At 39.2% G+C, this 140,771-nt stretch overlaps 1 long non-coding RNA gene across 1 annotated transcript; it reads right to left on the bottom strand.

Annotated features, from left to right (window-relative positions):
* Nucleotides 1–28,876: 28,876 nt before the first annotated feature.
* Nucleotides 28,877–88,690, bottom strand: LOC121520879. The gene is made up of 3 exons (XR_005992812.1): nucleotides 88,372–88,690; nucleotides 52,763–52,840; nucleotides 28,877–28,953 (listed from the first exon to the last, which is right to left on the bottom strand). It is a non-coding gene; the product is annotated as an uncharacterized LOC121520879 (long non-coding RNA).
* Between the last annotated feature and the right edge of the window lie 52,081 nt (nucleotides 88,691–140,771).

The following is a 140,771-nucleotide window of genomic DNA, read 5'->3' as shown; positions in this document are numbered from 1 at the left end:
GTGCGACTATATCCTTGGGGTCACAGAAAGTCCCTGAAGGAGCTTATTAGCTATAGTTTAGTCAGAATATGTTTGGCCCATGGTAAGAGTTTTTTAAGGACCACTAGCCCCAGTTTCCCCTCTTTTGGAAGGGTGTTTTTTTTAATTAGGCTACAGCTGGGTAATTAGCCCCCAGTGAAAAGCGAAGTCTCGTCCTTACTTCCCGTACTTTCTCCCAGTGATTTGAAGCATTTAGACACAGCCAAAGTAATTTCATCTGACTTCATTGCCTCCCCTCGCTCTAATACTGATTCAGCACTGCTGTGCTGTCTGCCCACACTCTTCACGTCGCTCGCGCGCACACACCCGCGCGCGCTCAGACGCGTTTCCCTGCATTAACTGTAAGCTAGTTATGCACTTAGTTGTGTCAATGAGTGTGAACTCATTCTGTAACGTGCAAGAACTGGTGTAGGTCTTTAAATGCATCCATTCACTGAGTACCATTCAAGTATTCATGACAGCTATTAACTTTTTAGAGTATGACTGAATTAAAAACAGGACAAACAATTCTAAATATTAATATCACAGCCGCCTACGGTTGAAAGATAAGATGAGTAAACAGCCTTTCCAAATCTCTGGCTTACACATTTTGGAGTTTTGCTGTTTCAGCATTTCAAATCATTAGCATAGTGTGAGCTAATGCTAAGGATGCTCAGCATGGGCGTAGCACAGGGGGGGAAAGGGTACTGATTACCGGGGCCCACAGTAGGGAGGGGCTCTTGAGAAGCCTGCCACGGAAAGTGTTTTTTTTTTTTTTTTTTTCTCAGTAACTAGAGTCATTGATGAATCAAAAGTGACCAAATGAGTCACTCAACATACTGAAATTTGTGTCAAATAGAGTAAAATACAATACTGGGGGCCCCTGCTCCCCCCCTAAAAAAGTCCAAATGGTGTAGTCCAGTGCTGCAAAATAGTGCAAGTAAATCTGAGTTAAATTGGGAATTTATGGCTAAAAAAATCATTAAAATAAACAGATATTTGTAAAAATGACACAATATTTGTTGCTTGGCTAGCCTTTTAAGGGGGGCCCAAAACCCCTTAGCTACGCTCATGATGCTCAGTATTAGCAGGCTGGGAAGAGTACAAGAATATTATACTAAAGAAAAAATACATTTAATTTGATTTAAATGATCTTTGAGCACAAGTACAGTGCTTAACAAATTTATTAGACCACCCTAACCCTAACCAAAGTAAGGTTTATGCCACAGCTGCCCTAAATTAACAGCATTGGTAATTACCAAAATCTTATTTTTTGGTTCTGCAATGGTTAATACACCAATATGTAGAAGCTCTTTAACCCAAATGATATTTCTAATGCTAAAATAGAATTATTATTGTATCCATGAATTTTCAAATTTACTGATTTACAAAAAAAACTGAAAAAATAGTAAAGCACATTAATATTTCTTGATTAATATGCCAAATTGTACTTACTTACTTGCATTCCTGAACAGAAAAATGAGTTTTAGTGGTTGAATGTTATGCTTGATTAATTTCTGACTTCTCAGAGAAGCCCAGTGAGCCGGCTCAAATTTGGGTGAATTCAGTTTGAAATTCCTCATTCCTGTTCAAAATGGTAAAACGTGGAGAGCTGACTGAAAATGAAAGAGTCCACATTAAAGCACTTCATGATGCTGGATGGTCTCTGAGACAAATATGACAGCTGGTCTAATACATTTGTTAAGCACTTTACATTTTTGGCCTTTAAATCTACTTAAATAAAGGTAAAGTGTAATTCATTTGATTTTTATTCACAGTGCTGAGAACTGAGTAGCACAGGCAGAGTTAAGGGTGGCATATAGGGCTTAAACCCTGTTTTCACAAGAGCCTTAAAGCAAGGGTGTCAAACTCAATCACAAAAGGGGCCAGACTCTGAATTTAGGTCTAGTCTGAGAGCCTTACAGGGTCAACATTTAACAATAAAGTGTCAACCTCATTTTCACCAGTAATAAATTATGGGGAAAAAAGTACTGGTGATGAATGATTTCTAGATTAAAATAAGTCAAATTATAAATTTGAAGGCTCAAAATCTCAAAATATAAGATAAAATTCAAAAACATGAGTTTAAAAGTTCAAAATATGAGTTTGAATTTTAACTCTTGGTACAAAAAAAAAAAACAAAATATGTAATTTAAAGTCAAAGGTATGGGTTAAAAAGTTTAAAATATGCGCTAAAATTTGAAATTGTGAATTGTGAGGCCCGATATAACAGTACCTCGCGCCAGATTTGGCCTCCTGCCTTACAGTGTTAAGGCCAGTCAAAATATGTTACTGCTAAGTGCTTTGATAGAAAAACACTAAAAGAAATAGATCATAATAAACAAACACCCCTGCTGATCAGAAATTGCCAATTAATTCTCTTGTATTTTCTCAAGTAGATCTTCTCATCTGTAGGGATGTCAAGGTTGATTGCATTAATCACAGTTAAGTAGAATCCACAATTGCCACAGTAATGTAAAAAAAAAGTCCCTCACTGCTCCTTTATGTCTCATTTCACTTAAAACACTCATACAGGCTCATTGGACAAGTCAAAAGTTATTTGCAAACTTTAGTCATCAAACATTTACCAGTTAAATGTCACCTATTTTCCTTTTAAATCCATGGCAGGTTCTTTTGTCCATGATTAAGTTCATGTTATAATCTTTGGCCTACCTATAAAAGCAGTTCTGTATCCATACAGGAAGTAGATTATTTTTAGTTGAAGACAGCAGAAATGTCCAAAACCATACAATGATAAATAGTGGCATTCTAAAGTGTAATGGAAAGGATGCAATTTATTGCAATTAAGCTCTGAGACTGATGATGGTTAAAAATTTTAATCATTTGAAAAGACCCAAAATAGAATCTTAAATATTATTTTGAAGAAATGAATAGTGCCAATTGTAAGCTTTTACACTAAATTTATACCCTACCAGTATTATGGAGGAAAAAAATCTATTTGGCAGAAGTGAAAGTTATTAATGTTCAACATGTTGTTTGTGGTTTTAGAATGATGAATGACGGTGCAAGCAATGATTAATAAAATAGATTTCATAAGGCTGGGTTAAATGTACTGTTGGGACTAAATGTTTGAAATATTGCACAAGGCACCACTGAGACATTAGGCCACACTCACTGACCAGAATCAAGGCCCACATCTGACTTTCCCAATTGGTCTCTGTCTATTAAGTTTTTGTGGGAGTGTTAGTACAGTAAGTTCCTTAAAACTCAACTTCCTGTTTTATGGCAAACAATGTGTTGCCATGACGACAAGGTTAGACACAGGGCTCTGAGCTTTACAAGGTAGAATGGTTAAGGTTTTAGAAGGTGCTTGCTCAATTTTCTGGGGGGGGGTATAGTGAGCCTTGTAAAAAATCGATAGTGATAGATGAGAAGCAGTAACTTCCTGTTGCCAATAGTTCATGCTGAGAGAAGTTATCTGAATTATTACATGTGGAGAAGTTATCATGCATGTAAAATATGAAGAAAATGGAAAAAAAGTGTGTCAGAGTCTGTTACCTGGCAGGTCACTAAAAAGATATTACTTGAACCCTTTGTCATGGTCACAATCTTTAGAGACATCAAAATCTTTGTCAAACATTTAAGCCTTCAGGTGTCTAGATTTGTAGTTGTTTAGACAAAACTCCTAGGATGAGTTGACTGAAACAGAAGCCTAAAAATAGGGAAGTAGCAGTAACTTCCTGTTTGCTGATGCTGAGTTGATTTTTAGAGTACAAGCATGAATGTGTTAAGGTTGGGGAAGTTGTGATGCCTGTAAAATATGAAGAAAACTGAACAATATACGTGAGTTACTGCGATTTCTGTTTTTTTGGCAGTTTGCCCAAAACTATCAAACTTTGACCTGACATGACTGCATCAGTCTTTTACAACATCAAAATATTTTAAAAACTTTTAATCCTCATGTAGTTTGCAACATTCTGACTAAATTTGGAGTTGATTGGCTGAAACTTTTAGGAGTTCACTGAAATAGAAGCCTAAATATAGCCTTATATTGAAATTCTATACAGAATTGCATACTTCTTGTATGTTTTACACCATGATGGAAGTAGCAGCAACTTCCTGTTGCTGTTGCCTGATGTTGAGTTAATTTTTAGTGTACTAGCATGAATGTGTTAAGGTTGGGGAAGTTGTCATGCCTATGTAATATTAAGAAAATTGAACAATATGTGTGAGTTACTACAATTTCTGTTTTTTGGCAGTTTGCCCAGTTTGACCCGCCACGACAGCGTCAGTCTTTTACAACATTAAAATATTTTTATAACTTTTAATCCTCAAGGTGTCTGCAACTTTCTGACTAAATCTGGAGTTGATCTGACAAAACCCATAAGAGGAGTTCATTTAAATAGAAGCCAGAAAATCCCCGTATTTTAAAATTTCTTATGTAGTGGTAGACTTCCTGTAGGTTTTACACAATGATGATAATAGACTTTTTCACTTGTCTTGTCATGATATATATGCCTACCAATTTTCATTCTTGTAGGCTAAACCCACTGAAGGGACTGATCTTAGGGGGTGCTTGGGGCCATGTTGCACCAAAATAGTATCACACACAATACCTACTTTTATCTATTTTGAGGAAATTTTCAGGCATGGTATATTGGAAAGTTGAACAGATATCTTACAGTTACGATGAAGGGATGAAAGAACCAGAACCCTTAATATTTTATTTGCAGGCTATAGGCACAATACAGGGTACAAGGTACTTCCACAGATGCAAATCATTTATATTATCTTTTAAAATGTTAAAAATCTGTTCAATAGTTAAAGTCTCATTAAAATTTATACTTCCCTGAGCAGGAAAGCAGTATAAATTACTGACAAAAGAGAGGACAAATCGAGTTTCAGTTTGACTTAAAAACTACTAAACCTGTCATGTTCCTGTGTTTTAGTTTATAGTCCCAGCTGGGGTCAGAAAGTCACACAGACAGGGGAGTCACGAGATCTCTGCAGGTCAGCAGGTACACGTTCCCCTTTGATCCTTTTCTTCAGTTGCCAAATAGTATTAATGTCGCTCGCTGGCCTCTGCTGACCTGCTCCTACATATATAACTCATGAAAACTTTCATAGCGGATTATTGCAGCTTAAATCACTATTGTCATTTTGTCCAATGAGGCGGTCTTGTGTGTGTGGCATTGAAGTCTTTTTAATACGTCAGCCTTCTGCGTGATGATTTGGTTGTTCTCAGTGTTTGCCTTTCATGTTTAATTTCAGCTGCGACGTCCCCGAGATAGACGGCCGTTGTGAGGCCCAGTCCACAACATTTAATTCCTTCATAAATCAAGCTTCTGTGCACCGCATGAATTATTGATTGAGTGAATTTAGAGGAAACAGCCTATTTTTATTTTCTCCTTGATGGACATGTTTTGCAGTGTGCTCTGCTCCTGGTGGCTGCAGCATTATGGAGTGTCTCATTTTTGGCACGCAAATGGGGATAAAATGACAGATACTTAACTGGGTAAAACAAGCGCACGCAGGCAGATAATCTCAATCCATTATTAAGCATGATATTTTAATTTTTAAAATTGTTTTCAGGCAAATTAATCAAGCCAATTGTGGAAGGAACATTCTCAAATAATGCTCTATCAACTATAAAATTAAGATGCCTAGTTAAATTGATCTAGTGGTTCTGTTATGAAATTTAAAGGAACCATTTCTCTGTAAGCCATGTTTTTTTAAAGTTTAGTATGGTTGTTCTGTATATAGGTCAGGCATATTGCACAAATGCAGCAAAATATTTCAGTCTGCACCCTGGCTTGAATCTCAAAGTGGAAATTCCCCTTCTCTGCCTTGTCCAGAGACCTTCCCAGAGTTTTGGCGTGGCATATTTACTCTGTACGCTTGTGTACCTTGATAAAACTGCAGATACACATGACCCCAGAGCACATCAAAGCGTGCTCTGTCCATCTGCTCCCGCTCTGGCCCCGAACAGCTTAAAACGAGGGAAGAGAGGGAAAAAGTCCACTCTGATATGCAGAAATGTTTATCCCTTGGTTATATTCATTCCAGTCCTCTGAGACATCATTAGCTTATCACATTTCTCCCTACATACATTTACATCTGGACACTGAAAGGCACTTCAAAGGTGCCAACAACATTAGTGCTTAAAAACCTCCCCACAAGTATTGGCAAGATCTTTGTAAGAAGTAGCTGCGGGATGCCACAGTAATACTGCAAATAGCTGAAGCCGTGATATAATCGGAGCTATTCCCTGGAGATTTCCAGTGGCTTAAAGAAAAATATGCTGATAATGTTTAGAGTGGGCGATCAATGCGTTCATTAATTTCTGAGGCGGTGTAATTATGTTTACCACCGCTGATTATCAATCTACATGCATCTACTGTCACAGCAGGGCTCCCAGAAGAGAAATGCACATTTGTGCAGAGGAGGAAACAAGTCAGCCGACAGCATACTGTAAATTCTACTCATGAAGAGAGCTGAGAGGAGGAGGGAGGCAGAGGATTGCACCATCTGAGCCCCGCTCATATTTTTGCTTTCATTTTTGGATCGTCTTTATTGAACTGTCTCTCTGGAAATGCATGATTGATAGGAAAATAGAAGGCACAATGCAAACAGCAGGCAGAGAAATACAGAGTAAATAATTTGTAAGATATGGCATTCTCTGAAAGACAAATGCAGCAATCTCATCAGAGTTAACACTAGAAAGACAATGGCAGTCATTTAGACTGGTTTCACATTTATATAACTTTGCTGAATTAAAAGTTTAAAGGCTGCTGGTCCCAGACTTTCCCTATAATTGTCTGTATTTAATCTAAGATGCTGTTTTAATTACAACAAATTATACACAAGGCAAATAAAATGTTATCACTTCTACCTGGAAGGTCCAAAGGCACTCATTTTAACTGCACAGATTTTGCTGCACTTAAATTGAAACTTTTTTTTGTTGCTGTTTTTTTTTTTTGTTTGTTTTTTTGTTTTTTTTTTTTAATGCAGAGGCAGCTGCATCTTGGTTGTGTGGCAGCACTCACGAAAGAGGTCTGGCTACAGACCACACATCTCTAACGACCACGGACCGTCCATTTGAGACACTGTATATCTCAGAAAGGAAGTGTTTTAAATTGCCAGTAGGGCACATTTCCAGTTTTAGATTTTTTTCTTGATTCCACCTTTTTTTACTAAAAAAAGTCTTGCAATTACATTTATGAAATAACAACATTGCAAACATTACAGACTAAGACACATTTCATAAATAAAATAGAAAAAGATCAGAGGTCTAATCTATGGATCCATTTGCGAAGTAGATACATGACCTGCAGCTCACTTTAGCTTAGTTAGCTTTAGCTAAAGCTAACATTGTTACACTAGCTATGTAATTAATGTTACTAGATAATCCAATGTAGCAAAGTTAGCTTAAGCTTTGGCAAATGTAGCTAAAACTAATATAGCTACATAGAAAACATACTTATGTATCTTACATAATTGCTTTGTGAGCTGAGCTAAAGCTACATTAGCTACATAGCTCCATTATATATGTATATATAGCTAAGTTAGATTTAGCAAAGTGAGCTTTAGAAAAATTATCTAAAGCAAACATAGTTACATAGATAAAGTACGTACGTAGTTATAGTGGCCTTTTTTGTGAGCCTAGCTTTGGCTACATTAGCTAAGGAGCTCCATTAGCTTTAGCAACGTGACTTTAAGCAAAATTAGCTTACAAAGCTATGCAGATAATGGAGCTAACAGAGCTGCATAAGCTATGCTGGCTGCATTAGAATGTTTCCATGGAGGACAGGCTTTGTCCTGTAAGCAGACTGTTTCCCCAGCTTAATGAAATGGAATCAGGTTTTACAGGTCAGGGTTTTAACCTTTGACTTCTGGTATGCTAACCATTATACCCTAACCCTAATTGGACGTTAAATCCGATTTTGGTTTGAATTAGAATATCACAAGGGGCCAAACTATGACATCACTTCTATCCATTTGTTTTGGAGAAACATGTCAGATTTTTTTTGTTTGTTTGTCTTGTTTTTTTTTTTCTTTTGGGGGGGGCTGTCATTAAAACATTTCATTGTGGTTTGTAGACCAAATTTACTTAATAATTCAGAAATTAAAGCTCAGTATTTTGATACATAGAAGTCCACATAAACATGCAAAGTTAACTTTGACAAAAAGATGAATAAAATAAATTAATTATAATTATAATAACAAAAATCATTAACAGTGATAACAGTGATGTAGTAAGTAGTTTTGTGGTGCTTTAGCTTAGCTTTTAAAATTTCCCTATGGTGAAGCTTTAATGTAGTAAAAAATAATTGTTATTGATCAACTTATTATATAATCATGAGGCAATGGCTCTGTGCAGTGAGGGTGAACATATTGGTAAAATATTGACGACAGTAGGTGGTAACACTACTGTGGTATTTATCAGAAATGTTACGCACAAACTCTCCAGTGATCAGGACAATTTCAACCCCAAAATACATTTTCTATAAACAGTTTGTTCATGATACTTGAATATACCCCTTAAAGGGGGACTAATATGTCATGTTTTATCATCAGATCAGATAAAACCAGTAGTTGTTTTATTGGTTATGGAGTGTTAGGTGAATTATCCATTACAAATACCAGTGTTTTTATTAGAAATAATTACGGTTGACTGTATGTGATGACAGTATTGAAAAATGACCATATTAGTTAAAATGTACATTTTTTCATCATTTAATGCATTTCTGTTTGTACTGGGTATCTATCATGAGAGGTAACATCTCTCTATATAAACTAGCAGTCTCAGTGACCTCTCACAGTCTCTGTTTAAGGTTTGAATTCTGGCTTTTCTGGAGTTTGAACACATTTACTCTCAATCTTCGTCCATGTGAATGTTAACAATCTGACCATAAAAATGTAAGAAAACTAATTACTATACTCTTCCATCTGAACCTTCCTATACAGCATGCAATGTTGTATTTGACATTTAAAACACAGGGTGTATTTATAAGGCAGAGAGTAGCTTTTATAAGATAAATTAAATGGTCTATCTGTTGGTCAAAAGGCCGTGGATGCTAAATCAGGGTCATTTCACGAGGAGCAGTGAAGGCAGCACGCTCTCCTGTGAGCCTGTGAATTATAGGGGAGGAGAAGTGAATGCAGCGTCCTGACTGAATGCTGCCCTGTGCTAATGCCAGCCTGTAAAAACACTGACTTGACAACAAGCAAGCCCCTGTAGTTCTGCTGAGGGAGGGACGGGGGAGAGAAGCAGAGTGAGAGGGGAACGTAGAAGGGGGGAAATGCAAAATAAAAAGAGGGGGGTGGGTTTAAAATCAGTAGAAAGCGGACAGGGAGAGAGGATTGTGGATTACTGCTGTTTTTGACATGAGGCTGTGGTGTCATCCTCGTCCTCCTCAGATGTAATGCCTCAGACAACTGCTTAGCAACGTGTAATTGTTGAGTAGGTGACAGCCATGTAGAGCTGACATGTGCTGCTCTCTGCTATGAAAAATAATATATGATGAAGGAGAAATCCAGACTGAGACTGTCTGCCTTTATACCTACAGTTTCACAGTCTTGTGTCCATATAAACGCAGTGCTATCTATCTATCTATCTATCTATCTATCTGAACTTGTCATGGATTCAAAAGTTAAACAAAGCAACAGTAAAACAGCAGATGTTCGACATGATAGCATGAGGTCGACTTGACCACTGAGCTGTCACTGAGATTTTTATTCTGAACTGAGACATTAAGGAGCAGTTGTAGACTTATTTTAACCCACTATGGCTGCAAGAAAATGTTGCAGTGGCTCAATCAAAGTGTGCTGAAAGGGATAATCAAGCATGCAATTAATGTACATCATGTAGTAAATCATGAGATTACATGCAATTCAAAACATTTGTGCACTGGTTGTGGACCTTGATTAATCATGATTAATGCAATCTTATCATCCTTTGATTATAATCAACTTTTTGCATTAAAAAAGTCCATAAACTCCAGTCATATTTTTAATGTTGATTGGCAGATAATAGCATGCTAATATACTAACATTAGACTTTCAAAAAGAAAATGCATTGCACAGATTTTAAACTGTATCACAAAGTTAAAAACATGCAAAGAAGAGAAGTTATCACATAACATTTTGGGTAGTTTAAGCTTTACCTAGATTTCATCACTAAATGGAGAGAACCCAGAGAAATCCCTCATTTACATTATTTGTGTTCACAAACAAAGAAAGAAGATTTCTCAAAGCCATGTTCCAAACATTACAGCTCAGTCTGGCATGTCTTACATGCCTCATAACACAAAGTGATCCAAAAATCAGAGACCTGGCCGTTCAATACTGTCCTGTTAGCATGCTGACGTTAGCAGCGCTGGGCCTCTGTGCAGCCTCACAGAGCTGCTCATATAGCCGTATGTATTTTTTGCAACATATGCTCTACGACTCGCCTATAATGGTAAGGCATTAGAGGAACAGCCTGGGTCTAGGTCAAGTGCTGTCAGTTACACTTTCAATCAACATCCATACTTGTACGGCAGTCAAGACATTTCCTCTGCTTCTTAATGCGACTTCTGAGTGTTTCTAGTGGAATGGATCTGAGCTCTGCGTTCTCGAAGGGGTTAATGGAGCTGAGAGAGAAGTGTTAGAACATCATAACAGATCTGGTTGTAGAAATGAAAGAAGAAATATCCTCCAGCTTATCATTTCACTTGGAAAAATGTAAAGGTTTATTCCTCCTGTGTGAGACTAGAAAGAAGCAGTTGTTTTTTCCATTGTGCTGTTTGATCTCAGAAAAGTGGGTTTAATTATCACTGATGCTTTACAGTTAAACATTTATCTGCATTCCTGGAAAGCTGATATTTTTCAGATAATTATGAGAGAAGATGTTAAAAAAGGAAACTCTTTAAAGGTTGTTTTCCAGCATTAAAGGCTGAAGTGTGTGCGTGTTTTCTTCCAACTGTACAAATCCCTTACTCGGTGAAAATGTGCAGCTACACAGACTTCCTTTATAATTTATATTCAATGTCGAGTAACTGCACAGCCAATGAAGGAGTGACACAGCACTGACTTGTTTAAAACAGCCAGCTGGTCAGGAGTAAAAGTAAAAGGGCCCGTGAGACGAGAACTTACAAGAGATCATCAGAGAAAGAACAGAAGAAGAGAAAAATAGACAGATGCCAGGAAGGAGCGGGTCTCGGGGTCACGCGAAAGATGGGCCTGATCCCACCTCCAATCCCTGCAGCTTTTCTTTTGTTTGAAGTCACATCTGGGCTAAATTTCCCCTTCTGACTCGAGTCGAGAGGAAGTCTTCTGGGTGGGTGGACGGGGGTCTCAGGGCCGCTCCTGCCTCCCAGGCTAAACTGTACAAATACTGAAAATCCATGAGTCACTAAAGACAGGGCTGAAGCAATGTTTAGCCAGAGCCTGATTCAGGAATTACCATGGTGGATCCATGTTGACTACTGGAATGACACAATGTCTTATCAGTATCAGGAGGACATACGATAAGGAGATAAGGCTAATCGAGTCAGTGTCTTCACGGGGACAATCCAAACATGAGGCCCAAACAGTTATCGCAACACTGACTCATTACTAACCCAAAGGTTATAAAATCCACCACACTGTCAGGAAGATAGGCCGTCTCCGACGGCTCATTATTCTGCTGATCAGCAAAAGATGTTTACATTTACCTCGGACAAAGTTCAGCGGTTCCCAACCTGGGGGTCAGAACCCCAACAAGGGGTCGCAAGAGGAATCTGAGGGGTCACAAGATGATTAAAGAGAAAGGAAATAAGAAAGAAAATCCAATTTTGCCGTTAAAAATTGCACTCTTTTTTTAGTCATCTCTGACCATTCAGTTTTTCCTCATTTATTCAGTCCTGGAAATAAATAATACATAAATACAAATAAAGAAAAGCCTGGAGAAAAGAGTTAGATAGGGTCAATGCAATTGACATGGTACAACTTCAGCCTGTTATAAACAAGCTATGGGTATCTGAAGTTGTGCATATTAAGATTATAGCTATGTTTGCTTTAGCTGCCCTTAAATGTTTTAGTTTTAAGTCTTTTATCATTTTCATTTAACTTGGTAAATTCAACTTTGAGAGCCCAGGGAGGTCTAATGATGGACGATTTTGCAATAACCACCCACTGTTCCCCGGTGTTCCTATCATGAAAAGTTTACATCAAATTCTGGTGCTAAGATCTACAAGCATTTATAAACAGCTTCAAGCATGATCATTTTGTAAATTTAACAAAACTTAACAAATCCGACTGCTTTAGTATGTGACAGTGGTGCAACCTCCTGGGTTTTCTATATAAATAAGCAAGCAAGAAGCACTGAAAAAGAATTATCTACCAAACCCAAATTTTATTTTTTGTGTGTTCTTTTTATCGCCTTTGTGATCTTTTTGACATTGTTTAAAAATTTAAGTTTGGAGTCTTGAACTACACCCAAAAATGTAAATTTATTAACCATCTCACTGTGTTGTCCCAGCACTCCTACTGTGTGTTTTGCTGATTTTATTTTAATTTTATTTATTTATTTATTTATTTATTCATTTATTTTTATTTTGAAGGAAAGTACATGGACACTGACTTATAAAGGTTCAAAGTAATCTTATTGTGATTAAGCCACTTATATATTATGGTCATATATATTGACAGTCTCAGTTGCCTCGTTTGGTGTCTTTGCTGAAGTGTATAGGACTGTATCATCAGCATAGAGCTGCAACTTTTAGGTAGATCATAAAAAAAAAAAAAAAAAAAAATCAGTTGGGCCTAATATTGAGCCTTGGGATATACCCATTTTATTCTGTTCTGGAGAAGACTTTTTTGAGTCAATCTATACTCACTGTATATAAGAATAATGGCACTATCATCCATGTTTACTGTAAGAATAACATCTAATTTTAGTGTTCATATGCAGAGTGGATAACATTTTGCACACTAGGGATACATTTTACATACAATAATGTCAAAGCTCCAGTGAGGAATTTTCAGTTAGTTATTTGGCGCCCTGTTGGCAAGGCTGTACATTGGATATATTTTGATGATTTTCCCTCATGCATATGCATGCATTTTTTTTTTTAAGAGAATTCTCACCCACCTTTCTTTTGATGATCAGGTAGATCATCAGTTGTAAACTTTGACTTACAACTACCCCTGCCAATAGATTCAGACGTTAGTGGTAACAGTACAAAATTAATCTTCAGTCTTGTCATTCATGGTCTGGTTTTTTTTAGTAGGCCATAAAGAGGCATCAGTGTTGATTTTAGTCTGTTTCATACTCAGAAGAAAATGTCTGAAAGAAGCTGTAAATAAAAAATCCTACTTTGTCATAGATACAGTTAGAAATGTGTGAATTAGGGCCAGAGCTTTCTATGGGAACAAAGAACCCTTTCCAAGGGTGATGCTAATGCTAACAAGCTGTAATGTTGAAGACTGAGTCACCATTATTGATTGTAAAAGGGTGATACATTAATAAACTTATTAGAATGCTGTCGGGTTGTTGTTCATTTATTCTTAATACTAGATGAAGATTTCACCTAAATGACCCGACATGTCATTCCCAGATATCTTCTGCTGCCTGCCTGAATCACATTGTAAGAGATCAAACCACATTGTTATCGATATTTTGAATCAAACTTAGCATCATATCAACAGACCTAACATTCATTCTTGCCATTCAATCTAACACTGTGGAACAGTTTAACAAAGTTAAAACTACATGTCATGAAGTGCTGACTTCAGACGAACGTGTCAGATTTTGGATCCCACGGTTAGACTGAGCTTATCCTCCTGCCAGCTGACCTGCACCCACAATGTTCTCCCACTCAGCTCTGTGCTTGGATTGGGTGAATATTAAACAAAAATAGAAACGTTTCGATTTCACAGTTTATTTGTAGAGCATAAGGCACACAGCAGCTTTTCAGTATTGGGGTTAATGGTCTGCTCTCCCTCTAAACACAGAGCTAAGGTGACATTTTGTGGGTATTCCTCCTGATACCGACTGTGTCCATATATTTTAGTTGCATTTGACCAAAAAACTATTTCTGGGTAGGTGCTTTGGATCAGTAACTAGAGCTGGTTGTCCCACAACTGTAAGGCAGCTGAGCATTTATTCTTTCCAAATACGACTTATTAAAAAACCTTCTAAAATGAAGAAATTAATTGGAAATTGTTAAACAACTTACATAGAAAATTATAATCTCATTTCTTAGATATAAGACTGTCACAGTATTACAAGGGTTAGGGATAGGGTTGGCAGATTAGGGTTAGGGTAGAAGAAAAAAATCATAAGAAATTACTTAGTAATTAATACCTTATTACCAGGTAAATGCTTACTTAATATTATCAAGTTATTAATTTATAAAATGCCTACTTATCACTGGGTAATTACCACCCCTTTCTTGAGAAATTGCTAGATAATACCACTCATTATTATAAGATTATTAGGTAATTAGAGCCTGCTAAAATAAAGTGCCAACCATTCTTTCTGTTCAGTCTTGTGCTGTACTACTGAGGAAGAGTAATACGGACAAACTCAAGATTTTAGCCCTGAATCATCACATCATCATTAACATGCAGGCTTTAGAGAGACATTACTGTAAACTGAGGCTATTCAGAAGAAAACCACACACTGACTGTATCTGGGAGATGACTCTGATCCAATCAGTGTTTGAGTTTGGTTTGTTGTGATTCACTAAACTCTAAAATTTCAACTTTTTGTCTTGAAAATTAACAGATGCTTTATATTTATTCATTTAGACTGGCCTTAATCTGTCTTTGTAAGAAAGGAAGCACCAAAAACAATAGTCTCCAGTTTTAAGACTTCAAACCCACAGTCTGATACACGGCTGAGTGAATCGCTGCGTCTTGAGCGAGCGCACGTCTGCGAGCAGGCAGCAGCTTGATTTGATCAGGCCCTCACAGCTGTGGACAGCTGTTTAAAGGCTCAGCCGCTGCTTGAATGACAATCTGTGTTTATCTTCGGCTTTCCCCTCCAACTAATTAACTAAGCCCTGAAACACCAAAACACCACGGTCCCCTGAACCCTTTCCTCTCTGACAGCTTCCCCCTGCAGCTGATTTATTATTGCATGATTTCAAATTGGTGCCGAGCGTCTCACAACAATTTACACTCACATGACCGGAGACACTTATTAATTACTCCGCTTTAATTAGAGATAATTACAATGCAGGGCGTATAATATAGTTTCATATAGATGGGTATAACTCTAAACCCTGCTTAGCTACTCAATGGTGAATAAAATTAACAGATAATTATTCTTACCAGTGCTGTTATTATCAGATATTTTTCATTTAGGGACATACAACACAGACGCACTCTAGGGAGAAGGTTGTGCATTTTTCCTTTTATACTTCTGCATCCTCACTTCCAGATGAAATACTTTGCCATTCTTTATTCCTCGTGGAAAGTTTTAATTGCCTGGGAAGCAAAGAGAAATTTCGTCTCGCAGCGTGGCCGAAAGCATACATCACAATGTGCGCCTGAAAGGCTTGTATTATCTGTTCCAGCCCTCCCCGTTGTTTCTCGGTGTGAAAAATCCCCTTGATGCATGAGGCAGGAATTTGGATAAATCCAGATTACATCAGAAGCCAGGTGAAACAGCTTACAAAACAGACAGCTAAAAATATAATTACACCGTCAGACACAGCTAAGCTACACTCTTTAATCCTTCGCCATACTGATGCCATTGCTTGTCTTTTCCTATCAAATGCTGTAATTTAATATTCTTTATCCACAGCTTTCATATACATTTCTCTCCTCTGGTGAATTCATCATCATCAAAATCTTTTTTGGTCTTATTTATTCTTGTAACAATCGCAGTATTAGGCTTGGCAACCTCTACTGTAACTTAATGCTTATGGTATTAGAGCCTGGCGTGTGTTCATTTGCTCTCATTCTGGATTATTGCTCAGGAGTTGAAATAAAACTCTTTACAAAAACATGCCCTGGAGACACGCAGATGCAGATGAGGCTGCAGGGTTTCTCTTTTTTTCTTCCTCCATCCCGCGTTGACAGCGTTAGTACTTTATCTTTAGTTTACAAGCTCCTCCAGCGCTGCTCACCATGTCGTGAAAATCATAAATGAGGTTTCGCTAAATAGCATTTTTGCCCCATATGGTTTCGCTGAGGCGGTAGCCCCCTTTAAAACAATCTGCGGTTCCATCTGGTCACTGTGGTTTTTTGCCCCTCGCCAGTTTGTCCCTCCCTGTGCTTTCACTTTACTGCCGCAGCACGCCGCCCCAGTTAGAGAACATCCTAAGGGTGTCTCTAGGTGCACGCCTACGCCCCGATTTGCTGCTCCTCTCTGCATACTTCTGGGACTGCTGTCGAAAAAGAGCAACCTGGTTCAGACTTTTCTGGTCCCATGGAGGGAGAAAACAAAGAAGCTCTGAGGAAGAGAGAGGGGATGAGTTTGGTGTGAGCTATAATGTAAGGCGCATCGATTCAGAGGGATCCGCTTTCATTGCTCATCCCTCACCGAGCGGCAGCTCGCTCTGCCTCCCTCGCTCAGGTGGCATGGGGCCCAACCCTGGTGCCTGCCACCCTGCCCAGATTAATTGAAGCATGCTGTTGTAAATGAATCACATATGGCTAATATCTCCACACTTTCCCCTCTTCAGCTCACGCTACCATCACCTATCCTCGTTTGCGTGCTATTTCTGGAGCACAACGCTTCACTCACGTCGCTCTTATTTCTACTTATTCGACACATAAAGGAAAAAGGAAACGTAAAGGTAGCCACGGTCAGGCGCTCATTGCTTTAAGTTCACTGTAAAATTCATGACTTTCCCTTTTGGTTTTCATTTGTCTCTTTCCACAGCCCAGTCTCTACTCTTAACTTGGCACGAAGCAGATTAATTGCGCTGTCGTACAAAAGGTAGGAATAAGCCAGCGCACCTGTCCCTGATGCCACCTAGCATTAAGATGAATGCATCATAGCTTTGCTCTTTATTAGTTATTTATAAGACCCACTGCCCAGAATAACAGCACTAAAAGAGGAGGGGGGAGAGTTAACAGTCGCCAGCAGCACTTTTGGCACCTACGTTTACAAGGAAGTCAAACGAAAGCGTGATAAATGTTGACCAAAGTGACACTAACAACACATCCTGCCAGACGGCGAGTTTGGAGGTTTTATGTTAACATCGTGCGTTTGTTATGCATGATGTTGCACAAGGAAGTGTGAGCGACACACAGGAGGACAATGTGTTTGTCTTAATGAAGGTTAGCCATGCATTTAGTAACAGATAAAAGAAAAATAAATAAATAAATCAAATAGCAAATAGCAAACTTTTTTCATTGCATATTGGTAATTCAGGAAGTAAAAGTATAGAAAATGTACCCCCCCCCAGGATGTTTTACCCTTGATATTATATTTATATTTATAATGATATTATAAATCAATTGTGGTCAGTATAACATTGGCATTTTTGACAAAAAAACAAATGTGTCTCCAGTGATTGTACACACCTGTGTCTGGAAGGTCCAGTCACTGGTATTCCTGGCTACCATTACACCATGAAGACTAAAGAACACTCTAAGAAACTCAGAGAAGAGGTTATTGAAAAGTTTAAGTCAGGGGATGGGTGCAGAAAAAAAATGCTAAGGCACTGAACATCTGAAGTTCAGTAAAAATCCATCATCAAAAACTGGAAGGAATATGACACATGTGTAAATCTGCCTGGATCAGGCCGTCCTCACAAACTAAGTGATCATACAGGAAGGAGATTAGTAAGAGATGCCACCAAGGCATCTATGAGTACCCTAAAGGAGTTACAAGCTTCAGCATTTGAGACAGGGGAGATTCTGCATACAACAAATGTAGCCCTGGTTCTTCACCTGTCACAGCTTTATGGACAGTGGCAAAGAGAAAGCTACTGTTAAAGAAATCTCAGATTAAATGTCAACTAGAGTTCACCTAAAGGCACGTGGGAGGCTGGTCAAGTAAAAGAAAGGTCTTTGGTCTGATGAGACCGAAATGTTGCTGTTTGACCGCTATGTTTAGCAGACACCAAACACTGCACATCAACACAAACACACCATCCCCACTGTGAAGCATGATGGTGGAAGCATCAGGCTGTGGGGATGCTTCTCAGCCCTAGAAGGCTTGTAAAGGCAGAGGGTAAAACAAATTAAGCAAAACAGCAGAATCCTGGAGGAGAATGTCATTAGGATCTGCAGCTTGGGAGTTTTTTTTCAGTAGGACAATGACCCGGAGCATTCAGCAAAAGCCACACAGAAATGGTTTAAAGCCAAGGTGAATGTTCTGGAGTGGCTGAGTCAAAGCCAAGACCCCAATCTATTAGACAGTTTGTGGCTGGACTTGAAAAGGGCTCACATCTAATCCCTGTGCAACCTGACAGAGCTTGAGCAGTTTTGCAAAGAAGAATGGAATAAAATGGCAGTTTCCAGATGTGCAAGCCTGATTGAGATCTATCCACACAGACTCAGTGCTGTGATTGCAGCCAAAGGTGCAATAAAGGTACTTCATACTAACTTGAAAGGTGAAAATTTATGCAGTCCCTTATTTTACTTTTTACACTTTTTTTCAATTGACATTAATTTGTAGAAATTTCTTTTCACTTTGGCATTTAAAAAGTTTTTCTTTTTTTTTTTTCTTGTCAAAAAAGCCAGATTGAATTGACCATGACTGATTTATACTTCCAATGTGGGAAGGGTGTTATAAATGAAGACACCTATTTGCCAGTATGATCAACATTATTCGTGTTGTCTCAAATTAATCACAGAAAAAGCAAAAAGCAATCATCAATAAAGTATTTCCGTCAAAATGTTTATTTACAATTAGCATGGTGGCACCGCCTATGTCTGGAAAAATGAAGTACAGCTTCATGTTCTAATGTTGCCCATATTTCATTTATATTTAGAATTTGCAGTGAGCCAATCAAAAATGGACTGTGGGATGCATTTGGCCCCCCAGGCCATAGTTTGGACATCCTTGATGTTTAATCTACACCTATTTCCCCAGTTCATCTGAGCAAATACCACCATGACATGCAAAAACTCCAATATTGATATCGAACCATTTCTGATGAATTTATCTCCAACAAAGACGCTGGTGACTTCAGGGGAATGTTAATCTATATTTTGGTCTCATTATGATAATAATCTTTCTTTGATTATCATCCCTTGTTTAGTTTGGTTCATTTGTTTTATTGTTGTATTTTGAATTGAGAGATCAAGCTTTGAACATGCTGCGCTTGTCAATGCCCCAAACCACTACTGACTTAATATAGCTTGGTTGAGTCATAATCATGTTGGATTTATATAAGTAGTCACTTTGTTTTCATTGAAAACATCTGGAAAAATAATTAGAATCAGACTATGTACACATACAAGGAAATCCCTTATTTTCATTGCTACCAATGAAATTACAGAGAAAAGAAAATATTAAAAATACCAATCTGCTCTGCTTTGTTGAGGGATCCATGATGTTTTATTTATGATATATTTAGTTTTGAATAGGAAAAACAAACCACTGTGTTAATGATTAGAATTCATACCATCCTCTTCTATAGACTCACTGAACTTATTCACCAATATCTTGTAAAGTTTTTTTTTTTTTCTAAAATTGTTCTGAAGAAATGTTCTAAGACAAACTTAGAAAAGATTTATGATGTGATCTCAAACTGCTGAATTATCTCACTCGTGTTCTTAAATTGATAAATACCATGTGCTCATAAGCTGGAAGCTTGTGCATGTTTTCCCTAATAAGCACATAGAAATGCCCCCTTTATGCCCATATAAAGGCATGAGACTGCAGGGCAGTGTGCCAACACAGAAGGCCCACAGGAGTGAGAGGAGGATAGCTCTGAAGTCAATGTAATGCTGCTTGAAATGAAACAGAAAAGGGATGATTTAATGTTATATTCAAAGCCAGATATTAAATCTACCCTACAAACACATCAATTAGATGATATCACTCATTCATAGCTCTGTCTTTAGACACAACATGCAGCGTGCTGTAATAAGAAAAAGATGCAAGAAGGTGGTAGCCATGTTTTTCAATAGAACAAGATAGATACAAAATTTATCATAAAAACTAACACTGATAAATAACAGCACATCATATATGTGAAGGTTTTAATGCTAAGCATTTAATAAGAGATCTCATAAATATTTTTATTTACAATTTCTACTTTGCAATTATAATCAAACAGTTCAGTTTTGTTAAATAGTTTCTCATATCTAAATCATGTATTTGTGCACATTATCTAATAATGTTATTGTCCTTCTTCTTAATCTAATCTATTTCAGTTCTGATAAATGGTAAATTAATTATTTATCCTATAATTTAACATGTGCAATAGTGCCCTTCAGCGTTCCTAGATTTTGATAAGAAAACAATGGTGAATGTTATTTGGCTGAAAATGCTTTTTCATGCTCCATAAATCATTTCATAATATTTGCAGGCATGTTAAAATTGTTTCTACAAGCTTTCTAATCTTTCCATGGACAATATACCGAGACGAATATGGTGAAAGAAGTATTGAGTAGTAGCATCCAGTGAGTAACATTTCCCTTTTGCCTCTGGGTGGGAAAGAGTGTGTGACACCACATTCAAAAGGTCTACTGTATAGGTGTCAGGGACAAAGGCCCTTATTCACAAAACATTCTTAGGGGGGGAAACTGTTCTTGAAAGCCAGTTATGCAGTTTCAAGAGGATTATTATACTCACCAAAGCTTTCTTTTCTGGGATAAGTTTATTGATAAAATCTAAGAACACTCCAGAGCACTCTGATGCACATTTAAATGCTGATATGATGGAACAGAATTTTTAATAGTGCACCTTTAGACAGTCAATAGGAATAGCACGATAACATTAAATACAAAATTATATTGTACTGAAGCTTTATCAGACTGGCACCTTTATATCAATAAGTAACGTACAAATACATGGATCTGTAACACTTTATTATAGTGGGTCCGAATTTCCTGATAGTTTTCCAGTAAGAAATGTAATTACCTGGTAATTACTCAAAAACAAGGTGGTTATAAAGTAATGAAGTAGCAATTTACCGAGTAATAACTCTGTATTTACCTGATAATAATGTATTAATGTTCAAGTAATAACATTATGGCAGTTCTCCAGCAGTTAGGTGATTTTTACTCTAACCCTCTTTATGAAACCCTTTTCCAAACTCTTTCCCTTATCATTTTGTTGTAATTCTCTGGTAATTAGGTGGTATGTTACTCTAACCCTACAACCTTAACTCTCACTCTTGCCCTTTTTAATTTGGTTGCAGTTCTGTGGTAATTAGTGGTATTTTTCTCTAACCTTTCAACCTTACCCCTGGCCCTAACTCTTAATGTGGTAACTTTGTGGCAGTTCTTTGGTAATTAGGTGGTATTTTCCCTAGTAATTTTCTATGCAAGTTGCTTGATAATTCCCAGGTAATTTCTTTATTTCAGCCCCCTAACTAAAAGTGAGTCATCTGAATATTTTGGGGGTTAGGGTAGAGTTAGGGGGTAAGGGTTAGGATCTCGGTGTTAGGTTTCGGGTTAGGGGTTAGGGGTTAGGATAAGGGTAAGGGGGTTAGGGCTATGGGGTTAGTGTAAGGTTTGGGGATTAGGGATAGGGGGTTAAGGTAAGGGTTAGGGGTTTAAAAGTTAGGGTCAGCGTTGGAGGGTTAGGGTAAAATACCACTTAATTACCAGAGAACTGCACAATATAACAAGGAATTACTTGATAATCAATACATTATTACTAGCCAAAAACGTCCTTGATATTACCATATTAACAAGTTATTACTTGTAAAATACAACTTAAAACAAGGTTATTACCACCTTATTATTGATAGACAACTAGAAAATTACCAATTATTACTACAAAACTGCTCTGTAGTCAGGGTCAACTACAATAAAGCGCTACCCACTGATTAAATATGGCCAACTTTTGTTTGAATCAAACAGTAGTTTATCTAAACTACAAAATGTAAATTCATAATAAAAGAACTTAGCATTTTGGTTAAATTAAGTGGTATTTAGTATTAACGTATTAAGTGGTGTTTAAATGATGTTGCATCATATTCATTTAGAAAACACTGTCAATGGTTTGTCATTGTCATTGTTTTATTATGATCTGATATACAGTATGCTCCTTCCTGAAAGTAGCATGATGTACAGTATTTCTGATGACAGCACTGACTGAACCAGTGAGAATAATCACATGTATCTTTTCATAGAGTATATTTATATCAAATATGGTGCCTCTAGGCATCATGTCCTTAAATCTGCCTGTTTGGGATTAAGTACAGCAGCACTACATTCACCTTTGAACTACTCTGGTTATTATAACTGCATTTAGTGTGGAAATGTTTAAACAATTTAATCTGGCATCTGTTCCAACATCTCTCTTATTTAAGGTCATCCTTCTCTCTTAATCTCTATGCATTATTATGAGTGCTGTGTGCACACGGCCCTGCAGTCTCATGCCCTTATATGGGCATTACAGGGTTTTTTTCTCTGCTAATAAGGAAAAATGTGCAGGAGCTTCCAGCTTACAAGCAAATTGGCTGTATTAACTAAAAACATCATGCATTTGAAAAGGTTACATTCTGGAAATTTCTTTGGAAAAACATTAAGAACAATCTTAAGAAGATATTGGTGCCTAAAACCTGGCGTTAGCTGCAAAAACTCCATCAAAAGCATGCTAGCTAGAAGAACATTTTCTGCCAGTTACTGTTAGAACTGTGTGACATACATTAGTTTTTTTTACAAGATATGACATGATTTTCCAACGGCTGTAACAGCCATTAAAGAAAGTGTGGATTATTTTGTATCACTTGTGGGACACTTTGCTCCTGTCAAATGAGATTTTGGAGCTCAATCACACAGGAGGCTTTTAAAGCAGGCCGGTCGTCCTATTCACCAAGAGTCTTAACAGAGCCACGGTGACTCCGTTGGTCTCACGTTATCATCAGATTGATCAGGGTGTATTCACTAACTTGGCAGAGCCCCTGATTGCTTGGTTACAAACTCAAGTGCTAGATGTATCATGTTTGATATGAATATAATGCGGTTTGCCCATGGGGACAATTCCATCTGTAAGACCTCCCCCTTTTTTTGTCTGAACCCTTTTGGATTGTCACTTTGCATTTTCTCTGAGAGGTAAAGCTTTTAAACAATCGCAATAATAGAAAGCATGCTTTGGTGGTGACACCACTATGATGAATATCAAAGCCATCTGGAAAATAAAAGTCCTGCCTTGTCTTTAAAAGCCCGTTTGGGCCTTTTAAACCCAGCTTCTTGAATTTCCACATTACATCCTGAGTTGAGGGGGCACGAGTGAATCAGCTCATGCAAATGTTCTATGCAATTGCACTTCAAACACAGCGAGGATGACAACTTTAAATTTAGCTGCAGCAACTAAACCCTTGTCTATCATTGTGGTTGTGTTCATCCCCTAACGCCCTCACATTTCCTGATCTGTCTGTAAAAACAGATGTTAACAACATGGCCCTTTATGAGGCTTACACTTGAATGCTTTGACCTGCTTTCTATTAAATTCAGCCCTGATGTATGTAATTCTTACATTCAATGCAGCGCTTGGGCTCTCAGCGTGCACTGCCCACATGCATTTGTCACGCCGAGCCACTTGTTCGACCCACTGTTGTGATTAATTGTGTGGTTCTGCACAGATTTACTGTGATAGTCCCCGCTGTCAAAGCATGAGTGTGCAGCCTGGCTCTACTACATCCAGGGTGCTCTGCAGTGATTGAACAAATATACGAGAGGCAGAGCATGCACATGCTGGAACGGCTGGGTTTGTAGGTGCTTATTCGGCACACTGAACCCTTTTGTTCTCCCTCCGACCTTCATCCAGACACTTTTATTTGACAACGAGGTGTGCCCCGCAACAGCCGATTGGAGCGGATGTTCCTATGCAGCCGCCAGGGGTGGTGATTATGACCGCCATAAAATGGCCTTGGCTCCATCTCTCTGGTGGATGATAGGGCAGGGCTAAATATCGAGTTTTTGAGATATAGTGATACATTTTTAAGCAAGGTAGAGGGCAAGACAGTGCTGTTAATATCAACGTTTTTTACATTAAAAGCCCCATTAGTAATATACTTTTTGATCACAAGAAAATCTGAATCTAATAATCTAAAATTGTTGTATAAATGCACAGATATCAATTATTTATTCTATTTGATTAAAAAACAGTTACAAAACCAGCCAAATTAAATAGTTTGATATCACAGTTCAATAGAAGTCCTTGGACACTCAATACTGGACAATTTATTGCCTTTATCAAAGATTAGAGGCTGCTTAAATTGCACAGATATGCAAGCAGCATTTTTCTCACTCCTCTCTGTTGACTTATTCAGATATTACCAATGTATTTGTGAAATTTAGACTCTTCTGGAAAAAAAAAAAAACATGGCAAAAGATCATCAGACTAATGGATTTTATTATTTTGAAACACATGACATTTAAGAGTATAGAAAATGTTTAAAACTGACAATTAAAGGATATATAGGAGCATCTCAAAAAATTAGAATATCATGAAAAAGTTCAATATTTTTTGTCACTCTTTCCTGAAAGTGAAACCTATATATTGTATAGACTTGTTACACATAGAGTGAAATATTTCAAGCTTTAATTTCTTGAAATGTTGATAACTATGGCTTACACATATGAAAACCCAAAATTCAGTGTCTCAAAAAATTAGAATATTACATAGGATCAATTAAAAAAAGGATGTTTTCAACAGAAATGTCAGGATTCTGAAAAGTATGTTGATTTCTATGACTTCAATACTCGGTTGAGCCTCCTTTTGCATGAATTACTGCACCAATGCGGTGTGGCATGGAGGCGATCAGCCTGTGGCACTGCTCAGGTGTAACGGAGGCCTAGGTTGTTTTGATAGCGGCCCTCAGGTCATCTGCATTGTTGGGTCTGGTGTCTCTCATCTTCCTCTTGACAATACCCCATTGATTCTCTATGGGGTTCAGGTCAGGTCAGTCTGCTGGCCAATCAAGAACCAGCTTTTGGTACCTTTGGCAGTGTGGGCAGGTGCCAAGTTCTGCCGCAAAATGAAATTTAGCATCTCCATAAAGCTTCTCAGCAGAAGGAAGCATGAAGGTCTCCAAAATTTCCTGGTAGATGGCTGCATTGACTGTGGACTTCAGAAAACATAGTGGACCAACACCAGCAGATGCCATGGCAGCCCAAATCATCACTGACTGTGAAAACGTCACACTGAACTTCAAGCAATGTGGATTCTGTGCCTCACCTCTCTTCTAGGTCCCAGAGTCTGGAGGACTTGAACCGAAAGTTCAAAGGATAGAGATATTCTGACGACCTCAATATACAAATCTTATTGCACATTTTACACAGTACGTAGATGTTTCAACATACACTATATTGCCAAAAGTATTCGCTCACCTGCCTTGACTCGCATATGAACTTAAGTGACATCCCATTCTTAATCTATAGGGTTTAATATGACGTCGGTCCACCCTTTGCAGCTATAACAGCTTCAACTTTTCTGGGACGGCTTTCCACAAGGTTTGGGAGTGTGTTTATGGGAATTTTTGACCATTCTTCCAAAGCGCAATTGTGATGTTGGACGAGAAGGCCTGGCTCTCAGTCTTCACTCTAATTCATTCCAAAGGTGTTCTATCGGGTTGAGGTCAGGACTCTGTGCAGGCCAGTCAAGTTCATCCACACCAAACTCTCTCATCCATGTCTTTATGGACCTTGTTTTGTGCAATGGTGCACAGTCATGTTGGAACAGGAAGGGGTCATCCCCAAACTGTTCCCACAAAGTTGGGAGCATGGAATTGTCCAAAATCTCTTGGTATGCTGAAGCATTCAGAGTTCCTTCCACTGGAAGTAAGGGGTCAAGCCCAACTCCTGGAAAAACAACCCCACACCATAATCCCCCCTCCATCAAACTTTACACTTGGCACAATGCAGTCAGACAAGTACTGTTCTCCTGGCAACCGCCAAACCCAGACTCGTCCATCAGATTGCCAGATGGAGAAGCGCGATTCATCACTCCAGAGAATGCGTCTCCACTGCTTTAGAGTCCTGTGGTGGCGTGCTTAACACCACTGCATCTGACACTTTGCATTGCACTTGATGATGTATGGCTTGGATGCAGCTGCTCGGCCATGGAAACCCATTCCATGAAGCTCTCTATGTACTGTTCTTGAGCTAATCTGAAGGCCACATGAAGTTTGAATGTCTGTAACGATTGACTCTGCAGAAAGTTGGCGACCTCTGCACACTATGTGCCTCAGCATCTGCTGATCCCGCTCCATCATTTTACGTGGCCTACCATTTCGTGGCTGAGTTGCTGTTGCTTCCAATTGCTTCCACTTTGTTATAATACCACTGACAGTTGACTGTGGAATATTTACCACCTGTTTATCACCTGTGGCCATGGAAGTGATTGGAACATCTAGTTTCAATTATTTGGATGGGTGAGTGAATACTTTTGGCAATATAGTGTACATATGCAATTAAGACAGTGCTATGTCACTTATGGTGCAAAAAAACATCACAAGTTTCTGAAATTTTTAATTCCATGGATCATTAAAATTGAGATGTTCCCATTTTTAAACACCTAGTATTGATTCTTTTATCTTTAATTTATAGTAAAAAGAATTTTACCAACCTTAAGAAATATGGAAATGTTGCCAGTGTTTTTGAGTGATGTCAATAGTATTCAGTCATTTGTCTTTTTCTATTATAACAATGAAAAACTGCCCAATATTTGTTGTCCAGGGCTTTTGTTGAGCTGGCATCAAACAGTTCCAATATTGTTTGATTGTTTATAGAATCATATCAAAGTTTGTAATTCTGGTACTTCGGCAACCATTTCTTAATTCTTCATAGAAAAATAATTATTGATATGTATACTGTCAGTCCCCATTCAGCAAAAAAACACCATGCATGATTTTTGGTGAGTATGTCCCAGCCCTAGAAAGGGCAGGAAAACAATAGCTTGGCACATGTGCAGGTTAAGAAGACCAAGGGAATGGCAAAAATCCCCCTTGTGTTATTTAAAACTGTAAAGAGCTAGCAGGTATTTCTCATGACTATCTGCTTTCCCCTGGGTGTCGGGTATCTGCAGGGAGAGTCTCCAAATGCCTCAAAAAGGTAGTCGGAATGCACAGACTGCACATGGAAGCATTTTAGACGAGTGCAAAACAGGCGGCCGCTGGAGAGATGTAAGACGAAACATTGCTCAACGTCCTCTTCAATGTATCTCTTGGAAGGAGAGTGTTAACACATGTTCCATTCCCGGCCTATCTCACCTCCAGTGTGGCGTCTGGGGCTGTGGAATAGTAAGTGCCGTGTCATAGCAGGGGTTGTGTAGAAATACGCCCCTGGGACTGGAGCGCTGGCTCCGGTCCAGCTCTACTGATACGTTAACAAGAAGAACTTGTTCTTATCAATGGGGTGCTTTATTCCTGCTGTACGCACACTCACAACAGAGAGATACACACTAACACACAAGAGAAATGCAAACATCAAAGATTCCAATAAACTCCCAGTCACACATTTACACATAATTGACTGACAGGCAAACACACACTCACAAACGCAAACATGAACACACACAGAGAGCGATCGGCTCGGAGACAGACGAGCACATAAACCAGTCAGAGGAAGCAATAAACACACACAGATGGACAGAAACGCACACAGACACACACTCAAACAGCCTGCGGGTACAAAAGCAGTGCTGACATCAGGAATGCTGCTCAAGATCCTCATCGCAGCACCTCACAGCACACTCCTCCATTGTTATTATTCCTCGTAAGAGGAAACTGAGTCTTTCAACCAGGAGGAATTATGCAAAAAATACAGCACAGGAGAGAAAGAAGAGGAAGGAGGAAGAGATGGAGGAGATATGTGGATGTACAGGGGGTGATACGAGTGCTTTTGTAATAATTTATGTCATTAAAACCACGAAAAAGCACAAGACATTTCCTGATGGTGATTGGTAAATGCATGCTGTCTTCTCAAGTATGAGCATTATATCGATGTTTATAGATAAGTGCAGTCACCTCTCTATAGAAGGTCTCACAGCTGACAATGCAGAGCAAAAACCAAGCCATGAGGTCAAAGGAACTGCCTGCAGAGCTCAGTGGCCTCCATAATTCTCAAATGCAGGAGCTGGTCACCTGTCCAAACTGAGCAATCAGGTAGAGATGTGACCAAGAACTTGATGGTTACTCTCAATGAGCTCCAGAGATCCTGTATGAAGATGGGAGAAAGTTCCAGAGGGACAACCGTCACTGCAGCCTGCCACCAATCTGGGCTTCATGGCTAGGTAGAACTCTGGGATTGAGTATGCTCATGTGGCTAGTTAGTGACCGACAAGGCAAACAGCCAATCAATTGAAGGATTTTGGGGAGGCCAGTCAGATTTCAAGGGAACCTGATTGACCCTGGCTATTACTGGCTATGCACCTGGAACACTACTGTATTGGTGCTGCTATTTAGTGGGGTAATCAATTAGAGCATTATAAATCAAGATAAAGTTGTTACTTTGGTTGCCAATATGTTCACCATTTACAGTGTCATCTTAGTGAAGTAACAAATTAGTAAAAATATTGATAAATTCTTTGTCAAAATGTTTGTTTGCAGAATAAGCGTGGTAGCACTGCCTAGTGCTAGAACAGTCAAGCAAAAGCTTCATGTTCCAATGTGGGCCATATGTCATTTTGTATCAAAAATGGACCACAGGCCCCATTTCACCCCCAGCCATAGTTTGGACACCCCTGGTATAGAGTAACGCAAAGGAAAAGGGTTAGAATAAGAGGTAAACAAAGCTACTGACCTCTTGCAGTCACATGACCTCCATGACGTCACTCGTGACTGTGGACAGCAGTAGTAGTGCTGCTGACATTTGGCCAGTGTGTATTTTTGTCAACAGTTGTGTTGGAGATGTGTTTAGGATCTGTGAAAGTAAAGAAACAGAACAGAATTAGCCTACTTCACACAAATGTTAGTGACTCTGTCAAATGATGTGAGTCACCTCAGGGCTGCTTACAGACAAACTTGCAAAGACTGAGCTAAAAGGGGACCTGTACTTCAAACCTCCTGGGATCTTTACAAATGAATGCAGCCCAAGTCTACCAAGTTTCAATCCACACAGTTTAAATCATTATATTGTTAACAGTGTTTCTATTCACAGGCGGTGATCTTGAAGCACACAAAAACCTTGATGCCTACGGAGCTGTCCTTGCAAATACCTCCTTGTTAATTTTTCATTAAAATGTGCTCATCAGATATGAATTTAATGAAAACTATTCAAAGAGGCATTAACCAGTGTTCTTGTGTTTACATCTTGTTGGTTTAAAGCCATGGCCATGTTTTACACCAGCGGTAACTAGCAGCACATTCAATGATTCTGTTGTGAGACACTGCCAGTGATGGGCTGGCCATTTAGCATTTTCCAGAAAGAAACCCGGCTGGTCTGTCTGGGGCAATTGGACTTGTTATTCATTATTACATGAAAATACGTAAAAATGCTGATTACACTTATTTTTTATGTATTTCTAGTGTTATTAATTAAAAGAAGATATTTCGATTACTGGACAAAGTTGTTTTTGCTTTTCTCTCAACCAGCTTTGACACACACACACACACACACACATATATATATATATATATATATATATATATATATATATATATATATATATATATATATATATATATATTTTTTTTTTTTTTTTCCTTACCTGCTGGCAACTCTGATAGTTAACAATGATACTGTTAGCTCAGTCAGGAACACTCTCATCATACATTTCACCATTTTACTGGATGGATGGAAAATACAGTTTTACTTGCTCAAGAGATGCTCCCTTGGTTAGTCAAGCAGCATGCTTTGGCTTTCCAGGGAGTGCAATGAAACCCCCATTTGGATAGATACATTAATGACAATACGTTCTAAATACAATAGAATTAGTCTAAAAGCCATTAAGCCATAATAGCGTGAACCTGAATGTGTGTGTGCAAGAAGCTTTATGCTATAAAGGAGGAGGCTGGGGTGGAGGAGGTTAGGCTTTTCCAGCAGCAGCAGCATGGTGCAGCAGCATTAATGCAATTAATGTTGCTAGACATGTTAATCGTAAGACGGCGATGACATCATCGCCCATGGCTGGAGTAGTGTCTGAAATCATGTTTGTGTTTTGTTGTTGAGCCCACTATACCAGGGGTTCTAAATGTTGGGGTCTGGACCTCAATGGGGGTCACGAGACACTGAGATGGGGTCTCCAGATGCCTTAAAAAAAACCTAAGAACATTTTTTTTAAATTACACTGTTGCCACTTACATCAATTTTGCCAAATTCTAACCCGTTTTCATCACTTTTTCCCACCATTTTTTATCAATTTCAGCCGATTTTTACAACTTAAAACCCATTTTTTGTCAACTTTAAACCCTTTCCACCACCTTTTATCTTCCTGTTTTTACCACTTCTAAACCAAATCTTGCAACTGTCTGCATATTGCTGGCTTTGCTGACACATTATTGCCACTATTAACCCCTTTTACCACTTTTTAAGCCACATTTCACAATTGGATATGCCTATTTTTGCCAGTTTGTTACTGTTTCTGCCCCAGCTAACCCGTTTTTGCCAGTATATATCAATTTCCATCGCATTGTAGCATATTTCCACCTATTTTTGCCATGTTAATGCCATTTCAGCAAATTTTGAATCCCCTTTTACCACTTAATATGCCCATTTTTGCAACTTTAACCTATTTTTGCCTTTTTTTGCCACTTTTATCTAATTTTTGGCATTTTAACCCATCTCTGCTACCTTTAAAATCCAATTTCACCACCTTTCCCACCATTTCTTGCCATTAATAACCCATTTTAGCTATTTTAATGTGTTTTTATTCTGTTTTCAACAAAAGGATTTACATTTACAAAAGGGCTACTTACTTCACAAATGAGTTAAAATATGTTTCTTTGATAAGAGTTGTTATAATTCAGGTTAAATATAAAATACCACAGCTTAACTTTACAATGGACCTGAGGCCCAGTTTGGCTGGGACCCAGAAAGCTCTCCCATTTAACCCTCTAATGGGCAGCCTTGTATGCACATGACTATTCTTTAACGTGCATGGCTGTATTTAACTACCTTCAGGTACAGTGGAGGTCCCCCAACTCTGGCATCTTTATTTTGGGGTTGGGGGCTGAAAAGGTTGAGAACCACTGCACTATATAGTCCTCTATGCTGCTCACTTTATAGTGGATAGGGAGAAGGGGATGAGTGTGTGGTTTTGGACACAGCCACTGTGTCAGTAGCACCCAGGCCTCAGTATTGAGCTAGTATTTGTATAACATCCAGCCAGCATTGTTGTAGGTGGAATATTAGCGCAGAGTGTGGAGAGAAAGTGAAGCCAAAGTGGGACACTTTCGATCAATTAATCTTATCAATTACTGGTAAAATGAGCACCAAAATAAGCTTTGATAAACATCAAGGCCAATAATCAGTCAACCCCTAGTTGCTACTCCAAGTGACCGAGGATTACAAATCAAGTCAATTTCAAGGGCATGTTGACTGTGAGGGATCAGCATAAAGAAAATTGATGACCACTGTTGTAGTCCACCTACTCGTGCATGGAAATTGACTGGAAGCTCATATGCATGAGTGTAAAGTGTCCCTAATGTAAGCATCTGTTAATGTGACAATCAAAACAGTGCATTTTTTAAAAGTTTGCATCTTGCAGCCTGTTTGCAAAACTCTCTGTTTCCCAAAACACCAATGTAGCTGAAATTCTTGTGCTAACAGGGCCTGGGTTAGCTTCATTTTTCATCTGGAGAGTTTTCCGAGCCAATCGATGCTTCAAGCAGAAAATGTACAGAATCAGAAAGTGCGTGCTCTTAGAAGCATTCAAATACGAGGGTAATTGTTCTTCCTCTGCTCTATAATCAACACTTAAACACAGCTGTTGTTGATCATTTCCTTATATGTTCGCTGAAAATGTGAGCATGCTGCTGTCTGTTTGGACACAGAGCTACATGGAGATTTATTAGCTTCTTGCTACCTGACAAATGTAAATTCAATGCTAGCTCTTTAGTCTGCACCAGCTATTGATGGGAATATATGGCTCTAATCTATCTAATAAAGGCTCCACTATACTCACCAGCTGGTCAATAACTTTGTCTGCTGCTGGGTGCTGGTAAGGTTGTGTAAGTTTTTTTTCTCTGTGGGAAACTTGTGCATGCTCATGCTGGAAACAAGGCAGTAAACATCGTCATTTGGCCCATTGTTAATAATAAAATATTGATTAGAGCAGCTTTAAGACGGCGGCCTTTCTAGGCTTGGTGCCATTCCAGGATGCTTCATGAATTGCCAAGCAGGAAATGGTATGCAACTAAAGTCTCTCATGGATAACATGAAAGACTTCAGCATGTGCAAGGACTTGCGTTAGGCTATTTTAAGGATGCTGTATGGTTCATCTCAGAGGTAGGTATATGGTAAGAGAGAGTGGAGAAGAGGCTACAATCCTGAGCAGGAAAAGAAGAAGGCTGTGACGCTTTCTTGGCTGCTGCTCCTGATGAGTAAGGGGTGAAGTTAGGAGCACCCACTGCCCACTGCTCCTCTCAGCATGGCCTACCTTAATGAAAAGGCTTTTTGACAAGGTTTATAACAAACAACATTAGCTATTTTTGAGTCTCTTTCTTTTGCTTTCTCCTCCTCAAACTTCATCCACTTCAATTAGCCCACTCCAGTCATGCCAGCAAAAAGCCTTTATTTTTTTTCACCTTGAACTGCTGCACACGTGTCAAACACACATACAGTATGTGTAAAATACAGCCCTGCTTTCAGGTACAACTGAGGCTAAGTGCTGCATTACTCATATCGTATCACAAGGCCAACAAAACAGAGTATAGGTCCATGTGGAGACAAAGTGTTAATACCTCTTTTTCGCTCCCTTACATGTTACTTTGCCATGGAAAAGTCTTAAAAAGCTCTGCCTTGTCTTTTTGCCAGCATGAGAAGCTTTTACTCTGTTCCGCTGCAGCTTTTCGCCTAACATCCCGGAAGTCACAAGATCCTGTTGGTTTCAAAAATATCCATTAAAAATCAGCTCTGGGAATATAAAGCAAAAAAGCTCCCTTGGCTAACACACTTCAGCGTTTTAAACAACACATGCATTGTGTCTAGTTCCTCATGTGACTTTTACTCGCCGCTCATTATCGTCATTTAATGAGCGCTATTTTCACTTCTTCCATTACTGAGCACTTTTACGATACACGTAGTTTCAGAGCTTTCAGTTAAATCTGTAAGTGAAGGCAGTTACCCGCAGCTTTCTGTAGGTTTCATATGTAATGTGGCTTTAAAAAATCATACAGACATAAAACCTGTGTTAGTGCAGATGATGGATTAAATAAGACATTTATAGCTAAAAGATTAATTTCTGAGCAGAGGTCTGTTTCAGGGAGGTACAAGAACCAGCGTGATTGTTTTTTGCTGCAGTAAATATAGTGCTGTGCCTCTGTTTCACAGTTTAAAGCGCTCGGTGGCTTGACACTCCAGACAAAAGATGATATTTGTCTCACCAACGTCCACATTTATCCCATGGCGACAGTAAACAGAAAAACAGAGACACTAAATGGATTGTTGACACAAGTGCACTCCTCCACACTGAGCAAGGCGGCCTGTTTTCACTCATGACAAAGCAAACAAAAAAAGAGTAAAATAAAATGTTGTTTTACATCCTTATGAACAAGACATTTAGTTTAACAAACCACTTTGAAGCTATAGTCATACAGCTAATATTATTACGTTTCAAGATCTCAATTTTTAGCTTCAGCATTGTTAGATTCACATTTCCTTTGAAGATTAAGATAAACATTATTAAATGATGCAATTTAAGTCACTGATTAATCAGTATTTCTGGCTACCATTACACCATGAAGACAAAAGAACACTCAAAGTAACTCCAACCATTTTTGCCACATTTGACCAATTCTTGCCTCTTTTATCTCATTTTGTTAACTTTATAACACATTTTCATTGCTCTAGCCATCTATACTCACCATTTTTTGCCTTTTTTGTTGACCCTTCTTTTTGACAGCTTTCCACCACTGTTCTAGCACATTTTTGCCCCCTTAATGAAAATTTTCCCACTTTTTGCCCAGTTTTGCCACTTTTGACATCTTTTTTTGCTTCTTCTGAACCCTTTCACAACACCACACGTTTTCCACATTTTACTTTTTTGACACTTTTAACTGCTTTTCAAAGTTTTAGCCACTTTTTTAACCAACTGTGGACACATTTTGCTCAACTTTTGCCTCTATATCCCATTGTTTTCACTTTTAAACAATTACTACATTATTCCCATTTTTGATACCTTTAACCAAATTATTTTCCGCTTTACATCTGCTTTTTAGCACCGTTCTAGCCCATTTTTGCCACAGTCGACCCATTTTTGCCTTTCAATACCCTGTTTTCCGACAGTTTTACCCAGTTTTGCAACCTTTAAAGGTGCAGTGTGTAAAACTGAATATCAACATCTAGAAGTGGGTTCTAGATTGCATTTCTCTGCTGGAAACTGTGGCAACCAGTTGAATTTAATGTGTATCTGTAATGTGAATACAACACAATACAATAACTTTATTTTTCCTTTTTTCCTCTATGTTGCCATGGAAACATGTAAAAATCCAAGATGGCGCCATCCATGGAGGGGACCCTCCCTGTGTATGAATTAAAGGTTTATTCTGAGTTGTTGTTGTTTTTTTTTTTTTCAAAATAGCTATTTTTGAATTTAGATGACCAAACACTTATTTAGATAGACCGTCTTAGAAATGTTTTGCTTTATTTTACCAAGTTTGTTCAGCTAAATGCCACTAGGCTAAATATTACACACTGCACCTTTAACATATTTTTGGCTATTTTTTAACCCTTTAATACATTAGCTTCCCATTTTTGACATTTTCCCCTGTTGCCTCCGTAAACATTTTTTTTTCCTACATTTTACTTTTTTGACACATTTGAATCACTTTTCACCACTTTTGACAGTTTTTTGCTGAATCGTTGCCTCTGTAACTCATTGTTGTCACTTTTAACTTATTCTTTTGCCACTTTTTAGTTGTTTTTACCACTGTTCAAGCCCAATTTTTTTGCATTATTAGCCCATTTTGCCCCCTCCCTCCAAGTTTTGACATCTTTAACCAAAATTCTACTTTTGAACTGTTTTCAATACTTTAGCTTCCCATATTTGCCATTTTCCATTTTCCACCCATGTTTTTCCACTTTTTTTGCCTCTGCACATCATTTTTAGGTGACATTCACGACTCTAACATTACCTTTCTTTACTAACTTTTTCTTCTTTTTACCAATTTCTGCCTTTTTAACCAATTTTTTCAACATGTTAACCCCTGTTCACTACTTTAGCTGATGATTTTTTTTCCACTTTTTTCATTTTTTTAACCCATTTTGAAACCTTTTACCAAATGTTTGCCTCTGTAATCAATTATTGTCACTTTTACACTATCTATATTTTTTCCAACAATATTGTAACCATATTTTACCAATCTTAAGCTGCTATTCACACTTCTGTCCATTTTGTGCCACAGTTGACCCATTTTTGCCTTTTTATCTCATTTTTTGCTATTTTTGCCCAGTTTTGCCACTTTTAACCTATTGTTTACTACTCTTTTACTTTACCTCTGCTGCTTTTTAGTTTCTAACTTTAGCCACACATTTTTGTGAACCATTATTTCCACTTGTTGCCTTTGTAATGATTTTTGCCACAATGTGATTTTTTTAACCTATTTTTGCCACTCAGAAACCACTTTTCACCACTTTTTTCTTGAAAATTTCTGCCAATTTTAACCCCCCGTTTTTTGCAATTATTTGTTATCTCTCCCTCAAAGTAAGATACTTTTACTATATTCTCTGGCATCCTGATGCCATCATCGCTTAGCTTAGCTACAAAGTCTGACAATAACACTTTAAACATTAACAAAAAAATAAAAAGAAAGAAATTAAAGTTTTTAGAAAATGGGTTTCCTTTTTTATTTATAAGCTTTATTTATCTGAAGCATAAATACATGAAATGCAATTTTTATTTCTTTGATAAGAATGGTTATTATTCAGGTTAAATTAAAAAAAAAATTGTCACCACAGATTAACTTTACATTGGACCATGATCTTCCTCATCTCCAGTTCGGCTGGGCCACAAAGCTCTCCTCTTTACCCCCTCTTATGAGCGGATTTTGGTATAGGTGCATTTCCAGTGCAGCTCTCAGTAAAAGCTAAAAGTTTCAGAGAAAGCAGCTTGTCACTGCTCTAATGTCCGCAGTGCTCATGTGAAAAATCCCCCAAACACTTTCTCCCTTGAAACAGTTTAGTGATCACTGCAGCCAGGCCGATAAATAAGAACACATAACTTCTTTTTCTCTCCCTCTCTCTCTCTCTGCCCGGCTCCCACTGCTCCCTTCCTCTGTGTACGATCCAATTTCAGCCCGACGGAGGTGATCCTTCCTCGGGGCGCATTCGGATGGAGGCCGCCGGGCCGTTTACACAGCGGAGTGAGAATGAGGGATTTCTAATGACTCTGCACTCTGATAGTCTTGCAGTGGTGCCCAAGGCCTCTCGCCAAGGACCTTCCAAGTCGACACAACTACTCATCAAGCAGTCTCATAATTCTTAAAGTATAGGCAGAGCGTGTGGGGGCCTCTGAGTCCAGGAAGCCCGGCCGCCACGAGTGTTAACAGATGCTGATTTAAAGTGTTTTTTTTTTTTTCCTCCTTTGCACTCATCTCATCTCTCTGAAGAGTCTCACCGGAATAAGAATGGCTTTAAATTTATCAAGTTTATCATCAAAGCTGTAATGTTAAACTAAATATGCATATTTAACGTTGATGATTATTATTACTGGAACATTTTGAAGCAAAAGCAAGGGTGTCCTGAGGGGGAGATTTGAGTTTTTACCTTGTTAATGCAAATGTAATCCACGAATAATGAGTGCTGTGTCAAAAATATTAATGATCCTTTATAATGGACTAATTAGTGTGGATGCAGTCCTGGGGTATTAAGTAACCTCAGAGAGTTTTAATTATTTTCCAGTATGGTAAAAGTAGGTGGTCATCTAATTTATGTCCCAGCCATTGATGGTTGCCAGGATAAATCATCAACTTTTTATAGATCTCTTTCCAAGTAATCAGAGGCAGATTAAAACATATGTGATTATTTTCCCAACATATTTCCCCTCATTTTGCTCCCATATTAAACCACATAACCTTGGACATATTTCCTGTGAATAAGAGCCTTTTTTGTTTAAAGATTAAATAATTTTCACTCATGCATTGATTGTTTTCTTTCTCCCTTTACTGCAGGGCAACTTTCTTCATTACAGCAAGGTTAAAAGAGCAGAACTTCTCAGTCTTTAGATTAATTTTCCTCATTGTTTTTATTGTATTAGCTTTTGTTTGGTCTCCAAGCTATCCAGAAGTAAAAATGATCAAACTCAGCTCGGTTTGAAGCGATGGTCTGTGGTTTTGTGTCGGCAAAACTGGCTGTCATTATGATGTTATTAATGTCTTTGAACACAAGCTACTGTTTTAACTCTGCAAAACCCTCCTGAGACTGCCCGTCAGTCAATCAGGTGTCAAAAACCTGACGTCTTTCATCTTTAAATGCTCTGTTCCTTTTTATGAGATATATCCGGCCACAGATTTGAACTCTGTTAACTACTGTGTCTAGTTACTGTATCACATCTTTGTTAATTTTCATTCCTTAGACTCATTATTGTGTTCTAAAATAAAAAATGACCTAAAATATTACTTTAAAGTGATGTAAAGATTGTTATTAATACTCAAGTGTATGTTGCTGTGACTGCACGGAGGCCTGGAGGGCAAAAGAGCTTAGCAACTATTGAACACTACACGGAGCTACAGCACCAGGCATTTTATACTCCATCTCTTCAAATCAAAGCACATTTACATGATCTGACAACCACAGAAAAATGGAGATATTAATTCAGACAAGGTCCATTTTGATCCTTACACCCCATAGGGACACTATTTAGATCACTAAAAACTAGAGATATGCGCGGTTAAACAGTTAAATTTATTTATCAAATTAGCCAGCGTGAGATTTAAGAGTCAGTTAATCTATTCACCAATCATTTTGTATAAACATGGGCTTAAAGTCTTAGTCTTTAATACCCTTTTAACTGTAATGAACCTCCAGCCACTAGAGGCGGCTGTAGCTTCAGTTTATGGCTGCTACCTTCCTGTCAGAGCTTTCCCATGGCACTTTACCGCGCATAAATATAGCTTAGTAGTAGCTCAGCAGTTAGCATGTAGTACTGGGGTGTCCAAACTATGGCCCGGGGGCCAACTGCTACCCTTGGTCCATTTTTAATTGCCCCTGAGGAAACTCTAAACCATGAAGGAAAAATGGCCCCCATTAAAACATGAAGCTCGTGCTTGACTGTATATTTTATCGGTGTTTTCTTATTGACAGAGGAGAATGTTTTGAGAATGTTTTTGCATCACCTTGGGGGCTCGTCCGGGCGGTAACAAAAAACTATACCCATCTGTCAATATGAGAACACAAAAAAAATATATAGTTTGTGAAGATGGTTTGAATTACCCACTGTGCTAATTCTGTAAACAAACACTTTGACATGACAGTTCATTGACGTGCACCTTTTCATGACTTAAAATTGTTACCTGAATTAGACTGGATTGATTTATTTTGTTATCATAAAGGAGAGGTATATGAAAGTGGCACCATCATCCTTCAAATTTTCTGTATGTGGACCTCTTTGGAAAAATGTTTGGATACCCCTGGTGTCGTAGGAATAGCATGGCAGTTTTTTAAGTAGTAAATGGAAGTAAAGTATGCAGACTGTCGAGGGTTGAGCTCATGTATCACTACCCAAACAAAGTGAAAAGAGACCACACATCAAAGTATGATATTAATCTGCAAAGAAGAACAAAGGCTGGTGGTGCTAGCTTTTAGTGCTAGCCACACTGGAGAGAGTATATCAGGTTCACATTACACCCACTGACACAATGATCCTGACATGAATTTGACTGTTTTCTAAGGAATTTCTCCTCGTTTGACTAGTCGGTTAAGTGAAAATTAAATGAGAGCTTAGCTAAATGGAAATCCCTCTTTTTGATGATCTGTATGGATTATTATTTATTTATATTGATAGCAGAGGAAGGGAGAGATCATCAGTGAGCGATGGTCTTAAATGAAGTAGAGAACGGTGTGCTGTGAGATGTGTTAGTGAGCTTGTCTCACAGCAGGAACTTCTGTTTGTTTCTGGTATTTGTCAGTCGTAGTATGGGTAGTATGGGACGACTCTACCTAACTAGAAAAGCACTCAGAGAGCGCAGACTGCTGCCATTCGCCCTATCTCCCAATAGTGAAGAATCCTTTAAAAAATTCCTGGATCTGTCCCCATGTGCCCCCACCATGGCATTCGCTGATTACTCCCTCCCAGATGGGGTGGAAACATGGTGAGGCAAAGCATTGGCTTTGCTACAGGTGGACTGTCATGGTGGAAGCATTGCTTGCTGGTGCCAACAGATGCACTGACAGTCTCACCCATTGTCTCACTGGACAACTGGAAGTCATGGCAGAGGGTGAATATTCCTCTGTTCCTCCCAGCATTGTGGGTATTCTCACCACAATTCACCATCTTTCTCGCTGTTACGCTCCGACTTGTCTCCTTGACCAGGCATGCATCTTTCAAACTCTATAAACTCCAAAACTTTGAATAGAGACACACCCAAAATGCTGCTGGGATTGAAGTTACTCATGTCCGCCATCTCCTGATGTAAAGTGGTAACAGCGTAGTAGACCTCCGCCATTAGCCCTACCTCCAAACAGAATCCTTATAAAAAATTATGAATCCAGACGGTGATCCGCATCACTCCCAAAATCTAATCAGTCTCTATGGATAAACCAGCTCACTGGAATTACTACTCCCACAATGCATTGTGAAAAGTGGTGAACAACTGACAGTCTCTGTCCCAGCAATATTGACCGTCAAGAATCACGGTTTAAAGCTTTAATGAGCAGAAAATGACTTTTAATGCAGGAACAGTGTAGCATCAGCCATCAGTGATGTTTTCAATCATTTTAACAAGTTTTCAGAGATTTGAGTTCTCCTCCTCCTTTGTGCTGTACCTTTGTCTTTATTCTGTCAATAAGGTCAAGTTTATAAAGGAATCAAATTAACTAGTCTAATTGCAGGGTGTTTTGAATAGTTTCAAATGGGAAGAAGGCCACCGTCTAAACTAACAACAGTACAAAGAAGAACAGAGCTTGAAAAAGGTCAGCAATATTACGTTTGTTTTCACTTTGAACACTTCAGCCCACACGGAGCCAGTAAATTCTTCCTCAGCTCCTCCACTTTCACAACTTTGACTGTTAAAAAACTGTTTACTCCATCTGCCCTCGGTGTTTATACATCAGCTGACAGCTTTCAGTTTACACATTCAAGCTGACGGAAGCGTCTTTGAGGACTCATCGACACTGACACTGACACCTCCTGCTCAGTTTTTTACTTCCACTGCAACAGTTTGAATGTTCCCAAAAGTTGAATTTAAACTTTTTTCTTCCACTCCTTTCAGGGTTTCCATTTAAAGTGACACTTCAGATTTACTCAGTGCTCCAACACCAGCTTAAACTGCAGCCTCAGTGGTGGCTGGTGCTTGATTTACAATTTCTCACAGATGGACCACTTTTGTTAGTTAGCTTCATGCTAAAACATAATTGAAAATACCGTTAACAGGCTTACAAAATTAGCGTGGCAATCAAAACAAATGAAACAATCTATTTTACATTTAAAGTACACCAGTTCTCACAGGCATATATATCATATTCTGTTGAAATGAATTTTAAAACTGCTGACTCATGCTAGTCCAGACTGCTGCTCTGATTCATCTTTATATAAAATCTCTATGCTACTCAGTCCTTCTGTGATGCTATGTGGTTTGCTCATTGCACCTGTTCAGTTCTGCCCTAATCCAGTGGATTTGCATTTTAAAGTGCATTGTTATGCACCTGAGTTTGTATTGACTGGGGAAAATGCTCATATGCAACTTATTAAGGGTAAATGGAGGCTCAGTGTGCACATCTTTGGGCTCCAGCCTGAAATGTGACCAGGAAGATATTTTTAAAATACAGAAAGTTCTGTTTGCATTTTTATTTCATGTCATATATTTTACCGTCTAACTCTATCCTGCTTTACTTTTATAAAGATGCGTATATTTTTTATGTCCGTCGGAGAACCTGTCATTCTCCTTATGAAGAGTGGCTGTTGGCTAATCACCCCTGACTGTAACTGTGGTTGCTCCTAAAACTAAAACTTTATGGGTTTTGTTGATTCAATTTGAATTCACAAGCATAAGGAATTCCTGGAGAATTAAGACACTTATGACTCAATTTTTGCTTGTTGATGCAATAAAATATTTCACAAGGCATTCTGACTTAAATTAGTCACATCAGTGTTCATTTCATTGACTAAACCAATGACTTAAAATGCTTGTCGATAGCCTTTTTTCCAGGAGTAAGACTAGAGGACTAGCTAAAAATAGATATGTGATGAAGACTGACTAAAATTAGTGCCTAAAAATATAAGGTATTTAACCTAAAGACTAAAACTGAGATTAAATTTAAAAAGCTGTCAAAATTAACACTGGTCACTTTTACAGTTATGCTGTTTATTTAGTATTACTGATTATTCTACTAAATGCTTTAGTGGTTATCAGTTTAAAAAAGACCCCAAATATCCGATATTAACACGTAACTATTAAGATTTACCACAAACAAAGGAGAAATTTAGTCCCTTTGAAATGAACTTGTGTTTATGGTATCATTCTCTACATAATAGTGAAATTAAGGTTAATAAAATCAAAAACTCTTTATTTGAAATCCCAATATCTTTCATAGTTTAAAGAACCAGTGTACATACTCAAAAAAATAAAGATTCTAATCATGATTAACTCAGTATTACTGTGGTTAATCACAGTTAATCACATCCTTTTCACCAAGTTTTCAAATTTCCATTTGTTTTGCATACAAAAACACTTTTGTTGGTCAATTTTGGGTTTTTCTACTGTCTTAAACTAAGGGAAGTTAACTTCCTGTTTGCATAGTGACCTGCTTTTATAGTTAGAATGAGGATTTTGAGACAAACTTAACCACGTATTTAAGAGGAAATAAGGTAACAGTAGAAAGGTAAATATTTAAAACGTGAAGTGTAGCGTTAGTTCATACAAGACACAGTAGTCGTACATCATCTGTGATCTATTTATCACAGCTCTTTCTCTAAACACAATAATTTTACTGTATTTATTATGCATTGTCATTAATGTATCTTTCCATATAGGGGTTTCTAGCTATGCACTCCCCATAAAGTCAAAGCATGCTGACTAACCCATGGAGCATCTTAAGAGCAGAGCCTTCTCCGCAAAGTAAAACTGAAGATCCATTTTTCAAAATGGTAAAATGTATGACGAGAGTTTTGAACACAAGTTCAGATGACTTCTGACTTGTCCTCTGAACTGTCTATGAGGTTTTTTAAAGTGAAATTAGACATTAAGGAGCAGTGCAGGATTTATTTTACATCACTGTGGCTGCAGGGAGACTCTGCAGTCTCTTATCTAAAGTGTGCTGAAAAGGACAATAAATCAAGTGATTAATCGTGATGAAAAATGAGGGCACTACTTTACTCATAATAAGTTATGATTTTTATGAAAAATATAGGCAGCACTCATGAAAACAGAGAGATATCTGGCCTTTAAGTGCTGACAATTTGATTGTTTTAATTCAAAGAATTACATTTTGTTCTAGCCTTTAAAGCAGAGGTTTTCATTTGCTGGGTTTGGACATAAAGGATTCTGGGGCTGTTTTCAAAGTCAACATGCATTCATAAACTTTATCTATATGTGTTGTCCTTTGACAACAAGAGCATTTTGGCCGTTTTCTTGAGATGCATTTATATTGTTATGATGTGATAACAAAGCAAAATATGGCTCGCTATAAATTTTGTGATTGGTCCACAACAGATTATTTGAATCAAATGAAATATGGCCCACAATAGAGCATGACACTTGTGCAAGACTGTATTCATCCTCTTAGTTTCAACACAAGACAGTACCATGCTAATTCTGTAAACAAACATTTTGACAAGAAGATTTTAATGTTTACTGTTTTTGTGACTAAATTGAGACATCACTGTAAATAGTTAACATACTTCCAACCCAAAAAGCAGAACCAATGACGTTCCAGGGTTTAAGCCGGTGGTAGCCAGGGCTGACTATAGCGCCCTTAAATTCTGTTTCGCTACCCCCAAATCCTGAAAATGTCTGGCTTTTTCCTTTTCAGCCTTTTACTAATCATTTTGGCATACCCAATCACTAAGAAAATCTTTAGCTACATTTAACTGGTTTTACCAACTTAAATATCCTCAGATTGAGGTATATGAGAGTGCTCCACCATCCTCATATATTTTGGTGTGTGGCCCCAAATGGAAAAAGTCTGGACACCCCTGGTCTAAACCTTGTATGCACAACATTAATGAAATAAGCTTTAATTAATTATAAAGTGTTTAAAAGCTGGTACATAAGCTCCAAAAAGGTTGAACATGTTCAAATGTATACCCTATGACTGGTGATGTTTCCTGAGAGATACTGAATGGTATGGGTTTAAAAAAAATGAAGTAATAGCAATAAAACTCTGTTACCTTACCATGTGTTACCTTATGGAATGGGAATTAATTTACTAAAGTATTGAGAAACATCTGTCCCATTAAGACGTCAACTGCTTTTGTATACTGACAAAGTACAACACAGAATAGTTGTTCCCCTATAAACAAAATTAAAACAGGAAAATCCTTTCGTTTTAATTGAATTAAAACTGAAATAATTGCTTGTTCCCCATGCATGGGTGGGTTCTCTCTGGGTACTCCATCTTCCTCCCACAGTCCAAAAACATGCTCATTAGGATAATTGGGGACGAAATCTGCCATAGATGCGAGTGTTTGCATGAATGTTTTTCTGCATATGTGGTTGACAAGCACTCAGTCCAGGATATACTCTGCCTCTCACTCAGTGACAGCTCAGATTGGCTGGATGGATGATGAGTTGTTATTGTAAATAATTAGAAATAGAAAATATGTTGTTATTTTGTGTAGACTTTAGTGTGCAAATAAGATTTTAATCACAAGATAAACGAAAACAAAATAAAGAGTAGATAAGAAGTTAGCATTGAAGGGTTATTTAATAACAATATAACGCTATGTGCACTTGCTATTTCGCCCTCCCCACCAATGCTGAGTTCAATTCACTGGTCAAAGTTAAATAAAACCCTCCTAATAGAGTGACGTTAACTAAAAGATCTAAAAAAGCAACATATCATCATCTAAAGAAATTCAAGAACAGATGTGAAACAAAGTCATTGGCATCTGTCAGTCTTTAAAGGGTTGCAAAGCCATTTCCAAGTCTTTGGGACTACTGTAAACCACTGTGAGAGCCGTTATCCACAAATGAAGAAAACTGTGAACAAAGGTGAACCCTCCCCAAGGTGTCGTCCGCTAGCTGGTGTAAAACACAGCATGTCATAAAAATAACATCATAGCAGCAATCAAACATACTGGTGGCAGCGTGAAGGTCTGGGGCTGCTATATTGCTTCAGGACCTGGACTACTTGCAATGATTGATGGAACCATGAATTCTGCTCCCTACCAGAACATCCTGAAGGGGAATGTCTGACCATCAGTGTTTTAGCTCAGGCTCAAGTGCACTTGGGTTATTCAACAGGAACATTTTCTAAAACAAATCAGCAAGTCAACCTCTGAATGGCTTAAAAACAACAAAATGAAGGTTTTTGAGTGGCCTAGTCAAGTCTGGACTAAAATCAGATTGAGATTCTTTGGCATGACCTTGAACAGGCAGCCTCCAGTAGGGCTGAGTTAAAACTCAGCTTAGAAGAGTGGACCAAAATTCCTCCACAGTGATGTGAAGCTCATTGCCAGGTGCCACAAATGCTTGCTTGCAGTTAGTTTTAAGTTTTGGGGGACACTTACTTTAACAGAATTGAAGGACTGCAAACAACCACAGTGAGAGCCATTATCCACAGATGGAGAAAACTTGGAACTGTGGTGAACCTTCCCAGGAATGGCCTGCCTACTAGAAGGACTCCATGAGCTTTATCGACGACTCAACCAGGTCAAAAAATAACCGAGAACAGCATCTAAAGACCTGCAGGCTTCACTTGACGTAGTTAAGGTCAGTGTTTATGATTCAACAGTAAGAAAGAGACTGGGCAAAAGTGTGATCCATGGGAGAGTTATAAGGCCAAAACCACTGCTGACCAAAAAGACGATAAAGGCTCGTCTCACATTTGCTTAAACATTGTGGCCTTGTCAAAATACGGACTTTAATCAGAGTGAGATGTTGTGGCATGAACTTGAACAGGCTGTTCATTCTATAGACTTTAAGGTTCTTGTCACCAAGGTTGCCACAACCAGTTGTTATGTTTACAGAGGGTAGGTTTGGATGGCTGTTTCCCTTGATAACATTGAATTTACTTGGGTTATCTTTGCCTAAAATTAAAATTTGTTTAGTGAGCTGACACATTTAAGTGTGACAGATATGCAAAAATAGGGGATCAGAAAGAAGAGAAGTAAATTTATAATGTTTGTTTTGGTACATTACTTCATCCCTGCTGTTGTAAGTGCAACTGTAATGAGCTTGCTCTTTTGCACTTCAGCTCAACACCCTCTTGTCACACCGTGTTTACATCAGAGAATTCAGCAAACACTCTCATGCTGTTCCAAAGAGAGCAGAAAAATTAGCAGCAAATGTCACAGATTATTACTTTTACATTAATTGAACGCTGCAAGCCTCTGAGTGTGCACTAATGCCACTGTGGGCTAATACGTCTGATGTTTTCAGACGTCCTGAAGCAGCAGAAAAATGAGAGAGATTACCAGAAAGGTCAGACACTCCATTCGTTTCCTTTAACCTGCATCAATTCTGAAGCTGGTTACACTTTCAGGCCTATTACTGTCGCCCAGGGGGAAGCTGGTGTAAAGTGGCTCTACAAGGCCACAAACCCCATCCATGTGTCCCTGAATCAGTGCTACATATTAGGATGCAAGGGGAGGAATAAAAGGAGAGCACTTGACCCCTATTGTCTTCGTGTTTGGTCATATTTCCACCTCCCCCGAGCTGATCTCGACTTCCTCTTACATATCAGCGTGTCAAAGGCAAAACATAACACCGCAAGGAACACACACTTAGAGAGAATGTCATCGCTATGTGGGTTCATCACCTCCATCAAGAATGCAGCAGCTCATCCTCTCAGGAAGGGAGAGAATACACAGCCTCCCACACAGCTCGGTTTCTTTTTTCTCATCTGGGCACAATGAGATGTGCACGTCTTTCCCTTGACAGTGAGGCTCCTTTGACATTTAACCGAAGCAAAACAAATTCTACTCATGAGTGCATCTCCGATACGTGAAATAAAATCTGTAAAACTATACCCAGAGTAATCAGGGTGTAAGAAATAGTCCCATGATGATAAATAGTAGGAGGATGGGAGCGTGAAACAATGCTTCCTCGCTGACTTGCCTGTAAATGAGGCCATTTTGTTGCGAATAATGATGCGGCTTTACACAGTTTACAGGCTAATTTAAAAGGCGACCATTCCTACGTAGGGCCCAGTAAGAATTGAGTGGTTTTATTCCCTGTCTGAGCTTTGGTTTTAAAGAAATGGCCTCACTAAACCGCTGTTACTTTTATACGTCTGGGTCCATTTATGTGAGCAGTCCCTGTTGTATAATTTCCTCTGTTAGCAACACTAGCAGCTCCCCCTCTCCTCCCCTTTGTCCCTTGTCTCTTCCCTTCCCTTATACAACATATGGCAGACAGAGCAGACATAGACGGGGAATGGAAAATTGATTATAAATAGCCGATGTGAGGGATCCGCGCTAATGATGGTGGTGAGAGTGCTCCATCCTGCAGCATAGTGTCACCACAAGCTATCAGCTGCACCCTGTGCTGTGCTTTGATGCTGCCTGCTGCATATGCCTATGCTTTGTAAGTCTATATCCCTCCAGAGAGCTCGCCCGGGGGTCAACTAATGGGACACTGCCATCCTTTCTCTTCAGAAAAGCATAATTTCCTCCCTCTTTTTCCCATATATCTGTTACATTAACTACAGCTCTCACAATCCCAGATAGGGGACGAGCCGGAGCTCTGGCCACGTTAAGGGATGGAGGAAAAAGGAGAGTAAGTAACCAGCTGCATATTCAGAGCCAACACAAACTGACTCACACCTTGGAATCTTTCAATTTGCCTGTAATAAATTGCAGTAGGAAGCAATTGTCGCTGATGTGCTGAGGGGGATGAAATTGAAAACCATGCAGGGACAGTGGCTCGCTCTCAAACAGAACAGCGCTGCGCCGTCCCGCCTTTGACCGGCTGAAGAAATGGAAACAATGTACAAATGCTGAACCTCTCCCTAATACACACACATCCTCGGTGCTGCAGACATAGTTTGTCAAACCAGCAGACAAGCCTCTACGTTAACGTGTCAAGCCACTACCTCAGCTTGAATTTTCCCTCCCAATGAAAAATAGAAAGTACAGTCGACAGCAGAAGCAGAGGCAGCAACTAGTCCTGCAATTATACAAGCTACAAAACAGCTTTCACAGGGAGATATGGAAGTCAAACTGTGTCGCAAAACAGCCATAGGGACTCCTTTAAATCTTCTAATATATATGTATGTATCCTTAAGCTACGTGACCCGGGTAAGTCGATTTAGCCTTAATGCTCAATGCTTTCTTTTTTTTTTTTTTTCTGCTGCATTAGTGCCCAGCTGAGTGGCGGTCAGCTCTGTTTGCTCTAACTGCAGGCGGCATCGGGGACATGCATTAGTCCCCTTCTGCTCCTGATGTGGAGGCACGACCACGGGGAGCCCAGAGGTAACTGGATAGAGGCTGTCAAAGGGGCCTCGACTGAGCTGAAAGAAACACAGAGCAAATCAATGAGTCCAACCTGTAGCTGCAAACAGCGGTGCTGTCAGGATTACATTACATAGTACGCACAAGATCCCTTCCAATGCATGTAGGACATCTTTATCTACAAGGTTTCCTTGCACATGCATAATAACAGAGGCTGCAAGCGCAAGTGAGAGGGGGAGAGAAAGCCGGCTCATGAATGCTACCCACATGACAAGAAAAAAACAGGACAAATAGCCTAAAAACTGCCCTTAAAAACAACCACAAGCTACATTTTTGGACTACTTATTGTAGTATTGTAACCTTTGCAAAGCAGGTGGATTCTCCTGTTTCTGTGTTTCTCACTGCCGAATCCATCTTGCAAAGCTCCCATCTGAACAGATTGGGGTCTGCAAGGAAGTGACAGGACCAATCAGGAGTAAGAGGCAGTACTTCCAGGCTTGGCAGAGTTGTGATGTAACCAAGCGGCAACAAGAGGCCGGTGCAATTGTGGCAGAAGAGATTGGCGTGGGTGCTGCTATATCATCAGTTTTATGAGAACTTGACGACATTTCTTCATTAAAAGACGAACAAAAAACAGCAATGAGTTATTTTCTGTGCAAAAACAACAAAAATCGTGTACTGATATGTCTACAGTTGCCATGGTTTGCGTTATGCAGTTACTTCTCAGTAGCGGCTACGTCACGTGTTTTGTTGCTCTGATTGGCCCGTAAAGATGTGACCGACAGAATGTTCATCCAATCATCTCTGCCCTTTCCCAAACACAGTCTATGGGAGTTTTTCCAGATAGATGTGTGAAACAAATCCATCTGGCATGTCAGGTTGGGAGTAGTAGTACTTAAAGCTAAATGTAACTGCATGTAGCCAACTTGTCTTATGTCAAATACAGTGCCTAAAAAATGTATTCCCTCACGTAGATGTTTTACCCTTTCATTAATTTTATAAATCAATCATGGTCAATGCATTGGCATTTTGGACGAAAAGAAATTACTTACTTACCTTTTTTAATGTCTAGGGGACAACAGATTCCTACAAAGTAATATGTCATTTCTAAAAACATATGTACGATGAAATGAGTGATTGTATAAATATCTGAACCCTTTAAAGTGACTGACAAAATTTAGCAGAGTTCCAAATGGTGCTAGTAGCCTCACAATAAGTGAAATGGGGATCACCTGAGTGCAGTGGATGTGTCTTAACTGACTGTAGTAGAAAGACACCTGAGTCTGGAAGGCCAATCACTGGTTTATGAATTTTCATGGCTACCCATACACCATGAAGACAAAAGAACAACCCAAGCAACTCAGAAAAAAGTTATTGAAAAGAATAAGACGCTATGTTCTGCATTCACAAAACACTGCACATCACTACAAACACATCATCTCCACTGTGAAGCATGTTGGTGGCAGCCTCATGCTGTAGGGATGCTTCTCAGCAGCCGGTCCTGGAAGGCTTGTCAAGGTAAAGGGTAAAATGAATGTGGCAAAATATAGGAAAGTCCTGGAAGCCAATCTTATTCAGTCTGGAAGAGAACTACAGCTTTGGAGAAGATATTTTCTTTCCAGCAAGACAATAGCCCAAAGTATACACCAAAAGCTACACAAAAGTGGTTTAAAAACAACAAGGAGAATGTTCTGGAGTGATTGCAGTTTTGCAAAAAGATGAATGGAGTAAAATTGCATTGTCCAGATGTGTAAGCCTGATTGAGACCAATCCACAGACTCAGTGCTGTGATTGCAGCCAAAGGTGCATCTAAGACCGTTAAAAACTCAAGTAACATTACTTTGTAGAAATATTTATCCTCTTTGACAATGAAGAGGTTTTATTGTATTCTTTAAGCACAATTTTGATCATGATTGATTCATAAAATCACTGAACAGGTCAAATATCCAAGGGGTGAATACATTTTGTAGTCACTGTAAATAAACTCTAAGCCAACAAGAGCTTTTGACCAGGATTTTTGTAGACCAACCACTCCTGGGAAGGTTCACCACTGTTCAAAGTTCTCATAATATCAAAAACACACATCTTCATCATCTGTTGTATAACAGATTTTATAAACTGAAAGTTGCCAGTTAATACAGTCTAGTTCATTAATTCAAAAGTAAAAACTACAACATGTTTGACTGAGTCAAAATGCCTTTTTTAGCCAACCTACCTCAGTCAGCGTTTTACCAGGGCTGATAATTATGAGTGACTCTAAGCTTGTTTTTCTTCGACATTGCTCACAGTCACTGTCAGTCCTGAGTTGCTTTTCTGAGGGTTGCTTCTAAAGTGTATTTGTTTTTTGTGCTTGTGTTGCTTCTTGTATAGGACTACAATGAATACTACATTAAAGCCAAACACAATAGTTTTTTCTGTTAGAAGACCCACAACCCCATTCGCCTGGTTATCTCTGCCCCTTCTGTTACCTTCCCTTCCCTCCTACAGCACCCCCTCCTCCACACACAAGCAAACAGGTGAGATGAGGTCACTAAGTGGTCAGACAGACTGTAAATGACAACAAAGTCGTGGGATTTATGGACTGTCTTTAGTTAACGTTTACTTGGCAAACAATGCCAGGGACTAAGTGGGTGAAATACGGGAAAAGAGACAATAAAGAGTGGGAGGAAGAGAGTGTGTTAAAAGAAGGAGCCGAACCTTTGTAAGTGTGAAATACCTGCAAACCAAGCAGGTTTCATTCAGCAAGCCAGCACTGATAAAAACGAAAAACTCCCACCTTTCTCCTTAAGAAGGCTGATGGAAAATTAACCTTGCAAAGTTGTTGGACTGTCCAGATTTCATGTCTGTCATCAGGCAGATTTCTCTTGCAAAACTTCAAGCTCAAATTTTGATGTCAAGTGTGAGAATGGATGAACCAATCAGTGTCATTTGAGGTGAACAAGGCCGTAGCTACAGGCAGAATTTAGTTTTGCTGCAAGCCGGTAAACGATGGTGACTGGTAGAACTTGGATGTAGCTAAAATGCAGTTTTATCAGTAGTGGACAACATGTCTCAATTGAAAGCAGAGCAAATAACTACATGGGATTCTTACAAATACAGCAAATAATCTGCATTAATAGAGTTACATGATGATAAACCCCCTCAATAGTATATGATACAAAATGTAAATTGAAGCCAACCCAGCTCTTCAGACCTGTACGCATCAGAAAATTTCTACATTTATTAAGTACGTTCGCTACATTTTACAAAAGCAGATTTCTGGCATCCTTCTAGACGCTACTGTCTAGATGATGGAGGTAGCAAGAGTCTTAAGGAGTCTTGTACTGAACTAAGAGGCTAGCTGAGTCTTGTTAAAATATTAAAAATACTCATTTTGGCATGAATATGCTTAAATTTGAAATGGAGATGTACTATCAATGGAACAAGCCTTGTGGAGTGACCAAATAATGATGTACGAGAACAAGCCTGTGCTACAAAACAGCTCTTTAATGTGAGCTATGCTAGCTAGCTAGCTAGCTCCCAACTCAGCACCAGTTTCCTTTCCTCCATCCTCCGATGTTATTTAATCCACATTTAAAAAGCCAAACTGGAACCAGATGAAGAGCCATTTGGGAGTCAAACAACCAGCTCTACTGAGCTGAGCCAAATGATCTGGATCTCTTAAAAGAGATAGATTTCCCATCAAAATGAGTGAAACTGGACTGACATCAGCTGTGGGAACACAGGCAAGAACAGAGTTTAATGTGCTAACATTAGGTTAATAATTTCTTTTTTTTTTACTTTTTCTTCTTTTTTGCCTGAATATTTTGTTACTTTTGGAACACAAAGGTAGCTTAAGAGTTGAGATGTTTTTATTTCACACTCTATATGCTTGGTATGGTCATAAACAAGTCAAAACATGGTCTTTCTGTAGCGTTTCTCTATGCAGAAATTACTACTTGCCTCCCATGAGGAGTTCTCCACTGTTGCATGATGTCATCTGCAAATAACATACATCCTCCTCTTATGTGGTATCTCCATTCATAGCCATGGAAACACAAGGACGCAAACCCAATCTCCACCATAAAGGCATGCAGCAGCCCTCATGGACTTTGATGGTGTCAGGTGTGAAGTACATGAGTACATGAGTCATTAGGGGCTTGAGATTGTAAAATAAAATAGCACACACTATCATGACATTATCATGTTGCTTGGAAGATACGTTTTTAAACAAAAGGCCACATCATGTGTGTCTATTTCTTAAACTACCGTATTTATCTATGCCCTCGAAATAGAAATTAACAAATATCTTTTTGTAACTTACATTATTTTTTCTATTTTTTCATTATTTTAATGTTCTTATTTTATTCTTTTTTTTTTTTTTACATATTTCTATATTCATTTTAATTTTCTCTGATAGTATTTTATTTTATTTTGTTTTTTATTTTTTATTGTGAAAATATTTCTATAATTATATATATTTTTTAATGTGTTAATTATCAACTAAAAAAAACACAAGCAAGTCTTCAAAAGTTAACTTCACTTTCACGCAAGGTCTTCCCATCACATCCATGCATCCTTTGAGTCAATTGAGTTTCTTTTTTTTTTTTAATCATAATTTTATTTGTTTACATTTAGCACAGAGCTGGATGATCACACCCTTCACATCAACAAGTTCACAATGAACTCTGGGTAAGTCCCACAGAAAAGGCCATACCTTGGCAAACTCACAGAAAATGCATATTATGCTATTAAGAAGTCTACACTACAGCCCTTATGCACTTAACAACTTGACAGCAGGACAACAAGTAGCGCTAACAGACTCACCAGTAAACGCCTTGAAGTCCGTGAGTCTGCAAATGCGGAGTTTAGGATTCAGCCAAGCTGTACTTGTGCGGGCACAACCTGGGGAAGAGAACAGCAGAATGAGAAGGAGATCATTTGGATTTAAAGAAACACACACCAAAAAAAACTGTTCTGAGAACGGCTGTTTAGAGTTGGTTTATACAGGGTCAGAAACCTCTGCTGGTGTTAGATCCATGTTATATTTTGACCAAAACACACCAGGGGGCTTGTAACTAGACCACAGGGCAGCGTGATAAAGGTGACAAGGAAAATGAAAGGTCAGCTTTAAACACAGCAAAGTTCACAGATCAGAATCAGAAATAATTTGATGTAATAACCCTTGACTGTTATCATTACTAGTAACATTATACCAGAAGTATACCTTCACATGTACACTTTATGGAAAAAAAGTGTTCAGCCATCTGACCGTTACACCACCAAGGAATGTAATGACATTGTTTTCAACAACATCTCTGCCATCGTGCCAAAAAAACCTATCTCCAAAATCAGTAAATGAAAAAATTGTATTTTCTCAGACGACTTAACACTGAATAGTCATAGTCTGCATCTTTTGAGACTTTTTATTGCTTTAAACTGTATTGACAGATGATAAGGGTGACCAATAGCACTGATTTATAAAAAATTTCACAAACCGTCTTATTGCAAAGGTTGCATCCATCACAGTATGCTAGAAGTCACTGAGCTCTTCAGAACAACCCATTTAGCATCACAAATGTTTGTAAATGAAGACTGCATGGCTAGGTGCTACATTTTACACACCTGTGGCAACAGGTCTGAATTGAAACACCTGAATCCAACAATTAGCAGGTGTTGCCAAATACATTTGTCCATATAGTGTATATGTATCATGAAGTTGGTGGGTGGACGAAGCACACTAGAGCTCAGAAACCAAAAATAGAAAGACAGAAGCTGCAGAAAAAAGTCATACTGGTGATAAAATGCATGCACAGTATGCAGAGTGTGCACAGGATTACGGCAAACGGTGCTATTTTCCACAAAGACGGAGTCAAAACCAAAGCTCTGAACATGGACCTCTTTCTGCGGGTAATTTTATCTCCGTTTGGCCTAAATTTGTGTTATTCTGTAACATTCCCTCACACTCTTTACTCCCTTCATGCTCTCTTTCACAGAGAAAACACAGGCACTCGCTGACCTCACAAATCACATTCTCCTGCAGTGATGGCCGGCCAGTGTGGACAGCTGATTTGAGAAAATAATAAGGCGGTCGCTGACGTCTTGTTTTTCTGGGGCTTTGCTTCCCAATGTGAAAAACATCTTACGTGAAAAGCGCCAATAAAGGCTGTTTTAAAAAAAGACGCAGAGAAAGAGATTGGCAGGAGCTTGTTTGCTTGCCGAGCGTGTGGGTATCAGATAACGTTGTGTGTGTTTTATTGGGTGACGGACAAAGAAAGAATAGCAGAACAACGTGTGGGAAGACAGACACTGGTCTAAAAAGCCTCCATTCATCCCTGAGTCATGTTTCACAGGCTACACTGTCAGGTTGGACCTAATCTCATCCAGATGCCCTCGCCGGAAAACAACATCCCTCTCTGAAACGGCACAGAACCTGAACAAAACACCAAACCTTGATAAGGTTTTTGTGTATGTGTATATTTCACTCATGTATCCTTTCTAGTCCTGATCAAAAGTGTACCTCCTTCCTCTCCTCAGCTCTCCCTGTACGCCTGCCTGTTCCTGTTGGATGGGAAGCGAGAGGGAAATATATGCATAACCCTCAGCTGACACGCCGTCCCGTTTGATGTTGGATTCTCAAACAGATGCCCCGTCTCTCCGATGTTATTGGGGATATTAAAGTGCTGCATGGCTCTGTCTCCCTGACTCCCTAATACAAACATACACCACCATCATCATTTGCAAAAAAAGCTCAGTCCATTTCCTGCTTTAGAAGCTTGCTTCACAGCTTCTCTCTGTTGTTCAGGGAACTTAATAAAACCACAGGCAGAGAACTTTTGAAGAGACGGAGGGCTAGTCGGCTGGGTCAGTCAGCGTTAATTAGGGCTGGAAAACTGATCATTTTTATCTCCAAATCTATTGATGGTGCTGGGATAAAACTTTTAAATCAATTATAGTAAAAACATTCTGTTTTTAGAAGCTTTACATAGCCTGGCCTGTACTGGACTTGAAATTTAATTAACGGCATAAAGCACAAAAAGGCTACATGTTTTCCTATTTAGAGGATGAATTCAGAAAATGTGTATGCTTTTTGTTGCTTTGTGATTGCATTAAAAGAAGATTATAGCATTCTTAGAAGGGAACATATTTGCTTTTTTTTGTTTTGAGTCAGTTAAAAAGAAAACCCTTGTGCCTGTGAGTTTAATGTGAAGATGAAGCTAGCAGCCAATTAGCATAGCATGGCATGAATATCTGCAATGAAAAAACAGTTCAGTCTGACTTTCTCAAAAGGACATGTGCAAAAAGATGGACTGCTCAGCGGCTTCCTTGAATGTGAAGCCAAAACATCTAGCTGTGGTATGATTCAGAAGCTCCGCCTCCTCCATATTAGTAAATGGGACATACACCAAAATGTAAAACTGAAAATTAATTATATTTTTCTTAAACGCAGTTTCTGTCATTATTGGTAGTTATTAGGATGTTGGTTTAAGCTCTAAGTTAATTTTAATGGGATATTTGATGTTAGAAGAGCATATGTGATGTCATGATTGGCAGCTTTGTTGGCAAATGAGGCACCTGCAGAGTTCTTAATCAGATAAGAAGGGTAAAGGAGGTACAGTCTGAGGAAACATAAGAACCTAAAGTGAAGGTCAGAATACGCTTTTAAGCATAATTACAGCCCAATCCAACAGTCATAAGGTTTTGGACCTGTTGGATTGGGCTTTAAGGAGGAAGGGGAAGCTTTATGAGGCTCCGCCCTATGGAGGGGCCCATGCATGTTGACAAAAATTTGTTCCATTCTACTTTTATGAAAGAACAATCAATATTTTTCCTTAACCTACAAATTCCTGTATTTTGGAGAAGCAAAAATGCAAATTTATCTATCATTGCTTGAGTAAATGCAACCTGTTTCAAAATCTAAACCCCATCTCCTCAAAATGGTACAAGCCTGTTTTTTGTAAAGGTACCAGTGGGCTGGCTTCTAAACTGTTAGGCCAGTCATTTGATGTTGTCTATTTCCATGCCAGGACCCTCATAAAAGTCAGGATTCCAAAAGAGGAAGGTGAAGTGAAGGGCACTGGTTTACACATTAAATCATGGTAATAACCTGGTAAGAGACTTCCTTTTTAGTCAGCACCAAATCTTATTTGAGCTTGGAAAAAAAAAAAAAAAAAAAAAAGGCTTATCTTTGCCAAAGGATTAGCACCAACACTGCTGATCTGATCCTCTTTCTTGGATACAAATTCACATCTTGCTATGGAACCGATCATTAGATTTTTCTGGGCTCTTTCTACAAAAGTAGAGGCCAGCTTTCTAAAAGTGAAGGCTTTTGAGATTCTCTGAGATTTTTCTGGTTCCACAAGCTAGAAAAAATCCTAATCAAGTTGAACAAGTTTATTTTATCTAGTCTTGTGATGGTCTGTTCAAGAGATGGTGAGTAGCATTAGCCTATAGCTACTCTTATGCTAATTACTGCCCAAGCACTAAAAGTAGTAACCTGACATGCCAGATAGACTGTTATATACAGTGCTTAACAAATGCATTAGACCACCTGTCTCAGTGACCATCCAGCATCATGAAGTGCTTTAATGTGGACTCTTTCATTTTCAGTGAGCTCTCCACGTTCCACCATTTTGAACAGGAATGAGGAATTTCAAACTGAATTCACCTTTTTAGACCCAAATTTGAGCTGGCTCACTGGGCTTCTCTGAGAAGTAGGAAATCAATCAAGCATGACATTCAACCACTAAAAATATTTTTTTTCTGTTCGGGAATGCAAGTAAATAACTATCATTTGACATATTAATCAAGAAATAATAATGTGCTTTACTATTTTTTCATTTTTTTTTTTTTTTTGTAAATCAGTAAATTCGAAAATTCATGGATAACAATATTAATTATATTTTAGCATTAAAATTATCATTTGGGTTAAAGAGCTTCTACATATTGGTGTATTAACCATTGCAGAAACATACAAAATGATTTTGGTAATTACCAATGCTGTTAATTTAGGGCAGCTGTGGCATAAACCTTACTTTGGGTGGTGGTCTAATAAATTTGTTAAGCACTGTATATATCAATTCCTCCCATATAAAGTGTTCAGGAAGGGCAGGACTTCTAATTAAAATCTTAGAAGGTGATTGGATGAACATTCTATCTGTCGCATTCATTACAGGCTAGTCAGAGCGACAAGACATAATAAGGTTGTAGATTTGTACAGCTCAGTAGTAACCTAAGCTCAACAGGCAGGTGCTGATGTAGTTTACAAACAGTAGAGCTGGTTGGCGGATAAAACTCATACTGAGGCTGGTTGGGAGGAGACCAAAAACATCTTTCCGCCATGAAAAGCTTTTAGTGTGGCTCTTCTTTTGATAAAGAAAGGTGGTCTAGTTTGAATATAACTGCAGCTGTACTATAGCTTTATCCAAGCTTATCGCTGCACACGCGGCAGCCATTGCTATCGGCTTCCAGTACAACTAAACTCCACCCATAGCTACCGCTTTGTTCTCCTCAAATAATGCTGATTGGTCAGACCTGGCATAATCATTTCAGACTGGAGCTTTGCAAGATTGCCTGTTAATAGACATTGAATCTGGCAAATCCATCTACTTTGAAAGGTTACAAGAATGTTTAAAAGACCCAAATGTATAGCAAATGATTCTGACTATTCCTATTCATTTGTGATGAAATGTAATCAGAATTGCTTGAAAATCCAACCACTGCTGTTCCTAGAATGTGATACTCAGCCATTATTTGTTCTGGGTTGATTGCAGTCTCACTGCAAATGAATTGGTTTAATCGAAAGGGAGCCCAGACAACCACTCCCTCTTGGCTCAGTTATTTTGTCTGGAAACAGAAGTTGATTGTTCTGTTTACCTAAATCAAAACAAACCAGAAAAGAATATGAGGTAGTACTGGCTGTGAACATTAGGTGGCAGTATGAAAAAGCAAGATGTTAAGATGTAGATGTAACCTGGACAGGACTGGTATTTGTTGTCTTTTAAAATTCAAAGAAGATTGGACATTCTATGTCAGAGATGTTACTGGCCTCTCACAGTAGGTGGCGCTACAGCAAAACCATGAAATTTAAACATGAATGTGTACAGGACAGTTATGCCAACTTCCTGTGAAATTGGCGAGATATCCCCATTGCCGGTGATGTTTCTGTTTATGAAACATGTGAGTGTTGTGGATAAACATTGTGGACTTCAGTTTAAAATCTGAGCTTGATAGTTTCATCACTGCTCTGTGAGGTCTAAAGAAACTGTAGAACACAGAATAGTGCATATAAACGTCACAACAGGTCAATGCCATTTGGCATCATCGAAAATGCCTTATTTGGAAATTGAGACAAAGCTGGTGAATTTACTGTTAGGATTCTGGCATAGGTTCAGGAGACTTTTTACAGGTCTCCTGATGATCCATTTGCTGACTGAAAATCATAAGCCTGTGTTGAATGGTCTGATTGTTTGAATTGTTTGAATAGATGTTGGAAGAAAAAAAAAATCCAATTTCAAACTTTGGGGCCTGATTGTGGCCCAACAAAATGGTGAAAACTCACAGTTAACGCAACTTTAGATGTCCATCTTGTCAAAAATCATCAAAAAAATTCTAAAGTCAACCAGAAAAAATCCCTAGGTAGAGTTTGTTAGAATGTGAGACCTGTAAAATGTTCAAAAAACATCAAACTTTGACCTTTACTCTTTATTATCTCACTTCCTGTACATAATTTTAAAAGACAGTAAACTGCTTATTGTTTGTCTGGACATGATACAAATGTGTACCAATTTTCATGCATGTAGCCCATCTTAGTGGACAGGCCCCCTCAAGGGCATTTTTAACCTGTGTGGCCACTTTTTGACTCATATTCACAAGCCCACCGAAATACGTAATTATTCACCACAATTAATATATCTCCAACATTTGGTGAGTTTTTGAGCATGTTAAGGCTCCCAGAATTAACAACTGTTTTGAGAGAAAAATATTAATAGGGTCCTTCCTCTGAGGTCGGTGCTCAGCCTGTAAAAATAAAACTGGCTTGTTGAGTCATAGCATCAGTGAGCAAGGAGATTGCATACATCCAGTGTTATTTAGAGCTTTAAATGGAAAAACTTACACATTTTGAACACGAACCATTGCATCACCTGGAATATTTTCACCTATCTTCAAACACAGAGAGAAAGCCCACTAGCCCATTCATTAAACCATGCCTCACAACCATTGTAGTTCTGAGACATTGTGCCAGGGGGGAAAATAATATGGCTTCAAGCTAATTTTAAAAATCTCGAAATTAGTGTTAGGGATATTTTAACATTATTTTTCGACAGAAAAGGACCCTAAAATAATTATTCATGTATATAAAAATCCCTCTCACACAATGAAAATGGAGAAAATAAGTATTTTAGAATCAGAGTGCATCACTTGACAGCCCGGTAGTTGCAATTACACGGTTTGTCCAATAAGTCAGATCAGCTTCAAAGCCTGCTGCATTTCCTCAGGGGGTTACACAAACATGCTATCATTCTTCCAATCTAAATCTTGGAAAGAAAACAAACAAGTCTATTTACTCAAATGTCAAGCCAGTCTAATCATGTTTTCAGCTGGTTGGCTAACTTCAAACTGTCAGAGACTAACTTCTCTTTGTGTTGAATCCTACAAAGACAGACTGAAAAAAAAAACAAAAAAACAAAAAAAAACTGGCATCACCCAAGCACTCTGCTTTAATGTAAAGCTTCCAGTGTGAGAGTGTGGGCGTCTGCCCTTGTTAAACAAAACTGTAAATACACTTAAACAGGCTTAACAGACTAATTGTGAATCTGGAGTTGAGTCAAACTTGTAAACACTGAAGAGGAGGCAAAGTGAGAAGCAGGGTTGGTTCTAGTCTGCACTATAAGGGTGGGCGGGTAGAATTATTAAGGGGGTAACTTTCCCTGTTGTTGATGGTGGTAGGAGGAGAGAGGGAGGCGAAGATGATGTTTCACAATATGATCTGACATGTTGTTTATGCAATATATTAACAAGGACTTATATCCATTTTGGGCATTTGATTTCCAATTGTAAAAACGTAATGCTTTGAGTGGACGAGCCTAAAAATGAACTGTGGAAGGGCTCATATCTAATAGCTCAGACAGCAGACAGAGGTGGTCTGGGATGCTTTCATCCAGATTGTTTTGGTTGGGAAATGCACAGTTATTTAGCAGCAGTAAATTCATTTGCCATTCATGTGCTGCCTTAGCCGATTTGAAAGTGTCACAGATCTGCCACATTTCTCCACCAGCTGCCACACCAACAATTTAGAATTATCTGGGATGTACAGTCATATGTGTACGTTTTAGGGTTCAAGGGCACTAAGGATTCATCACAGGGCCCAGTGTGCCACAACCCAGAGCTGGAGAGGGGCGGCCAGGGTGGCAAGCTTGATACATGTCAACACACTAGTGTCGCTTGGCAGCTAAGATCAATCTTAATGGCATTTCTTTCCTATGGGCCTTTTAATAAGATGACAGTTTTCAGGCACTTGGGACATCCACAGCTACCAACCAGGGGCTCGTGGCAACACTACTACCCACCCGGACAATTCCATAGGCCATGCTTACTCACCACATCCATTCCATACTCCGCCCTAAAGGTGTGGACTTGGTTATCTTCTCAACAGATTATTTTCCCAAGCCTCTGGTACTATGCAAGGACATCCAGAGCACAACCTGGGTTGTGTCAATCCTCATTCCTGCCCAATAGAGCCCTCAGCAGGGTTATTCGCGATTACATGCCTTATTTCAGACTCATTTTTCAGCCCCAATCAGCCTAAAAGCTCTGCACAGTACTGTATGTATTGGCCATTTCAAGTTAAGTATTACACTATGTCATGGTAACTGCTGCTCTGCATCTGCTTAGTGATTTCTCAAGACAATGTTTTCCTTGATGAGAATTCTCATTGCAATTCAATCTCACGAGATCTCACCACGCTCCTACCAGGAAGTTCCTTGTTTGGTACCATTTTTCCTTTATCTAACATTTTCTAATAGAAAAAAGGAACCACCTCCTGGCTGCCATAGCTCAGAACAGCTCATCTTCCAATGCACATCATGGCATCCTCATTACCTGGAACGGTGAGGGTGATTCCTTTATTTTTAATGTAGACTAAAAAGTAAAAAAAAAGAACAGAGAAGAGACTCAAACATTCTGGGCCAAAGTTTTATGGACTGATGAGACAGAGAGGAACATTTGCCAAAGTGATGGAAAGACTAAAGTATGAAGAAGGAATCTGCTCATGAGCCCAAACATACAAGCTCATCTATGAAACACGGAGGAATGTCATCAATGTCATGGCTTGGGCTTGCATGGCTTCTTCTGGGACTGGCTCATTAATCTTCATTGATGATGTCACACTTGATGGTAACAAAATGAAGGATATGTCATCTTTCTTGGTAAAACTTGCTCCAGGGCTGTTTTCGGAACACTGATAGAGGGTGCCATCGAGCCAATTTGCCGTTTGGAGATGAACGTCTTACTGCGTCATTGAATCCCTTCTGGACTGAATCTGATTGGTTGTGGAGTCATATACCGACAAGACAATGACCCCAACTGTACTTCAAAGCTGTGACAGCAGAGATTATTTGATCAAGATAAAGGAATCTTGAGTACTGAGAATAACAGAATGGTCAAGTAAAAGTCCAGATTTGAATCCCATTGAACAGATTTGGGATTTAGTTGATTCAAAGACTGATCACACAAGTTGCATCTAAGGCAAGTCTGTGGTAACAGCTGGAAACTATAAGAAACTCAATAACAAAAGAGACAGCTGAAAAGACAGTGATAAATTTGGATGTACAGTTGCAAGAAAAAGTATGTCAACCATATGGGATTTCTTGGATTTCTGCATAAATTGGTCATAAAATGTGTTCTGATCTTCATCTAAGTCACAACAATAGACAAACACAGTCTGCTTAAACTAATACTGAAGAAAAAATTGTGTGTTTTTATGTTTTTATTGAACAAAACATGTAAACATACATAGTGTAGGGTGGAAAAAGTATGTGAACCCCTAGGCTAATGACTTCCCCAAGAGCTAATTGGAGCCAGGAGTCAGCCAACCTGGAGTCCAATTAATGTGATGAGATTGGATGTGTTGGTTAAAGCTGCCCTGCCCTATGAAAAACACACACCAGTTTTGAGTTTGCTGCTCTCAAGAAGCATTGCCTAATGTGAACCATGCCTGGCACAAAAGAGCTCTCAGATGACCTATGATCAAGAATTGTTGACTTGCATGAAGCTGGAAAGAGTTACAAAAGTATCTCTAAAAGCCTTGATGTTCATGTGTCCATAGTAAGACAGACTGTCTACAAATGGAGAAGGTTCAGCACTGTTGCTACTCCCCCTTGGCGTGGTCGTCTTGTAAAGATGACTGCAAGAGCACAGCACAGAATGCTCAATGAGGTGAAGAAGAATCCTAGAGTGTCAGATAAAGACTTACAGAAATATCTGGCACATGCCAACATTTGTGTTGACAAATCTACATTAAGTAAAACATTAAACAAGAATGGAGTTCATGGGAGGACACCACGGAGGAAGCCACTGCTGTCCAAAAAAAAAAAAAACATTGCTGCATGTTTGAAGTTTGCAAAAGAGCATCTGGAAGTTCCACAGCACTACTGGCAAAATATTCCGTGGACAGATGAAACCAAAACTAAGTTGTTTGGAAGGAACACAAACGCTATGTGCGGAAAAAAAGAAGGAACAGCACACCAACATCAAAACCTCATCCCAACTGTGAAATATGGTGGAGGGGCCATCATGGTTTGGGGCTGCTTTGCTGCCTCAAGGCCTGGATGGATTGCTGTCACTGACGGAAAAATGAATTCCCAAGTTTATCAAGACATTTTGCAGGAAAACTTAAGACCCTCTGTCCGCCAACTGACGCTCAAAAAAAGGATGGGGGATGCAAGAGGACAACGACCCAAAGCATAGAAGTAAATCAACAACAGAATGGCTTCAACAGAAGAAAATACGCCTTCTGGAGTGGCCCAGTCAGAGTCCTGACCTGAACCCGATTGAGACACTTGAGACATGACCTAAAGAGAGCAATTCACACCAGACATGTCAAGAATATTGCTGAACTGAAACATTTTTGTAAAGAGGAATGGTCCAAAATTCCTCTTGACCATTGTGCAGATCTGATCTGCAACTACAGGAAACATTTGGTTGAGGTTATTGCTGCCAAAGGAGGGTCAACCAGTTATTACATCCAAAGGTTCACATACTTTTTCCACCCTGCACTGTGAATGTTTACATGATTTGTTTAATAAAAACATGAAAACATACGATTTTTTTGTGTGATATTAATTTAAGCAGACTGTGTTTGTCTATTGTTGTGACTTAGATGAAGATCAGAACACATTTTATGACCGATTTATGCAAAAATCCAAGAAATCCCAAAGGGTTCACAAACTTTTTCTTGCAACTGTAAATCCCTCACATTTTAGCCCTCTTCTCTAGCAGTGTTTTTGCAGTTTTTGAAGATGAACCCAACCTATAGCATGACCTGTTGACTGCTACTACTCACATAACAGTAGTTAATAGGAACAAACAGAAATGTGCATTTTCTTCTTTTTTTAAGTTAGTTTCTGTTTTGCTGGGATGGAAATCCAAATGTAGGCTTTTGTTTTCAAGTGAGTTTTTTTTTCCATCTGTTAAATGCACAGTCTACTTGTGTGTAATCTGACACTGAGAGACAATCTGCAGCTCTCCTTCAGTGAGTATGAGCACAGCATACAGTACATGAGCAATTCACTGTTTAATAAAACACTGGAAACTCAATGGAAAAGTTTGAGAACAGAGTGATGTCTGTTTGGAACATGCGGCAGGAGAAAAAAAAAGATAAGCAGTTCTGGAAATATCTAGGCCAGTCAAACAGAGGTGTATGCAGGGACGGACGGCGCGGCTCTAGCTTCAGGCCAGGTCTGCGAGAAGGTCATGTGAAAGTGGAATGTGGCTGCACTGGATGCATGCCAGAGGCTGTTTGAGTCGAGAAAGATTATTTTTCTTAAAACAAAGTGAAAACTGTGTGCCACCTGGGAGAGATTATTCCTCCCTGTTTCAATACAGTCCAGGATGGATGAATAATTGGGTTTGGAAACATGTGACAGTATCTCGCCACCAGGCAGAGATCTCTGCTTTTCTTTGACGCCGCATTGTTTCAACTAAACTCAACAAACGTAATGAGGGGCCAGACGTTCGCATGCTGCATTACCGGACAAACAATTACACAGCGATTACTGCGAAGCTTTTTGAGAAAGAGGGGAATGCATCACTCAGCAGGCGCCTGACAGCGGGAGCTAGCTCAGCAAGCCGCATGCAAAATAGGAAAATAATTGCATGGAGTGCTGGAGGAGAAGTTCGTCCTTATAAAAACCACACATAGATGGGAAGAACAATGTAAGCAGACAGGTGAAGAGCGCACATACAAACAAAAGGACACATCCAAAGAGGAGTGAACACACATTTTCAGACTCTCCTGTGAGGGCTGTCAAAGTCAGCAGAGCCTGTCTGACTGAAAACTGGAAGGCCGGAGCCTGGATAGACATGTTCCAAACAGTTTTATTGAGAATGAATCATGTATCAGCTGGTATTAGAGCAGTACATATAAACAGAATTATTAAATTTATTCCCAGATGAGAGGATGATTTCATTTCATGATATCAGCAGTGGATTTTTTAGTGGTTGAGAAAGTTTAATAAAGCAAAACTTTAAGATGAGCAATAACAGTTAGTCCAGGGAGTTGCATAATATCTATATAGTGTATATTTTGAAAGTAGGGCTGGTGTATTGTGTTTACCAGACCTCTAATCCAGCCTGCAATACTGAGTCATAAGTCTGGGTATTGCAACAGCGAAACTGGCAAGGAAGAGAATAATGAGAGTGCTAAGAAAAGGACAAACACCGAAGTAATACAAAGAAAGAGAGAGAGCGAGCTATGGCAGTAAGGTTGCATTCAGACTGGCAGCTACGATCTGATTTACAGCATATCAAGATTTGAATCAGATTGCTTCAAACGAGAAAAAAAACAAGTCGAGTAAATCTAAAGGTGGTTGGAAATCTGATTCAAATCAAATTTGAAATGACCGAAGCGAGCCACTTAAATCAGATTTCAAAGTGTCCTTTACGTCACCCACTGAACATAACACAGAACATATGATGGTGACATCACATCTGGACTTACACTAACACTCAGAGACCACTTTATAAAGTATACCTGTTCAGCTGCTCATTGGTGTACAACCCCTTTTCCAAAAAAAGCTGGGGCACTTTGTAAAATGTGAATAAAAACTAGTTCAACTATTTGCAAATCTCATAAACCCATATTTTATCCACAGTGGAACATCGACAACATACAGTTCAGATGTTAGAACTGAGACATTTTACCATTTTAGAAAAGCATTAGCTCATTTTGAATGCGATGGCAGCAACACATCTCATAAAAGGACACAAAAGGCTGGAAAAGTAAATGCTATTAATGAGAGACACGCATTTTGCAACAATTAGGTAAATTGGCACATGGGGGTCAAACTTTCAAATAAACTAAGGACATTTATAAAATAGTCTGATTAACTTATTTTTGTTTATATCTTTTTTTTTTCTTTCAAATGTACATAATTTTTGGACTCTAACAGGGAGATCAGTCCCTATATCACAGCCAGATACAAGGGGGCGACTGAGATATTTTAGCTGAATATTTCTGTGGCTGTCATGTTGGTTGTCACTGGGTTTGAAGCTAATATGCTGTGTAGTGATTAGTAAAAAAAACCCAAGCAGGAAAAGTGCACTCCCAAAACATCTGAAGCCAAACGTTTCCACAGAAAATGTCAGTTTTGACCATGAAAGGACAGATGAATATGTCTTTAACATGAATTATAGATGCTACTAACTTGGATTTCTGAAAAATGGATGAGATATAAGTAAGTAATTCCTGGTTAAACAGTTTCTATTGTTTTTGTAGTTGTTTGATAGCTGTAGGGAGTTATAAAAAGGGATGACCTAAATCCCACACGTGTTTTCCTCTGCACATGTTCTGAATTTGATAATGATTCTGGCGCCCGGATGGGAAGATGTGGGAGGCCGCCTGTTGATGATCACTGCCCTATTGCATACCTCAGTTGTAATAAGTGATTATTTGGGCCCTAACACCAGGTCTTAGTGCATGGTACTGGCAGCTCCTCAAACTTTGATTTCTTGCAATGTCATGCATGTGCCTAGTTCTCACAAAAATTCCATCAACTACAAAGCTGGCCAACTCAGGCTTAGACTTACCCAGGTAAATCCAGATATATTGACCTTACTCATTTAATGGGCAAAAGTCTACTGTGGCCTTGGCAATTTTTAGTTTGCCATGAAACAGGAAGTCGAATTTTCCATAGCTTGAAAAACTTGTAGTGATGAAACTTGGCAGAAAAACTCCCAGTAGCAAACTGAGATGACTGATATAATTTGTGTTGTTCGGGTGTGGCCTATCAGCTTAATAGCGCCTCCTACAACATTCAAAATACCCAGCCCAAGCAGTCAGGTCCTGCCTCTTTTCAGGATTAAATCCTCTTGCTAAGTACATCCAACCTACTTCAAATTTTGTGTAGAGCTAAGAAACACCGTGTGAAATGACATTTCTTCATCTCTTGTACAGAACTTAAAGAGTTTTGCTGTGACCATTATCACATTTTGATGTAGAAATGAATATTTCCATTACGCAAACAAGTCAGAACTGTCTAAACCCTTCTTGTTTGATTACTGAACTCCCCTGAACATTTCTCACTGCTAACATGTTTTATTTCAAAAAATCTATTTTCAAGACAGGGTAGCATCTGAATTAGATGCTCCAGCTGCATCTTTCATTTAATTCTGGGTATAGCAGACATGTTAGAGAATGTTAATGCTACCGTGTCTGATAGACATCTCTAAACAGCCCATTTAGCAGCTATGTTTCTAGCCTGATATGCATCAAACCCTGACCCATTCAATGCCACTTACAGCCCTAGTTTGCGTCATTATTATCTGACCAATGTTGTCATTCTCCTCTCACCTCTACTGCTAAACAAAGCATTTTGGCCCAGATGAGTGCTGGGCACTTTTCTCTCCTCATTTTCTGGATATGGTTGTGAATAAAAAATCCCAGTAGATCTGACCAGCCTGCCTGGCACCAATGACCATGGTACATTCGAATTCTGTAAAATCCCTGATCTCCACCACTCTGATGCTTGGTTGATCCAACAGATTGACTTGACCATATCTACATGTCTAAATGAACTGGTTTCCACCATATGATTGGCTGAGTAGATATTTACATAATAAAGTTGAACAGGTGTACCTAATAAAGTGGTCAGTGAATATATTTACCTCCGCAACAATGTTAAAAATGCTTCCAAAACTCACAAAAGCTACTTATAAACAAAAGTGTTTTTGTCAGCTAAAAAGAAAATTTCCTCTAAAGCCCTTTTCACACCGGCAAGGTTGGGTTGATGCCTTTATAAGGCTGTTAATACAAATACTTCTCAGGATGACTGTTACATGTGTCTACACTTGATGTTAGGCAAGTTCTAACATGAAATTCCTGTAATATTTCAACTTTTAACCCTATTCTAGATGTGTCAGAATGTAAATGACAGAAGGCCTCAGTGTTAGAGTAGATGTGGATTGCCTCAGGTGGCAGCCATGACACGACTGGAACTCCTGCAATCTTTGAGGGCAAATGTGCCTGAAGGCTGACATCTGTCGAAGTGCTTGTTTTAACAAGGAGAAGCTCAGATTAACTAACAACACTATTGAGAAGATCACCTCATAAAAATACCTGCTTTCTGAGAGAATTTAATGATTTTATAAAAGCATAAACATCAGTCACATCACTCTTTAGAGCCAACAGACTCCTCTGACTAAAAAGGTAACTGAACCTCAAAGTTCATGGCTCAGTCAACTGTTTCATCTGTGTTACACGGGGGCTAATCAGATATCGTGTTGGATTCAAACTAACTTTTACAACTCAAAGCCAGACATTACACAAACTAACGGACAAAGCACTGTTAGATCGGCAGTTCCTGTGCCCTGCAAGTTAAAGACACTAATTTTCTTAATTGAGTCTGTTGGCCTTGACAAAAGTAATTTAATAGACTTTCCAGTTTGAAAACAACAATCTTTCCATTACAAAATAGTCTGTTGAGGAATCCTGTCAGATATCTTGTCAGTATTAGTCTCTTATTTTCTGTTTCCACCAAGTCATTCTGTTCGGTTTGGTCCCCTGGGGAAACCATAAATTTCTGTTTTCACTGTCAAAAATTGGGAAAAGTACCCACATAACCCATCTGTACCATCCTACTTTCTTGGCACCATTCTGCTGGGGTACCAGCTGTACAGATCCAGCTCTGTAGGGTGAAGCTAGACACAGCTGGCCTACACCCTGGCCATCATTGTTAGGGTACTGTTAGCTGCAGAAACTCAAGCAAGATGAGGGTTTACTGCACCATACTGTACCGAACCAAACTGGAGCACATGGTCGAAATTCACCATTGGGGTAAAACAAGCACCTTTTAAGTGGACATACCAGGATGTATTGGAGACGGTGTTGGGAAAGCTGCTTGAGAAAGCTGAGCTGTGCTGTTCCACTTCAATGGGCCAGATTGCACATACCTGGTCGGATCAACACCACAGGTAGTGCAGACACAGTAGACACCTTTGAGTTTACAATAGTGCCACTATTGCACTTTTAAGAGGTACCTTAAAAAAAGGAACAAGTAGCAGTACTGTAAAAACTTCAGGTTGTATGTTTTTGCAAAGTTTGTATGTTTTGAGTTGATAAAAATACTTTTGCTTGATAACCAAGCAGACTAAGATACCATTTATATATTGTAACGTAATCGGAATCACACATTTTAACTAAATCAAGCACTAGCTTCTTACTTTTATTTGAAAGGACAGTTGTAAAGAGGCTGGAAATATAGGAAAAGAGAGTGGTGGAAGACATGACATGCACCAAACATCACTAGAATTAGAAATCAGTCCTGAGTTTAGGATGTCAGCCAGTGTACAGTCATGTAGGGTGCTAAGGATTTCTACAATCTGGGGCTGGAGGGGGAAGGGAGTCAAGCTCAGCAAATAGAACACCTGTGGGTGGGGGTCGACAGCCAAGGTCAAGCTCAATGGCATCTCTTTTGAACCCTGGTAATACACCAGGAGACTGCCTATGTTTTCAGGTCCTTTGGACATCCACAGCATGACCAGGGGGTACTGGCAACCCTACTACCTGCCCTGAGTGTACCCTTGGTCAGGGATTGCCAAATGTTTCAGTCCATGATCACAAAAATAGCACAGAGATGGGGGACTCCTGCCATCCCTGGAGGTAGTTAAGACATATGATCTGGCACAAAGCATCATGTAGAAATGTACATTTTACGGAACTTCTGCACGGCTGTACAGACTCCCCTTGTGGAGTTTGCATGTTCTCCCCATGCATGAGTGGGTTCTCTCCAGGTACTCTAGCTTCCTCCCATGCTAAATGGCTTTGATTCTGAATTGGCTATAGGTGTGAGAGTGCCTTGCAATGGTTGTCTCTATATGTCAGCCCTGACTGATGACCAGTTCAGGGTGTACCACAGCTGTCATCCAGTTACAGCTGGGATACACTCCAGCTTACACACACATTACACACCTAGCATTTTGTTATGGTGAGGATATTCTTACAATAATGGATACTTTAAGTGCTAAATCAGTTTAAATTTTTCTTAGTTTTTCGGAAAGCATACTGCACCCCGCTAACCTGGCACACCAGATGGATTTATTTCACACATCCATCTGGAAAAACTTGTATAGATGGGGTTTGAAAAAAAAAAAAACTCAGAGGGTGATTGGATGAACGTTCTGTGTGTCACATCTTTACGGGCCAATCAGAGCAACAAAACACGTGACGTAGCTGCTAACGAGCTGCGCCTGTGCCCCTACCGAAGGAGTAAACTCCATAAAGAACTACATAACGCGAACCATAGCAACTGTAGACATGTCAGTACATGACTTTTGTCGCTTTTGAAAAGAAAATAACTCAATGCTGTCCGCTTCTTTTGAGGAAGAAAACTTACGCTTTAGCATTATTCACACTAATGTCTTCTGCCATAACTGCATCAACCTTTTGTTGCTGCTTGTTTACGTCACGATTCCCCCACACCCAAAAGTACCGCCCCTCGATGCTGATTGGTCCTGTCACTTTCTAACCGGGCCCAAACGGTTCAGACGGGAGCTGTGCAAGATGGATTTGCCAGTAATAAACATGGAACCTTGCTTTGCAAGGTTAGCACCCCCCAAGTGTCTCGCAACCCCACTTTTGAAACCGCCATATGCACCCCTTATTCCGCCCTACAGGACTTGGTAATTTTCCCATGCCCCTGGTAATATGCATGGACATCCAGAGCACTACCTGGTTGGTGTCAATCCTTCTTCGCATCTATACTTAGAAGGGCTTACTCACTACATCTACACCTATATCTAACGCTTAAAATGTTCTACACAGCTCTATATATAGGCACCTATTCTATCAACTAAGTGAAACCGCTACGCAGAAGTTTGATTTTGACCACAGCTAAATTTCTTCCCCATTTTTTCACGGAGAATCTAGCTGTTTGGACAATACTGCACGACTTAATCCTAAAACAGCTTAGCTGCTGGAACACAGTTTGATTCAGAAAGCAATAATGCAACCACAAAGCTACTACAAAAATAGATTCAACTATTAACATTGCTGCTGTTACTGCCCGGCATTGCTGGCCAACACTGCATTTCAGTTATGCTCTAATCATCCAAAACACATGTAAAAAAAAAACAAGCAAACAAAGTAGGGTAAGGGTTAAACAAAACCCAAATTCCCTAAAAAACTTGATATGCAGTTTTGCTCACATCACTGGCTCCAAAACTCCTTTGAATCAGTATAAATAAAACATGCAGCTAAGTCAGGGATGAGCTTGAGATGAAGGAGGCTGAAGAAAAACAAAGAAAACTCTACTTTTAATTGTGTATTCATTCAGTTATTTCTGTAATTTGGCATTTTATTTGTTGAAAACCATCTACAAAAGTTGAAGATGTTTTACATGTTAGTAAAAAACAGGTCAAAACTATATGGAAATATAAAAACTTGGGTAAAATGCCCACAGTCTTGTAATAGTCTTCTATTTCTGGTACTATTTTCCTACTAACAATGCTGTAGCTCCGTTTTCCTCCCCTTGTGTCTGATGCCGCCCCTGTGCCCTCATTAGACTTAGAGGATAAACCTCCATGTAATCTGCCGCTTGCTGTTTTGGTTACTACTCACACCGTGTGCATTTGAGTTAAAATCCTGACAGGTTAACAGGGCCTAAACACAAATTACAACGCTGCCCGTAAATGACAGAAAGGATTTCAGTTTTAGAGATTAAACTTAAGGGACAAATTGAGTTTTTATGAGGTGTGAACATAAAATCTGAGATAAGGGGGGAAAGAGAGGGTGGAGTTCATGGTGGCTGGGTCCAAACTGTGTCTGCTGCATGAAAGCCTCCTAAAAGTTTAGTGTGGTTTGAAAGCTGAGGAGCGGGGGCCTGGAGTTGTGTGCTGTATGCCTGCTGGCAGCTGCTCTAACTGGCATTTGATGCAGCCTTTCTGGCTGCTTTAAGGAGGCTCCAAAGAAAACAAGAGAGCGGCTTTTAAAAGTTGTGTTTCAGCCCACTAAATCATACTAATAAAAGTTAATACTAAGGCATGAACTTTCTAATCAAAGTGACTGTAAGTACTCATTTAATTTCAAATAAAAATCATCATTTTTGGTCCTTTTTTCTTTGTTTTATTCTTACTTTTCTTTCTGTCAGTCTACAGGCTAAGACTCTTCACTCTTTGTGAGTTAAAGTCAGTGATACTGTCAACATTTATCATTTAACAAGAAACAATCATATTTTATGGATGTCAGTCTTCTGGGTGGGCCTATGGCAGCTGCTAGCTGACATTTGAGAGCGTAGCTAAAATATTGCTAGGAGACGTGCAAGCAACTGACTGCAGCATATCACAGTTCTGTTCAGAAAGCAAAGATTTATGAAGGCTGTCTCCTCTCCTTTTAAAGTCCACCATTACTTTATCATTTCAAATATTTGGTTATTTATTAAGAAGACTTTAATATCTGCAAGAAAGTTCAAGAAGTTGAAGCTAGCAGACTGAGGATTCTAGACTTACAAGGAAATTTGTGTTTGGTAGATAATTTCTTTGTCACAATGCTTCTTGGCAATAAATCTTATACTGTTGGAAAGCTTGTCCATTTCCCTCTTAAATGGCCATATTTGTAAGGAACATGCATTTATGGGATGAGCAGCAGAGCTGAGGAGTTGGGTTGCGCCCATGAAAAATCTGCCAGATCCTATCTGCCAATGGCAAACAGCTTCAATTCAATTTTTCCAAACCCCCGAATAGGGAAACTTGACTTTGACTGTGGGTGGGAGGTTGTCTTTGCCCCAAGTGAAGGAGTTCAAGTACCTCAAGGTCTTGTTCTAAAATGAGGGTAGAAGGGAGTGTGAGATTGTTGTACCGTACTGTCATGGTAAAGAGGGAGCTGAGCTGGAAGGTAAGACTTTCAATTTACTGGTCAATTTTTTGGCCCATCCCTTACCTATGGTCATGATCTCTGGGTACTGACTGAAAGAACAAGATTGTTGGCTCAAGCAATGGAAATGAGATTCCTCAGGAGGGTGTCTGGGCTCAGCCTTAGAGATATGGTGAGGAGCTCGAAGTAGAGCTCCTTACGTCAAAAGGAGCCAGTTGAGGGGGTTCAGGCATCTGATCAGGATTCCTCCTGGTTGCCTCCCAGTGGAGGTCTTCCAGGCACGTCCAACTGGAAGGAGACCTCAGGGTAAACCCAGAGCTTGCTGGAGGGATTATGGCTCATCTGGCCTGGGAAAGCCTCGGAATCCCTCAGGAGGATCTGGAAAATGTTGCTGGGGAGAGAGATGTCTGGGTTGGCATGCTTAGCCTGCTGCCACCATGACCGGATCTTGGATAAGCAAAAGGAAATGAATGGATGGACAGACGTTGACTGCAAATCCACATTTTTGACCTCATAGTAGATTAGTGCACATTTTGACAGCATGGAGAAGGCCTAAGCACATGAAAAAAAAGTCTGCTGAGATCAACCAAAAAATTATTGGAATATTTTTATTCTATAACACCAGTGAACACTAAAGGATGGCATTCATATGATAGAAAAGTGTGTGCAGTCAATTGAATTTCAAGTCTCTAACAGCTCTGAAGAAATATTTCTTCTAAATAGGCATAATACATGCTAGTATAAAAATGTAATTTGTATTTTACAGTGTGCTGGTCCATGGCCACACTATCCGGATCTTACCGGCTGTATTCAGTCTTTAAGTGCTGTGTTTCCCTTTAAGTTGTCTCAATTGCAGGCTTCTGCAGCAATCAAAGCTGTGATTTTCCCTTTACACCACTCTGTAGAAAGAGTCAAAGCTGCCAGTAAACGTTGAGTGATTTGTCTGAAACAAATCATTTGTCACATGTGATGTTTGGACACTTTCTCTGCTGCTGTGACTGTCAGTGTACCTGCCAAATAAAGCCAACTGAAACCTGATATATGGAAAGAAAAATCCCTTTTTTTTCCCCTCCGTGTTCTGCTCCGGTCTCTTTTAGAGGTCAAGGTTGTATTCAGAGGTGAAGCATTTTTACCTTTGCGAGGGTAGTCTGTCTCTGTGAATGACAGCTCCCACATAAACAGGGCGCCAATGCTCACGAGAGGGAGATTATGAGGGTTTGATGAAAACGGCTATGTCTGGGATCTATCATGGGTGGTGTTAAATCGCTCCGTTCGACCTCCAGACGCGTGTGAGACGCTTGTTTCGAGGTCACTGTGGCAGCTTCATGTTTTTTACATCGCTCTTCATGTTATTCTAATCCCGTCTGAGCCACTGACTTTAATCTAATGATTGGACTCCAAATGTGCAGGTATTATCTTTAGAAAATATACACTGGCAACTCTCTCTACACTGTTGAGTTTTGTGTTTATTTTAAAGGAGAGAGGAAGAATTCGAGCCCTGTTGGCAGAACATCGGCTGACTTGCAGATGTATATATATATAGTCCTGTTTTTTATAGACACTTAACTCCAATTAACCTTCATTCTCCTATTTGCCCATAATCACATTATCCTCTGGTATTCAGCTCTATTTTTCTTTCATCCAAAGGAGGCCATGTCCTCTGCTACAAGCCCCGAGAACACAGAGGCGGCCCAGGAACAAGCTTCTCCTTGTGCTGGATCTCCCATTTGGCCAGAGTGCCGGTCTACGGTCTACTCCCTCTCTCTCTCGCTCGCTCTCTCTCTGTCCCCCTCCTCAGCCTCCAGGCGCTCTCAAAGCTCCCCTCATGCTCCCTCTCTCTCTTTAACCCTCTCCTCCTGCTCCCTCGCCGCATAACTGAGCTCTGCCCTCGGGCTATGTCCAGCCCCAGACAACGTCTGATTCATGCATGGGTCTGCTGCTGCGGTCAGCTGACTTTGAGTGCTAAAGGTTCAGGCATGGTGCCAGAACGACGATCAATTACAGTCCTGTAAGCGAGAGCTTCAATGGACAAATAATTTAACAGAATAGGTAAATAATTCAAAGACAGGCTTTAGACAAAATGTCTTTTTTTAATGTCCCCACATCCAAATATGACTGTTTAATTTCATGTTAATGTATTCAGAATTGTCAAAACAAATCTATCAAACTCCGCTGGATTTTCACGGATCACTCTATGTCAAGACTTGAAGATATATAAATATTTTTTAAATATATATCAGTACATATTCAAATAATATAAGTCAAGAAAAATTATATAAACAGATAGTGTATGTTGATGCTGATTTAAGAAAAAAGATGACGGGTCAAATGCTCAGTAAAAAGATGGATGACAACAAGAGCCAGTGACATTAAGAAAGTTAGAATGATACATTTAGTTTAATTTGATTTAAATAATAAGACTAAATTTACGATTAGAATATAATTTATTTGATTCAGGAGCATTTCTATCAAGCATGAAAAAATAAAACATTTATTTGATACCACAGCACCAAAAAAAAAAAAAAAAAAAAAGTCATAGACACCCAGTTTTGGACCCGGCAAACTCCTGCAAGCTGAGTTATTTGCAGAAATACGTTGGCAAAGTGCAGATATGAATCTGTAACTGGCAAGGAGGGAAGGTCTTTTGCCCCTTACCAGTTCTACACTTTTAACCAATGTTGCCAACATAGTGGCACATTTTAGACTTCTGAAGGTTCAGCAACTTAATTTATTTATTTATACATGTATGACTAAATTTCATAAAGTTTATTTCCTTTTTTAGTTAAAAAAAAAAACATTAAACTAATGAAGGTTTAGCATTTTCATTTATTTGTAATAAAAAAAGGCTAAAGCTCTAAAGTTTTTGTTTTGTTTTTTAATTTTTATATATGAAGTTATTTTTTTGTTTGTGTTTTTTGTTTATTTCATTTTGAAATCACTCATAACCGTCAGTCAGAAATGAAATTTTGCCCTGATATGATCTCCATGTTTGATGCTGTAGAAATCAAAATACTTTAAATGAGGTCATTGTTCTTCATCGTTCTTCATAAGTGTAATTTAGACGTTGCCCTCTCCATGTTTGCTGAACTTTTGACTGAAGATCACCAATTTTCTGCACTTTCTGATCTGGGTATCATTAAAATGATAGAGATTTTATTATTGTACATTATTACAACATTCTTTATCTGTGCAATTTAGACACTGCTCTTCTTTTGCAAAAAAATAAATAAAAAAATAAATAAAAACTGAAGATCATGAGGTTTCTCCACTATCTGATACCAGGGATAAGTTAAATAATGGAGATTTTTTATTTATTTATTTTTTTTCCTGTTTGAAACACATAGTATTCAAGAATATAGAAAATATTGACAAAATTAAAATAAAACAATGTTGCCAATGTTTGGATACAATGTAGACTCTGTAGATGTCTGTAGATGGCTGAATTTCGGGTGTAAAGGACTTCCTTCTGTCTTCATCTTTTGGCAAAACACTTTCCTAAATGTTGACAACATAATCACCCAAATTAGACTCTTAGACTCTTTTGATAAAAATATGACCAAAGACCAAAAAAGGGTTTTCATCAAGGTTTTTTTTTTTTTTTTTTTTTTTAACTTTTTTTTTAACTTTTTTTTAACTTTTTTTTTTTTTTTAACTTTTTGATGCCACTGGTTATTAAAATAATTTTATCATTTTGAAATAATGTAGAAAATATTGGTAACCTCACTTTATGGGAATAGAAATGTTGACAATATCTTTCTAAAATTTAGATGGTTTGTTTGCAATTGCAGTCTGCAATCAGGACATAGGACTCTAAGCTTTGTTGCTTTGGTATCAGATTTGACCAAACACTGCCAATGTTTTGAACAATTTCATTATTGTTCTCTCCCCTTTGATAACTGAAGATCTTGTTTCATCCCTTTTTGAACATCTAAACATAAAAATAATAAGATTATATCATATCGAAATACATTAAATTTGAAGCGTAGGCTTTCAAACTTTCAAAATGATGAATGGTCCCAGTGTTTTTCTACAGCTTAGACATTGTGGAGGTGGAATTTTTCGGAACGGTTTAGCAATACAAAATTAATTTTTCCGTATCAGGACTTTCTTTTCCCCCTCTCCCTGTGGTATCAAAGTTTTATTTCCTTCCAAAAGTTTTCATCATACATGTGCAGTTTTCTCTCTATGCCTTAGTTAAAAATATAACAGAAGATCACTGAAGTTTTTCATGCCATTAATTGTTAAAATAATGGAGATTTGATCATTTTGATATCTATTATATTCAAGAGTATAGAACATTATCACACCCTTGAAACATAAAAATGATGCCAGTGTATTTGTACAGATTAGGCAGTGTGGAAGGGTTAATATACAATTTTCAATTATTCAAAAAAAAAAAAAAAAAAAAAAAGCCCAGCCTTGGGCAACTAGGATTTTCATTTTTGTTACTTTGCCCCAGTTTAGAGTTTACATTTACATTTATATAGATATAGACAAATCCTGAGAAACTATTACAGCTCATCGTACCAGCAGGACCAATGAAACGTATTTTACATCATGAACAACCATTCAGCTAAAGCAGGAGTGTCAAACTCAATCTCAGCAGGGGCCGGATTCTGAATTTCAGTCTAATTTGAGGTCACCATTTAACCATTAACTGTCAACCTTATTTTTAACTGTAATAAATTATGGGGGAAAAATTAGCACTGATGATAGATGATTTTGAGATTAAAAGAAGTCCAAATGATAAGTTTAAAGGCTCCAAAATCTGAGATAAATAGTCAAACTTATTAGTTCAAAAGGTCAAAACACAAAATGAAGTGTCGAAATAATGTTTTTAAACAGGAAAATATGAAAAAGAAAGGCAGAATTATGTTTTAAAGGTCAAAATATGAGATGAAATTTTAAATTGTGAGGCTTTAAGGTCGAAATATGAGATTATAAGTCTAAGTTAGGAGTTGAAAAGGTCAAAACATGACATAAAATAAAAAATGAGTAAAAAAAATTAAATATGGCTTGATATTTAAAATTTTACTTAAAAGGAAAAAAAGGACATAAGTCAAATCTATAAATTTGAAAAGGCAAAATATGAGAACTTGTATGAAAATAATAAGTTTAAGTCATTATTGTGAGATGCAAAATTGAAAAAAATGAAATGAATACACAATTTCTTGATGACATTCTGACTTTTAATGCAGTTATTTTTTAGCCTTTGTTTTTTCAATTTTTTATGACTCGAGGATTTTTTAAATAATCAAAGTTACGTTTACATTTTTGTACTGGAAATCTGCAGACCTCACTGGGCCACTTATAATAAAAATATGATATGATCTTGCGGTATAACCATACAACGGGCCAGATTTGGGACCTGGGCCTTGAGTTTGACACCCCTGAGCTACAGGATATTCAGATCTGATTTTTAGTCTAATCACCCAGCTCTAGTCTGTGCTCTCTCTTTTCCCCTTTCGCCGTAGAAAAACACATTCCAGCTGTCAAATACGTTCATTCATGTCCTCTCATATAAAACGCTCTGTGACTACCTGCCTGTCCCCTAAAGCAGTTATAGGTGTAAGTGCTCCCTTTCAGCACTTGTACCCCGACACTCCCAGTAGCTGCATGTAGAGCTGTCGCCCTTGCTGACACTTCAGTCACATATTTTCAGAGTGCAAGCGTGGATGATGTAGCATGAAAACTGCAGAGATTTAGAGAAAATTTAAAATACTGCCTTAGTGAAACTCTACACTTTAAATACACTTCATATGGAAAATTCTTTTCACACATTTTTAGAAAGCTACAGCTGGAGATGAGCATTCCAACTGCAATAATCCTTTTCTTAATTACTAAATTTTGTGGTCTATTAAACATCTGAAAGAAGAGAAAAATGTCTCACTAAATTAACAATAATGCCATTAAATAGCTCATTCAGTCAGACCAACTGTCAAAAAACCTAAACATATAGCCTAATGTATAATTTAGCGTGATGAGAGGCAGAGAAAACAGGAGCTCCTCAGTGTGAAAGCGGCAGCCACACAGCTGTGGCATTTCTGTGTGAAAACGGATGAATGAAATATAAAGTTAAAATAACTCACTGAGCCACAATGAGGGTATTTTTCTGTCATATGAACCCATCACTGAAGGTGTACCAATTAAACTGTCAGGGAATAGCTCCTCATGAAAAAAGGGCTTATATTTTTGAGTGTTTGAGTTTGGAGTATGTTGATCTTCTGTGGCGCTCTTCATGAAAACTGGTCGATAAGAGAAACTTTAAAAAAGGCTGAAAATAGATTAAAAGTTCAACTAGTTTTCTAAAGGTGGAGCAAAAGCTGTAGAAAAAACAATGTGGAGGTAGAAAAAAGAAAAAAAATAAAGAACTGCAAAATTTATATATGGATAAACCTTGAATGTGAGGGCGGATACAAGCTGGAAATTAAAGTTCAAACAGTTGAAATAGCTGAAAGTGATGGATAAAAAATTAAAAATGAAAAAAAAAAAAAAAACCCTCCAACAATATATGGAGGGTTGTTTCTATAGATGGATATTTGGTGGAAGTGAATAAACTAGAGAGATGTCTGGTACAACACATTTCCAAAAAGTAGGGGTGGGCCCTCTTTCTTTAACAACAGTCTCTAAACGTAGGGGAAGTGAAGAGACCAGTTGCTAGAGTTGTGGGTGGGTGGGAGGGTGGGGGTGTTGTCCCATTCCTGTCTCATGCAGGACTCTGATATTTCATTTTATGATGTGCCAAATGTTTTCCAGACAGGTCAGCAGTCGGACTCTTCTACTGTGAAGCCATGCTGTTGTAATCAGTGTGGCATGTGGTTTAGCATTGTCTTATTAAAATAGTCAAGGCCTGCCCTGAAAGAGATGTTGTCTAGATAGGAGTGTATGATGCTCTAACATTTATATCTACTTTTCCACTGACAGTGCTCTAATAGGCACTAATGCAACCATCAGACACTAAAGCTTTTGAACTGTGCTCTGATAAGATGTTGGATGGTCCCTCCCCTCTTTAGTTCACAGGCCATGGTGACCCTAGTTTCCAAAAAAAAATTAAAATTTTCACTCATCTGACCACAGAACAGTTTTCCATTATGCCTCAAACCAATTTAAATGAGCTTTGGCCCAGAGAAGACAGTGGTGTGTTTACATAAGGCTTCTTATTTGCATGATACAGCTTTAACTTTCATTTCTAGATTGCATGTTGAACTGTGTTAACAGACAATGGCTACGTTTACATGAGAGCTTTAATTCTCCTTTAATTCAGAATAAAAACTAAATCCTCTGTAAAAAGATAAAAAATGACCTCGTAAACACCTAATTCCGAATGAAAATGACCATTCTGAATTTAACTTAAATCCGAAGTAAGTGGCTGGTTTATTCTGATCTTAAATCTGAATTGAATAATTCCTCGATCACGTATACGTTCATTCCGCTTTTAATTAATTTTGGTTGTTCTGCGTATGCTCGTTCCCTTGTCCTGTCCCCCTGTCCAATCAGAACTCTTCCCAACCCCCAGACCTTAAGCGAAACTGAATAAAGGCGATTAAACGTGTTTTCCATGTAAACCTCAATTCAGAATTACTATTTCCATGTAAACTCGAAGGAGAATACTTTAATTCCGAATTATTTGATTCTGAATAATTAATTCCGAATTAAAAAACATCGTGTAACTGTGGCCAGTGACTTCACAAAGTGTTCCTGAACCCCTGCAGTGATTTCCAGAACAGAATCATGTCTGTTTTTAATGCAGTTCTTCCTGAGGGCCAAAGGATCACAAGCTTCTGATTTTGACCTTCAGCTGTGTCCCTCGAGCACAGAGATTTCTCCTGGTTCTCTAAATGTTTTGATGATATTATGTACTGTAGACGGTGGAATTTTCAAAGTCTCTGCAATTTTACATTGAGGAACATTTTTGTGAAACTGTTCCACAACTTCGTAGATTGATGAACAACTGCAAACGTCTCTACTTCTGAGACTGTGCCGCTATGATAAGACACCAGTCTTGCTACTGATCTGTTGCCAGTTAACCTAATGAGTTAAAATGTTCCTCCAACTGTTTCCATAGGTACCATTTACTTTTCTAGCCTTTTGTTACTAAGACTTTTCACAGTAATGTGTTTCAGTTTCAATATCTGATATGTTGTGTATCTTCTATAATGAATAAAATACAGGTCTATAGGATGTGCAAATTACTGCATTCTGTTTTATTTACATTCAAACAGCACCTCAACTGTTTTGGATCCAGGGTGTTCTGAGTAAGTGAGATAACATCGGGGGTTTTGTTATGTATTGCTTTCAAAAATGTCCAAAAACTATGTTAGGGATATTACAGACATTATAACTGTTACCATTATGATGCTACATAGTCTACTTCAACCATCCATCTGAAGCCACTCCAAGCTACCATCACACACTCAGGCAATTTGATTTACCAGTTAATCTAATGAGCGTCTTCACTCTGGAAAGCCTGAAAACTTGCAAACCCAACACAGAAAGGTCTTCAATGAGGAGGAATTATCACTCAGAATCATAACTCCATGAAATACTCATCCCTTAAAGTAACATCATCACTCCTTCCTTTCAACTCAATTTAACCTTCTCTTATCAGTATGGAAGTTCTGTCCAAAAGAGTCATTTTCACATTTTATTTTGCATTAATTATGGCTGGGTACTCTAAGTGACATTAGTTTTACAAAAGGTTTTTCTCTTGATTAGTTTTATATTACAATTTCATTTTTAAATAGGTCATTTGCTACTCTGTAAGGCTATAGAGGACAAAAACAAATGTCCACCTCCAAAATATAGATCAATGAAAAAAAGTTTTAACCAAATTTTTGGGTCAAAACTTAATGAACTTCAGTCTTGATCAAAACTACAAAATATTTAAACACTTTAAGGATTTTAAAGGGAAAAAAAGGGTATATTTTGTTTTTCTTACAATACCTGATGGGGGCTAGGGCTGATTTTTAAAACACAGTACGTCAAAGTTAAGCAGCAACAGTAAGCGAGTTATTCCAGAGGGTCATGTCCCACAAATACTAGTTAGAATGGGACATTCAGAAATATAATAACCACATTACACTATGAATGGTGACTTAACCTTTCCCATTATGACTGCAGCCACTATTAATACAACATAGTGAGACCGGTGCGAGATAAACAGTCAGATAAAAATGGTGCAAAATGTAACTTTGCATCTACAGAAAAATCCGGAATATAAGCTAAAGTCTCTTTCTTGGAGTCTCTCAAAAAGGTTTAATCTATATATCTGTCAGCATTAATGCATTATTTTTAAAGCGATTAAGGTGCATAATTGGTGCATTCCTTTTAAGAAATAAATTCAATGCTTTATTGTCCCTTTCAGCTTTGGGTAAGTCATTGTAAGTCTCCCTGCTGCCACAGAGATGTCAAAATATATCTCAGGACAAGTCAAAAGTCATCTACATCCTGTGTTATTAAAGATTTACACTTTTACCATTACCTTATTTCCTTTCAATCAAGGAAAAGTTCCTTTTTCTGTGGTTAAGTTCATGTCTTAATCAGAGTTTTGGTTGGCCTACAGTTAGTCTTTGGCCTGTTTCTCAGGTGGATGGGCAAATTATATGCTGTGTTACCTAGACGATCTCTTGCAAGAGTCCTTTAATATAAAAAAAGTGATTTCAGTTTAACCTACTCCCAGTTCCGCACTGGGTTTGCTTCTCTAAGTAGGCAGCACATGGCTAATTTAGGTGGTGAATTTTCACGTGATCAACATGGATGACATCAAACAAAGCCTATCTTCGAGGAGGCTTCGAGCTTCTGAAAACTATGCAGGGAAATCGGTTGCAAAGAAGGATTTTAATTAGCCATCACTGCAGGTAATAAGAAAGCTGAGCAATATAAACACCAATGTGGCAGATGGGACAAGGATCAACTGAGGAGAAAGTTGTAGCGGACTTCAGTGAGTGGGTAAATCTACCTATGACCAGTTCTCAGATGAAGTGTATTCAGCACTGAGTCATGTCATGCAGAAAGGCATGGATTGGTAAGGCCAATGGCAGGAGCACCATCTCACTTCCTTTCAGCTTGGAGTTCATGCTTGGAGCGTCCTAGCTAATCCGTATCAGCGATGACCATAACTTCAGCTATGGAAAGAGCCATTGATGAAAGGATGGCTGTACTAAACTAGCCACAGTGGACAGTTTTTTTTCTGTCTTTGGGACTACTCCAAAGAAACTACGATGATTTGATTTTACTGTTTTAAAGGAGGTTACAGTTGAGATCATCAGTTTATTGGTGTGGTCAGTGGAGGATGGTATTTGACTGTTTTAAGTTGCTAAGTTATGGTAGCATCTAATGTGCTAATGTGCTAACTCAGAGCTAACGTGATGCTAAGAATTTAATTGTTTGCTGAAACAACTTACACAAAGACAAATAAAAGAATGGCTTTCTGCAGTCATTTCCAATGTCTGATCATGTGTAATGTGTGTAAACAAGCAAGATGAAATTACAAGGAAACAATTACATAATTTCAGGGCACTCTGATACAGACATAAATCTGTATCCGAGTGGTTTTTTTTCTGTTTAGTGCTGTAAAATGCAGGCTATAAGTCACATGGCTAGCAATACTTGTTCTAAATGGACTGAATTCTAGAGGACTGTTGGTCATTTTGGGCATTTTGGAAAAAAAATTCTAGTGAATCTCTGGTACTAATCATCAATATACATGAAGTTCCATTTTTTCTTTCAAAATAGAAAGTGGAAAAACAGTGAAAGAAATTCCATGGTTTAGCAATGTTGTAAGGCTGTCATGTGATTAAAAATGTTAATCATGTGTTAACCTTTTAGCAGTATCTCTTTTTACCATATGGAGGTTGCCCATCTAGTATGTGAGGAGTTTTTTCAGTGAAACCAGCAATCCAGTAATCTACAAGGTTTATGTACTTAACCCTCGCTCCCTTATAATTTGAAGCATGGTTGAGGCCAGTATGTCCAGAAATCAGACATGCAGGTAAGTGTTAATAAAATAATCATTTATCAACATTTTTTTAATTCACTGCTTCAAATCTCTTCAACAACTTCAGCCCTAATGTTAAAAAAAAAAAAAAAAAAAAAAAAAAAAAATCAATGTTAGACCCTTTTTATGCCAGTTTTTGTACACGTCACTGTTATTTTTTACGGAAAAAAAAAATAACGCAAAAACACCGTACTTCCCTTATAAAATGGTCTAGAAAGAAAAACTTTTAAAAATAAAACCACAACTTTAACCCTGACCACTAAAAAAACAAACAAACAAACAAAAAAAAAAAACAAATCATATGCGAGCGAATGGATTTGTTCATGTTAGGTTTATTTTATGTACAGGCATAAAAAATCAGAGGAAAATTGTAGGATATGAATCATGAACACGCGCATTTCCACCTCTAACAAAAATGTGACCCCAATTACAAGTATATATATAAATTTACTGCATATTAGAGATATGATATATTCTCTCCTATTGATTGAAAGGACCTTTTCATCCTCATGCATGTCCATCCACTTGCTATGAAGTGAGGACAAAGTTGAAATTGTCTAAATGTCCCCTTTTCTTAGTCCCAGACTGCAGAACCCGAAGTAGCATTTTCGACTGTCAACACTCCACTTATGGCATGTCCAACTGTAAACAAAGATGCAGATTCACACCCGTGCACACACGTAGGAGCACACAAACTTTTCCTTACACATGTAGCCCACTCTCAGACATCCATATCTAGTGGCACGAATCGTTTCATTTAATTCTGATGATGTTTAATGGATGAAGTAGCGCTTCAAACACTCTGAGTCCATGGAAGAAATCCTGCATGCGTGTTGCTGGATCACTGTGGAATGGTGAAATTTAGAGCCCTGGTGACTGATTGACTGCATAGAAAAGGTTGCTATAAGTTGTTTTGGTGCCATAGACACAGTCAAAAAATGTGTTTTTAATGGAAGTCTATTGTCTAGATTTTAGACAAACAAGGATGGAAGGAGTTATTTGGCGTCAGTAGAGTTCCATGGGCAACACATTTTTTTTTTTTTAATATGAAGAAAAATAATAACTTTGGTCAAATTTAATAAATCAATCTATAAAAATGTGACTATCAACTCAAAATAATGATGATAAAAATGATGAATGTCCTCAAAATGGACATAGTAGAATCCGAGGGTTAGAGGTATACTCCCTGTTTTCTTGGCATGTACGTTTTTAACCTAACAAAGGAGAAAAGCAGTTGAAAAGTGACACCAAACCCCGCCGGTCTGGCCTTTGTTGTAATGTCCTTTAGTACATTCTGAGCAGTGAATTGGCCACTTTCCATACACAATGAATGGGGTTACATTTTAATTGCATAGCCCAGGTATATAAACAGTAAACATTAGAGATGAAAGAATAGTACTAAAAGTAAAGCTCGTGCATTTTACAGTACTTTTTCATTTCTACCTAATAAGATAATATATTTTATTTAACAGGCATGTTAAGTATGTAGGGAACAAATTTGGGCCATACAATTTCATCTCACTGTACCTATAATGGATGTAGTAGTAACAGAAAGAATGTGCATATTGCCTAAAAACGCCTAATACTGTAATTAAATGTTGGAAGGTCTGCCTGGGCTTGTGAAGTTGTGTTGTTGCACACTATTGGCTGTAATGTTGACTCATTAATCACTTATTGGCAGCCATGGTGTGGGGATCTGGCATGCTAGGGTGCATTAAGTAACCTGACTATAAAAAAGCTTTGTTAAATAAAGTTCATCCAGGGCAGCATTCCCTGGCATTAAAACAACATCTTTTGATCATAGAGATGTGATTATTTCCTGAGAAGTGTGCTGTGTTTACCTGTGAGGAGCACTGAAGCACTTTTCACCCATTTAAATAATGAGAGCATCGCAAAAGATGTTAGTAATAACTGCTACTGTCTCACCCCAGACACTTTTAAAGTTATCACTGGAAACATTCACAATTATTTTAAATTACTTTCTGCCTGGAAAGGAAAGAGCACGCGGCTGATTTCTGACCGTACAGCGGCCTTCACACCATTCAGAATATTTAAAACACCTGAGAGAAAATGTGAACACACTCTATTATCATTTTTTAAATAATGTGTACCCAACCTTTTCCTTCAAGTCTCCTGGGGGCCACCCATTAAAATCATTAGCATGTTTAAACTTTGCTTTAGCGGGATTCATCACCCCAAAGGTTGACAGGGTAAGTTCAGGAGGTCAGGGAAAGACATGGCGAACAACAGCCGGTGAACTAGAAAGAAACATGGCAGCTATGAATAATGCATGGATAAAAGGTTTTATTTAATGGCTTAAAACTTTAAAAGTTGATCTTTGCTTTCAGCTGAGGCAGCTTCTTTTTTCTAACTTTGTGCATCAATCCTCCAGACTCAGCTTGTGAGAAACACTGATTGGTTTAATTATGTTTGCAGTGATTAAGGCTCTTAATGGTACTCATCTCAACGTGAGACATGAATCACAATGATTCCTAGATGCACCATTTGGAGAGGCGCTTTAGAGACAATTGTTTTCTTCAAGTATTTATCACTTTTTTTTCCACACATTTAACACTAGAAGGGCCAGAACTCCAAACCTACAAGACCATTAGTTCTCAACTGGTGGGTCTGGACCCAAAAGTGAGTTGTAAAGCCTTTTTCAGTGGGTCACAGATGTGGGCCTGGGGACTAATTCCCCCAAATTGTCTATGAGATGCTTTAAAACATGCATCTTTTGTCCTGTTTCATTGTTTTGTTACACCTTTTGTACTATTTTAGGTACAAGCTCTATTATTTTGTTATTAAATACATCTGACTGACCAAAAAAATCTCCAGAATTCTCCTTGATGAGTTGATGGTGGGTCCTGTGACCCAACCAGTGGAGAACCACTGTTCTAGTCCATGAGAGGTCATCGTGTCGGGATATCATAAAATAAAACAAAAATGTATATTTTAATGAAGTCATGTGGGCATTTTTTCAACATATTTTGGCATCACATATAACACAATGTAATAATTCCATACAAAAACACCTGTATTTGCAATAGATAGTTCTAACAGTCAGAGAGCAAGAACATGATAACAAGCTGTGTCTCATTTGATGATGAAATGTTCAATTTGACCTCCTTTTATAGTAAGATACTAGGAACTATTTACAAAAATATATATTTTGGAGGTGTAATTGTCCACCTGATCACTGGAAATTTTTTTGCGTGACTTTTCCCTTAAATACTACATAGCTTTTACCACCTACTGTCATATATTTATATTTACCAATATTTTTACTCCAACAGTACAGAGCCATTATTAGCTCATCATTTTTGTGAATAAGATCATTTGCTATTAGTTAAACCAGACAAATAATGTTTCACTACAGGGGAAATTTTACAAGCTAAGCTAAAGCAACACAGCAAAATAAACTCAAGACAGCAGACCACTTCTGTGAAACACCATCTCTGTCAGGACAGAAATACATGCTAAACCTTTCAAAATAAAATTAGAATAGACTTCTCATTTGATTTATGGCAAGAGTTAAGCTTCCAAATATTAAAGGTAAAAAACCTGGCCTCTTAAATCTTATTATAAAATGTTTTTATAAAGCTGACAATGCTGTCTAGTTACAACAGAAAAGCGTGTCCTATATGTCACACTCTGACACAGCTAACATAGCTAAGGCTAAAGCTACGTAAGCTACATAGATATGTAGGTAACATAGCTAAAGCTTTGGCCAACAAAGATACATTCACTTTTGCTACATTTACTGATGCTGACATTTGCTTAAGCTAATGTGGCTACATAGCTTATGTTAGCCACACTAGTGTCATAGCTACATTGGCTTTAGCTTTGGCTGTATTTGCCATGTTACCTATGTAGCTAACGCTATGTGAGCTTTAGCACTGTTTGCTAAAGCTCAAGTTACAAACTAGCTACAATGGCTCACAAAGTAATGTTAACTACGTACCTAGCATAGCCACGTTAGTTTTTGCTAACGCTAACAAAAGCTAATGCTAGCAAACACTGGTGTTTCTACTGCTAAAAGAGGTCTATATATAAAATGTAAATGTCAGACTTTTTAATGAATAACAAACAAACTGGTGAAATAGCAAAACTACATCATTCATATTTTCATTTATTGGTATTGATATTTTTTCATGTTATTGTAATATTGTATTGTGTTTTGAAGTTTTCATAACCATTTAATTTGTAATTTTTTTGTCAATGCTAATTTTGCACATTTATTCTGACCTCCAGCGTATGTAATAATACTGTGTTTTAATTTGTTAATTATGGGGTAAATTTGATTTACAAAAACAGAATGAAATGTTTGATGCCAGACAAAAAGTGTTTTCCGTTGTCTCTCTCCATACCAGCTGGTTACAGGTGATGTCTTCGTATGATCACGCCAGGAATTATCAGTCAAACCAGCCCTTGATCAGCACCACAGAACGTTACATTAATCCTGACTAATAAAAGCCTGAATACTTCCTCAGCTTTGTTTAATTGAACAATCAAACATCTGAAATCGAATAGGCACCCTACCATGAGAAATGATGAACGCTGTAAAGCAACCAAGATGAAGCTGCCACTACAGAAAAATGTATCAATTTAAGTTCAGTAAAAGCTCTGCAATCAAACGGATTGCCAGCTAGAAGTTTTCTTTGTCTTTAGTGCAATAAAAAAAAAGTTAGAATACAGACATCTTTAGGAAAGTTAGGGACCAGCAGGATAGCAGTTTTTAATTCAGCAAAGTTATACCTATGGCAGTCAAATGACTCTTTCTAGTGTTAAAGCCACTCAATCCCCAAGTTCTGCTCACAGGAGCTGAAAAAACTTGGCGAATTGAAGAGAGCCACTCACCGTCTTAAGACACTTGCTGGTCATGGCAGGGTCAGGTAAGAACAGAGGCACAGGGAGAGCGCAGCCAGCGACCTCACGGCATTACACTCATATCCTAGCTCGACTCGCAGACACGAGGAGGAGACCGAAGGGGCTCGTTAACTTGAAAGCGCGGATGGAGGGCGGTGGGCTCACTGGAGTGTGTCAAGAGGAAACTGCAGGCACCAGTCAGTCAGGCCGACGAGAGACAGCGAGAGGGCAAGGAACGAGACAGACAAAAGCAGGGAGAATTCAAAGACGCCAGCAGTTTCTTCTTCCTTTTCCTCCTAGCTTTCTCTGGTGTAACTTAACCCCCGAAGAGCCCCGGCAAGCAGACACATAGAACCAGTTCCAGACCTGTCCTGCACCAGCGGCTGCTGTCTCTCCCCCCGTCTCTCTCTCTCTCTCTCTCCCCGTTTTCTCTTCCCTCTGTGTTTTTTGGTATCATTTAACTCTTGAATCCGTGGCCCGGCGATGAGCTCACCGCAGGCTCAGGTTTCAGCGCCTTTACTGGAATGCGAGGGCAGCCGCACAGAGAGGCAGAGGTGCTGGGGAGGTCAAAGGCTACCGGGCTGGTGTTGTAGGAACAGAGAGGAGAGGGGTGTCTGCCATCTGGGGGGAGCTCCAGAGGAGGGATATCAGAGGGGCCTGGAGTGCCGAGAACAAAACAGGAGTTACAGGGGTCACGGGTTACGGAAGTTGCGAGGCCAGGCTACCTTTGACAGCTCTGGAGGCGACGGACTTGGAGACACAGAGTACATTTACACGCTCAAATACACGCACTCACTCACTCACACGACCTCTCCTAAGTGCTAGATTTATTGCTCACTCAGAGACAAGGGTGTTTTCTTCAGGGACAAAATCTTTTCTTTGTCTTTTGTAGAGCTGCTGTTTCATATTTTTGGACTGCTGGGTCAAACATGACTTACAATAAAACTACAGTGTGACAAAAGAGTCACTTAGACTTAATACAACTGAATAAACGGTGGGATAGTTTAAATTCAAATTCATTCAAAAGAGAATTTGAGAAGTAAAATGGAGAAAAAAAAACAACTTTCTTCTCAGACAGGCACAAAAAAAAAAACCATCATTTTTCATTTCCTCAAAGTTGTCAGATGATTCATTTTAAAAATCCAAAATAATGACAGAATTTTGATCCATGATCACGATGGCATTTTCAGCTGGATGTTTAAAACTTATTCTGCATTTTAAGACAGAATTTGAAGTCTGCATGACAATCTGCTACTCCTGTGTGGTCTAAAACCAAGATTTTATTGAGCAAGATGGTTTAAAAATGCTTATTTTGCCTAATATTCTGTAAGCGTTTAACATTGTTTTACAAGCGGTACATTAGGAGTGCATGTACAAAATGACTCACTTCAGGACTTCTGATTTAGCAGTTTAGTTACTTTGTCTATGCAATCAACAAAGTTAAGGTTAATAATTAAATCAAGAAATCTGCTCAAAAGTCTTCATTTGTAAATTTTTAAGTTTCTAATTTGTGCCGTCTTACTCAGGACTTCTACGGGGTCCTTCCCTGGTCCATCACAGCTGTGCTCCAGTTTGATTGTGTCAAAATCCGCTGACCGCGTTTACGTACGCAGCACAGAGCAGCAGTGCGAGAACAAAAGTGGTATTATGTGGATTTTTGTGTTTCTACCATGAGTAAGTAACCTATTAATAAACAAATGTGTTTCCTCTCGTTGCTCTGACCTGTTGACTCTGAGCTCTGCTACGCCCCATTATGACGTTTTGTTGATGCAGTAAAGTGGAATATGATCTGGCATTTGTATGCTGTCAACACAGAGTATTTAATTCTGAAATTTAACCGGATATTTTGACTTGCTGCCCCGCTTGATCTGCTCCTTTCTGAATCGGTGTGCAGGGCTCCGGAGCAAAGCCTGTGGAAACACTCTCATTGACTGAAACAAAATCGAGACAGACTGAACACATATCTGGTGAAATGAAGGGGTTATGGTGCATACTCAGAATTAAGAAATTCTGAGTTGCCAGTTGGATACATCATCACAGATGCATCCTGAACTCGGAATTCCGACAGAGAAAATCGGAGCAGTTTTGGCACCCCGAATTACCGACTAGCAACTAGAGCACAGTCCACTTAGGTGTGATGTCATCCTATCTCCAATATCTGACTTCCAAGGTAAATGGAACGCATCATTAATCTCAAGGTACTTTATTTTAAGATTGTAAAAATAAATAATTAAAAGTTATTTTTAAAAAGCCATGGAGGGCTTTGAAAAGGAAGCATTTTAGAAAGTAAAGAGCTTCTGGTAGATTTAAAGTAACAACAAAAAAAGAGCTTGCTATGGATAAAAAGTAAATACAGGGTATAGTATAAAAAAAATAAAAAGATACGCATGACATCACAGGGCTTACATTTGTACGGAATTGTACACTTATTTTTTTTTCTTCTTCTTTTTAAATGATATGAAACATTCAGTGGATTGGTGGTATTATTTTCCATTACTGTGGAAGCAGCCAGGAAGACAGTGAAGTAGTATCCAGCTGCTTCCTGCTATGGTAACTACAATTCACCTAAACTACTAAAGCTTGAATCTAATTTGATTTTTAAAATTCAACATATTAATTTTTTACTTTATAAACCTTGATGCTGACAGCTTTGATTCAGCCCTGATTTACAGGCTATATTCAACTGTAATAGTAATATGATTTTTCCTAAAACTGCAACAAAGCTTTAACTGAATGTTTATAAGATGTCATACAGCATAGCCAGTGAGCAGATTTCACCTGACCGGCAAAATGTTTTGCAAAAATGGTACATTTTCAAAAAAAAAAAATTACATGGTATTTTATTGTTAAAAATTTAGCATAACTAGAGAAAAATAGCAGCAAAAATATCTATAATATGCCATGACATTGTTACATTTGGCAGGTCAAATGAAACTTAACTGGAAAAATGAAGAGCTGTTGGGAGCTGAAAGAGTCAGCTCTTCTTGCTGAGCTGAGCCAAATGGCCCCGATCACGGAAAAGAGCCGGTATACCCATGATTATGATTCAGCCCTTATTTAGGTGCTATATTTGACAGGAGGACAGGAAATGCAGGATGGCACACAGTTATTACCAGAAGGATCAAATTTAAATTTGAGTGTAGAAGGAGGACCTAAGTCTGAGCAAAAACCAAGGCCAGATTAAATAGAAACGGGTCATGAAGAAGATTGTTTTTCTTTTTACTTTATTTCTTTCTACACTGCATCTGGCTAAAACTTATGTCCTTGTCCATGGAACATTTTGAACTGTGATGCTGCTAAGGTAACTCCACATTTACCTGCTCACTTTTTATACTAACATTGTCTTCTCAACCTAAAATATTTTCAAGCTAACAGGCAAATTTTAGAAGTCACATGTAGCTTTGGTAAACTAAAAACAAGAAGTGGTTAGGGCTGTGCAAATAATGTGTTTTAATGGATTTCCTCATTTTGTCATAAAGGATTATCTGACCTTCCTGTCTCTTTAAATGATTAACTCTACAGAGTGACATGTATGTTGAACTGCAGGGCATCAAACAGTTAAAGTGAACTTTGTTGACCTCATAGATGTATTCAGATTTGGAGGATGATATGCAAATGAGCAACTGTCACCGTCACACCTGCTGTGTGCTGCATTTGCATGTGTTTCCATAAAGCAATGCAAAAATATTGCAGGTGCAATGTGAGCTAATTACATGGTGTTTATGCCACCTGTGGCAGAGCAGCAGAGATGAGAGGAGGTGCTGCTAACTCATGCTCAAACTTGACACAAGCCCCAGGAAGAAACTAACACCAGAGAAGAAGGTATTGTAAGTCCGACTCTCTCATTCCTCACAGAAATGACAAAGGCTAACTGAGCTGGCCTGGTATTTATTTGTTTAATGTTTTGCTCGCTGACATTCTGCTGTTTACGTCCCTTCCTCTCTTCTGTGCAAGCTAGCTTTGAACTGCAGCTCTGTCGGCCCGCCGCTGGGAATGTGTGGTCTTTATTAAGAAGAGGAAGTGTGCGAATGAGCACTGCAGGCCCAACATCTCAGGAATCTTGATCCTTTTCCCCCTTGTGGCACTTTTCACAAGCGGGGCCAGCTAATCGCTTACACTGATAGCAGGGTTCTGTATGAGGCCCCTCGTTCTTAGAGAAAGAGGCTGAAACATGCCCCCCCACCCTCTCCCTCTCTCCCTCATTCCCCCTCTCTTGGTTTAGGTTGCATGCTGGGGAGTAGGCTTGCATTCTGTTTGTGCAGATGAGTGTCAGAGCGGGCACACCCTCTGCGGGCCTGTTCCCATGGGAACGGCGGTGATAGCAAACAGCTTGTTTTTGTGTTTTTTGGCAATGTAGCCACAGCTGGAATACTGACATGCACTGGGGAGGTCTGATATGCAAAAATGTTGCCAGGTAGGCTTTACGTTACGAGAATGTTTTCCCTTTGACTTTCTCCTGTGTGTTGTTACATTCACGCTGAGATATTTGGTCCTACAGCTGCAGAGGAATTCACTGTTTTTCAGCCATCCAAGAGCGATGTTGATCAGACGAAGTCTGGGTTTCACAACTGACAGGCTGAACTTGTTCTGGAGGGTTCACAATCCTCAGGTGAATCATCAGATCCGTTTTAGTCTAATGACTTCAGGTTAGTGTTACACGTCTCCACACGCTTGGCCGACAAACACTTGGCCTCGTCTCTGACCTTTTTGTGTCTCAGAGGGAGTTCTACGCTACATAAACAGGAAAATAAGTTTGGAAACACTCACCTTGTCCTTAAAATATCAGTTGATAACATCACTCCAAGGGTAAGCTGACTTCATTAGCATATCTGTAACGCTATACCTCCTGATCTTTACCTAAAGCGACTCTTTACACTTAGGACTTATTTGCATTGGCACTGGACCACCTAGTTAACACAGAAAGGCTTGAAGTCCAAACATACTGGAAAGATTGTACGACATCGTTTAGACAGCTAGATTACAAAAGCTGTTATCTCTGATGACAGAGAAAATGAAACTCAAAAAGTGTACATTTTAATGACATTTTCAGTGTTTTTGTCACCATAAGCAGCAAACACAATTCATAGAAACACCTGTATTTGCAATTGATAATTCTCCTAAAACTCTCATAACAAGAATCTAACAACTGGCTGGATCTAATTTGATGATGAAATTGTTAATTTTGATTCCTTTTATTGATAAATATTCAAATCCATGTCATGAACAGACTGTTAAAGGTGCAACATGTAAAATTTAGCCCAGCAGCATTTAGCGAAGTAAACTAGAAGGCCTATCTAAATTAGTTTAATTGCCAGAATATGTAAATTGCTTTGGTTTTGTTTACTTAAAATTAGCCTTTATTTTTATACATAGGGAGAGTCCCCTATATGGACTCCGCCATCTTGGTTTTTTTTTTTTCAATTTGCATGTGCCTACAGTACTACAGAAGGGTATGGAAGCCCATTTCTGCCACTTGAAAAGAGAAAAATGTGTAAGTTAGGTAATTTAAAAAGTGAAAAAAGAGAATCCTAAGTCATTATTATGAGATACAAAGTCGAAATTAACTGCTTAAACCTGCAGTACTATTCTTTCAGTCATCACCCAGAGTTCATGACCACAGGTGAGGGCTGGAAGCTACATCAACAGATAAATTGAGAGCTTTGCCTTCTGGTTCAGCTCCCTCTTCACCACAATGGTCTAGTACAACATCTACAGTTCTGCTGAAACTGCACCCATAGGCCTGTCAGTCTCGTGGTCCATTCTGCCCTCACTCGTGAACAGGGCTTCAAGATACTTAAACTCCTTCACTTGGGGAAAAGACACACTTACCACCTGGAGGGGGCTAGACACCATTTTCCGTCAGAAAACCATAGCCTTGGACTTGGAGGTGCTAACCTTCATCCTGACCGCTTCGCACCCAGCTACAACCCACTCAAATGTCTACTTCAGGTCCCCTGTTGAAGGAGCCAAGAGAACCACAACATAAAATTCTGAGATCACCCAACCAAAAACCTTCTTACCATGGCTGCATCTGGAGACCCAGTTCAGGAAAATCCCAAACAGAATCAGGGATAAGGGGGAGCCCTGAGGTCAATACACACCAGAAACGTGTCCACTTTGTACCTCGTGTGGAGACAGTTCTCCCTTTGGTTTTAAAAGGACCTGATGGCAGAGGCCCTGGGACCCCATAATCCTGCAGTACACTCCCAAATGACCCCTGTCGGACATAGGCCCTCTCAAAGTCTACAAAACAAATGCAGACTGGATGAGCTGACTCCCATGTTCCTTAAAAAAGCCATGCAAGGGTAACGAGTAGATCCAGGATCAGGATGGAATCCACATTTTTCCTCCTGTATCTGAAGTTCGACAATCAGCTGGAGGCTTTTTGCCATCACTCTAGAGTAGACTTTACCACAGGAGGCTGAGTAGTGTGGTACCCCTATAATTGGAGCACACCATGTGGTCCTCTTTTTTAATTAAGTTACTAAACATCTTAAATTAGTCCAATAAGAAGCTGGAGATAAAATACATCAGAGACCAGCAGCATTGTAACTTTTAATGCAGCAGTGTTTTATGTATTATAAATGTGAAAACAGTCAAAACGACTGCCATGGTCTGTCTAATGTTAAGGCCTTTTGCATTGGCACTGAACAACCTAGTTAAGTTGTGAACAAGCAACGAATCGCAGCACAAATGGGGACAAAAAAAAAAGCCTTGACTCATTCCTTTGAAACTTCAAACTGTGATGAAAACAAAAATCTGCTCCTGCAAAGCCTGCCACGATAAATGTTGTACAGACAAATTCCATCCCCAGCTGTATCCAAGTACAAAGAGCGTCCCCCGCCGCCCTTCAAACATCAAAAAGAGCACAAGTATAACTCTTTTTATTTTTTTTGTTTTTTATTAATATTACTCACACAGAGCTAGGGGGTGTTTGGAATGAAATTAAAGCGTACGTTCATTGTGCAAACCTCACTTTATGGTGTTTTGGAGTCCTAAATGAAAACATGCTCTGGGAAACCCTTCACAAGGCTTCTTGCTGAGAGAGCAAGCTGCACGGAGAGCCTCGCCTCGCCTCTCCTGCCGCCCTCTCGCCTGGGACGGCAGGGTAATTACATCATTTGGAGATGGAATGAAAGCACTTTACAAGCGAAAGTAAGTGAAATGCTTTATTGCTCGCGGAATTGCCAATTAAAAAGCAACACCTGGAACACAGAAGCTCAGCTAAAAGAGCCCTCTCCCCCAAATCAGGCCTTTAACCAGTCTGTCCCCTGCTCCACTGAGGCCCCAGGAGGGTATTTTTATTTCCATCTTTTCCCCCGTCTTTATTTGTGAAAAGTTGCCGACAATGCACCTTCACATTGGCGCACATAGCCCATAAGTCACCTAAGCCTGACGTGCTCTTGAACGTATTAATAAAGCCTATTTCCTCAGGAGAGCATATGGCATGGCTACAATGTAAACCTGCACAGGGCACGCTTCTGAAAAAGAAAACAGTCATGATTCTCTCCAGCACCCAGTCCACTCTACAGTAGGTAACCCACTATCCAACATACACATACATGTTTAGTCCAGACATGTCCAGTCCCAGCTGTGTTCAATGCTCACTTCTGTTTCCCCCAAGAGAGAGGAACAGGCCTAACTGAGCAAACAGAGAGGTGGAGAAATGAAAAATGCCTTTCATTTTCTCCCACTGCTTCTCCAGAACACCAACAGCCGCTATCGGAGCGTTACAAAGAGCTCCAGTCATATAACACTGTGTTACCTCTCCTCCTGGATAATATTAGCCCAAGGCTCCTCCAGGAGTAAGATTCCAGCATCAAGCAAGGACCTCTGTGAGGTTGTACTTTCCTAAACTAAAAGTCAAAGCTATGTGCTAATGCTCTTTTGCTGTTTAGCCTAAATCAGTCATTTTTGTCATGTTCAACATTGTAGATTAGCATGGTAAATAATGCAGTTTAATAATATTAGACCCTGTGGTCAATGCTGCTGATGTGTAAAGCGTCTGAAATCAAAATAATGCAAAGGGAAAGGTAAAGTTGAAGTTCAAGCTGATGAAGAATGGCTATGTTTAAAGTTACAGTGTGTGAAATTGGTTATATTAGTCAAGACAGCCTGGCTGCATCAGTTAATCTCTGAAGGCAACTCTCACAGACCGTTCATCTGAGACGTTGTAAATCTCAGAATGGAAAAACACACTAAAACCTGTGAAATTAAACTGGATTAAATTTTTGTTTAGGGTTAGAGTAAGGGTAAAGGAAAGGGTTAGGCTACCAAAGGTTAAAAGTTTAAACCTTGACCTAAAAAGAACCTGAGAACAAAATGTTTAATAAAGCCAAGTAAACAGTCTGCTTACAGGAAAAAAGCTAGCATGAATATGTAGCTGCATTAGCTATATACATAGCTAAAGCCGCGCAAACAAAGTAGCTACTCAAACTATGTATCTATGTAGCTAGGTTAGCTTTAGTTCACATTACTAAAGCTTACATTGCTAAAGCTAACTAAGGTATAGATGATGTACATAGCTATGTAGTTAATGTAGCTAAATATGAGATCAAAAGCAGCTAGGTAGCTAACATAGCTATATGTCTACATAGCTATATAAGCTTTAGCTTCTTTTGCTAAAGCTGACATTGTTAAAGATAACTTAGCTACATTGGCTAATGTAATGATATTAATGACATTGCTAGTGTAACTATGTTAGCTTTAGCTAAGGCTAATGAGGCTAAAGCATGTATCTACTTTTGAAACGGGTCTATACATCATTAGATAAGACCTGATCTCTTTCTCTGTTTCATCTTGGACCGATTTATAGTCTACTGTGTTTGCAATGTTTCATGAATTTAACTGTGAGACTTTGTTTATCAATAAAGTCTAATTTAAAAACTAGAAAAGCACTCAGAGAGCGCAGACCTCTGCCATTAGCCCTATCTCCCAATAGTGAAGAATCCTTAAAAAAAATCCTGGATCTGTCCCCATGTGCCCCCCACCACGGCATTTGCCGATCACTCCCTCCCCGGTGAGGTGGAAATACGGTGAGGCAAAGCATTGGCTTCACTATGGGTGGACTGTCACGGTGAAGCAGTGCCTGCAGGTGCCAACAGATGTACTGACAGTCTCACCCATGGTCTCACTCGACAACTGGAAGTCATGGCAGAGGGGGAATATTCCTCTATTCCTCCCAGCATTTTGAGTATTCTCACTACAATTCCCTGTCTTTGTCTCTGTTACACTCCGACTCGTCTCCTCGACTCGGTGTGCGTCTTTCAAACTCTATAAACTCCAAAACTTTGAATAGAGACACACCCAAGTTGCTCATGTCTACCATATCCTAGTGTAAAGTGGTAACAGCGCAAAGCTCCACCATTAGCCCTATCTCCCGATAGTATAGAATCCTTAAAAAAAAAAAAAAATTCCTGAATCCAGACGGTGATCCGGATCACTCCCAAAATCTAATCAGTTCTTCCTTATGCCATTTCTGACATTTCCTGAAAATTTCATCAAAATCCGTCCGCAACTTTTTGAGTCATGTTGCTTACAAACAATCAAACGAACAAACGGACCCGATCACATAACCTCCTTGGTGGAGGTAAAAATCGAAAACTGGCTATGACTAGTTGGATCCACCTGGATTCGCTAGATTAGGGCCAAATGTCTTTGTTATCAGAGATATAGCAAAGACATTTGGCACAGATTTGGCTCAAAGCTGGCACTATTCGTTCCAGATCCAACTCAAAGCTGACACATTTCATCCCAAATCCGACTCAAAGCTGGCACAGGCTCTGCCAGTTTTGCACCAGATTTGTCCCAAAAATTAACTTGGTTTCCATTTATCTGGACCTGTTCTAGTCCAAACGGTTACAGAGCCATCATATGACTCCACACCAGATTAGGCCCATTATGGTAAAAAGACAGTGGGGCGGACTTGTTTCCCCACTTCGGACCAAAAAAAAGGAATACACCTGGCCCATGTCTAGTCCTGTTACATTTTGCTTACTGGGTATGGTTTGCACTGGTCTTGGGATTGATTCCCGGTCTTGGCTCTGTTTCGTGCATGTTTTCCCCCAATCTCTCTTCCCATGTCCCCTATCTATCTTTAGCTGTCCTATCAAACAAAGGCAAAAAAGCCCCCAAAATATTCAAAATATTTTCCAAATTAATTTCACATCATGTGATTGGCGATTTTTGTATCAATTTTAAAGAGGAATTAATTTCGCTAGAAACCCTAATTATAACCTCATTGCACTTGGAAAGAAGTCAGTGAGAATTAGTGGAAGGAGTCATATGGGAAAGACCTGGACCAACAGTAATTACCTGTTTTGTAAGTCTGCATTTTTTTTTTAACCTAATAATTAAAATCCCTTAGCTTCTGGTTACATGACTGAAAAGCCAGGGGACTTCCTAAGGCATTGGGCTTAATCTCCTGGTACCATTAAGTCCACCATAAATAACACTACCCCCTGCACTTTAACCTTAAAACTGTGGATGCCAACTTAGATTTAATTAAATGGACAAAATCAATAAGTACAAGATGAACCACAACTTCCTTAATTTAACTTTGTCTTAATACATTAGGTACATCCTCTGGCCTTCTCCTAATATTCTGCCTACACAGTAGCTGTCGTTTACCACAGTCCTGCCTTTGGAGTTCCCACTCCAGCCGACCACAAACTAAAACACCCGCAGAAGAGATTAACATCAGCCCACGCGGCCATGACGACACTGGTGACAACGACGCTGACAGGCGCTGCCATGGTTACAGCAGTCATAGGAGCACATTTGTGGTGTCAGAACGAAGGCCATATTTACTTTGCAAATGTCTTTACCAGAGGCGCTAGCTTATTACTTTTGAGCCTGACTGACAGAGTCGTGTGGGAAATGAATGGGCAGAACCACATTTGATGTGTTGCGTATTACTCGTGATACCGATTTGGTCCCTGAGGAGAGACATGAAAGGAGATGGATTCTTGACAATAAGATGTATTGTCATGAATAAGAGTGAAAGAGATGAGTAAAAACCCTGAATGGAGCTCGTAGCCCCTTTGTAGCAGCAGTCAAAGTGCCTCTTGCAAATTCAGAGCCAGCAGCCAAGTATAATGTGCCTCTCATGTTCAAATAATAGCTTCTGTGCTTTTGCACATCCTTCTAAGATCCAGTTTAGCAAGCCCAATGTTATCACATGTTAAGCCTGCATTGATTTCAGAGGCTTATATAAAAGCACAGCATCACATTTCTATATAGCATCCTCTTTCATTAAACACTGCTCGGGGTAGAAGGTCTTTCATCCATGGTTTACATCGAAGTATTCCTACAGTGGCTGGTTAAAGGCAATTCCTGTGCTTGGTTTTTATAATTGTGAGCGGGAGATCTCAGATGAAATGCAAGAATTTTAAGAGGAGCTTATCTTTTCATGAGCCATGTCAGTGGAGGACTCTATTGCCTCAAACCTTCTGGATGACATATAAGCAGCTGAAGCTAAAATCCCCCAAAAAGCTGCAGTCTCGCCTTAAGTAAACGTTAGCATGCTCGCTATACCATATGTAAATCTCACATAAGGAGGTGGATGAATGGATGTGCTTTTGAGTGCTTGTTGAAATGAGATAGAAATTCATATATAAGGCCTATGAAATCCTTGGAGGGTAAACATACATGCTGTTCAGTTGAAAGCAATCATGATAGGGTTAGCAGAGGCTAAACTCATTTCAAACTTTAGAAAATGCCAAATCGAGGGAACTCCAACATGACAGCATTGCAACCATCTGTCAGAGAGAAGAATGCAAAGCTGTCACGGACGTTGTGAGTCCTTCTTGAACTGCAGCTGAATCATCCACATTCAAACCTTCTCTTATCAGGAAAGAAAAGAAAATAAGTGAGGTGACTTGAGCCAATAATATCTCGTCACATTACCCCGGCTCTCCGAGCGTGCCTGGCACTAATGCCCCACCTGTAGCTCTGCAGCCTGTGCCAGCATCTCTGACTCAGGAGTAATATCCATTTTGACTTGCTGAAATATTCACTGGCACACCTTGGGTGCACCAGAGGAGGTGTGGAGTGTGTCAAATCAGGATAAGGCAGCAGTGTTCTCCTAACCTCTTGGAATTGCAGGTTAATCACAGTGAATCATCATAAAACAGAGCCCCAGCGGTGTTATCAGGTCAAATGAAGAAAACAGGGAGGAATCTGTTCTAGAAATAACTTTTTACAGTACATTAGTTCAGCTGCTTTAAATGGTTTGACAGTTCATTCAGAACACAGGATGTTATGACCTAAAATAGGTGCTGTGTAAACTTCTCCTGTAACTCCTTTTGCTACTCTAGTCTGCAATATATTCCTTTGTTTTAAAGTACCATGCATTTAAAAAGGACTAAAAAAAATTGACACAATGGTAAATTAAATACAAGCAATTATAAATCATTGTTCAGTAAATTGCCACCTATGACCCATACACTCATTTATCTCTATTATGAACATAACAAGTATAACTCAGTGTCACATTTGCAGTTACTTTTATGTACAGTTGAGATATCTCTAAAGCAGTTACATCTGAATCAGTCAGTGGAACATGGCTATTCCTTTAGTCAAGGCCTTTTTTTCAACATGAACTTCTTCACAAGCCTCTTAGCAGACATATGGAGACACACATTCATTTTAAGTGCAGTATCTGACACATCTTTTGCCAACAACTTTAAAATCAACTTCATGCACTGCCTGCAGTTTAAAGCAATAATTTGTAGGCTAACTATTCCACTCCAGGGTCAATGTTATCTATACTATTACCACAAAGTACCTCCTTAAAGCAGTATGTAACCTTGGCAGCAAGCATGGTTTCTTTGTGAGAAGTGCATACAGCTATGTGGCTCTAAAGCCTTCAGCTCATTTAGCCCATCTTGGTGCTGCATGTCACAATGGATGAAGCTAGTTGACTGAGTAAATGGACAAATGAAAAGAAGCAGCAGTCTGACAGTGGATGCCACCTTTGCAATAAGACTGCTTGTGAAATTTCATCCCTGTTGGATATTCTACAGTCAACTGTAAGTGATATGATTAGAAAGCTGAATTGTTTAGGAACAACAGCAACTCAGCCACAAAGCAAAGACCATGCAGAGCGGGGTCAACGACTGCCAAGGCACACGGAGCATAAAAGTCATCAACACTCTGCTGATCCCAGAGCTAAAGAGTTCTGAACTTCCACTGGCATTAATGTAAGCACAAAAACTGTGCGGCAGGAGACTCATGGAATGGGTTTTCATAACTGCACAGCTGCGGTTAAGCTGCACATCACCAAGTCCAATGCCAAGCAGAGGATGGAGTAACTGGACTATAAAGACATGGCTGGATGAGATTGGTGTGGAAGAATTTGACTGGTCCACACAGAGCCATGACCTTACTTCCATAAAGCACCTTTAGGATGAGCTGGAATGGAGATTGTTAGCCAGGCCTTCTCGTCAACATCAGTGTCTGAGCTCAAAAATGCTCTACACTATTAAAAGGCACAAACTCCCACAGAAACCCCCCGAAACCTTTAGAAAGCTATAACAGCCTTTAAAAGAGTGGAGGCTGTTATAACTGGAAAAGGGAACCAACTCCATGTATGGAAGTACTATGTCAATGCAGTCCCTGTTGTGTAATAATCAGTTGTCTGAATACTTTTGTCCATAAAGTGTATATCTGTATTTTTAATTGAAGTGGTCATGTTTGTTCCCAAAAGCCTAAGATTGCAGTTACTTTTATTTCTGCCAGAGTGGGAAAAACCATACTGCATCAAATCAGCCACTCTCCATTTTAATATATAAAAAGTCCTTTTTGTATGTGTTCTCTTTACATAAAACAGCAACATCAAGTCATCAAAACTGGCAATTAAATGAATAAAACCCTGAAAACAATTGAATATAGACCGTTTTGACTAGGACCAATGCCAATCAAAGGATTTAACCAATAATATCTTGCAGTAACCTGACACGGCAGAAAACCTTAGATACACAGTGTTTGGAAAAGGGCAGAGCCTTTAAAAAAAAAACTCGGAGGTCGATTGGATGTACGTTCTGTCTGTCACGTCTTTACGGGCCAATCACAGCAACAAAACACATGATGTCGTCACTGCTACCGAGGTGTGCATGCGCAGCTTCTGAGGAATAAACTCCATATAGAATTGCAAAATGCGAGTCATAGCGACTGTAGACAACAGTATACAACTTTTGTCAGTTTTGAAAACAACTCACTGCTGTTCTTTGTTCTTCTTTTAACAAAGAAATGTCATCAAGTTCTGATAAAACTGGCATTTTAGCAGCATCCACGCTAATGTCTTCTGCCATAATTGCACCGGCCACTTGTTGCTGCTTGCTTACCTCATGACTCCGCCACACCCGAAAGTACTGCCCCTCATCGCTAATTGGTCCTGTCACTTTCTAACCGGACCCAAATGGTTCAGACAGGATCTTTGCCAGATGGATTCACCACTGAGGAACAAGGAAACGGGCGTATCCATCTGCATTGCAAGGTTAATCCTGTAGTGTTTTACAAAGAACTCTCAGAAGTTAATTTTGGCAACTCACAGTAAAACATTATTTCTCATTATGATTAATTGTGATTAATTAATTACAAAGCTTAGAATCAATCAGATACATTTTTTAATCGTCTGACAGCACTCCAAAGTTTTGGTTTCTTCACTAAATCTCACATGAGGAGAAAAACTGATAATAATGACATTCCTGATTGGTGCTGTCAGCTGTTCACAAAGCATTAGAAGGGTTTGCAGGACAAACCAGAAAGAGCATTTTGAACAGCTTTTCTCCCGCATTCAATTAGCAGTTTCCTATGCATTATGTTCCTTTAACCTTACAAACTGCCACTGGAAAACAAGTCCGATGGCTCTGTCATTACAGCCACTGTAATAAAATATGTCCTGTTCTCTGGCTATATAAAAAATAAGACTAGTCATTTTCTAATTAATAAAAAATATGTGCAAAGATTCCCCATATTGTAGCTTTACTGTGATCATACAGCAAAATGTGTCTTTTCCTGGGGGAACACCACCATGCACCAAACTCTGAACAGTCTCTTTGAGGAGTATAACATCAAGAGAAATCATTAAAATGAAAGTACAACTGTAAGGCAAGGATAAGACAGAATATATGCTCTTATTTCTTAATTAAACAGTAAGCACTACATAAAACAAATAAAAGCAACAGGAAAAAAAAATCTTATTTTAAACCTTGTCTCTTTATTTCTGTTAAGGTCACAGCTAACAAAAGTTTCAGATTGCATGATTTCTTTTCATCTGCTTTGACTTCTTTTCAAATTACGATACTAATTAAATTTAATTAGTTGCCTCTGTAGGCATCACCTACCATAAGCTGACAACAACAGAAATAATGGCAGAGCTTTTCTTTTACTTCACACATAAAGAGAATGTGTCTGAGTTTGTATTTGGCATAGAAAGCCTTGCAGATCAGTCAATAATGGAGTGCATGTATCCGTAAAGTGAATATCTTGTCTTTCTGCCGATTCATTCCCTCCCCTCGCTTCTTAAGTCTGCAGACTTTGATACATAGAGATAAACATTGAGAAATGAATCAAACTGTATCAATCCCTCACAGCCTGATTCGTCTCAGTACCGTCTGGATTCCACTCACCATCCACCTGGTGTGTCCTGTCCAAATGTTTATCTCTTCCTTCATTTGTTCAGCTGTCTTGTCAACTCTGCAGACACACAAGCACACAGACAGCACAAAGAGTACACAGTGTGCATAATTTACAAGAACTCTGCACAGACAGTGAAGGAACAGAGTGAAACCTCTTCCCTGAGTGTCAGCGTGGAGATGTTGGATGATTTACATGTGAGAATAACAAGTTTACAGGAAACTCCTCCTTCATGTGGCCGACTATCTTCTCAAATTTTAACCAAACTGAAGCGCTGTGCACGCCACAGCGCTCCAAACAGCGCCAGAGGAGTGGGAAAATCGCTTTGAACATGTGGCTGTGGAGGAGAACTGTCGTTACAGTGCAAGGGAGTGCAGCTAGAGGTTTGAGATATTTCAAGACAAAGGTCGTTGGCTAAACGACTCCCTCTCTTGTATCCTCCAGTGTCTGTAAACAGTGAAGGCAGCAGAAATTTTTCCATTACCTGACACGGCTAAGGTTGATTTTATGTAAACACATCCTGAAAAATGGGATGCCATCCACTTTTTTCACAGTCCTGTAAAGTGAAGCTCATGTCAGAAAAATTCACAAGCCTTGCATTGTTTCACCGTGTCTGCACGCACATCCACATACCTGGCTCGGAGTGGGAGCAGCGCTGGGAACAGAGGCAAGAGCTGGAGTTCTGTTCCTAAAACACGCAGCATAAGAGTGACTTTCATGCACTTCACAGTAGTATAACGCTTATACATGCAGTTTTAAGCAGTTATAGTAAGTGGACATTTTTGTCCATGGCCTAAACATGAGCTTATTTCTTAATCTGACTCTGCAGAACACTAATATTAAGACTTACAGCACCAATTCCAAAAAAGTTGGGGCGCTGTGTAAAATGTAAATAAAAACAGAATATATGTGCAAATCTCATAATCCCATACTTTATTCACAATAGAACATGAACAAGATATCAGATGTTGCTACTGAGACATTTTACCATTTTATGAAAAATAGCTCATTTTGAATGTGAAGGCAGCAACACATCTAAAAAAGTAGGGAGAGGGCAATCCCCTCATCTTTTAACAAAACTCTGTAAACATCTAGAAAGTGAGGAGACCTGATGCTGGAGTGTTAGGAGTGGAATGTTTCCCATTCTGGGTCTTTTTTTTTTTTTTTTTTTTTTTTTTTTAACAGATTTCTCATTCTATGATGCACCAAATGTTTTCTATTGGTAAAGGCGGGGACTGCAGGCAGGCCAGTTCACCACCTGGACTCTACTACTGTGAAAGCATGCTACAATACAGGCTTTTGAACTATGCACTGATAACAAGCTCTCCTCTTTAGTGTATATAACACAGCATCTGGGATTTCCAAAATGAACTTCTAATTTTGATTCATCTGACCACAGAACAGTTTTCCATTTTGCCTCAGTCCATTTTAAATGATCTTTGGTTTCTGAATCAAGTTCACATCTGGCTTCTTCTTTGCATGACACAGCTTTACTTTGCACTTCTGTCTGGTAAAGCGAACTGTGTTGACAGACAGTGATAACTGGAAGGGTTCACAAGCCCATGCAGAATCATGCCTGTTTTAATAGCAGTGCCGCCTGAGGCCCCAGAGATCAAACATCCAATATTGCACACAGAGATTTTGGTAACACTTTATTTTACCGTGGTCTAGTTACCCAGTAATTTTTAATAGTGTATATAGAGTAATTATCTAATCATTTTTCATAAATAATGAGATGATTACCTTATAATAAGTTGGTTTTTGGCAAGTAGAAACTTGGAAATATGGTATTTTTAAGGAAGTATTCACCTTTTTTCCACATATAAAAGATAATTTTTTTTATCTAGTAATACTGTTTTAATTATCAAGTCATTCCTTGTAAGATTGCAGCGATTCTTTGGTCCCCCTAACCTTACCCTAAACCACCAACCAATGACAAAACTCAACCAACGTACTTTCATCAAAACGTCAAAACAGTTCAAAATAATAAAAACATGATAAGAACCCTGGACCACATACCAGACACCCTGCTCTTAATACTGCCGACTCCACAACGATGGATTCTCATCCCACAACTTTTCTATTGGCACCTTATGTTGATGTCTGGGTGATGCTGGGTGGGAGTTTCCTAAGCAATATGCTTGTGTCTTTCCCTTGGCCCTCTACTCTAAACTGTCTGGGTGACGGCCTGGACGTGGAGGGTCATTATATCTCTTCCAACGTAATTCTAAGAATTACTTGAAGAATATTCAAGAAGGACTTACTCTAATTTAGAGGGACAAAATAAAGAAATTACCTGGGAATTGGAAAGCAACTTATACCAAAAAAATTACTGTTATTTCTAAGAAATTACTTGATAAAACACCTTATTACCAGAAAAATTACCACACTATTACAAGGAATTACTGATAATCAATGCATTATTACAAGCTAAAACACTTCCTAATAGTACTGAGCTGTAACTTGGTAAGTAGTGTCCACTGAAATAAAGGGCAACCAGGATTCCTCCAAATTCTCTGAATCTGTTGATGATATTACACACTGTAGATGGTAGCATATTAAAGTCAAGCAGTTTTACTTTGACAAACATTTTTCTGAAATTTTCCACAGTATTCACACTGTTGCCGATAAACCTTAATAATTGCAAGATGCTCCTCCAGCTGTTTTTCATTGGTACCACTTACTTTTCCAGCCTTTTGTTGCCCTGACCCTACTTTTCTGAGATGTGTTGCTGCTATCAAATTAAAAATGGGCTAATGTTTTTTCATGAAATTGTAAAATGACTCAGTTTCTACACCTGACATGTTGTTTATGTTCTAATGTGAATAAATATTGGTTTATGAGATTTCAAATCATTGCAAGCTGTTTTTTGTAATGTTTTACAGAGTGCACTAACTTTTTTTGGAATTGGTGCTGTAATAAAACTGGCATATAAATGGTTGCTCAGGACTGAAGTTGATTCAAACTTTAACCTCAAAAAGTTTGGTGAAAAAAAAAAAAAAACATTTCTAATATACTGTATTTTATATTTGTGCACAGATGCATCAATTCAGCATCGATACCGGCAGCCATTGGCCAAATGATGAACAAATATCAGTGACCAGTGTTTATCTGCTGTATACACTCAATTTGTATGTGGGCACCTGGTACACCTAACTGTTGTTAGACAACCTCAGATCTGTTTTCATGGTCCAAGGTGAGGAAAAATGAGGCTATGCTTGGAGTCTTACACCAAAAGAAGTAATAAAAAAAAAAACAACTGTATGCACTGGCAGTAGCCAACTTGCTATGCTAAAAAATTCTTATTTGTATTTGCATAATCAGGACACTTTTAAATGTTGGCAGTGGGCATTTTTGTCCTTTAAGGTCTTGTTTTTATAAAACAAAAATAGAGAACAGAAAAGACAAGTCATTTTCCTCCTACTTGAGTAAATATAAGCAAAGTAACTGTTCTTTTAGGTAGCCTAAGATATTCTGCATGCACGCATGCATACCTGATCCAGAGTGTGAGCAGTGCAGTGAAGCCAAAGCTGGAGTTTGGTCCCTAAAACATGCAGCATATGAGTGTGACTTGCACGCACGGCTCTCATGGCATGCGTTACACAGTCTTCTGAGTGACAGGATGCTTATAGCTGCAGTTTAAATGAGATTTTAGGTCAGCGCTGTGAAGAACACTGCCAGCGAAGTTTCTGTGTTGCCATTTGGCCGCTTGCCTCTCGTCCGATATGCTCTGCGTCCCATGTTTCCACGGCTCGGTAGACAGACGACCTCACACTCCCCCCTTCTTCGCAACTCCTCCACCCAACACCCAACCTGGGCTTGGCACCACCAGCTGTTGAATGCATCAGGCCTCAAAATGGCTCCTCAGCTGCTGCTGTAGCACACGGAGAAAAGCTTGAGCAGCTGCCGGGCTGAAACGGGGCAAGGTCAGTCTAAATGAAATTTATCGCTTCTACCTGCTAAAACATTACTTGGGGACGGGATTATTGGATCAGTCCAGCTTAGGAGTGTAATATTAGACATGTTTTGGATCGTATCATGAATAGAAAAGTATCCGAAAAGAAAGGCATTTTTGAGACCATTTGTTTTGTCAGTTTTTGCAGCCATGAATCTGCCCATCAGTTCTTTCTCAGCCCTTGAAATGTGTCAAATGACTGTCGCAAAGTATCTCCATTTTACTCAATTACCAGTCTTTTGTAAAAGGATTAGCATAATTTATAATCAGACTGATGTAATTATGCTACATGGAATCATGTCACTCTCCAATCCTGTTAGCTGCTGTGGCAGTGCGGAGATAAAGAGCGGGCAGCTGATTTATTGTAGCGGTTCATACAGAGAACGCTACCCTGCGGCGGAGAACCACTTCACCACTCCCATATTAAAGTCTTAAGAAACGTCTGTGTCTAATAAACCAATCAATGGTGTCGAGTACACGGAACATGTGGCACCAGGAGATTCAATGTCTTTCTCTGCTGGCTGATCTTCCCTGAAGGCGAAGCTACGAGTCAGGTTCAGTTTACTCAGTTGGTGGAAAGATTCGTGATTTGGAACAAGGGGTATTTTGAAGCTGCCAGGGGGCACGGGGAATGACTGTGAAGTCCTCAGTTAATCTTTAATAATTGAAGGTATAATTTGATTCAAATATATCCCCTTTTTTGGATTAAGGAGAAACATAAACATCCAGTAGAGCTAAAAATACCAGATGGTGTGGTATGGAGAAAATTTCTCAAAGAAAAAGGCAGTTTGAATGACAAAAACTAGGGCTGACACTTTAAAATCTAATTTTGATTCGAGTACGGTCCACAATTAAAAGAAAAATATCTCTTTTACAATTTAAGTGAATGTTATTTTTACTTTGAAGGTGTACTGTAATTAAGCATCTGTAGCAGTAACACCTCTTCTTGCTCTCACAATGATGGAGAATGCCTTTGAATGTCTCATATCACTTTAGTAAAACTTGCAGAAAGCTCTGTGGACACATTAAAAGTGCAGACATTTTGTGACATCTCACATGTTCTTAATGTATATTTCCATGCAAGTTTTGTTTCCTAAGGTAAAACTAATTCCTAAAGTACTGTGAACAGTCACCAACATGATAGCTGTGTAAGAGGTATGTTGAAAACTCGTGACTACAATAGTCATATAATGCTAGATATAAGAATAAATATACTGTGAAAAATAACAGTATGGTAATTAAGTGATGGATTTATACATCTGATGATGCTTTGGACACATCAGTGACAGTTCCAGGAGTCATTGGGGGTTTTGGTCTGTGTCCATTGTGACGCTTTCTCTGCAGCCTCTGGAGCTCTGCTGTTGGCCTGTCTTTTTGTGCAGGAGGCTGTATGCTTTGAGGAGTGACTTCTTTAAAAAGCATCTGAATATAATTAGTGCTTTCAGCATTAATGCATTAATTCTAGTACAGTTAAGATTTGAAATTAATATTTTGCAATTTTTTTATCACATTAATCAGGTGCTTTTTGGATGAGCCGTTGGATGTTACTCATTGTTGCATCGTCTGCTCTGACAGTGATGGAAAATTATATCTAAGGGCCTTTAATGTTTTGTTGCAAAAAACTTACAGACAGTGCAGTGGACACGTACGAAACAATCTGCTGGTCCCCTTTTTTATTGTCCCCTTTTGCTTTATAACCTTCTTTTCAATTCTTATACTGACAAAAATCTGGCGTAATAAATGCTGCGCAAAGAAATTATGGAGTATTGGGTGGTTTTCTAATAACTGAAGTAGTTGATTCAATGAATTACAGCATGTTTCTTAAGGTATGTTCAAATTTATACAAATGACAAAGATTTTTTGAATACTACAAATAGTACTGCAGAGCAAATCAGTCACTCTCTAGTCTGTCAGACCATATCCACAGCTGGCAACAGTCCAGCAGTGCTTCCCTGGAGTGCCACTCTGCTCCGCTTTGTTCGAGATACACTGCAGGAATATTTTAGCTGCCAAACCACATCAATACCTGTCAATCAGAAAGCTCCAAAAAGTAAGTCACAAGCATAGTATCCTGTTCTTTCAAAATACAACAGTGCACAGACTCCTTATCGCAAATCATCCCTATGTCAACAGTACATCTCATCCTGCAGTGAGAGCAAAGGGTCACCGAGAGGTCAGTGGGTCCCAGAGCTACAACGGCGCCATTGACGAGGAAATGTTAACTTTTGAAGACATTTAGCCAAAGAATTGTACATAAATCCACAGATCCTTTAAACAAATGTTAACCTTTTAACTTCCTAATGTACTCACCCAATGGCCGGACAAATAATATCATGGACAGAAAAGGATGATGAATTAACCCCAAAGGTAAAATCTTCTGTTGACAAACTATTTCTGTGTGAAGTCGCAGTTCTCCCATGTTCTCTACCCGCTGATCAGGGCTGCACGCAGCGCCGTAGACATGCTTTCAGTGGGCAAGGTGAGTCATTTTGTACATGCACTCCTGCATGCATCTTTTTTATGAAGAACAGTTTTAAACACTGTATTTCACCAAATAAGCACTCTGAATCTGCCCCCTACCTCCACGTCATGGTTTCAGAAATCATAGTAATGTAGCAATTTGGCTCTAATTTAAACAATGAAGTCAACATTTCCTTGCATTCATTAATTTCAAAATCAAGATACCTTTAAGAATTGCTCAATATTGTCCTTGTGCACTTAAAAGATGTTTGGTAATGCAAAATAATTGATTAGAATCATGCAGTTTAAGTGTGATTAATCATGTACCACTGATTTTAAATATCTTTTTGTAATAACACCCATACTCAGAGGGTTAAAACATTACTAATATGATGGGTACAAAAGTTAAGGCTATCTGAATCAGGAAAAAAAAATACATGAAACCCTGAATAATCATGACTGGACAATGAAACAGCACATACAACTTTAAACTGACTGCTCCACTTATTAATGAACACTAAGTAGATTGACTATTTCCCTTCTTGGAAAGACCTAATCCTTGGCAAGTCTCTGTGATTGACTTAAACCACCCCTTCCCACCCACCCACTCCGGTGCTAAAAGGGTGTTTCCTGACAAGTGAGGTCGTTTTACATTTATGCGTTAAGGTTTTAGGGCCAGGCCTTGGGTTCAACATTTATTGGCCATTGTATAATGTTTCATGCGGAGTCTGGGTGACTCTGCTTTGTGTTTGGCTGTCGGGCCCAGGCTCAGGAACAAGCCGATGTATTTTGATAGCAGTGAGAGTTGAAGCTGTCACAGGCTCGGCCTGAGGGAAGCTCACCTTTTGCATTTCTGACTGATTGCGTAAACCGCCGTCACACAACAAAAGCGTCTCTGTGAGGTCCTCGGAACTGTAATTAACTCTGACTTTGCCTCAGCAGATTATTTTTACATGAACCCCAAGGTTGCAATTTATGGAATATTAACGTCCTCTGTGGCACACAGTGCTAATTAATGAGGTTCATGTGTTGGATTTACGCCTTTGGAAGATGTATTTACACAACATGGCATGCTGGGAGGTTGGAAAGAAGCCAAGTAGGAAATGGGTGAAAGTTCTTGAGATAATTTCAGTGGCTTCAAGGCAGATAAACATCCAGGTGTACTATATAATTAAAAAAAAAAAGGCTGCACTTACACAAGTTCAAGGCAGTCATTTGCTGGATTTCACTTTCAGAATGATGCATCAACTTTAGACTTCGAGGCAAACACCAAAATGTGCACAGAATGGTTTTAAAGGTTTTGCAATGCATATCAATTCTTAGCAATGATTGACTCCTACACTGTTCACTTAAGCCATTGTTTGCAGAGATCACTGCTGTAAAATCAAGCCTTGACCTTTTAAAAGTTTCACATGTGCTCTTTCTTTTGGATATCCTTAGATACATTCCTTGTTCCTTGTCTATCCTCTCTGCAGTATACTTCCTTTCACTTCAGCTCTTGACAACTTCTCCTTTTGTTCCCATCACTCTCCTCCATCGAACTCACTGGGGGAGCCATGAGAAGGAGCCCTGCAGGTTTTCCTGTCTACACATTGTTGCAATAAAACCTTGAATGTCAGTGTAGAAAAAGGAAAGGAGAAGATGAACAAATGCACACATCCACTCATGCATCACACGCTGACAGACCCGCTCTCGTGGTCTCTAGACGCACGCGGCCCAACCTTCACCCCGGCGTGACACACAAACACTAGTGAGTCATATGATTGGCCGTGTGTGTCACCGCACAGATGTCAAGTCAGGAAAAAAGCTCTTGTAAAAGTCAGATGAAATACGGAGTCAAATTACGCCTTAACTCTCCTCTATCAAACCATCAAGATAAACAGGAAATCAGCTTTTGCGGTTGCAGCGATGTGAAGCCAAGCTGATCTGTAATTTTGTTTACTGCAGGGCTGCATTAGGCTCTCCACAAGCGTCCTATTTTGGTTCTTTTAGGCCTTTTCCTTCTGCTTTTTGACCTCATTTTTTAATCTTTCCCTCACTTTTTATTGCTGAATTTCTTGCACCATCATCACTTTCCTTTGACTCACTGCGTCCCCCAAGTTGCGTCGAGCATTTTGCACTTTTGTACTCAGTCAAACATTTGACAAACCTCCTTTCTACCTCCGTCTATACAGAAAGAACAGAAAATGACATGTTTCTAGTGTGCATACTCCTGTGGAAGCAGCTATAATTGTACATTTTTTGCATTGTAAACATAATTATGCAAATGTTTCCTGTTGGAACTGCTCCCTTACATTTCTGTTAAATTACTGCTGTGAATTTATGCAATTTTCCAAAACTGTTCACCTTGCATTTGCTTTTATGATTTGTTTTTTATAACAATATTGGAAAGTGTGTTAAAAATGCAAAAGAGATAAAAGCAAATTATCAAGTTGAATGCCAAGATTGAAAGAAAAATCAGCCCGGTGGTTGGCACACACAAAGTTTTATATAATATTTCCCATTTGTTTGTTTTTGATACATTTACCTACTTTAATTTAAATATGCACATCATCCAGGTGGTGAAATTGAAAGGTATGCCCACGCAGAGGTCCTTATGATGTGAGAAAAGATGTCTGGGACAAAATTAAACCACCGATGAAGCTTGAAATGGAAATGAAACTGGAAAGAGAAGTATTTAAAGCTGTCAGTCTTTGTAAAACAATACTACGTCAATGAAGTTCCGCTCTGCAATACAAACACAATAAAGAGTTGACATTTGCAACAGTTAACAAAAGTGGCTTTGGCCTTTCCTCCCTGTTGTGTAAAACACCAATGAGTCAACCCTGTGACACTGGCATTATGTAAAACGCTAATGTCACAAGAAATGCCTTTTTTGCTGTTTTTCAACAATAAAAACCTAATTCTCAATTCCAGATCTCTGTGCATAGACAAGAGTGTCTGCAGCTACCTCCCTCATTATCACATTATTAAAGGCTCTTATGTTACCAAATAGTAGACCTTTAGTGAAAGGTTTGTATTACCACATTTTATGTCTTGTATGTCTACATTCTTGATGTTTTTGTGCAGCTACAAGCTTGCTAAAACTCCTGATTTGTATTGTGGGGTCACCTAGAAGGAAAGAGGAGCCTTGGGAAAGAAATGCCTTTGGACACTGACATATGTACCTTAGAAGGAGTTAAGATCTCTGGAGATTTTTTAGCCATGGTGCATCACTTTAGTATTGAAAATGAGTGAGATGTGATCTCTACTGACATCTGTGTTTTCACATTGTTACGATATATTTGTGAATTTGGAAAAAAGAAAAGAAGAACAAAGAACAGCAGTGAGTTTTTTTTTTTTTTGTTTTGTTTTTTTGTTTTTTTCAAAAACGACAGAAGTCCTGTACTGAGATGTCTACAGTCGCCATGGTTCATGTTATGCAGTTCTCTATAGAGATTACTCCTCCGTAGGGGTGCAGCTCGGCAGCGGCTCACGTGTTTTGTTGCTCTGATTGGCCCATAAAGATGTGACAGACAGTTCATCCAGTCACCCTCCGAGTTTTTTTTCAAAGGCTCTGCCCTTTCCCAACACCATCCACAGTCATGGACGAAAATATTGGCACCCCTAGAATTTTTCCAGAAAATACACCATCTCTCCCAGAAATTGTTGCAATTACAAATGTTTTTGGTATATACATGTTTATTTCCTTCATGTGCATTGGAATAACACAAAAAATCTGAAGAAAAAAGACAAAATTGACACAATTTTACACAAAACTCAAAAAATGGGCCAGACAAAATTATTGGCACCCTTTTCAAACTGTGGGTAAATCATTTTATTTCCAGGATGTGATGCTCATTTAAACTCAACTGTGGCAGTAACAGGTGCTGGCAATATAAAAATCACACCTCAAGCCAGTTAGAATGTATAAAAGTTGATTCGACCTCTGTGTTTTGTGCCTGTGTGTGTCACACCAAGCATGGAGAAGAGAAAGAGGAGCTGAGAATTGTCTGAAGACTTAAGAAGCAAAATTGTGGAAAAATATGAACACTCTCAAGGTTTTAAGACCATCTCCAGAAATCTGGAAATTCTTTTGTCCACTGTGCGTAATATAATCAATAAGTTTATAACCCATGGAACTATGGCTAATGTGGATGGAAGAAAAATATTGACAAATGAATGCAACGCAGGATAGTTGGAATGGTGGATAAACATCCTCTTAACTTTAACACAAATTCAGGCTGTCCTGCAGACTCAGGGTGCAAAAGTGTCAGCTCGGACCATACGTTGTAATCTGAATGAGATGAAGCACTATGGCAGCAGACCGAGGAGAACCCCACTGCTGACAAAGAGACATAAAAAAGCCAGACTGGAGTTTACAAAAATGTAACTGAGTAAGCCTCAATCCTTCAGGGAGAACATTTTGTGGACAGATGAGACTAAGGTAGAGCTTTTTGGAAAAGGAAGTCATTCTACTGTTTACAGAAAATGGAATGAGGCCTACAAAGAAAAGAACACAGTACTTACAGTCAAACATGGTGGAGGTTCAAGGATTTTTTGGGGTTATTTTGCTGCCTCTGGCACTGGGTGCCTTGACTGTGTGCAAGGAATCATGAAATCTGAGACTATCAAAAAATTTTGGGCGGCAATGTAGGGCCTAGAGTCAGAAAGCTGGGTCTGCATCAGAGGTCATGGGTGTTCCTCCCCCAGTCATCTACAGATGGTCCAAATGCTGCTGCAAAATTGTTGACAAGGTCCAACAGGGCCGCCCATCCCTCCCATTTTCAAGTCCTTACATTGTCACCCAGTCAACTTCCAAATTCATCTCAACATCCCTGTTTTTGTTGATAAAGCCCTCCACAGGCAGGTACCTGAATAAATCTCTGACCTGCTCCATCCTCCATCCCTTTTAGACCTCTCAGGGTCTTCTTGTTGCCCCTCGGGTTTGTTTAAAATCAAACGGTAATGATGCTTTAGAATTTGTGGCATGGACATTTTGTATTGTAATCACACCAGGCAGCATCTGTGGATGCTTTCAAACATTTGCTTCCATACATCCATTCATTTTCCACATTGCTTATCCTTTTCAGGTCAATGGGGGCTGGAGAGGCAGGGTAGGGTTAGTCAGGCACAGAGTGCTTCTGAAAATTTATTAAGTGCAATCTATGATGCTTTGTTGTCATTCTTGTTTTTTATAATTATTGCAAAAAACTTTGTGACCTTGTTCTGTAAAATTTACTGACTTCTCAAAAATGATATGGACCTTTTTAGGCCTTTAATATGGAAGAGCACAATGGGTAGAGTTAATGACAAGAGAGTAGAGAATGATGTGCGGGAAAGGAGCCACAGGTTTGACTTAAACATGAGGCAAGACCTAACCACTAGGCCAATCTAGTATCTTTGGAGTGGTTAGTTCTTTTGCTTTCATTTTCAGGTGTCAAATGTACACTATGGAAGTGTTAAGCTAAAAAATTGTGGGGCTGCTGATGGCCTAGTGGTTGGTGAATGCGTCCCATGTAAAATGAATTAGTCCTCGAAGCAGGTGGTCAGGGTTTCAATCTGGCTTCTTTCCTGCATGACATTCCCCACTCTCTTATTTCCATTCTTATTTGTTGTCCTGACCCTGTAGTAAAGGCATAACATGAGTTACTGGTTATATACATCAGTGTCTTAGAGGCAAGAAATGACACAAAGAGAAAATGTCATGTAGTTGTGTTACCTGGCTGGCTATCACTAATTTCACTGACAAAGAAAAAGCAACACAGCTTTGCAAATCCTTTATTTTTGCCTGTAAAATGTATTCCTCACTAATCTTCTCCTCTTGACCTTATTATTTGCCTCATCCCAGCCAATTCACTCTTACCCAGCAGGCCTTGCATTCTCCCACAGATGGACTAGAAATGCTGAGGCAAGTTGTAGCAGCCGGGGGCCTGGAGCTGCACGCAGAGCGATACCGAAAGCAGCATCATTACAGTTGGTCACCCACCGTTTAGCAGAAACACCCTGTGTCTCCTGTACCTGCTGGTGAACAAAGTTATGAGGCTGAATAACCCTCTCTGCTGCCATGGAGTCAGGCGGGAGAGATTCCACTGTCACGGCAGTGGTTGACTCGCACACAAGTCTGTGGAAAATGTGAGTGGCACTGATTTGAAGGGCAAAGGCTTTACTGTGGAGGGCAGCTCTGTTGATTTACCTCAGGTTGGCAACAGCATATCCTTTAGCTTTGGGCTACCATGATGGCATTCAATATTGTTTCCAACCATTAGAGACAGAAATCATGACTACAATGCTGGATCACTCAGTGTTTTTAGGTATGTTGGAGGCCTTAGGGCCCAGAAGGAAAGCCTGTAAGCCTGACAGCCAGAGCATAAATGCAGATGATGAGTTTTTAACATCAAAAGCTGAACCTTTAGACCATGATTCTATGAAGTGGCTTTCAGATAATGCATCCTAATGACTTTAATGTTCCAACTTTACTCACATTTGTAGTTTTTAGTAAAATCTCAACATTTTTGATGCATTGTATGCATCAAATTTTGGCTCTTTTCTTTTGGCTGGATGAGAGAGATAGACAGCACAAGTGGACACACTAGTTTTACCTGATTGTGATCATTTTCATGCCCACTGGCAAAACTGTTTAAGCAGTAAATGTGTTTCTAACTCTCTGTATGCTGATATTGAGTGTCTACAGAAGAAGTGTGGTGAGGTAAGTAAGGCACATTGCTGTCTTGAAGCAGAGAAAAGTGGTTATCCCACTAACCAAGAATGATCATGCATCAATGGCCCAGTTGTTGTTCCTATTCAAAGGGTACTTTCTGTGATTTCAACCACAGGAAGTGTTGATTCATTTGAGTAATCTGGAGATAAATAAAACTTTGCTTTTCCAGCCCTTGTCCACGTGTGTGAGGTTTTTCTCCTTGGTTTTCAGAAATAACCCCATCCACACATTCTCAAAGACATCGTCATCCACAAAAAAATGAAAAAAATACAGTTGTGTTTTTTAAAGAGCACACTCTGTCAACAGTAATTTGTCCTTTGCTCACAGGCGAAGCAGCTCGCTGAGTGAAATTTTCCCGCTGCCACCATGCAATCAAATTTAATCAAATATATTGATATAGCTCATTTAAAAACAGCAGCAGCTAACTAAAGTGCTACAAAGAGAAAATCAATTGCAATAGAGAAAAATGCATGCAATTTATAAAAGAGAATACACACCTACAGTGCCATGAAAAAGTATTTGCCCCCTTTCTGATTCCTGTTTTTGCATATTTATTACACTTTTTCACACAGGACCAGATAGGTTTGGATTCTTTTCCCCCCTTACAAAATTAAATAATCATTCAAACACTGCATTTTGTATTTACTTGGGTTGTCTTTGTGAGATATTAAAAACGGTTTGATGATCAGAAACATTTAAGTGGGATAAATACGCAAAAAAACATGGACTCCATTCGCCTACGTACGAGGGCTATGACCTAACCACCAGGTCATTTGTCCCTCACTTCACTTGAAACTTTTTCCTGAATATGTCACTACTTTCAGTACACAGAAGTAACATAAGACACAGTACTGTGCGTAAGTTTTAAGCTTTCAGAGGCAAAAATTGAGGCTAAGGTAGAGAGGGATTTGGTGAGTAAGCCACCCAAGGGCATCAACAGGTGGAAGAGGGTTGACACAACCCTGGTAGTGCTCTGGATGTCCTTGCATTACCAGGGCATGGGAAAATAACTTGTTGAAAAATTAACAAAGTCCACCTTTAGGGTGGAGTAAGGGGTGGATGTGACGAGTAAGCACAGCCTAGGGTACTAACCAGGCAGGTAAGTTGGTTGCCATAAGCCGCTGGAAGTGCTGTGGATGTCCTAGATGATGATGCCATCAAGCTTGACCTTGGCTGAGTGACACGTGTGTCAACACGTACCGTAACCCTCCTTCCCTCTTCAGCCTCTGACTGTGACACATTTGACCCCATGATAAATCCTTGGCGCCTTACATACCTAAAATGTGTGCTCATGACTATATATTTTTTAAATTTGAATCGTTGGCACTGTCATAAACAGCGCAAACGTTGGTGTTTTGATAGTGTTTCTTTACACAGGAGTCACTTCCTGCCACTCATCTGGAGTTACCTCTTTTCTCTCTGCGAAACCCTAAAATCCCAGACTTAATTTTTAAAGACTTATTTTGGGGTTGTGGATAGAGTCGGAAATGGGACAAGAGTGGCAACAGACATGCGGCAAAGGGCAAGATTTGAACCCGGGCCTTCTGCGTACATGGGTCACGCCTTAGACTGCTAGGCCATCTGTGCGCCAACCATAATTATTTTTATATACCAATCTATTCTAGATTTTATAGTGAATGTTCTTGCAACAGCATAGGTGCATACCTCTAACTTTTATCAGCTTCACATTCATGTTAACCCACACTTAGTGGAGGAGGCAGAGCAATCTGTTGTAAGGAGTCTATGAAAGAAGCACCAGATGGTTTGAACACTAAACCATGAAAAAAAACTTCTTGATTCTGACCTTTACTGAACTTTTCAAAGGGAGTGTAAAAATCTGAAACAAAACAAAGCTGTGAGCAGAACCAAAGCATAAAACACAAGAAATTAAGCTTTAAAGAAACACTTTCATTTAATGTTTGATGTGAATCCAAACATTACTACTTTAGCTACATGATCCAGCCTAAAACCTCCCATAGTGATGTTTTATTCACTCAGCAAGAAGACCTTGGTTCTTGCCACTTTTCTCCCACTTTGAATAGACCTTCATGTGAACATTATTACTAATTCATCAGCTTGCCAGGCTTGGTTTAACTGTACTACATTTAGAGATTGAGCTATCTTCACAGGGTGATTAATGATTAAGGAGAGGTGAGGGCATCGGTGTGGTATACCACACAACAAGAAAGGCCTTGTTTGGGATTCAAAGTGATGCTAACTTTTTTGTTACCGTGTCCGGCTGAATATTAAAGTGCTCGGATAGAGTCATAAGACGGGCAGAGCTCAGCACAGCAGCATCGCTCAGACTGCTGCATAAAGAGGAGCTTCTCCGACAATGCCCTGGGATCAAATCTGGTTATACACCGCTCCGAGTTTATCCTGTCTGTGTGATAGCTGCTTTTGTCTGGCCTCAAAGGCTTCTGAGCTGAAGATTCACCTTAAACAGAGGGGAAAGAGGGGGGTTAAGCTTCCAAGGTGAGGCAGCAGGGAGCGAGAGGTATCAAAAGATGTACAAACAGCAAGCAAGACAGAGCACTTAGTTATGTTTTCCTCCAGCTTTCTTTTTGTTATCTACATTATAACAGCACATAGGCAGCAGGCAGGCCTAAGTGCACACTCACTTCCAGTCATCACACATCAGTCGTCGCTTAAAACCACCACACACTTTGTAGACAAAAGATAAAACGAGACCTTTTGAAGGTCGCCGTGTAGCGGGCGATGGATATTGGGGCTGTGGTGATGCGGTGGTGTTGTTTTGGTGTGACGTCTGGCCTTTTATCTCAGGTGATGCCCCTATGTTACTAACTCTCCACCTGTTCTTTGAAGTCCTCGCCTCTGTCTGGGCTGTCACCGCGCTGTCAGTGAAGAACACAGGCCGTCGTGTTCCCCGTTGAGTTTAAATCACACAAGAAAAATCACAAGCTTCCGGTAAATGCCTCTCCTTTTTAAAAGAAAAAAAAAAGACATTTTCATCACCGCACTTGAGAAGACGCCTGTCAGAGGATTCGTATAAAATGTCAAGGCTGCTGGAAGACCGAGCTTAGTCTTCCTGAAACAAGCACAGACTCGTACTCTGGTTTCTCTTTCATGGAAACCCAATGTTTTGAAGATTTAAAGTGCCAACAGGATAGAGTTGCAGTAACGTGCAAGTCCAAACTGAAGAGTCTTTCCTCATCAGTGACAGAGAATGATACAGTTTCACAGAGATCTGCTGAAACTTGACATTTCGCTGCCAGTAACAATCCAGATTAACCTGAGCTTGAACTTAACGTCTATGGAGTGTAGGAGTTCCCAGCTCCGTGGCCCCTGACCTTCTTTCTGAAAAGTCTCACAATTCTCAGGACCTTTGCAGTTAGAGAGCTGTCAAGCTGTCTAATTTAAGTGTAATGTTCTTGTGTCGGTCTTTTTCTGTGAAGAATTCCGACTGAACTTTATTTGTTGGGGAATTTTTTTTAAATAGTGTTGGAATTTCACAAAATCTACCTGCCACAAACATCTGACACTCCATTTTAACAACTAGTTTTTTTTGAGGACAAAGGAATGGCCTGCAAAGCTCAGATCTGGGGAAGGCTATGAAAAAGTCTGTTGTCCTGAAGGTTTTCAAGAGCATAGTGGCCTTCATAATTCTCCAATGGAAGAAGTTTGGAACAACTAGGACTCTTCCAAGAGCTGGTCGCACAGCCAAACTGAGTTATCAGGGGAGAAGAGACTTTACAACAAAGGTGATGAAGAACCCAATGGTCACTGTGACTGAGCTCCAGAGATCCAGTGTGGAGATGGGGCAAAGCTCCAGATGGACAGCCCTCACTGCAGCCCTCCAACGATCTGGGCTTTATGGCAGAGTTGCTCGATGGAAGCCTCTCAGCGCAAAATACATGAAAGCCCACTTGAAGTTTGCATAAAGCATGAGGTGATGGATGTAATGGAGGTGGCTGGGGGGAAGGAGGGTAGTGACAGAATGGTGCTTGAATTACAGGGATGAATGAAGTATATATAGGGATGCACAATATTATCGGCCTGATATAGGTATCGGCAGATATCAAAATTTCTGCCAATATTTACATCCGATATTTTGGCCATGAAAATCAGCATATATCTACGGTAGAACTTCCGATATATATTAATTAATTAGTGGAGTTTTAGGCTGGACCAACAGACCTGTATAAGTTAAGATCTTTTTCTTTATTCATCCTCAGTCTTTACACATTAAAGTGTGTTTTAAGAAAAAAGTTTGTTACTTATTTCATCTTCAAACCTTAAATTGTGTTCAAAGGACTGAATTCTAAGTAATGTAAGACATATTTCAATATAGGTATCAGTTAAAATGAATCTGTAAATATTGGCATATCAGTTATGGGCAAAATTCCAATATCATGCATCCCTAATATCTATCTATCTATCTATCTATCTATCTATCTATCTATCTATCTATCTATCTATCTATCAGGCTTTGTTTATTTACCTTGAACTTGTAAAAAGTAAGACACTGGTTGAAACGCACCTTAAGCAGATACACCAGTTCCGATGGAGAACAACTTTGATCTTTGATTTGCTGGCTTTTCTCATAAAGTCAGTAGGAATAGTGATTAAAAGTGGATTTAATTTATGCTGTTTACCTAACAGAGTAACAGAGTGATTTAAGAAACTACAACGTATGTACTCCTTTCTTTCATTTGCACATCTACAAAACACATTTCATGCATATTCTGCCATATAATCAGTGGTGATAACCCCTGATCATTGGGGAGGGGTGCAAATTAGGCTTAAAATAATCTACTGCGTAGCCAGTCTAACTTGTGAATCTTAGTATGTTCAAGCAGGAAGACTGTTTATTTTCACTCATTATCACATTATCACTCATTTACATGTCTGATTTCCTGCTCTGGCAATCAGCCGGTACGGATGTCTACTCACTCAAGTCCTTAACCGATCCCATTCTGTTATGACCTCTCTGGATCCAATCATCCTACCACTTTCATATTTTAAAATTTGTTCTCCTCTCCTCCACAGTCAGTCTGTTGTTTCAGTGCAACCACTGCAACCTTCCTCCACCCCAGCCACCTCCACTACATCTCATCTGTACCTGAGTTCAGGTCCTTAGAGGTCGTCTTTGCATCCCTTCATCGCCACCTTCTAGTCATCTCATCAGTGTCTGGGTCAAGCTCCACAGAAGTCCACCCCTCATCTTAACCTACATCTTTTCATCACCACTATCAGTGTCTAGACTCCATGGTGAGGTATCCTACCATCCTGTTGGCCAACCCAGCCCTTTCAAGTACATGAGGATATCAGTCTTTTCACCAAAGACATTTCACATTTCCAAACATTTCCTAACTTGTAAAATGAATTAATCACTTGTTACAAGTCTCTCCTGATAGAAATGCTATGCTACAGTATGTGTCTGGCCTCAGATGTTTACCTGCTCCAGCTTTAAAATGCTGGCATCCTTACCAGTGTGACCTCTGGTTGACCCTGGCAGATTAATGTTGAAAAACTTCATTGAGCTCAAAAACAATACCAAGGAAAGCTTTCAGTGCAAGTCTTTGCTCTTCTTTTAATAAGAAATATCCAGTTCTGACAAAACTGCCACCATAGCTGCTTCCACTCAGTTCACTGGTTACCATTGTGTGTAATTCCTTTAACTAAACCACACTTGTAGCTATCACCTCCTTCTCTTCTAATTATGCTGATTGGTCCTGTCATTCTATATCAGAGCTTTGCAAGATGGATCTGCCTCATGACAGTCGTGGAAAGCAGCCAGACCAACTGCTTTGCAAGGTTATATTAAGAGGAGAATAGAAAATGAAAACATTTTTGATACAGCTTTCAAGTCATTTCCTGGTTCAAGTTTTTCTTCACTTTCACCCAGTTTGTCTAACATGATTGTGTCTAAAACTTCAGACTTAGTCTTGAAAATCATGGACAACAAAATCAGTTCAATATCCCATTTTCATGTAAGTGCAGCTGTCCTCTGCTTTAGAAAACTGCTCTCGATGCTTTTGTCTTCTCCTCTTTGGACCCATCATCCTGCCTCACCCTCCACCATGATTAGTCTAAAATAAGTTACAACCAGATGGCTGTCACTAATTACTTGTGTGGAGATTGTTAAATGTTGTAGAAAAAATGTCTCAGCATACTGGAATAATGGTGAACATGCCATGTTTGGAACAGTCAAATGAGCGACTGTAGCAAGAATTAATAGACCATGAGGCATTGCAGCTGAGCTCCGAGTTTAATGCGCCGCAATGTCATCCTTTAAGTGCAATATCAGGACACATTAAACTTCATTTTTTCCTTATTGACTTACAAAAATTAATGAATAAAAACTTGAGGGATGGCTTGCAAAAAACAGTAATGTGGTCACAATAAGTACAGATTTATGTAGCTGTTATTTGATGTATCACCCCAAATCCAAATAAAGTTATGACAGAATGTAAATTAAAACTAACGCAATGATTGTCAAATCTCATAACTCATATTTTATTCAAGATGAAGATCATGAGACTTGAAGATCATGATCATCCACACTGACCTTCTGCTTTGCCCCAAACAGAGACTTCTCCACATTCGCTTAATCTTTTGACAGTATCGTGTACTGTACATGGTGCGATATTCAAAGTCTTTGCCATTTTATATTTAGGAACATTTTTCTGGAATTGTTCCCCAATTTTTAGACAGTTTTTCACAGATTGGTGAACCTCTGCCCATCTTTACCTCTGAGAGACACTGCCTCTCTAAAATGCTCCTTTTATACCCAGTCATGTTACTCTCATTATAACCACTTACTTTTCCAGCCTTTTGTTGCCCAGTCCCTACTTTTTTTAGATGTGTTGTTGCCATCAAATCAAAATGAACTAATATTTTTCATGAAATGTGTCAGCTTAAACATTTGATATGTGCTATTGTGGATAAGATCTGGGTTTATGAGCAGGGCTGGGCCTCTGAAAAACCCGTAGAAAGGGCCCTACCCAGGTGTATATCGTTGATAATATCAATGCATGTGTGCTGGATCAGCAGCATTGCTAGCATCCTGGCAAACAGTTAATGTATAATTGATCTGAAAAGTGTGCCAAATTGTTCCAATGTCGGAAATATAAATTCATGCTACTTTTTAAACTTCTTTTAAAAGCATTTTCTGTCACTTTTTTCTGCTTCTTTATGCCACTTCTAACCCCTTTTTTAGATGTTTGTTGCTCTTTTATGCCACTTTTTTGTCACCTTTAACCTGTTTTTGCCATGTTCTGCCCATTTTATGCCACCTTTTGTCCATTTTTGCTATTGTTTCACCACTTTAAGTCCATTTTGACACTTTTTTGTGTACTTCTGCCCCATTTTGCTGATTTTTACCAATTTTTGTCTCTTTTTTTGCCACTTTCTGGCCATTTTTACCACTGTTATGTCACTTTAAACCCATTTTTTCTGCTTTTCACCCATTTTTGCCACCTGTTTTTGCCACTTTTTATCCCAATTTCACCACCTTTGACCCAGATTTGTCACTTCTTTTCTCCAGTTTTAACCCATTTTGCCAGTTAGACGCCAAATGCCACTCTTTGCCAGGTTTAACCCTTTTTTTAACCAGTTTTTGTAATTTTTTGCCTCTTTCAACAGCTATGTAGTTATTTTCCATTAAAGTTGTTTCATTTATTTCCTTGCATGCTGATGTCTGTGAATTGTGGCTTTGCTTTGAAGTCTGTTAATCCTTTCCAAAATGTTTAGTTCAGTGTGTCCATCCACATTGTTAACATTAATAAAAGGTAACTCTGTTTTAAGAAAAGGGGTTTAAACGTTTAAGAAAAAAAAAAAAATAGTCTTAATGTACTAATACATATTTTTTGCTGCTTTCATAAGACTGATAGGAATTCGGGTAAAAAATAAATCCCCCCTTGTGGCCGGCTTGTTAATGAGATTTGCAAATCAAGGCATTCTGTTTTTATTTACAGTTTACAGAGTGTCCTGACTTTTTTGGAATTGGGGCTGTAATTCCAATCTGTTCTTTATGAATCATTCCTAGTGATGTCAAACATCTGCTGCTTTCCCTGTGATGGAAAAGGGGAATGAGGCACTGTGTTTATGGCATCCAGGGAAACTCCAGCTGAGTAATGTATGGTGATATCAGTGTTCCAACAGCTACACAAGCAAGCCCATACCACTAATTAAGAAACTATTTCCCCTACACCACCACATGTACTGCAGTGCTTTTTTTATACCCTGAACTGCCACAGGTTTTATCATCTTCTTAGTGGTAATTAGCATCTCCAGATGCAGCTTGAATAGTTGTAGGAGCGTCCCGTCCCAACAGGAGGTCCAACCCCAACAAATAATTGTAAAGCTAATTCATCCACAATGCTAGGAGGCAAAAATATATGATGCATGAAGTAACAAGATTTCATCTTGTTTTATGTTCTCTTTTTCCTGCCCTTTCTTAGACATATATTTCCACACCAGCTCTGAGATATGAAATGATAATGAGCCTCAGATAATAGGCTTTACATTTTAAAGGAGCAAAGTTATAACACATAAATCTTTTGCAGATCTAAAGGCCAAACATGCTAACTTTTTCCGCTCTTCTCTCACATTTTTCTTTATATTTCTCATTATTTTTAAGAGTTTTGTTTTTGCCACAGTTAAGGGGAAACTAGTGTGTGTCCCTGCTAGTGTACAGCAACACTTTCCTGTCCCCTAAACAACACCAGTGATTAAAGAGCCCGCTCTCCTGCTTAATAAGCGACTAATTCTGCTGCCCTTTTGGTCTGTCAGTTCAAACAGATGAGCTAGCAGAGCGGGGAGATTCATCAAGGCAGCAGCTCAGGTCATTGTGATTGCACTGGTTCAACTGAAGCCCTGCTTATAAAAAGATAAATGTATGCAGCTACTTCTTATATAATTAAATGTTACTATTTAAGCCATCTTAATCGCAGTTTTCTAACAATATGATCAGTCAGTACACACAGAGACAAACAAGCAGGCACTCTCACACCTTCAGGGATTTAGAGTCACTAATTAGCCTAATGAGCATGTCTTAGGACTGTGGAGGGGAGCCAGAGGACCCAGAGAGAGCCCACACATGCACAGGGAGAACATGTAAAGTCCACACAGAAAGGCACTGTTTGACCAAGATTTGAACCAGTAACCTTCTTACAGTGAGGCAACAGCACTAACTCCTGTCAGCCATGTGACAGACTGGAAACCAGTCCAGGGTATACTACGCCTCTCACCCTATTGAGATGGATGAATCAATCTGTACAGGCAACAGGTGCTCATCAACCCACAGAAATGACGCTCAACTCAAATCAGACGATATAATGCCAAGGTCAGACTACTCATTATAAGCACGACTACTGCATGATCCAGCAGACATAGGGTTTCTGGATCTTTTTATCCTGTATAGTGTGTCATGGTGAATGACAATCATGGCCACATCTGGGAAGCCTCCCAACCTCCCAAAAGAGTCCAGCATGTTTGATTTTTCTTTATACTTTCTATGAATTGTTCTGTCACATCAGTGAAGCTAACAATGAGAGCATGGAGAGCTCTGCACATGCTGGAGTCACGAGAATATACAAACTAAATGGCAAAGCAAAGGAGGAAGAAGGACAAAGTTGAGAAAATTTCCCTGTTTTTATGGTATATCATGGGACTATCTGTTGGCCAGAAATGCCAGCTGTTCTTAAGGAAACCAGTGAACAACTACTGTTAGCATTAGCATCAAGCTAGCATGTGTCTCATCATAACTTTTGAAAGACATATACAATCATAGTAACTGCCTTGTTTATCGTTCAACCATAGCATTTATTTATGGCTCTGTGATTGCCGAACCTAACATACCGACAGGGCAAAACAAGTCTTCCACATCATGGTGGAGGAATTTTGGCCCACTCTAGGGTTTTCCAGTGTGAACGGCCTGTTTAAGGTCATGCAACTGCATCTCCTCTAGAGTCCCGTGAAGTGTGGTGGTTCCACCTCTGACTTCTTCCCTGTAGATTCAGGAGTATGGCAGGGGGTGAGTATTTGCTCCTATGCTCTTCAGTACCTGTATGGACTGGATAATGGGGTGGGTAACAGGGGCAGTGAACTGTGGAGTGCCATTTGCTGATGGTAATGTGATCCTTGTGCAGACTAGACGTCCTTTAGGGGGCTCTTAACTTAATGAGTGAGGAGGCTGAAGTGTTGTGAATGCACATCTCCTGGGCCTAAACAAAGATTCAGGCATCTTGGATGCTGCCATCAAATCTGTGTCTGTGAATGGTGAGAGTGTGGAAGCTGTAGAGCTGTTCACCTACTTTGGCAGCGTAATCCACAGATCTGCTGACCGTGAGGCTGAAATCAACCGCGGACTCAGACTCGCACTTTGGGCAGTTGGTTCACTGAGCAAGACAGTGCGGTGTCCCTGGCATCTCTGCATGCGGACGAAAGTCAGAGTCTTTTGGTCCTTGGTCCTCCTGGTCTTACTCTTGTGAGGCCTGGATGTTGACTGATGGCCAGAGGCGCTGGCTAGACTCCTTTGTGACTTCTCTTCAGCACATTTTTGAGTTTACTTGGAAACAGGGCTTGACATTTACACCAGCCAGCTAGCCAAATGCAGGTGGATATCAGCTGTGGCAGGTACCAGATTGACTTCAACTAGCCACTTTGGCCTGTGGAATTCATCAGTGTCACAATCTCAGCATTCTCCGGTGGATATTTGTCTGAGTGAGAATTAGATGAAACCAGCTGCATTTCTGATTTTTTGAATGAAGTTAATGAAAATTCAATGTTATAATATTAGTATAAACTTAGTAACGATTAATAAAGAAGGAAGTGGAGCATGTTTTTCATCTCATACCGGACATACCCAGTTTGGCATGTAACACATAGTTTCCCATCAACACAACTGTGGCCAGTGTAAATGCTCAGAGGCTAGTAACTTTTCACTTTTCAAAAACAAATAGCCATGGTGGCCAGTGAGCAAAAAAGTTAATGTCAAGCCCTGCTTGGAAAGACAGTGTCTCTGCTGACGTGTTCAGGAGAGCTGGGATGGGATGGGTCAGCTGCTTGATACCAAAGCACTCGAGGGAACCGTGTGTCATGGAGGGGGCAACTGGTAGAAAACCAGGATAAATGGGGTATGGGCCCTGTACAGACTGGAAATCCTCCTTTAGGGTTTTCTGGTACAGAGCAGAATTCATGGTTTCACTGACTTAAGCGTGTTGTCCAGTCCTGAAGCAGCCAAGCAGCCCCAGACCATCACACTACCACCATGTTTGACTGTTGGTATCATGCTCTTTTTATGAAATGCTGAGTTAGTTTTATGCAACGGGATGTGCACCTTCCAAAAAGTTCAACTTTCGTCTCGTCATTCCACAGAATATTTTTCCAAAAGTCTTGGGGATCATCAAGATATTCTTAGTCAAATGTGAGAGGAACCTTTGTGTTCTTTTTGGTCAGCACTGGTTTTGGCCCTGAAACTTTTCCATGGATGCCATTTTTGCCCAGTCTCTTTATCATTGTTGACCTCAACTGAGTCAAGTGAGGCAGGTCTTTCGATGTGGTTCTGGGTTCTTTTGTTATCTCCTGGATGAGTGATTGATGCGCTCTTGGAGTGATTTTGGTAGGCCAGCTACTCTTGGGAAGGTTCCCCACTGTTTCAAGTTTTCCCTATTCGTGGATAACGGCTCTCAACATGGTTTGCTGGAGTCCCAAAGCTGTAGGAATGGCTTTGTATCCTTTTTCTAGACTGGTGGATGAAATTACTCAGATTTCCAAAAAATGTGGATGGCTTTTTTCTCTTAATGAATGAAACCATTACTTAAAAACTTCATTTTGTTTTTACTCAGGCTATCGTTGTGTAATACTGAAATTAGTTTGAAGATCTGAAATATTTAAATATGACAAACATGGGAAAAATCAGAAAGGGGCAAATACTTTTTTCACAGCACTGTATATTTAAAAAGTGTGTTTCTATCCAGTATATCCAGTATTTTTTTTTTTCTCTAAAGGCATGATGCTGTTTAAAGATTTTGGGAAGCTAAGTAATCACCATGGTTGCTCAAAATTTTGTCAAACAAAATTCAAATGAACTGCATGACTGGGTAAAATTATGATATGTGTTTATAGTAATTTGGTTGAGCTGATCCTTTATTATGTTGTCAGTTTTCTTTACTTTGTTTGACACGAGCCTTCACTTCATGCTCAGCGCTCTTTAGGAATATAGCCTGAATACATAAATCACCAGTGAAGCTAAAAAGCACCAATTATTCGCCTGGAAAGTTGACAGACAATAGCAATTGGTTGAAACAGCAACTTAAGTAGGGTCTGATTGTCACAGGGATAATGTTTCATTTCTTTTGTTGCAGTGTGGTGAGTGACCTTTCACCCTTGAAAAGCCTCTCTCCTAAATCAGTGGCTGTGATGTGGATCACATTCCTGCCTGTTTACATTATCCCCCCATGTCGGACGCCGCCTCCAGCCTTCACACCTGTCCCGTCACGTCCTCAGAAAGGAAACTGTGATACATTTTGGGAACAGAAAGGCCTTTGTGTGTGCGGGTGTGCTGAGAGGGGAGCTTAATGCACAGACGTTCACACAAAGTCACGATTGCCCACATGCAAAGACCTACACACAGCTGAGAGGGGCCCACACAAATTCAGACAGAAAGACAGTGAGACACGCTGATTCGCACACAGACACTCACACTCACCGGGCTGTCAAGCCGTCAGAAGAGTTATGGAGCGGGTGGATGTGTCTGAACACAGAGGGGAAGATTCCTCTGCTGTAAGGAGTGATAAATGAGGGAGGAGAGGGAAGAAGAAGCTCCTCTCTCTGACAGAGACACCACAGTTGTTCACTGGGGAGACCAGAGAAGCAGATATGTGAAGTCATTTCCCTGCCATACTGTCCCAATTCATTCTGAAACCCTCACAGAAACATCTAAAATTCTGGACAGTTTCATTAAAACCAGAAAGTTTCTTTAACTGGAACACTTTTCATGTGTAAAAACCTATAAAGATTTAAACTCACAGTAGGTGAATTCTGCTGCTAGGGATTAAAAAAATGTAAAAAAGATGGCAGTTAGACACGCTGCTTTCTGTCAAGGTTAGATTTTTTTAGCTTATCTTTAACTAAATTTACCTCAAAGTTTTCTAACCCTACTGTATCCTGAATGTTGTCAACACAAAGTTCAAAAGCAAGCATCTGTGATGTCTGGAGGTGTATTAGTGCCCATTGTGTAACTTTCACATATGTGAAGATGCCAATGAAACTGAGAGGCACATGGGTTTTGGAGCAGCATATGCCTTAGTCTTGACAACATCTGTTTCAGGGATGAACCTGCTTAATTCAGCAAGACAATGCCAAGCCTCTTTGTACATGAGTTACAACAGCATGGCTTCACAGTAACAACATGCAGTCCAGACCATAATGCATAGAGCATTATGGGGTGTGGTAGTCACACCAGCACTTCAAACAAAACCTGATCCTCTCAGATAGTCCAGTTTGTTTGGAGTGGTGTGAAAGCTTATCTGTAGTGTTGTAGTACTCGAGAACAGTCTTGGTCTTGAGACCAATCTCAACACCACACTTTGAATGTCTTGGTCTTGTCTCAGACTCAAGAGCATTTCTAATCTGTCTTGTCTTGGTCTCGGACTGGCCGGACTCAGGATTTTCCGTCAAGAGTGGTCCAGACGAGCGCTGATCTGCTATTCAGCGACTTCATCCAGAGCATGAAAGAGGTTATGTTAATCCTCCTTCCTGCCCGATGGTGCCCTCAGGCGGGCTTGACACATCAATGCCTTACTCTAGCCTGAAGTCTCTGAGTCATAAAGTTCTGTAAAAGACTGTACACCAAGCAGGAATGAGGAAAAACTGACTTCCATTACTTTAATAATAAGTGTTTTAAGATACAAAATGATGTTTGAGAGAAGGTGTTGCAACACAATGGTGCACCTGCTCCTGTCCCAATTTTTTTGGAAAGTGTTGCAGGCAGTCTTTGTGCTTTATTCAATTGAATGTGAGTTGAATAGGATTTGTAAAAAAGTATACTGTTTTTGTTATCCTTTAACATTACGCCTCATCTTTTTTTAGGAACTGTTAAAGTATTGCTGACATTTGTAACAATGCATTGTTTTCATTCATGACTGTTAGCCAGCAGCCCTCCTCCATGTGTGGAAACTCCCACATGTGTTGGCCAAAATTCAAACATAAACAGCACGATGAGGAAACAAATACCTACGAATGAGCAACAAAACAAAGACCAGGACGTGGAAACTCACAGTGTTAAGGGATTACATAGTTCACTGGCTGGCATTAGAATTATGGTATAATAATTTAAAAAGGTTTAAAAATATCTACATACAGTATATGAGCATATATATACATATCTAAAAAACATCAGCACAGCTCCCCTGTATCACCACATTCACTCAGAGTTTTTCCCTAGAGTTATTGCTAAGAAGTTATTTTGCACTTTAGAAAGCCTTGTTAAGATTGATGATGGCACAGCAGTCCTTGTACATATTCTTGATGTTAATGTAGTAAGTATTCTCATATCAGCAAAACTGTACTGAATCTCAAAGAAAGGAGCTGCTTGAATTGTTAGACATAACAATGTCTGATTGATGCATCTAAAACCCTCCTCAGCCCAATCTCATCCTTTAATGCAGCTCTTCTGAAGAAAACGCTGATTTTCCCTTGTTTCCTTTTACTGTGGACAGCATGCACACTCGCCTCCCTATTAACAAGGAAAAATGGAAAGTATGCTGTGTTGTCCTTGATTTGTATGTAGATACGGGTCCTGGAGGTTCTTGATTTCTCTTTGTGCATTTAGTTTAGATACAAACAGCTTTTATGCACTCCAAATCAACTGCTGTTTTGTCTTGCAAGAATAATTCCATCTCTATAAGTGCTGCAGTGCCTCAGAGTATTTTAAATGCCATTCTACTCATGCCTATTTAAATGTGTCTCTTCTGTTGGTACACACCCTTATGGTAAAGATGGATGCAAATATTTTTCAGTCATTGATTAATTTGTTTCTTGCAATTTTTTCACCTATTTAAGATCCCAAAATGAGATGACTTCAACAATCCTTTATCTGAGTTAAAATCAGCGTCCTGTTCCGTGGCGGAACAAACTTGAGCGCTCTTTACAGCCGCACTGTTAAGAGTTTTCTGCACAAGTTTGATAGTATTTCATCATCAGTGTCCTCTCTTGCTGTTAACCAAATTTGAGATTGATTTTATTTATCCCACAGGAGGAGTTGATCAAACTTTCTGTTTCATGGCGAAACATGCAAAATTGAGGGCTCTTTTCAGCCACACTGTTACCCCTTTTCCCAGTACAGGTGCTCGTTCGGTGCTAGTGCTTGTGCCAGTGCTTAGTTGGTTCTAATCACGTTCTTCATAAGAACCGGTTTGGTTTTCCACCAACAAGGAGCCAAGTTGGAGCCACGTCATTGCGTCACCATAAAACATCAGTACGTCATTGCATTTTACCCAAGGACGCTTGCGCCATGAGGAAGTAAACAAAGAAACTATGGAGGAGTGATGATCCTGGCTTTGCAAGCCTACATAAAGATCCAGAGCCAAAAATAAAACAACTGCTACAGGCTATCCGTCTTCTTCGGAGTCACAGGGAACGGTGACTACGTTTGAGAATACAGGTAATTATTAAAGATGTTTGATTCATAACAATGATCGTGTTAGTGTTAGCCTTTGCTAGGCTACTTAGCTTCGACTACGCTTGCATCAAGTACGTAGCAGTTGAACAAACGTAATAAACTGACGATGATATCTTTGTTTATTGTTATAGATGGTCTTCAGGCTGACTGCGAGGAGGTGCCTTCTACAAGAAATGACTGCAAGCTGGAGCTGAGCAAGAAAATGTCGCTGACCTGCTGTGTACTCCATAATATTTAACCATGCAGATCGGTGATTTTCTTTGTGTGTGACTGAAGGCATGCTGTTCTATCCAAATAAACTGTCATGAGATGTACAGATGTTTGTATTTAAACAGTCCTCTCCATCATGCTGTTCACCTTTAGTTGATGCTGTAATTGATGCTCAAGGACTTATGACAAGTTATTGTGACATTCACGTTTTTTGTTTTGTACCCTGCGCTGTTGTTTGACTTGTTTCAATAAATTGTTTAACCCGTTTTTGATGCTTTTTGCCTCTTTTATTGTCATTCTCTAACTCCTTTTGAACCACTTTTCCTGCAAGTTTTATCCCCTTTGTGCCACTCTTGTATGCATTTTTGCTGTTTAACCCCTTTTCATTAATTTTTGCACTATTTTTGCCATAACCCATTTTTTATACCTTTTGTCCCCCTTTTCCTTTTACCTGTTTTTGCCACATTCTGACCTTTTCCTGCATATTTTTGCCCCTTTGTGCCACTCCAAAGCACATTTTGCCACTCTAATCCCTTTTCATCCCTTACTCTGGGCATTTTTGCAACATTTCTGCCAGTCTTAACCCATTTTTAAAGGATATTTACTAATAATGGCTGACGAGTAAATTTCTGTAGAAACAGATCAACATCAGATCATTCTAAAGCTATTTAAATAGTAATTGTTTTTGGCGTGGATTTAACAGCTGCAGACATTTGAAGCCAAAGATACTCTTAAAACCAGAGCCTGATTTGACCCTCGGGTCGCCAGTTAATGATCAGTGGATTATAGATGAAACATGCATCTCTTATCACAAATAATTTTTTTTTACACAAAGTACAAATGAAAATAATCACAGATAAACTTTTAAACCAAACTATTTGGTCCGAGAGGAAGATGAGGCAGATAAGCTGCAGGATGGAACAGGCGAGCTGCAGAATGGGACTGGGAATGCTGGTCGTGGTAACAGAGCCTCCAAATCCACGGTTGATGACTGTAAAATGAGCAAGAAACATTGTTGATTACCGTACAGTTCAGTATTATAATTAAACGGGCCACTGTGTAACAATGAGGGAAGTTCTGAATACAGGTCTTGCAGTGAAATATTGCTGCTTTGTTCAGGATTCTTCAGGCATTGTTATTGTTTGTTAGCTTACTAGCGGCTAACTGGTTAGCAAACAATAGCACGCACCACATTAGCTGGTGTAACGTTCAAAATATTGATGAGGGAATATTGTAGCAAGCGTATTCATCATAGGTGAACAACAGGATGAAATAAAACTTACCAGGATCAGTAATGGTGGTCTGCAGGACGGAGCCGACCAGCATGTACTCCGTCTGTGGCCGAGTTCAGAATGACTGGTTTCCACCGCGTCACGATCGTCACGATAACCCCGCCCCCCGACGTAATTGGTGCTTCGCTCTGGCCCTCGCTCTGGCCCAGCAAAGACTTGGTGCTTGCTAAGCACCAGTTTTTAGCCCCTGGAGCCAGTGCTTTGTTGGTGGAAACGGAAAGAACTGGTGCTAACCCAGGCACTAGCCTGGAACTAGCACTAGCACCAGCTCGGTCGAAAAAGGGTATGTTAGAGTTTTCTGCACAAGTTTGATAGTATTTCATCATCAGTGTCCCCTCTTGCTGTAAACCAAATTTGACTTTGACTCTATTTATCCCATAGGAGGAGTTGATCCAACTTCCTGTTTCATGGCGAGACACACAAACTTGAGGGCTCTTTACAGCCACACCGTTTGAGTTTTTTGCACAAATTTGATAGTATTTCATCAACACCCCCTCTTGCTGTTAGATTAGATTAGAAAACTTTATTAATCCCCAGTGGGGGAAACTCTTTTGCCACCGCATCAACACATGCAAACAGTACATTTGAAATACACAACAAGAAAATAAATAACACCAGTATTTCATCACCAACGTCCCCTCTTGTTGTTTACCACATGTGAGGGTGATCAAATGTATCCAGTAGGAGGAATTGATCCAAGTTTGACTTATAGAAAAGCACAAAAATACACCAGGATTTCAACTTGCAGCAAAAATAGTAGACTTTCTGTTGAGTTTAGAGTTTTGCCACAGCCTATTTGTAGCTCTTGACATGATACATATGCCTACAAAATTTCATACATATATGCGAAGCATAATGCAAACTTGACTGAAAAATACACAGGGACACTAATGGGGCAGTTGGCAACACAGACTGACATGACCCCTTTGCAATGCACAGTTTCCACATACTTGATCTGCGCAGCATGTTTGCACCATGGTTTTGCTGCAACTGGTGACACATGCCCTCAACAACTAGTTCAAACATACAAGCAGCAAGTCACATCTTTCAGAGGTGGATTTGCTGCTCATTTACTTCCTTTTTGTGGTAACGTTGATTTGGTGAGGGGATACATGATCTGCAGTCTGTGCATGCTATTTTATTTTGAAATTTACCAGAGCCTAAAGCCTAGTTCTCACTACTAAATATGATACCAGATCTCAAAAAAGAGACACATTTCTCATTGCTATTAGTGGCTGGACTTGTGGACATCTGCTGTGGAAACATAAGCAAGATTAGGATTGACAGTGCCAAACTGTGACAAACTGTACCGAACCAAATCGGACTGCTTGGTGGAAACAGACCATATGTGAGCTCCAGACTTTGGACAGTCTTTTAACCATGACTGCCACCATTTGTCTGCTAGGTTTTCAACTTTTTGCCGTAATGTGCCACTACTTTGGCACTTGAATTAAACTCAATAACCCTTCTCCCCAGTTTGAATGATTGGTACGGCTGTAAACAAAACAAAAAGTGATTTTAATAGCACTTCTGTATGAAGATCTGTCTTCCAGCCCCCCATCTGGAGCTCTTTTTGGTGACCTGACATCTACAAATGACCTGCTGAGGGTACATTTTTACCTCTGTGTGTGAGTAAAGTTGATTGACTTTTTGGACATGCTATGGCCCTCATTACTGGGTTTCAAAAAGACTCGGGTAACCTCTTTTCCAAACAAAATAGAGACTCTACATCTTTGGTGCTCAGATCCTAAGCATTTGTAATAAACTGTTTTCATGCATCTAACTTTGGTAAAAACATTCACATCAATACTTGGAATAAAGTGCTGCTGTACACACCAACAAAGGTTAAATTCTACCACTCTAACTTTGAGGCATCTAAATTATTAACATCTGCACCAAAAATGTCAAATCATTTTTACACCAGCTTGAGCTTGTTCTCTCTTTCTGGCCAGTTCTAACTTTTTTATTGAAATAATTTTATCAATTTAGCTTGATCTTTTTAAGATTTTGTTTGTTTGTTTGTTTGGTTTTTTTTTTTGCAGTGATCAATAAATTAACTGAGGGGTGAAAGAGGTACTTAAACCAAAGTTTCAGCTAAGGTGCATCTACCCTGTAAGAGCCCAAACTGTGCAAAATCGTGCTGCACAGAAGCTTCATATCACTAAGTGCAATGTCAAGGGAAGGATGGAGTGGTGTAAAGCACACTGACACTGGACTGTGGAGCAGTGAACATGTGTTTTCTGGACAAGCGAATCCCACTTCTCTGTTTTGCAGTCAGATGAGCAAGTCTGCCTGTTAGTGTGGTTCTTTGGTCCTCTTTCTATGAAGAAATGCTGTCTAGATCTGATTAAAAACTGTCATAAAAGCTTCATCCAAGCAAATAAAGGTAGCAAACATTTACTACTGACTTAAAGTGCCACTAAACCCCACATGTAATGATTGCAAACTCGTGCCAAAGCTAGTCAGGAATTGAGTGGAAAGATTTTTTTTTACACCAAGACAAGCTTTCAGTATGTTTCTTAAATCTTGTTTTAATAAAGTATGGTACAGTTCTAATAAAACTGCCACTATAGCTACATCCAAATTAATTGTAACCCCGATGGCAGCCATTACTACTGGCTCCCAGTATAACTAAGCCCTGCCAGTAGCTACCTCGTTCTCTTCAAGTGACGCTTTTGGTCCAGAGCCACTGAAAAAGTGGGCAATCACTGTTGACCTCCATGTGTCTGATTTGTGGAGCAACAAATTTTAGCTATTTGCTGCTTCAAGTAAAGTTAATGCTCTGAGAAAATTGGGCAGTAACTGTAGAGCTTTGTGGTGACAACAAATGGCATCATGTACACCACTTGGCACCAGATCAGTCTAAAAAAACATCAGTTGACAGTTTTCTTCTGGAGAGAAAACATTTTTTCTGAGGGTTTTATGACTTTCTTTAGCTTTAGACTTTTTTACATAGGCAGCAGATTTATTTTAATCCATGTCAAGAATTATGTTAGTCAGGATTAAAATCTTTAAAATGCCTGTCAGATGCTTCAAAACAGTAAAATGAACATTGTCAGCTTAAACATTGTTGTCTTTTTAATTTATTTCAGTGGCAGCTCTGAAAAGAGACTTTTACTTTGGTAAGGTGTATTTAACCTGGTAAAGTTTAACAGTAAAAGGCCAGAGAGTGGACAAGTTTTCAGTTAAACTTTGCTTCACCTTTTTATCTCCTCCACATCCACGCCTACAGGCACATTCACCAGTATTCTCTTGATCTACTTGAAATATAAAATACATACCTGTTGCTTTATACTGGACTGACAATAGCATATCAGCTTTCTGGGTCTTTCTTCTCTCTGTCCTCTCTACCACACACTTCACCGCCATCCATTAAGCCGCACACTCATCACATTCATCGCTGCCCGCCCACCTCACAGCGGTACACGCAACCCGCATCTCCGCCAATCCATTTCTCATCGCCCCTACTCAACACACGGATATTGAACTAATGGGTCTGATAGCACGCCCACTGCTATTGCAAGAATCACCGGGAGTATTGAAATAAAGGATGATCTGTGTGAGAAGAGGAAGAAATTGAGAGACAGGGGGAAAAAAGCATCCAGGAGATATAGGAAGTGAAAACAGATGGTGAAATGAAGAGCAGAGTGATGAAACTGGCGTGTGGAGGGATAAAGAAAAGAATCAGACTGACAGGAAGCTCCAGCAGAAGAGAAATGTGAAAGTGCGTCTCGCTGTAGTCGCACAGGGCTGGGAAGCTGTCAGCACCCCTGGTGTACAATCTAAACATCAGGATCCTTTGATTGTGACATTTTTTGTTGCTTCTAGCTTTTGTCTACGCTCAAAGTAAGTGCTGTCGGACGAAATGAAAGCACTAGAGAAGAGCTTGGGAGAAAAAACACCGTCTCGCCAGTTGTACACGAAAGAAAACACTTGTCTGCTTGGACTCCCGTGTTCAAATATGTGCATCCCCAGAGTTTGAGTGATTTAAGCGCATTCTTCCCACATGCTGTTATTACTGGTCCTATGCTGAAATATTGCCTTTTGAGTTGGGAACAGTTTCTCCGTATGAGTTTTATTTTCTCAGACTCGGCTGATTTGATGGATTTTGTCTTACAGAGGAAAAAAAAAGTGTTTAAGTCTGGCTTTTGAAAATGCATCCTCTCCTTTATCTTCCCACATGCTCTTATGCATTGTAAGACGAGCTTATTGGATTATTAGAAAATTACATTTTCAAGAATATGCTCATTTCTGGGTAAATTAGCACAGCTACAGTTCCTTTTATTATTTAACAGGCTTGAATTAATGAATGGTGATTATCTCTAGGCATGTGTGATGAAAAGAAGGAAAAAACAATAGTGTGGATTGGTTCAGGAATGCAAATTTGAGCCTGGAAAGTAAAAAATACTTAAACTAGTTTTCTTCTTTAATGAATTAAGTTTTCAGAAGTGTAAGAGCTGGAGTCAAAGAAAAAAAAATCCTTCCTGCCTGTTTGTGACAGAAAAGGTTTGATCTGTTGAAACCAAAGGTTAGCACAGTTTCAGTTTTAACTAAGAGCAATTAAACTCACAGTTTTGACTGAGGTGCAGTTGTCCTCGAACTATTAACAACAGAACTGCTGTAACTCTGTATACCTAAAACAGCCAATTGGTCAAATGTGCCTGTCATTAAAATGCCTTGATTTTCATAAATAGCACTGATCAAAGACTGTTAATTTACCACTGACATTAAATAGCTTATTAACCATAAATAGCGAACTAGATCACTGTTGGAAGATGATCCATCACAGAGAAAATCATCTTTGGACTGACTGCCAATCCCAAAACTTCCTCATCACGGGATTCTTATTTGTTAAAAGCACTGAGATTACCTTTTGACATTTAACAACGGTAATTGTCTTTTTTTCCCCGTTGTATCCATGTTGAAGGTTTATTTATCCACCTCCGATAAGGCATTGCTGCAGTAGAGAGAAGGTATTTTCATTGCGCCATCTATATATTGCTGGTGTGAAATAAAACAGTGGGACAATCAAGGCTTTCTTGTGGGGTAGATTTGACCTTCATGGTGGTTCTAGATATAATTGCCCATTCACAAAATTTGGGTTAAGGCAAAGATTTTTTTTTTTTTTTTTTTTATGACACCAGGTGCTATAAAACAAACTTTTAGGAAAGGTCAAAGACTGACTGTCTTTAAAATTGTGTACATATCAAGTAAGACACGATTAAAGAACAGCCTTGGGTAAATTTTTACCCATTGGCAGTTGGAGCGTTAAAAATGGACAGGTCTGGTAGGGGAGGAATAAAACTAATCCACTGACTCCTTCATGCCACCACTTACAGAAAAAGCATCATGTGTCTTTATTGCTTTTGCAGACTTGATTATTAACCATGATATCGTAACAAATCAAAGTAGACTTACTAAGAGATAACAGAGTGCCAAACTATGGAATGACACTATGCTGGGAAACTTGTTTTAAAGGAAACAAAGTTTATTCAAGATGTTGAGGGAAAAATTGCACTACCGGCAATCCTTGAGAGTCAAAGCTTACTGTTAACAGTCACCCCCAAAATCCACATACTCCGCTTGCAGCCTCTTCTAGGTGCTCAACTCAACTTGCACACTGGAAACACTGGACAGTGCAGCATAACCCTGAGCAACTGGAGACTTGCGGTCACGAGAGAACTACGGGTTCCTGAGGGAATAGTATGTATACTAAAGGTTATTTTGCCTTTCTGGGGTTGATTTGTCATTCATTTCAACACAATTTCAATATTTTGTGCTTCAGTTATGGGTAAATACATTAGGAAGTTAAAAGGTTTGTATATGCTACAATTGGTGTATGATTTCATGCAAAATTATGTAGCTTTCCACCTCACTGTCGTAGCTTTGTGACCCACTGACTGGTGACCAAGACCTAATGTTGCTGCAGTCAATAAGGAGTATCAATAAGGTTATGACTATAAACAAAAATGATGACTCTCAATCCCTTCTTACCTCATTCGCTTCCAGATCAGCCAACAGAAACTTGAAACCATAGCTAGGCCAGGGCGCTTTAAGCTTTTAGAATGCACAGGTTACTTTTAGTTGTGAAAATTGTTATGCAATTCAGCTTATCCTTAGTTGACTTTCTTTTAAATTATTTTATTGCCAGGGGGAAAAAAATCCCTTTCTGTTTTGTTTCCAAAAGGAAAAAGGACGATCTTCAAAGCATCTGCACTGTTTCTGTTTCTCTCCTTGACAGCCTGTTGCTGCATACAATCAGAAAGTCAACCTTTAGTATTATCAGCATGAGTGCGAAGCTCACAAACTCAACTTCAGAGATGTCAGAGCATTTACTTTGTGGTACTATCCACATTATGTTGGATTTTTGGGCAAGAAGAACAAGGACGGCATCAGGATAAACTTTGCGGTGCCATATTTCTCTACCCTGTTTATTGTCAGAGCTGTAAAAGTTCATTCACATCTGTTATTCTTGGTATAAGGCTG

This window comes from Cheilinus undulatus, linkage group 14, assembly GCF_018320785.1.
Source record: "Cheilinus undulatus linkage group 14, ASM1832078v1, whole genome shotgun sequence".
Lineage (NCBI taxonomy): Eukaryota > Metazoa > Chordata > Actinopteri > Labriformes > Labridae > Cheilinus > Cheilinus undulatus.
The sequence above is the reverse complement of the archived record's forward strand: the minus strand, read 5'-3'. Positions and strand labels throughout refer to the sequence as shown.